The sequence below is a fragment of the Rutidosis leptorrhynchoides genome, chromosome 7, assembly GCF_046630445.1.
Source record: "Rutidosis leptorrhynchoides isolate AG116_Rl617_1_P2 chromosome 7, CSIRO_AGI_Rlap_v1, whole genome shotgun sequence".
In the NCBI taxonomy this organism is placed as follows: Eukaryota; Viridiplantae; Streptophyta; class Magnoliopsida; order Asterales; family Asteraceae; genus Rutidosis; species Rutidosis leptorrhynchoides.
The window spans coordinates 153,106,123-153,250,301 of NC_092339.1; the positions used below are offsets into that span (position 1 = coordinate 153,106,123).

A 144,179-nucleotide genomic window follows, 5' to 3' on the forward strand; every position below is an offset into this window, starting at 1 on the left:
TAAACTACCTAAAACGTTAGGCCAACTTCAGAAAGCTAACACCAAAAGCACCCCCTGTCAACATAAACGGGAGACAACTAATCCAACCGTATGTCTTTACCCTTGTCCAAGCCGGAACCTATAAAATGATAAACAACGAGAGGGTAAGCAATGCTTAGTGAGTGCAACAATTATACATACATATATATAACCTATCCATTTGCAATCACAATACCAAATACCTTATACGAACTTGTAACTCAAATAGCATGTCAACATACCCGTAACACTAACAAGTCGTACATTATCACACCACTTCATTAGCATATACTCAACTCAATATATATATATATATATATATATATATATATATATATATATATATATATATATATATATATATATATATATATATATATATATATATATATATATATATATATATATAATATGCTAAACCAAACAACAATCTCAATATGGTTAACCAATATCGCTATCGTGCTACCGGCTCGTGGTTCACACCATACGCTTTTGAGTCATACTCGTTTATAGTGCTACCGGCTCGTGGTTCACACTCGATGCTACCGGCTCGTGGTTCACATCTTAGTTTATAGTGCTACCGGATCGTGGTTCACACTTGATGCTACCGGCTCGTGGTTCACATCCTAACCCACACATGTTATGGCACTACCGGCTCGGTGGTTCATACCATAACATTCACAAATAAATACGCTATATACACGTACGTATAATTACTCCACTCACCTTGTCACAAGGATGATGATTTAGCACTTTCGAGCTTCAACGCAAGGTACCTAAATTATTAAGTGCACATTCAATTTCACAACTAGTGGGATTAACCACGATACTTCCACTTGAGCATTTAATGACCCAATTTGCATTAAATGACTCAACTACACACAACCGCCCATAAATGGCCAAGGCTTGACTTTAATCACTAAGGCTAGTGAATTAAAGTCTACTAACTTCAATTAACACAAAACTTAGGGTAATCCATACCCATTTCATCTAATTAGGTCAACTAGTACATTTTGACCCATTTTATATTACTTAGACTCACAATCAAGTCAAATTTACCCATTTACACTTCTTTCATTAATCTTAAAGTGCATTAGTGACTAACAACACCATTTGACACTTACAACCTCAAATCATAATGCCAAAACCCTAGATTGTGGCTATTAGGGTTTCATTACAACAACACAACCCAAATTCACCCATTTTACCCTCAAATGGGTCATACAAATCTCTAGTAACCAAAATCCTAGCCATTAACCAATTAAAAGTTAAAACATAAGGTTAGAACTTACCAAGACTATCCTCTTGTAGCTAACAACAAGGAGAACAACTTTAACTCTTGCTCCTAGGATTGATCCACAAATCTTCACCTCCAAATCTCAAGTTTATTCTAAGTGGGTTTTGTATTTTGGGAGAGAAATTGGAAAGAAAAGAGAAAAGGAAATGAAATAAATGGAATAAGTGGCTGTGATTTAATGCTCCAATCTGATCTACAAGCAAAAAGACCAAATTACCCCTAAAACCCTTTTAAATTGAGTAGAAATCGGAGTCAGAATAGCAGAGATGCCGCGGCGCGGCCCGTTTGTCGCGGCGCGACTTATCAAAGGAAAAACGACCCCTTTTAACCCAACTTCTGATCCAGATTTGCTTGATATGCCGCGGCGTGGACCCAATTATCGCGGCGCGGCCTAAGGCTGTATCTGAACAGCTCGACCAACTTAAACAATTATCGATTTTATTTAATTTGTACATTCCAAACCCGCTTCCTTTATTCACCTAGCCTTCAACAATAGTCTCACAAGACTTAACGCTAACCAAACCCATGTTTAAACTTATACATGCACACATTATCAAGTATACATATATGTGTGTATATATATATATATATATATATATATATATATATATATATATATATATATATATATATATATATATATATATACACACATATATATTCATACATTTACGCATAAGCTAACGAGTTATAAACGTACAAATGATTAAGTAAGTACCTTTCGATACGTACGGGAAAACGGGATGTTACATTAATGGTCATCTTACGGAGACTGTGTTTATGGAGCAACCACCGGGATTCATTGATCCTAGTTATCCCACTCATGTGTGTCAACTAAAGAAAGCATTATACGGACTAAAGCAGGCTCCCCGTGCGTGGTTTCAACGACTTAGTACGTTTCTTATTGCACTTGGATTTAAGTGTAGTCGAGCAGATCCTTCATTATTTGTTTTCAAACGTGGCTCTTGTCTCTTGTATCTTCTAGTCTACGTTGATGATCTCATTCTTACAGGTAATAATGCCACTTATATTCGCAATTTTATTCGTCGTCTGCATGATGAGTTTGCCATTAAAGATCTCGGTCGACTTAGTTACTTTTTGGGACTTGAAGTTATGTACACACCCACTGGTTTATTTCTAAGTCAAACTAAGTATGCTTATGATATTCTTACGCGAGCTAAGTTATTGGATGTGAAACCTGTTTCTACATCTTTGTCCACAACCGAATGTCTTATGGGAACGGGCTCTCCTTACTCGGATCCTACGCAATATCGTTCTCTGGTTGGTGCCTTGCAATATCTTACTATTACTCGCTCGGATTTGTCCTATGCTGTTAATCAAGTAAGTCAGTTCTTGCATGCTCCTACCATTGATCACTTTCAGGCTGTCAAACGCATTCTTCGTTATGTTAAAGGTACTATTGCTTATGGTCTTACTTTCTCTCGTACAGCTTCGCCTACTCTACTTGGTTATTCTGATGCTGATTGGGCAAGGTGTATTGAGACTCGTCGTTCAACATACGGTTACTCTATTTTCTTAGGAGGTAATGTTGTTTCTTGAGTGCCAAGAAGCAACCTACAGTTTCGAGGTCTAGTTGTGAGTCTGAATATCGAGCCCTCGCGAATCCTGCTACTGAAATCATATGGATTACTCACTTACTTCGAGAACTATTTGTTTTACCTCCAGCTCGACCGACGATTCTTTGTGACAACAAAAGTGCCATATTTCTCAGTCAAAATCCCGTCTCAAATAAACGATCGAAGCATATTGATATTGATTATCACTTTATTCGAGAGTTGGATTCTTCTGGGATATTGTATACAAAGTTTGTACCTACTACTTTGCAGCGTGTAGATATTTTCATTAAGAGTCTTCCTCGCCCATTGTTTGAATCATTTCTTCACAAGCTTCGTGTTGGACCACCACCATCTAGGCTGGGGGGGGGGGGGGGGGTGGACAAGCAATATCATAGACTTAGGGAACAAGATTAGTTCAATATTGTAGATATCTTTTCCTTAATTGTATTGGAGTATAACTCTAATTCCTTGATGTACTGTATATACTTGATTAATGAAAACCCTAAAGGGTATGTTTTGTTAAACCTTACAGCAGTACCCTCGAAGGTTGGAACCCCCAGAAACCTTTCCAAATCGCATTGATATTGGCAGTACCATCAAAAGTTGAAAACTCCTTGTTTAGAATCGAACCTGAGTTGACAGTACCCCAAATTGGATCCCACTTACATAGGTTGGATGAATAATATTTTAGATCGTGAAAACTTAAATCTATCATTTTCATCTTTCGAATATTTCTGACGACTTGCATATATGTGTTGTACAATTTAATAATTGTTGCTCTTAATGTAATTTAACTACAATCGTAAGTGTTGGTCGTTTAAAAATTCCTATCTATATTAATGAAACGGACTAGATGGAATGAAATTCCTATTCATAAATTACGAAGATGTATTTAAATCGGACTATGAAATTACTTGAGACTTCTGCTAAAGACCTCATTCAGATGGAGAAGATTCTGAAAAGTAAATCTCATCCAATCTGATGGGGAATATAGATTGGGAGCAATTGAATCAGACTTGGATTCAATTTTAGCCGGCCTAACACGATCATAAAAGTTGTCATATCTGTTTTGGCGGTTTTTCTGTAATGCGGTCTGGGTTTCCTTTCAAAAACACATGTGTACGTGAAAAATGATCAGGTGGGCGAGTTATTTCCCAGTCTCGAATACATGCCTTAAAAAAAAAAGTAAGAAATGTATGCATCAGTTAAATGGCTGTTGTTTATCCACTACATAAGAAGCTAAAAAAGACATCAATTTTGTAAAATATGTTCATCTCTTTGGGTTGTAGCCAGAAGGAATCACGCTTAAGTCTAAGTCCATATTCAACATACGAATTAGAAATCACAGTACGCAATGTATATTTCATTCAAGAAATATGTTGGAAGCGTGCCCCAAAAGCAAAAGATTTTGGGAGGATATCTATCCTATTTGATTTATAATAGGATTACTAGTATCCATATTATAATATTATAATATGATTACTAGTTTCCATATTTAAAATTATATGCTACCTATTCTATGACTACCATCTATCTATATATATACATATAGATAACCTGCACATTCCATCCATTCAACAAATACATACAATTACGATTTCTTCCCTTCTGCATATTACAGTCCATACAATTAGTTAAGAGTTTTTCTTGGGAATTATTTTAATTCTCTTTTATACTTCAATTGGCCTATATACCATTGAAGGTTTTGTACTCTTTATTGATATAGTGGATTGTTCGTGATCGTCGCCCGTGATTTTTTCTCACATTAAGTTGTGGGTTTCCACGTAAATCGTTGGTGTTCTTTATTTGTTTTTCGATACAATATTATTGGCTGATCTTGTTATTTTGCGATCTTTGCTTCCGCATACACTTTAAACTCTTACAAGTGGTATCAGAGCGTTGTCACAATGGTCACCAAATTTGATATCGATAAGTTTGATGGCAAGATAAGTTTTACCATATGGAAAGTGCAGATGCAAGCAATCTTGACTCATCAAGGGTTCAAGAACGCACTCAAAGGAGTAGCTGCTGATTGGGAAGAGTTAGACGAGAAGGCTCTCGCTACAATTCAACTGTTCCTAACTCGAGAAGTTCTCCGAGAGGTAATTCATGAAAAGACTGCTGCTAGCTTATGGCTCAAGTTAGAGTCTCTGTACATGACAAAGAGTCTTGCAAATAAGCTTCGTTTGAAGGATCGTCTTTACATTTTTCGTATGAAGCCTGGAACACAAATTAAAGATCATCTTGATGAATTTAATAGTATTCTCATTGATCTTGAAAATCTTGATGTTGTTATTGAAGATGAGGATAAGGCTGTATTATTGGTTATCTCATTACCAACAACTTATAAACACTTCAAGGAAATAATGTTGTATGGTAACCATGAAACATTATCTTTTGATGATGTTAAATCTACCTTGTTGTCTAAACAAAAGTATGATGATGATGCTGAAACAGAAAGTGGAGAAGGATTGGTTGCAAGAGGCCGAAGTACTGAACGTGGAGATAGTAGTAAACACAATCACAAAACCCACCGATCTCACTCCCCTGGAAAACCTTCAAATAAGTCTTGCAAGTACTGTAAGAAATCGGGACACATTGTTTCTGAATGTTACAAGTTAAAGAACAAACTGGATAGAGAATCTAGAGCGAATAATGACAAGAAACCTCATAAATCAGTGGAGGTAGCTATCGCCGAGGTGGAGTCTTGTAACATCCTCAATCGGGTCTAGATGTAAGATTACTAGATTGCCCTTAAGTTTGTATTGTGTTACTATATGCTTTTATTTTTATTTAATATTTATTATTATTTAATGATGTGGTTAGGACCATTTTGTGACAAGGGTCACAGAACATGTTTGTTTATTTATTTTGGACTTCGTTTGAGCTGCCAAATGATGTACGAAAGATATCAGATAACTGATAAATACCCGTGTGTTGCACAGTGTGGGAATTTAACCCAATTAAGTGACTAGTGTGCTGGTTCCTTTCTCATTTTCCAGACTCTTCCACACACACACCCGTTCTTCATCTCCCTCACCTACCAAACCCTAATCCTTGATTCTTGTTTTAGAGCTCAAATCATTTACATTTTCGTGTTCCTTTTGATTTACTGATTCTAACAAGGTAAGATTCATAGCTTTTCATGCTTTAATCATTGAGAAAATTGAGTTTTTGTGTTAGTTTTTACAAAGTGAGTAATTTGGGTCTAAGTGGTTAAATTTGATGTTGTTTGAGTCCAAATCTTGTGGGTTTACGTTTCTTAATGTATAGTGTCTTCGATTTGGTAAGTTTTGAGGTTAAAAACGAGCTCTAGATCGAGAATTGGTGAGTTTGGTGAGAAACCCGTCACTTTGGTAGCTGCTGCTGCAGATGAACTACCATCGGCCGATGGTCTCTGACCACCGACCGATGGTGTGTGATGATCGGTCGATGGACTAGACGATCGACCGATGGTGGAAGTCCTTCGACCAACGGTTGTAATTTTAACGATCGGCCGATAGTGTGGTCGATCGGCCGATGGTGTAGTGACGATCGGCCAATAGTCTCTGACGATCGACCGATGGTCTATGCAGTAGAAATTTTTACTAAGTGTTGATTTTTAGCCGTTATGCTGCCCGTTTTTATTTTGATGATTTTGATGTAAATTTTGAAAGTGCACAAGTGTTAAGCAAAAAATTTTAGCGGATACTTTTTCTGACAAAAATTTCAGTATTGTGCTGTTTTGTGCTATCGGATAGAAACTAACTTGTGTATATGTTTTTCTCAGGAGAAAAGGAGAAAGAGAAGGTTCAGTGATTAGATAGATGAATACCTTCTCGTTTGCTGGTATTTGGTGAGTGGGACTAACTGGAGTATATAGTATATAGAAGCATGTTATATTATGATTGTCATGCTTGTTAGATATACTTATTATTGTGGTTAGTTAATACTTGTGATGACTGCATGTTAGTTGATGCTTGTCTGCTGGAGCCCAGTGCGTCCCAATTGTGTGGTAGCCTCGGTAGGAGAGATCAACCTGCGGGTTGGGTTCCTCTGTGGTAGCCTAGACAGCCGTGGTGTATATATATGTGAATGACGCGTCCGTCGCGTGTGGATTATGTATATACATACGGTGGTGGAGGAACTTCTGGTAAGCCCCAGTCCGATCAGCTGGTGGTTAATGGTTTGGCCGAGCCACCAGAGTCTCTGTAGACGGCACTTGGGTGATGTTTGTGTGTTAGACTATGTGACATGATTAGTATAACACTTATGTATGCTATGGCCTGTAGTTAGTCATACTCACTTAGCTTCGTACTAATTCCCCTCCATCTCCTCCCTGCAGGTTGTTAGCTTTTGTAGATAGTGCTTTTGGGAGAAGACGGGAATGATGATGTTACATTTGACAGGGTTAACTCTGATGTGGTCTTTTAGAATATGAACCACGTACTTTTGAAATCAGAATGTATTTACGTCTCTTCCTGTTAAAATGTAAATTGTTTTAATGACACGTGACATCGGTTTGTACAAATGTCGATATCGTATTTAATTAATATTATGCATCCGCCACGTATTTATTATTAAAAAAATTAGCGGTGTCACAAGTTGGTATCAGAGCTGAGTTTGGCAGCATGTGCATTGTGATCAACATGTCATGTTCCCAAACTTAGAAGAGTCATGTCAAACATAACATGCTGGGGATGGGTTAAGTGAGTATTAGGACAGGATATGTGTTAGTTGTTAGTACTAACAGAATTTATACTAAGCTTTGGTGTGAGTGTTGTGGTAGTGCAGTAATGGCAGATAATGAAGCAACCGCTACTGGCCCTACTATCCCTGGAACTGGTACTTTTAGAGCCCCTGACGAAGATGGACATGTGTCTTCAGAAGAAGAAACTTCTCAAGAAGTAATAGAACTTCAAAGTCGATTACTAGAAGCTCAGGAGAAAATTAAGGAATTGGAACAAGAACGGGCGCAATGGAACCCTAATACCACTGCGTTAAATACAACCTTTCCTCCTAACTTTCATAATCAAGCCGGTGGCAGTTCTCAGTCACAATTTCCCCAAAATACCTATCAAAACTATCAAATGCCATTTCCGTTTAACCAGACTTTTCCTAATCAAATGATATACCCTTTTCAAGTTCCCGAGGCGAAAAAGAAGTGTACTTATAAGCAGTTTCTTGATTGCAAACCTCCAGAATATCATGGTCACACAAACCCTACAGTGACACTCAATTGGTTAAGAGAAGTAGAGCGAGCGTTGGAAGCATGTTTCTATGAGCCTGAATCTATGGTACTATTTACAAGTAGACTTCTCAAGGGTGAAGCAATGGAATGGTGGGATTCTATTACTGCATATTTACCCAAGGAACAGATCAGCCAGATTACCTGGGAACAATTTGCTGCTAAGGTTCGTGAGCAGTACTGTTCTGAGTATGAGATGGAAAGATTAAAAACTGAGTTTTTGAGTATAAAGAGACGACAGAAAGTATGACGATTGATGAAGTTTTCAGAGATTTCACATCGAAGTTAAGGTTTGCTCAACAATGGGTACCGACTGAGAAGGATAAGATTCAGCATTTTATGCGGGTGATTAATCCAGAATATAGAACAGTTGCGAGATTTTCAACCACATTGGCACAGGCTCATGAGATGGCTAAAGTTACTGAAGGTGATATAATGGCAGCAAAAAGAGAAGGTTCAAAGGGTGGATCTTTTGGGAAAAAATCAGAAAGTCAATCAGGTGGACAGTCGACTCAGTAGTCGAGTAAGCAATCTGGTTTTCGTGGTAAAAAGTCAGGCGGGTTTAAACAGAAAAGTAAGTCTGGTATGAGCGGATCGGGTTCTAACCAGTCTGGTTGGTGCAATGTTTGTAAGTCAACCCATGTCGGTCCATGTTCTCCAATGACCCGAAGATGTTTAAAATGTGGGGTGCTAGGTCATGAATCAACGGCTTGTTCTTTTAAGTCAAATGTTTGTTGGAGTTGCCATCAAGAGGGGCATAGATCTGCAAATTGTCCATCTGCGTCGAGAGCCGGTTCTGGGGCAGGGTCAGGGGCGAGGTCGATAACTTCTGGGGGATCTTCTGCTTCTACTGCCGGGCAGAAGAGAAAGAATCCTCCAACAGCAGAGGCAAGGGATTTTCAGATGACGGTAGACGCTGCAACCGCTACCGATGATGTCATTACCGGTATGTTCTTGGTTAATTCCTTGCCAGCTCGTGTGTTATTTGATTCTGGAGCGAATCATTCTTTTATGTCCTTAGGCTTCTATGATAAGTTGAAGTTGCCTGTTAGGATGTTAGATGAACCTTTGGGAATAGAAGTAGCTGATGGTAAGAGGGTTCCATGCACATCATCTGTGTCTGGAATTACCATCGAAATCGACGGCCATTCCTTCCCTTTAACCTGTTTGTTGATGCCTATACCTACCTTTGATGTAGTCATAGGCATGAATTGGTTAAGAGCTAATAGGGCTAATATTAAGTGTGATAAGAAGATGATTTCTTTCCGTTTGGCCGACGGATCCCGAGTGATAGCTAGGGGAGAGCGCAGTGGACTTAACTTCCCTATGGTTTCCCCAATGAAAGCTTAGAAGGCAATAACGAAAGGGTGTGATTCATTCTTAGCCTATGTGATCGATGTTAAGAAAGAAAAGAAGCAGGTGACCGATATTCCTATTGTGTCAGAATTTCCCGAAGTGTTTCCAGATGATCTACCAGGGTTACCTCCAGTACGTGAAGTAGAGTATAAAATTGATTTGATTCCAGGTGCTACACGAGTTGCAAAAGCTCCTTACAGATTAGCTCCGTCAGAAATCCGAGAAATGATGTCTCAGATTCAGGAACTGTTAGATAAGGGGTTTATTCGACCAAGTTCTTCACCGTGGGGTGCTCCTATTTTTTTTGTGAAAAAGAAAGATGGGTCGCTTAGAATGTGTATAGATTACCGCGATTTGAATAAGAGAACAATCAAAAATAAGTATCCGTTACCAATAATAGATGATTTATTTGATCAGTTGCAGGGTGCTTCCTACTTTTCAAAGATTGATTTACGTTCAGGGTATCATCAAGTACGTGTTGCAGAGAACGATATACCGAAAATAGCATTTAGAACTAGATATGGTCATTATGAATTTTTAGTTATGCCATTTGGGTTAACAAACGCGCCAGCAGTGTTTATGGATTTAATGAACAGGGTTTGTCGTCAATATCTTGACAAGTTTGTGATTGTCTTCATAGATGATATCTTGATATATTCGAAAATCGAGAAAGATCATGCTACGCATCTGAGGTTGGTGTTAGAGCTCCTGAAACAGGAACAGTTGTACGCTAAGTTTTCTAAATGTGAATTTTGGCTGCGGGAAGTACAGTTTCTGGGTCATGTGATTTGTGAACAGGGTATCAAAGTAGATCAGTCTAAGATAGAAGCTGTAATGAATTGGAACTCGCCAAAAACACCGACAGAAATTAAGAGTTTTCTGTGTTTAGCAGGTTATTACCGCAGATTTATTAGAGATTTTTCTAAAATAGCAGGTCCGTTGAATAAGTTAACCAGAAAAGATGTAGCCTTTCGATGGACTGATGAACAAGAAAAGGCTTTTCAGACTCTCAAACAGTTGTTATGTTAAGCGCCGGTTCTAGCTTTACCAGAGGAAACAGAAGATTTTGTGGTTTACTGCGATGAGTCACATGCAGGTCTAGGTTGTGTTTTGATGCAGAGAAATAAAGTTATAGCGTATGCTTCACGACAGTTGAAGAATCATGAACGAAACTACCCTACTCACGATTTAGAGTTAACTGCAGTTGTGTTTGCTTTGAAGCTTTGGAGACATTATTTGTATGGTACACCTTGTGAAATCTATACAGATCATAAGAGTCTTCAATATATCTTTTCGCAGAAAGAATTAAATATGCGTCAACGTCGATGTTTAGAATTGATTAAAGACTACGATTGTGAGATTAAGTACCATCCGAGTAAAGCAAATGTGATCGCAGATGCTCTGAGTCGCAAGAAAACCATCGAAAATGTTAGATTTATGAGAATTGAAATAGTTTCAGACTTGATTGATCGTTTGAAAACCGTTCAGTTATCAGCCTTGAATGATGAAAACCTAAAGACTGAACAAATGACCAAAAGAAAATTTGACCTATGCAATGATTCTAGAGGATTAAAGACCTATAAAGATCGAATTTGGGTGCCTATGCTTGGAGATTTGAGGGATTTAATCCTTACTGAAGCGCATAAATCGAGATTATCAGTGCATCCAGGTAGTACAAAGATGTATAGAGACTTGAAAACAATGTATTGGTGGCCGACAATGAAGACAGTTGTTGCGAATTTTGTCGAAAAAATGTCATATTTGTGCGCAAGTTAAGGCAGAACATCAGAAACCGTATGGATCTCTACAACAGTTAGAAATTCCTCAGTGAAAATGGGATCATATAACGATGGATTTTGTAACCAAGTTACCCCGAACCCAGAAAGGTCATGACATGATCTGGGTGATAGTGGATCATTTAACAAAGAGTGCTCACTTTTTAGCTACTCGTGAAACCACTTCGTTGAGTGATTTGGCTGAGTTGTACTTGAAAGAGATCGTTAGTCGACATGGTGTACCGTTGTCAATAGTTTCCGACAGGGATACTAGGTTTGTATCTAACTTTTGGAACAGTTTACAACAGAATCTGGGTACACGTGTGAATCTAAGTACAGCTTATCATCCGCAAATAGACGGTCAGAGTGAACGGACGATTCAAACATTAGAAGACATGTTGAGAGCGTGTGTCTTAGAATATGGTGGTTCTTGGGATTCACATCTTCCACTGATAGAGTTCGCTTACAACAATTCGTATCATTCGAGTATTGGAATGCCGCCATATGAAATGTTGTATGGTCGCAAGTGCAGAACTCCTACATGTTGGTTAGAAGCGGGTGAGAAACAATTTGCAGGTCCTGAAATTGTTCAGATAACTGCAGAAAAGGTTGAAATTGCACGTGAGAAGTTAAAAGCAGCTAGAGATCGACAAAAGATGTATGCTAATCCGCACAGACGTCCGGTAATGTTTAATGTAGGTGATCGTGTATACTTGAAAGTTTCGCCGTGGAAAGGGGTGATCAAATTTGGTAAACGTGGTAAACTAGCACCGAGGTTTATTGGACCATTTCCGAACAAAGAAATTTTGAATGATCAGACTGTTGTTTTAGATCTTCCATCAGAGTTAGCAGGAATACACAACACGTTCAACGTGTGCTATCTGAGAAAGTGCAAAGTGGATGATGAAAGTCAGATTCTTCCAATGAAGGATTTAAAAGTTGATTTGACTAAGAGACTAGTAGAAGAGCCGATTAGAATAGTGGACAAGAAAATCATAAAGCTAAGAAAGAAACAGATCCCTATGGTGTTAGTGGAGTGGCGACACAGTTTAGGTTCTAACTTGACGTGGGAAACCGAGGAGTTAATGAGAGCGCGCTATCCTCAGTTGTTTGACCTTGACCAGATTCCGAGGACGGAATATTCTTAAGGGAGGTAGATTTGTAACATTCTCAATCGGGCCTAGATGTAAGATTACTAGATTGCCCTTAAGTTTGTATTGTGTTACTATATGCTTTTATTTTTATTTAATATTTATTATTATTTAATGATGTGGTTAGGACCAGTTTGTGACAAGGGTCACAGAACAGGTTTGTTTATTTATTTTGGACTTCGTTTGGGCTGCCAAATGATGTACGAAAGATATCAGATAACTGATAAATACCCGTGTGTTGCACAGTGTGGGAATTTAACCCAATTAAGTGACTAGTGTGCTGGTTCCTTTCTCATTTTCCAGACTCTTCCACACACACCCGTTCTTCATCTCCCTCACCTACCAAACCCTAATCCTTGATTCTTGTTTTAGAGCTCAAATCATTTACATTTTCGTGTTCCTTTTGATTTACTGATTCTAACAAGGTAAGATCCATAGCTTTTCATGCTTTAATCATTGAGAAAATTGAGTTTTTGTGTTAGTTTTTACAAAGTGAGTAATTTGGGTCTAAGTGGTTAAATTTGATGTTGTTTGAGTCCAAATCTTGTGGGTTTACGTTTCTTAATGTATAGTGTCTTCGATTTGGTAAGTTTTGAGGTTAAAAATGAGCTCTAGATCGAGAATTGGTGAGTTTGGTGAGAAACCCGTCACTTTGGTAGCTGCTGCTGCTGCAGATGAACTACCATCGGCCGATGGTCTCTGACCACCGACCGATGGTGTGTGATGATCGGTCGATGGACTAGACGATCGACCGATGGTGGAAGTCCTTCGACCAACGGTTGTAATTTTAACGATTGGCCGATAGTGTGGTCGATCGACCGATGGTGTAGTGACGATCGGCCGATAGTCTCTGACGATCGGCCGATAGTCTCTGACGATCGACCGATGGCCTATGCAGTAGAAATTTTTACTAAGTGTTGATTTTTAGCCGTTATGCTGCCCGTTTTTATTTTGATGATTTTGATGTAAATTTTGAAAGTGCACAAGTGTTAAGCAAAAAATTTTAGCGGATACTTTTTCTGACAAAAATTTCTGTATTGTGCTGTTTTGTGCTATCGGATAGAAACTAACTTGTGTATATGTTTTTCTCAGGAGAAAAGGAGAAAGAGAAGGTTCAGTGATTAGATAGATGAATACCTTCTCGTTTGCTGATATACTTATTATTGTGGTTAGTTAATACTTGTGATGACTGCATGTTAGTTGATGCTTGTCTGCTGGAGCCCAGTGCGTCCCTATTGTGTGGTAGCCTCGGTAGGAGAGATCAACCTGCGGGTTGGGTTCCTCTGTGGTAGCCTAGACAGCCGTGGTGTATATATATGTGAATGACGCGTCCGTTGCGTGTGGATTATGTATATACATACGGTGGTGGAGGAACTTCTGGTAAGCCCCAGTCCGATCAGCTGGTGGTTAATGGTTTGGCCGAGCCGCCAGAGTCTCTGTAGACGGCACTTGGGTGATGTTTGTGTGTTAGACTATGTGACATGATTAGTATAACACTTATGTATGCTATGGCCTGTAGTTAGTCGTACTCACTTAGCTTCGTGCTAATTCCCCTCATCTCCTCCCTGCAGGTTGTTAGCTTTTGTAGATAGTGCTTTTGGGAGAAGACGGGCATGATGATGTTACGTTTGACAGGGTTAACTCTGATGTGGTCTTTTAGAATATGAACCACGTACTTTTAAAATCAGAATGTATTTACGTCTCTTCCTGTTAAAATGTAAATTGTTTTAATGACACGTGACATCGGTTTGTACAAATGTCGATATCGTATTTAATTAATATTATGCTTCCGCCACGTATTTATTATAATAAAAAATTTAGCGGTGTCACAAGTCTGATGGCGATGTATACTTGGCTATCGACACCGTGCGATCGATAGATGAATGGATAGTCGACTCTGGATGTACCTTCCACATGACTCCCCATCGAGGTTGGTTTTCAACATATGAACCTTTTAATGGTGGTAATGTATATGGGGAATCATTCTGTTTGTCCAGTTATTGGGAAGGGTAATGTTCAAATAAAGATGCATGATGGTGTTGTTAGGACTGTTATTGGAGTTCGACATGTTCCTGACTTAAAAAGAAATCTTATATCTCTAAGCACTCTCGAGGCTAATGGATATAAGTACTCGGGTGAAGATGGAGTTATGAAAATATCCAAAGGAGCTTTGGTATCTATGAAAGCAATTCAAACGTTTGGATTATATGTTCTACAAGGTACTATAATTGTTGGTAGTGCTATTGTTGCCTCATCAAAAACTCACCCGAATGATTCCAAACTTTGGCATTACCGCTTAGGTCATATGGGTGAGAAAGGCATGAATATTCTAGCCAAGAAAGGTCTTCTTGCAAATACATGTAACCTTGAATTTTGTGAACATTGTGTGTTTGGCAAGCAAAAAAGGGTTAGCTTCTCTTCGGGCATACATAGAACCAAAGGCACTCTTGACTACATCCACTCGGACCTATGGGGTCTGTCTCCCGTTACTTCTCGAGGAGGTAAAAGATATATGTTGACTATTATTGACGATTTCTCCCGCAAAGTTTGGGTTTTTTTCTTGGAGCACAAAGATGAGGTGTTTCCCACTTTTAAGGAGTGGAAAATATTGATCGAAAATCAAACTGAACGAAAGGTCAAGAAGTTGAGGACCGACAATGGTCTTGAGTTTTGCGGAGAAGAATTTAATGCCCTATGTCGAAAAGAGGGTATTTCCCGACACCACACGCTTGTTAGGACACCACAACAAAACGGTGTCGCGGAAAGAATGAACATGACTATTATAGAGAAAGTGAGATGCATGCTTTCTCATGCCAAATTAGAGAAAGATTTTTGGGTTGAAGCTGCCACAACCGCTACATATTTGATAAATCGTACTCCTCACAAATCTCTTGATGGTGATATTCCTGAAGTTTAATGGTCAGGTAACTCAATTGATTATTCTCATCTTAGAATTTTTGGATGTCCTGTTTATGTCCATGTAAACGAGGGAAAACTTGCTCCTCGTGCTGTCAAATGTGTTTTCTTAGGTTACGGATCCGGGGTTAAAGGTTATCGTGTTTGGTGCCCTGATCCTAAATATCAGAAGATCATTCATAGTCGAGATGTAACCTTTAATGAAGATGTTATCTTAAATTCCGATAAGGATCATATGTCATCTCAAAGTTCTAGTACAATTGACAACAGTACAAACGGTAAGGTGGAGTTTGAATTCAATGTTGAATCAAAAGTTGATACCCAAGTTGAAACTCGGGTAGATGGCAACACAAATACAAGTTCAGAAGATCAGCCCCAGCCCGAGTATCTCTTGGCTCAGGACCGTGAAAGGTGACAAATTACCAAACCTCCAAGACTTGAGGATTATGAATGTGACTTAGTTGCTTATGGATTTGCTGCTGCAAATAACATCGAAAGTTGTGAGCCTAAAAGTTATGGCGAGGCAATCTCAAGTCATGAAAGTGATAAATGGTCTCTAGCCATGCAAGAAGAAGTTGAAAGTTTACACAAGAATGAAACATGGGAGCTGGTTAAACTTCCTTAGGGAAAAAGAGTGATAAGTTGCAAATGATTATTCAAATTTAAAGATGGAATTCCCGGAGTTGAAAGCAAGAGGTACAAAGCTCGTTTTGTGGTTCGCGGTTTTGATCAATGTGAGGGTATTGATTTTAATGAGGTATTTTCTCATGTTGTTCGTCATACTTCTATTCGAATTATACTTTCAATTATCGCTTTGCAAGATTTAGAGCTAGAACAAATGGACGTGAAAACCGCTTTTCTCCATGGTCATCTTGAAGAAGAAATATACATTCGTCAACCTGAAGGTTTTGAAGTCACCGGAAAAGAAGACTATGTTTGCAAATTGAAAAAGTCACTTTATGGGTTAAAGCAATCGCCTCGACAATGGTATAAAAGGTTTGACTCCTTCATGATTAGCCACGGCTATGATCGGTGTAGTTATGATGACTGCCTATATTTTCGAAAATTCCCAGATGAATCTTTCCTTTATTTAGTGCTTTACGTAGACGATATGTTAATTGTTGCACCTAATAAAGCAAAAGTCATGGAGTTGAAAAATCAACTTAGTAGTGAATTTGAGATGAAAGATTTAGGAGCTGCTAAAAAGATTTTAGGCATGGAAATTCAACGAGATAGAAAAGCTGGCAAGCTTACTTTATCCCAATATGGTTATATTATGAAAGTTCTCGAAAGGTTTAATATGAGTAACTCCAAACCAGTTTCTACTCCATTAGCGCCACATTTTAAATTCTCATCTGATCAATGTCCTACATCCAAAGAAGACAAGGAACGTATGTCTCTTGTTCCATATTCTAGCGCAGTCGGTAGTTTAATGTACGCCATGGTGTGTACCCGACTGCATTTGGCTCATGCTGTTAGTGTGGTGAGTAGATACATGCATAATCCGGGTAAGAAGCATTGGAAAGCTGTTAAATGGATCCTTCGTTACTTGAAAGGGTCTAGCAATATCGGGTTATCTTTTGAAAAAGACCGGGCTGGAACAAATGGTGTGGTTGGATATGTCGATTCAGATTATGGAGGTGATCTCGATAAAAGGAGATGTCTTTCTTCATATATATTTTCTCATTGTGGTTCTGCCATTAGTTGGTATTCATCTTTGCAAGCTATTGCAGCCTTGTCAACTACTGAAGCAGAATATATTTCTACTACCGAGGGAGTAAAGGAAGCGATATGGCTTCGAGGAATGGTGAATGAACTTGGTCTATCACAAGAGGTACTTATTGTTTATTGTGATAATCAAAGTGCGGTACACTTAACCAAAAACAACAAGTTTCATTCAAAGACTAAACACATTGAGGTGAGATATCATTTTGTTCGAGGTATTGTTGAAAAATGAGAAGTTATTGTTGGTAAAGTACATACAAATGATAACACTGCCGATATGTTGACCAAAGTTCTTCCACCCACTAAGTTCAAGCATTGTTTGGGCTTAGTTGGTGTCATCAATATTTAATACCCTTTGCGGTGCGGCGATGACTACGATGAAGAGTTATGGCTTTTGGTTCAAGGTGGAGATTGTTGGAAGCATGCCCCAAAAGCAAAAGATTTTGGGAGGATATCTATCCTATTTGATTTATAATAGGATTACTAGTATCCGTATTATAATATGATTACTAGTTTCCATATTTAAAATTATATCCTACCTATTCTATGACTACCATCTATCTATATATATATTACAGTCCATACAATTAGTTAAGAGTTTTTCTTGAGAATTATTTTAATTCTCTTTTATACTTCAATTGGCCTATATACCATTGAAGGTTTTGTACTCTTTATTGATATAGTGGATTGGTTGTGATCGTCGCCCGTGGTTTTTTCTCACATTAAAGTTGTGGGTTTCCACGTAAATCGTTGGTGTTCTTTATTTGTTTTTCGATACAATATTATTGGTTGATCTTGTTATTTTGCGATCTTTGCTTCCGCATACACTTTAAACTCTTACAAAATAAACTCAAATTTAATTAGGTACCAAATGAAACTAGTCTAAGGGTGTGTTTGGTACATAAGCTTTTTGGAGCTTACGAGAGCTTAAACTTATTATCTTCATAAGCTCCAGCTTCTAACCTTGTTTGGCAGACAAAGATTCCAGAGCTTATGAAAAAAATAAGCTCTGAAAAAATAAATTAGTAGAAGTAACTTTTGAAAATAAGTCAGGGAGCTTATGAAGGTAAAATTACATTACTAGCCCTTAAATCATTATTTAATATTTAATTTTGGTACCTTCATGTCATTTTACATACATAAGCTCCAGCTACTTTTCCAAACACTTATAAAATATAAACTCCAGCTTCTAGCTTAAAAAATAAGCTTCAGCTTCCAGCTCCAGCTACAAGCTAGTTTCATCCAAACACACCCTAATACTCGATCTCAAAAGTGTTTTCAAGTCTCAAATTAAAGTGTATTCTTCGTATGAACTATATCATAAACTCGCCTGTGTCCATCTAAAACTAGTCACAGTTATTATAGAATTTGCAACAATGGAGATAGTGATGCACAATAGTAAACAATATGAAAATGGATTATATATGAAGATGCAGAAAACGAAACATGCATTCCCAAATCGACATTTAATCTTCCACACGACCATCGTTATCAACAGGATACATCTGTTAATCAACTTGATTGATTAAAATTAAGGAATCCACATACGATCCAAGGAAAAAAGAACGTATATTCCCATAAATACCAAGGCTTTCAACATCTCCATTACATCTAACAATAACCAATTCATGGTTTTTTAATGCCACGACCGTATCTCCATTTATTTATATTTATATTTTTACACTAAATATGGACCATGTCCACCAATTATATCCCACCACATCATCAAAATTGCTACAGTATAACAGTACCGAACAAGGGTACTTTTGTCTTTTTAGACCCTATAAATTGAAAAAAAAAAAAAACTTTGAAACAAATCTGATAAACAAGATCATACCCCATAATTGACAACTTATTAATTTTTATAAATTGCGAAAAAAAAAATATTCTTGAAACAAATTTGATAAACAAGATCATATACCAAAATTGGCGGATCAAAGTCGAAACAACAGCGACACCAACTCAATCACCTATAGAAATCACCACCTGATCTGAGAAAAAAATAGAGATGCCAACCAACGAATCGAAGCAACACTGACGAACACCACCAACAACCACCACATATCGCCACTGTTGTGCATCACTTAAAACGTCAGATCTATAAAAAAAAAATTCAGATCTACAAAAAAATTAACAAAAGATCTTTGATTTTTGATATAATAACAAACCTTTGTATCTAAGTCCAAAACTAGAAAGTACACATACACAGTAAGGTGTTTAGAGTTTCTAGGAATCGGATCTTAGGGTGGAGAAATCAGATCTGAAAGCTTCGTAGTAGTTTAAATCCGGCGACAAAATCGACGATTATCCAGTGATCTGTTATAAGGAAAAAATAAATAAATAAATAAATAAAACATATCTACCGTTAATGTCCGTCGCTCTCCGGACACCACTTTCGTCGACCCCACCACCACCACCAACTCAACACCTCCGGCCACCACCAACAACTCACACCTCCGGCCAACACTAACAACTCAACACCTCCGGCCACCACCGCCATCACAACTGTCAATCTACGGTCACCGTCACCACCGTGTCTAAAGAAGAAAAAAATCAATGCTTACTCATGATGGCAACCACAACCATTTGGTGTTGTCGGGTTGCTTTAACAGCGTTTTGTCATCGCCACCGCTTAGTAAAACGACCCGTCCTAATTCATCCGGACGAAGTCCATATCAATTACAAACGATTCACAATAGTTGGTTACATCGCGAGGTACTTGACCTCTATATGATACATTTTACAAACATTGCATTCGTTTTTAAAAGACAAACTTTCATCACGTCTTAAGTTGACGGTATGCACACCATTTCATAACATATCTCACTATAATTGACTTAATAATAATCTTGATGAACTCGACGACTCGAATGCAACGTCTTTTGAAATATGTCATGAATGACTCCAAGTAATATCTCTAAAGTGAGCAAATGCACAGCGGAAGATTTCTTTCATACCTGAGAATAAACATGCTTTCAAGTGTCAACCAAAAGGTTGGTGAGTTCATTAGTTTAACATAAATAATCATTTTCATCATTTTAATAGACCACAAGATTTTCATTTTCAGTTCTCATAAATATACGTCCCATGCATTGAGACAAAAATATCATTCATATGGATTGAACACCTGGTAACCGACATTAACAAGATGCATATAGAATATCCCCATCATTCCGGGACGCCCATCGGACATGATAATTTCGAAGTACTAAAGCATTCCAAATTCCAGAATGGGGCTTGTTGGGCCCGATAGATCTATCTTTAGGATTCGCGTCAATTAGTAGACTGGTTTACTAATTCTTAGGTTACCAAGTAAAAGGGGCATATTCGGCTTCGATCATTTAACCATATAATGTAGTTTCGATTACTTGTGTCTACTTCGTAAAATATTTATAAAAATTGCGCATGTATTCTCAGCCCAAAAATATAAAGGGTAAAAAGGCAAATGAAACTTACAGTATAATATTTTGTAGTAAAAATATTCATACGACGAAACTGAACAATGCAAGGTTGGCCTTGGATTCACGAACCTATATCATTTATATATATTAAAACATATAATAATAATAATCAAATAAGTTTATATATTAATATTAGTAATATATCTGTTATTTTAGTATGTTATATGTATTAAATATAGTTTTACGTAACTAATTGTTATTTGGTACAATAATATTAATAATAATAATAAATAAAAAGTTATGTTATCTTATAATAATAATAATAATAATAATAATAATAATAATAATAATAATAATAATAATAATAATAGTAATAATACTTAATAATAATATAATTATAATAATAATAACCATGATAATAATAATGTTATTAATGATAATCCTAATAATGATAATAATTATATATATAAGAATCATGTTAATGATATTAATAATAATAATGTTAAAAATAATAATAATGATAATAAAAAAATTGTTAATAAAAATGGTAATGATAATAAAAATAATGATATTTATAATAATAATAATAATAATAGTTTTTAAATAAAGTGATAAGTTTAATAATAACGATAATGGAAATAATAATTTTTGTAAATATACTTAATACTTAATAATAATGATAATAGTAATAATAATAAATAGGGTAATGATAATAATAATAAGATAATAATAAAAATAAAAATAATAAAAATAATACTAAGAATACTACCTTAAATGTGTAACTTCCATGGTTAACAAAAATATAGTGTTGCTGCCGAGACTCGAACCCATGACCTCTCGGTTACACGTAAACACCCCTAACCATCTGAATAGTCACGTTTTTCTGAATTAGGATCTAATCTATTTTATATAACACGTCCTTCCTCAGTTTCTTTTGGCCCAACAGCAGGAGTACGGCCAAACCAAATCATTAGCCCAACAGCAACTCCTAATCATTTAATTTATGTACGACCCAATTTCTAAATTATCTAAACCCAACAGCTATTCGGCCCAACATGGCAACATATTATCTCGGCCCAAGTACTAATCACGGCCCAACAGGAAATTTTGGTTCTTTTTCTAAAAAAAAATGACACAGCAGGGATTTGAACCCTTGACCTCATGCTAAACACAAACACTCCTAACCACTGCACTGCCTTGCTTTTTCTGTTTTAATTTCTATCCTAAATTCTTTTATTCTCATATAACAGTCTTCTTCTTAAAAACTAATAGACTTTGGAACATCAACAACCATTATCATTCATTCTCTCTTCTCACATCATTATCATAACTCACCATAACATTGATATATTATGTATCATCATCTAATCATAACATAATCATGATCATAATTTTAATCATAAGCATAATCATGTTTATCATCGTTCTTAAATTGATCAAAAAAAAATTCAAGAATGAACCCGTTACCTATCATCGTCATTAATGTGATGACCCGAGAATTTCCAACTAAATTTAAACTTGAATCTTATTTGATTTCGATACGATAAGCAAAGTCTGTAATGCTGAAGTCTCAAAAACTTTGAACTGTGTTCATGTATACAGTTGACCTTGACTATTCCCGACGATTCACGAACCATTGTGTAAATTTAAAATGAATCTATATATACATATATACGATTTCTATGAATAATTATTATTATATGTATATTATAATATATAGATAATTCATAAATAATAAATATTTAATAAAGGTTGTCATATTATATATAATATTATGTAATAGATAATATATAATACAAGTTAAATATATAATTATTGTAATTTTTTCTTTTATCATTAAAATAGATATTAATAATAATAATAATATCATGATTATGAGTGTTATTATTTTATATAGATATAAAAGTTGATACATGTGACTTGTTATATTTCTTAATATTATTGTTATCACTGTTAATATCATTATTATTATAACTAGTAGTAAAGTTATAATTTTCGTTATTATGATTAATATTAGTATTATTTTGTTATTATTATTATTAATATTTTTATTATCATTAATTTTATTATTATTATTATTAGTAGTATTGTTATTAACATAATTATGTTTAATAATTATTAATAAAAGTATTGTTATTATTATAATTATATTTACTAACTATTAATATTAATTATATATATTATATTTATAAAATCCAAGGAAGTGATCAATTCAGTTCACATTCTTGTAGTACTGTGTTATTTTTTGTTTTTGTCTCTAAGAGTGCTATCAATACAGATTCAATCAGCATAAGAAACCAAAACCAGTTACAAATCCTTTTCTTCTTGTATTTTTATTTTATTTGTTTTCTGTCCTTTTATTTTTTGTACTCTGGTCGAATAATTATTATTATCCACAAGGTTTCCATATAAATCGATCCACGTTTTTGCTAAATGAATCATATAACTTCCCCATATCAATATCACTTTCATTTATGCAGTTGTTTATTTAAAAAAATAAAAATAAAGAGAAGAACCGATACTGCTCTGCTCCTGTTCTATTTTTTTAAAATGCTCGAATTTGAAATTAAATTCAAAAAGTATTAATGAGGTTTTGTTAGGAATATTTCAAATGATCTTTCTGCAAAATTTTGTGTTCCAATTCTTTTTATCAACTACGAATTTTAAGGTCAAAGATTTTGAAATAAAAGTCAAACGTTTTGATCTTCACCAAATTCGAATTCATTTTTAAGTTTCAAGTTAAATTGATGACTGTGAAAGTTTATAGGAAGGATTTAAGACCTAGTTCATTTTGAAATCGTGAACTAAAACACCCAAAAGAGTCGATTTTGAGGTTGGAGTTCATGTCGTGTTCTTCATCATCTGATACAATTTTTTTTATTTTAATTTCCTGTTGTTTTAATCAATTTAGTTAATAAATAATCGGTTCTGTATCAATTTCAAATACTGTAATTTATTAAGTAACTATTTGTTGATTAATTTGGATCTCTGATCTATTTTTATCTTGGGGAGAAGAAGAGGATTGAGGGAAAAACAGAAATGGGTTAAATAAACCTAAATGGGTTATAAATCAGAAAATGCATTACAGTGTATTGGTTGGGTGTTGGTGACGGGGTAGCAAGTGGTCTTAGGTTCGAGCCTCGTCTTGGGCAGTCTTTTTATAAAAGCTATTCAAAGGGTATAACTTCTTATATTTATTTCCATTATTATTATTATTATTATTATTATTATTATTATTATTATTATTATTATTATTATTATTATTATTATTATTATTATTATTATTATTATTTTATTATTATCATCGTTATTATAGATTATAGATTGTTATTGTTATTGTTATTATTATTATTATTGATTGAAATTATTATTATGTATTAGTATTATTATTAGCATTAATATCATTGTTATTATTATGATTATGAATATTATGAATATTATTATAATTTCTATAAAAAATCATAAAATTTATTATTTGTTCATTAAAAACTAATACTTGTATCATTTTATAAGTTATAATATTATTATTAGTATCATTACTAGTATTATAAGTATTATTAGTATTATAATTATCATAAATATCATTAGTTATCATTATTATTATGATCATAGTTAAAATTAAAAGTATTGTTATTATAATTATTATTATGATATTATGGACAACTAATATATGTATTATCATTATTATTATGTAAACTTAGAAACGATGATTAGTATTAGTATTATTAAGAAAATGATGCAAATAGTTATTATTTTCACTAATATTGGTATTAGTATCATTTTATAAATACTAGTATTATTATCATTAACATAAGTATCATTGTTAACAATATTCTTCTTATTATTATTAGTATTATTAATATTAATAAAGTTGTATTATTATTATTTGTAAATCATTAATATCAAAATTATCATTTTTTTTTAAAACAAATAAATATTTTGTACATAAAGTATATTTGTTACATATACTATAACTATATTAAAATTTCATATAACTATATATATCAAACCTATTAATATTATTTATATAAATATATACAAATAACAAATTATCGATTTTTAAATATAACATTAAACAAGTATGTATATAAATATAGATATATTAATATAACTATATAAATATTAACTATTATGAATATATACACAAATTGAACATACATAACATATAAATTAAAGGTATAATAAGTAAATTTGTTCAGTTATAATTATATGTTTTAATATATATATAACTAAATGAATAAATAATAATTATTTTAAATATATACAAGTAAATATATATGACATATAATCTAAGAAATAATATGTAAAAACAAAGTATATGTTTTAAAATGGAATTTAATATAAATTATATAAACTACAAACACATAAATAATATATAATTGATAAAGAAAAATTATGTGATTTCTATTATATGTTTTAATAGTTATATAAATAATATAGGTTCGTGAATCCGAGGCCAACCCTATACTTGTTCAATGTCGTTCTATGTATTTTTACTACAAAATACATTAGGTGAGTTTCATTTGCCTTTTTTACCCTTTATATTTTTGGGCTGAGAATACATGCGCAAATTTTATAACTGTTTTACGAAATAGACACAAGTAATTGAAACTACATTATATGGTTGAATTATCAAAATCGAATATGCCCCTTTTTGTTAAGTCTGGTAATCTAAGAATTAGGGAACAGACACCCTAATTGACGCGAACTCTAAAGATAGATCTATCGGGCCCAACAAGCCCCATCCAAAGTACCGAATGCTTTAGTACTTCGAAATTTATATCATGTCCGAAGGAGGATCCCGGAATGATGGGGATATTCTTATATGTATATTGTGAATGTCGGTTACCAGGTGTTCAATCCATATGAATGATATTTTTGTCTCTATGCATGGGACGTATGTTTATGAGAAATGGAAATATGAAATCTTGTGGTCTATTAAAATGATGGAAATGATTATTTATGATAAACTAATGAACTCACTAACCTTTTGGTTGACACTTTAAAGCATGTTTATTCTCAGGTACGAAATAAATCTTCCGCTGTGCATTTGCTCATCTTAGAGATATTACTTGGAGTCATTCATGACATATTTCAAAATAAACGTTGCATTCGAGTCGTTGAGTTCATCAAGATTATTATTAGGTCAATTATAGTTAGATACATTATGAGATAGTATGCATGCCGTCAACTTTCGATGTAATGAAAGATTGTCTTTTCAAAAACGAATGCAATGTTTGTAAAATGTATCATATAGAGGTCAAGTACCTCGCGATGTAATCAACTGTTGTGAATCGTTTATAATCGATATGGACTTCGTCCGGATGGATTAGGACGGGTCCTTTCAGTTGGTATCAGAGCGGTGGTCTTAGCGAACCGGGTCTTGCATGAGTGTGTCTAACTGATAGTCTTTAGGATGCATTAGTGAGTTTGGACTTCGACCGTGTCTGCATGTCAAAAGTTTTGCTTATCATTTTGTGTCGAAAATTACCTGCTTATCATTCTTAGAGAATCACTTGCTTATCATCCTTAGCCTAGACACATCTTATTGCATTGATTGCATGATTAGTGTATAGACAAAATTCATATCTTAGCGTATCTGTTATTATTACCTTTGCCTGAGAGCTTTCGTAGATTCCTCCGTAACTTATGGGATTTTAGTATTATATATGCATATGTAAATTATGTATTACAGGGTACTAATCTACATCCTATAATCTATTTCTTATCGAAAATCCTTCATCTGATCGTACGGGATGAATCCTTCAACCAGTTCGAGTCCCTCGAATTCCGATAACTATTCCAATAGTTATTCCGACAGCTATTCCGACATGGACGTTCACCTAAGCTCCGAAAGCAGCGTCGCCAGAATGAATCAACCAATCATCCATCCCCAATTCATATGATGAGTTAGTGATCGACTCAATCAATGGAGGCGCGAAGAAGACGATTCCTTCCACCAGCCGAATTTACCTCTTGGCGACGAACATGAAGCATTTACCGGCAAACCCATTCGAAACACCATTTTCACACTCATTTCTAGAGTATATCGCCACAATTATATTTTATCAAAAATTCTAAACCTTATTCATCCGTTCTTTCCGACCGACAATTATCCCGGAATAATAGAAGAAGTCAACGAGCTTCGCGCTCAAGTAATCAATTTAGAAAACATGGTGCAAAACTTACCAGCTTCAGCAACATCACCGACACCAATAGTACCACCAACAACCCAAGTCTCAACATCACATGTCTCAACATCTCATTCTGTACTTCGAGTATAATCATCATTCTACATGACGTTTTACATCATTTATCTTCGTACGACATGACGATTATGTAATCCCTAATATTCTAGAGATTATATATTCTTGTTCTAACGGTAAATCAAATGAGTTTAATATCATATTGACTCATTAAATCCATGATTTCATCTGAAGAAAATATATTTGTAAGTATATTTTCATAAAGATTGTAATTAAATTTTTTTTCGTACAAACTGTTAATGGTGAAAATATTTTAACGGGTAGGTAATACCCGAGGAATATTTAGATTTCACATTAATAAGTTACATTGTACATTCTTCGAATCTGATTCAACAGTCATTTACTATCCTAATTACATCCACCGATACACAAATCCGTTCTCCACAGAATAACCATATTCATCCAATTTCATATTGGGATTTTGATTTATCAGAATCCAATAAGTGGCATAATGAAGAAAACATTTGACAAAATAAAATTTGTTAGAAACAAACAAATTGACTATGAGAAATTTTGTTAAGAATCCACGCTAACTTTTCCTAGCTAATTGTTCCTAGCTAACTGATTATATTTTATTTATCGCAATTTAATTATCGCAATTTACATTCTCCCAATTTTATTTATCGTCATTTAATTTCTGTTATTTACTTTACGCACTTTATTTATCGTCATTTAATTTCTATTATTTACTTTACGCACTTTATTTATCGTCATTTAATTTCTGTTATTTACTTTACGCACTTTATTTATCGTCATTTAATTTCTGTTATTTATTTTACGCACTTTAAATATCGGGACACGTATACAAAGTTTTGACATATCATATCGACGCATCTATATATATTATTTAGAATCACCATAGACACTCTATATGCAGTAATGATCGAGTTTTCTATACAGGGTTGAGGTTGATTCTCAAATAATATATATAGTTTGAGTTGTGATCGAGTCTGAGACATGTACACGGGTCACGATACGTATTAATTAATTCGAATATTATATATTAAACTGTATATAAATTATTGGACTGTTAACTGTAGACTATCGACTATGGAAGAATAATATTGGACAATTAAAATGAATTAAAATACTGATTATAACATATACAACTAAACAATTCTTCAAGTTTGCCACTTGATTTTATTTTTAAACCTCATTTGTATCTTGACGATTACAATCTGCGTTCAAACTTCTCATGGTTCTTGAAAACACCTCAATCGAGAGGATGAACCAACCGCACTTCATCTACAGAAGGAAAGATTTATGCATATGGTATGCACCTGAAAAATTCTCGGAAACTGAGTAAACGTTTAACGCGTAGCTGTGCTAATTCCTTTAGCGTTATTATTATCGAAAATAACTTTGCAATCTCTTTCCAAATTAGTCAATTTTGTCACAGCTCCAGCAAATCAACTTCGATTTTTGTTCGAAACAACCTTATTATAACCTTGATATATATGCGTGCTCTTTTATTGTACCTGGGAACCTTTTATATTCCATCATATTACCGGCAGACGTACCAGTAACCTCGTTGCTCCTTAGTTTAAATCCCTCCGACAAATCACTATATTTATCTATTGAAGTCTCGTCATGTACTCATCCGCATCTTGTAACGAGAACTGCCATAACAATTACAGGAATCAGCAATCAGTACTTTGAAAACTCACAGCATATCTACATCAACAGTTATATGTATGACATTTATCTCTTAGAATTGTGATCTCTCATTCTGAAATTTCTGAAAAGCACTCAGTCACAAATCAATACTCTGAATGTTGAAAAAGCTGAATGAAGCAACCGAAACCATAGACAACCGTAAACGACCTTAATCATCGAAAGTTTGATGATAAAGAATAGTATGTTGGAAAAGCTCAGAAAAGTTGGAACTGGAAAACGGATTGAGCTAACCACGAAGGAGACCAAGGACAAATACAAGTACCATACCATATATTCAAAGAATCCAGGTAATTCTGGATCCGATGAAACCTTCAACGAATATCTTGCTCCGTACTCCTGTAAAAATCTTGCGGAAAATCTTCCTCATCAACCATCGAACTTAAAAATTCCAAAAATATCATCATCAATATCTTCGATATTTCTGAGGATATTTTCATAAATATTCTCGTCCGAAATTATATACCTCTTCGTGTTTCCTATGCATCATTATATTGGAAACATTCAATAGAAAATTTAGTACCGAAAAGCAGATTATACGAAACTATGAAGAAAGTAGTGGACAAATCATAAAGAATGTAACATCCCGCCTTTTTCCATTTACTTTTCCGTTATACTAATATAAAGTCCGTTATATGTTTATAACATCTCCTGTTGATACGCGTTTTAAATTATCTCGTTTAGGTAATTCACGCACCCGAACGAAAGTTGAGGGACTAAACTTGACAAGGAATCAAACCCTTGACTAGGTCAAAGGGTCAAACCCCTTTCACCCATTCATTATCATCTCCATCTCTCTCTCTCTTTCTCTCTAGCAAGAACACACATACCATTACCAAATTCATTCAATCATCATCTAAATCCGATCTAGGAGGCTTACAACAAAATAAATTACATATTCGTAATCCTCTCTTCATCCTCTTCATTTTGGTACCAACTTCATCTCGTTTGGGTAACATTTCTAAAACTCTAGATTTCTCTAAATTCGTGTTTTTGACTTGAAATGGTGTTAGTTAGTGTCTATGGCTCATTGTGATGTCGTGTGTGTAATTTATATGCTCGATCTCGTTGTTTTAGTGTAACTAGCATGAACTTGAATTTTGGTGTGTTGTTCTTGAATTTTGGATGATCATATGTTGTTAGATGTTAAAAGTTCATGTTCTAATTGTGTTCCTAGTATCACTAGCTTCAATTTGATGTGTAGGTTGCTTTAGAAAAGTTCATGAACTTGATTTATGATTTTGGTGAATTTGGGTTAGGGTTGATGAACTTGAAATGGACTTTTGATGCATTGAATGCCATGGATTATTATTGGTATGTGTTTAGTTGGATTGTATGCTTGATTACCTTCGAAACGGCATATCATTCATGTAAATTGGTTGCCCGAATCATTGAATTACATTTATGAACTTGTATGCGGTTAATGTTAAGCATTAGATGCGGTTTTGGTTGTTGTATTAGGTAGATTGATTGATGAAATGTGTTTAGTTGTTTTCCTCGTCAAATTACCTTCCCAACGGTATAAGATACTTGTCTTGATTGTTTGCGGATCATAAATGGTGATTGTTTGAAGTTAGGTTCGTGCATAAAACTTAAAAACTGGAAGAATTCTCTGCACAGGTAATGGCGCGGCGCGCCATATACCCGCGCGGCGCACCAAAGTGGTCTGTCCAACTTTGTCAATTTTCGAATAATGTTTGCTATGCTACGCACCTCCGATTCACATGTAACTTGTTCTAACATGCTCATACATGATTAAAAACCTCAGAAAAATAGTTCGGGACCCGACCCGAACGTGTTGACTTTTTCGTTGACTTTGACCGACCAAAGTTTGACTTTTTGTCAAACTTAACCAAGTGATTATGCAACCTTCCTAACTTGTTTATATACTTGTATCTTGCATGAAACTTGACAATTTGATTTCACATGCTACATAATCGAGTCGTAACGAGCCATAGGACTAATTGAACATCTTTGACCTATCGTGTTTACCGTTATTGATACGACCTATTTGTTTAGGTCAAGACTAGCACTATCCTTCGCACACGTTAAATTGTGAAGTACTTTTCGTACGTGCACTCAAGGTGAGATCATAGTCCCACTTTTACTCTTTTTGAACTTACATTTGGGATGAGAAAACATAAACATTTCTTTACTAAGTGAACACAAGTACAGGAAAACAAACATTCTACATACGAGTTTGAACAAAAATCCTCAATTCGATTATCATTAGTTACACTTGCCGGGTGTAAGCGAGAACTTATGTTATATGGCCATATGGGTTTGACAAACCCTCATTCAAACGGTTCGCTACCGTTTACGAATGAAATGTATTTTCGAGAAACAGTGTATGTTCTAACACTATTGTGATGGGGTTCTATGGATGGAATGTTAAGCATTGATAATTGGGTGCTCGTGAAACAAACTTTTGGAATGTATTACTATTATCTCATAGTTGCAAATCTTGTGGTTCACTTGTACTTACTTACTTAAACCTATGATTTCACCAACGTTTTCGTTGACAGATTTCTATGTTTTTCTCAGGTCCTTGAACGATACATGATACATGCTTCCGCTCATTTTTTTTGATACTTGCATTGGATGTCGAGTATATATGCATACATGGAGCGTCTTTTGGCTACTTTTAAATTGTGTCGCATAAGTTTCATTTGTACTTAAAACTTTGTATCGTAACTTGTGGTGGAACTATTCTTGTAAACTTTGAACAATCTTTACATTTGAAATGAATGCAACATATCTTTAGGTCAAACGTTGTTTTAAAGACTTATGACCACGTAACGGGACCTAAGTAGACGGCGCCGTCAAACATGATTTGGTCGGGTCGCTACAGATGGTATCAGAGCGTTGGTTGTAGGGATTTAGAGTTCATTGGTGTCAACCTCGAGTCATAGGGTACATTGGTGAGTCTAGACTACAACCGGCATATAGACTTGAAGTAGGAATTACTTGACTACTTGTGCATTTATACTCGAACGCTTCTACTCATATCTACTCTTAGTTCATCTTAATCTCACGTTGTTTAATTTGATTGACACGCCACCTTGACTTTATAGAATAATGTCGAATGCACATATGAATCAGGGTAATATAATTGCCGGGATTATATTACGGTGACTCATATGAACGTTCCGACATTATGGCATAAAGAATTTAAGGCGAGTCGAGGAAAAACTTCTCTTTATCTTTATTCTATATCAGGGTTAGTGATGTGTGTCGCGAGGGGTACGAAATAGTGTTTATTTTTAATACGAAATTCGACGAAATTTTACACAAGTTTTATTATTTTTACGGATGGGAAATACCTAAACCTTGCTACAACACTTATAGGCAGTGTACCTAATCGTACTGTAGTGTAGTTTTTAGTAAGTCCGGTTCGTTCCACAGGGACGCAGTGAAGTTTAACACTATATTTTTATAAAACTATATTTTTACAAAAATATATAATATAAGTAGTATTATTATTATAAAGGGGGGTTTTTACCGTTTAATGACCGGTTTGTCGATTTTAAAACTCTAGTCGCAATTAAAACCAAATGTAAAATATTAAAAATAAATACAAGACTTAAATTAAAGCATAAAGTAAATAACGATAATGAAATTGCGAATAATAAAAGTGCGATAAAATAAACTTGCGATAATTAAAAAAATGCGATAATTAGAAGTGCAATTAAATATAAAATAAAGGAAATTAAATATGAAATAAAAGAATTATGCTTATTTAAACTTCCGTAATCATGATGTTTGACGTGTTGATTTTAGTTTTATGCCCATGGGTTAATTGTCCTTTGTCCTGAATTATTTAATATGTCCGTTTGGTTTTTGTCCATAACAGTCCATCAGTCATAAATATAAAGTGCGAGTATCCTCGTCAAATTATCCTTATACCCGAAGTTAAATATTCCAACTAATTGGGGACTTAAACTGTAACAAGATTTTAATACTTTGTTTAATAATTACACCAGGATGTCGACTGAGTGTAACCCAAGGTTTTAATATTTTGTTATCAATTATACCAAGTGTCCTTGTACATAATTTCACCCCTGTTTTAATTATTCTAGTGGCTATTAATCCATTCCCGTGTCCGGTTAAATGAACGATTATTCGTACATATAAATACCCCGCCCATCGTGTCCGATTGAGTGTATATGGTAATTTATAGGGACGCCCAATTGTAAATCTTTATATTAACATTAACAAACTATCATTTAGTTAAACAAATATAAAGCCCATTAATAGCTCATAGTCTAATTTCCACAAGTGTCGTTCTTTTGTCCAAACCCCAATTATGGTACAAAGCCCAATTACCCAATTTTAGTAATTAGCCCAACATCATGATTACTTCGTTTTAAATAAGCATAATAATAACTTAGCTACGAGACATTAATATAAAAAGGTTGAACATAACTTACAATGATTAAAAATAGCGTAGCGTTACACGGACAGAATTTCGACTTACACACTCAAACGATCTCTATCATAAATCTTATTATTATCATAATTTAAAATTAAAATTAAGATTATTGTTATATCTTATTAAGTTAACATTATGATAGAGATATAGAATATAGATATTGATAATTGATATTGATAATAGATAGATGGATCGATATATAGATAGAAAATATGATCGAAAAAAGGTATCTCTATATCGATCAAATTACATAGCCTTTTATAGGCAAATTATAAATTTGAATTTTCATTTATGACCCCTGAACTATGCTCAATTAACAACTTTTTATTATTTAATATTATTCTTATTATGAATTATTTAAATATTATATTTTATTCTTGTGCATAGTTGACTCGTAATTTTTACACCGTTGCGTCGAGCGTTGAGAGTTGACTCATGTCCCGGTTCCGGATTTTCGAACGTCCTTTCGTACAATTTTATATCGTGTACTTTGCGTTTTCTAACTTGTACTCTTGTCATTTTTAGACGTTCTTCATCAATAATTTGAACCTTTTTGATTGTATCTTGTACTTTTTAGCTTTTTGGACCTTTTTGTCTTCAAATCTTCGTTTTCGCCTTTTGTCTTCGCACTTATTAAATATAAACGAATATTACTTGAAAATGGAACAATTGCAACTAAAATCTTATCTTTCTTGGGGGATTTTGCTATGAAATATATGTTCCTTTTTAGCCTTATCAATATTCCCACACTTAAGCGTTGCTTGTCCTCAAGCAATATAGTCTTGAAAAACACTTGAATCACTTCTTTATTCTTCACACTTTGTACATCAGTGACTTCAATACGGCGGTATAAACAATGGTAGTAACGATGTGGTTAAAGGTGGGTGTGTCTTTTATAGTTGCCTCGGGTTTAAGTCAACGACACTGGCAATCAAATAGCCGATTTACTTTCGGTTTCCAAAGTAAAGTGCACATTTGAAAGGCGGTTTACAGTCCCACATGACTATAAAAATTTAGATCCTTTAAGGAAATTGGATCTTTATGAAAACATTTGATCTTTTGAAAATTCAAGCTAGATTTTACCCTAGACAAGTTTTCTGATTTGATCCATCATTGGTGTTGCAAAATATATTTGTGGATCAATATTTTGGCTAAAACTTTTAGGCTCGTGTAATCCACTGCTATCCCGGTATCGAATAGCACACATCCAGTTTACTTGTTCCGTATATTACCTTTCGGTAAACTACCGTCCGGTTGTAAAGGAAAGCGATGAACAAGAAACTGTTAAGGCAATGTCTAATGACATGCATTTGTTCATGGTCTAATTACGTGTCGGATGCTAGTACTATCCTTGGTAGGAGCAATAGTAAAGATCATCCTATGATTTTTCGGTCTGGCACAAGGTCCTGTCTCCGACCATGCTATGCAACCACCGTTCTTACGGTTGACACCCGATTTGTTTCAGGTGACCTAATGAATTCCCGGTGAATTCCTAGGATTTTACGTTCAATGATAATGAACGCATTGAAAATGGATTTTCAGAAAACAAATCGGTTTGTAATTTTTGATCAAAATATTTTCTCGTTCAAGCTCGAGTTTAGATATCATCGAATTCCATGAGTTTGAATTCTCAATCTTTAAGGTCAATCTCAAGGATTGAGTAATATCAGTCTTAAAAGCTGATTTTTTATCTTTAAGGAGATTATCCTTTTCTGGGGATCTGATTCATTAGTCTTATCAAGCTAATTTGCACGGTGCCCCCCCATTGTACGAGATAAATCCTTCTCATGGTTAGGATAAATCTGACCACTTGGCGACCCTGTTTGATGCTGAGGTCCGTGGATTTCCTGCTGATTTTAGAGATGACTTTTCTAGATTTTTCGTCAACCTACAGCTGGTCTGGACGACAACTTCTTGACCTAAATCAAGAAGCGTGTGTCTTTTTCGGAAGACTTTACTTCCTTCAAATGATGGAATTGATTCATCGTGTAGATCCATCTTTCTTTCAAATGTATTACAGTAAACCGGGTAAAACTGATTAGTATCGTCCAAAGCAAAAGTACCTGCAATAATCTTGTACAAAAATATGTGATATATGTTTTAAATTGAATAACTTGGTACATTCTTCCCACACTTAGTTTCTTTCTTTGCCTTTTTATTTCCTTCTATTTCATTTTAAATGAATTCAAGCGTTTTAGGGTGTTTCTCAATTTATGTCCTTTTCGAGGTAACGATAATTTCGGTATTATCACCTAGTTTTCATCGTTCATAAATATGTATAAACATGATTTTGAGTTCATTTAATTGAAAATTTTTCAAATTTTCACAAAATTTGGCAAATAAACTAAGTGTAAACCCGAGAGAATTTATAACCCTTCCCCACACTTGAGATCATGCAATGCCCTCATTTGCATGAAATCAGACTATAATTATAAATTCATGAGGGTGATTAGTGTAGAAAAGTGATTAAAAATACCCAGTTTGTAAGCATATTATTTTACATCACATTTGATATTTTGCGCCTTGTCATCAAAATTAGTAGCTTTTTGTTGAACTTAATGACAGTCTTTGAAAGTGCGCTGTTTTACCCTGTTGTGTACATAACATAAAATACAAACATATATACATATTTTTGAAGTTTGGTATATAACCCCTACGTTCAAAAATTAATATAATATTTTTTTTTTTTGCATACTTTAGATCAATAAAATTAAATGATAACAAAATTTGTCGCCCCGCCCTCGGGTAAAGCAATTTCGGCTCAACGACCTAGTCTTTAACTCACGACGAATTTTAGAAATCATTTTTTAAACTTAATGAATTAAAGTAAATTTTGTTTTTAAAAACTTAAATTAAAATGCATATTAATTTCATAAAAAAAACCTACAAAACAAAAATTCAGAATGGAGGGAGAAAACTAGTTCTTTAGTGTCTGCTAGCGGAAAAGACCAATCGGGTTCCATTCTCGGAACTACACGAGAACAGAACAACTAACTCTAGATAGCATTTTCTTTTTAGAACATTTGAATCTCCCCACACTTAGGTAGCCGTGGTGTCAAAATTGTGATTAACTTCATCGTTAATTTCTCTTGGTCCATAATCAACTTGCATATCCGTGACTTTTTCTTTAAGCCATTGGTCGGATTCCTGTGTAATATCCACAATTTCAACTAGTTTCTCCTTTTCTTTAGGTGATAGATTGGATACTAACCGGTTACATAACTTAAAGTTCCCCTTGGTTCTAGCATCGCGAATCCGTTTAATAAGTTTCTTCATTGAACTATTAATAACGGGATCATTTAATTTCGTATCAACAATGGAGTTCTTTGTTATCATGTCATCATTAGGTGTTACTTCATTTTCCCCACACTTAGGCGTTTCATTATTGCTAAGTATTACCGTTGGAGTTGGTAAAACCACATGGTTCTTACCAATTGTTTTTACTGGTTCAACGGTTTTGGCTGGTGGAGATTTAGACTTTCGAATCATAAAGGTGATCGATTTGTCACCACTTTTAAGTGTCATTCTTCCATTTCCTACATCAAATAACGCCTTGGTGGACGCTAAGAATGGCCGACCTAAAATTAGAGGAATGTTTGGGTCCTCTTCTATGTCAATGACAATAAATTCGACTAGAAAGGTTAAATTGCCTACTTGAACGGGTAGGTTGTCAGCAATTCCAACTGGGTGCTTAATGGTTTGATCAAAGAGTCGAACACTCATATCCGTTGGACTTAACTTACCTACACCTAATCTCTTATATAAGGAAAGAGGCATAACACTTACACTTGCACCTAAATCTGCTAGTGCATCATACATGACACAATCACTAAGTAGACAAGGAACAATAAATTCACCCGGATCACCTACCCTAGGTGGAGGTTTTGGTGGAACTGTCTTCACCGGGTTTATATTTACGGCTTTTGTTTCTTGCACTTTCTTATTCTTTTTCTCCTTCTTCTTTCCAGAGGTATCACAATATTTATTACCTATCACTTGCTCATACTCAACTCCTTTTCTTGGAAACGGGATGGGTGGTTTGTATGGTGCCACCACTGGCTTTACATACTCGGGTGGTGGTGGTGTAACTTCTTCATTGTTACTCTCATCTAAAACCTTCCCATCTTCTGGTGCTGGTTTTTCAGAATTCGTTGAAACCATATTAACATTCTCATTCCGAGGATTTACTTCAGTATTACTCGGTAGCTTTCCTTGTTCCCTCTCACTCATCATGCTAGCAAGAGTACCTACGTGTTTTTCAAGATTCAAAATGGAAGCTTGTTGAGTTCTTAATGACTGATCAAACCTCTCGTTCGTTTGGGTTTGAGATGTAATGAATTGTGTTTGAGATTCAATCAGCTTTGCCATCATTTCTTCTAGATTTGGCTTTTTCTCTTCGGGTTATTGTGGTGGTTTATACAAGCTAGGTCTTTGTTGATTGAAAGTGTTGTTTTGAGTCGGTTGGTTATTCGGACCTTGTTGGTTATACCAGTTATTTTCGGGTCCTTTTGGATTGTAAAGAATGTTTTAATTTCGATTTAAGTTTAGCCTTGGCGGTTGATAATTATTTTGATAATTATTTCCCGGCCTTTGGTTCATATAGGAAACATTCTCTCGTTGTTCCATCGTTGGTTCAATGTGACAATCTTTCAATAAGTGTGGTCCACCGCATTGCTCACAACTGATTCGTATTGCGTGAATATCTTTATTCATCTTTTCCATTCGTCTTTCGAAAGCATCTATTTTTGCGGAAACGGAATCAAAGTCATGGCTAGAATCGGCTCTAGCCGCTTTAGATGATCGAAAGATATCTTTTTTTTGGTGCCACTCATGCGAGTGGGAGGCTGTGTTATCAATAATTTTGTAAGCTTCAGTTGCAGTTTTCTTCATAATGGATCCACCAGCGGTTATGTCGATGTCTTTTCGTGTGGCGATGTCTACGCCTTTATAGAAGATTTGTACTATTTGAAAAGTATCTAATCCGTGTTGAGGACATCCTCTCAACATCCTTCCGAATCTTGTCCATGCCTCATATAATGTTTCATTTGGATTTTGCGCGAACGTAACAATTTCTCCTTGAAGTCTCACGACTTTGGATGCCGGAAAGAATTGTTTAAGAAATTTTTCAACTAAAACATCCCATGTGTCAATCGCCCCTTCAGGTAACGATTCTAACCAATCTTTGGCTTCTCCTTTTAAAGTCCAGGGAAATAACATGAGATAGATTTGTTCGTCTTCCACTTCTCGGATTTTGAATAGTGTACAAATTCTATTAAACGTACGAAGATGTTCGTTTGGGTCTTCATTCGGCGCACCACTGAATTGGCATTGATTAGTCACCATGTGTAGAATTTGTCCTTTGATTTCATAATCTGGAGCATTAACTTCTGGTTTAATAATGGCATGACCTTGGCCCGTGCGTGTAGCTCTCATTCGGTCTTCCATACTTAGAGGTTCCAGATTTTCCATAATTGAATTTGTTGAATCGGTATCACTAGATGATTCTGATTTAATGGTTCGTTCCTCAACAATCTCTGTTTGAATGATTGGTGGTTCCGGAGGAAAGTTTAGTGGTTCAGGATCTACGAACCGTTCCTGAATATTTTCCGGATTCTCAATTGTGAGGTCGGGTTCAAAAAATGGATTATCGGAAATTTGAACTGAAGTACTTTGTCGACTGGATGACGATTCTAAAGAAAAATCAACGGCGGTTATATTTGTTAAATGTCTTGATCTAGTTACAGGTGGTGAACGTACAAAAGGTGGTGAACGTCTTGCTCGGTGCATTCACTGAATATCCTATTAGTTTTAAAAAGGAAAGAAAAATTATAATAAGTTATCCAATCAATAGATTTTTCTGATTTTGCCCACGTTTCGAATAGCCAAAAGATGCAGCAGAGGGGCAGGATTCGTTTGGTCTCAATATAATTGAGGACTGTTTGGCTCCAATAACCCGGTCCACGTACAAATCCAACTATTACTACGAACCAGAAAAATGTCAACGTCTATTAACTTAACCGCTTAAATAATTTCTCTTTCCGTTTAAGAAATATTAGATTAGATGTAGATAAAATTCTATGTCCTATAACTAGAATGACGAGAAATAAGGAAGAAATAGATTGCGCGTCGAAAAGTGTCGAAAAACGAAAAAGGCGAAGAGTGGCTTATAAGACTTTAAAAACACGCGATTAATCCAACCTTATAACTATCACTATCTTAAAATTAAAACTACAAATAGAGATTACTAATTGGAATTGTAATTGATACATAGGTAAAAGGCGTCGAAAAATAAAAATAAGAAAATAACTATGGCAAAACTAAACTTAATACTAAAAGTTGCGACTATAGTCTAAAAATCTAAAGGTAATAAAACTAAAAAAAACATTTTTTTATAGACAAAATCTTAAAAAAATATATTTTTTTTTTAATAATTTTTTTTTTTTATATGCAGGCTCAAAATGGGAGTGCAGATTCAAAATTGAATGCAAGTTCAAAAGCTGATGCAGGTTCAAAACTGATGCAGATTCAAAATTATGCAGGCTCAAAACTGATGCAGATTCAAACTCGTGTTTTTTGTTATTTTTTTTTACGTTTTTTTTTTTTTTTATACGTTTTTTTTTAAATGTTTTTTTTTTTTTTAAAACGTTTTTTTTTTTAAAAAATTATATATTTTTACTCAAATATAGATTAATAGTATACGAAATATTATTTATGGTCTTTATTTTATAAAACATTATATGGTCGAAGTATTTGGCTTTTCGACAAGTGTTTTTGGTAAATGTTGATTATATCATAAATAATTTAAAAAATACTTGTCCACCCTTGGACATTAGTCTCTTGTCCATCAATATTAACTTTTTACAAATTTTTGACAATCCCACATGGGTGGGTCACAGAATTTACAACAACCCAAAAACAATAGTTTTTTTTTTTTTTTTTTTTTTTTACAAACTTATATTTTCACAAATATAAATTAAAAATATAGCGTTTTAGCGGTCCCCGGCAGCGGCGCCAAAAACTTGATGTGTGTCGCGAGGGGTACGAAATAGTGTTTATTTTTAATACGAAATTCGATGAAATTTTACACAAGTTTTATTATTTTTACGGATGGGAAATACCTAAACCTTGCTACAACACTTATAGGCAGTGTACCTAATCGTACTGTAGTGTAGTTTTTAGTAAGTCCGGTTCGTTCCACAGGGACGCAGTGAAGTTTAACACTATATTTTTATAAAACTATATTTTTACAAAAATATATAATATAAGTAGTATTATTATTATAAAGGGGGGTTTTTACCGTTTAATGACCGGTTTGTCGATTTTAAAACTCTAGTCGCAGTTAAAACCAAATGTAAAATATTAAAAATAAATACAAGACTTAAATTAAAGCATAAAGTAAATAACGATAATGAAATTGCGAATAATAAAAGTGCGATAAAATAAACTTGCGATAATTAAAAAAATGCGATAATTAGAAGTGCAATTAAATATAAAATAAAGGAAATTAAATATGAAATAAAAGAATTATGCTTATTTAAACTTCCGTAATCATGATGTTTGACGTGTTGATTTTAGTTTTATGCCCATGGGTTAATTGTCCTTTGTCCTGAATTATTTAATATGTCCGTTTGGTTTTTGTCCATAACAGTCCATCAGTCATAAATATAAAGTGCGAGTATCCTCGTCAAATTATCCTTATACCCGAAGTTAAATATTCCAACTAATTGGGGACTTAAACTGTAACAAGATTTTAATACTTTGTTTAATAATTACACCAGGATGTCGACTGAGTGTAACCCAAGGTTTTAATATTTTGTTATCAATTATACCAAGTGTCCTTGTACATAATTTCACTCCTGTTTTAATTATTCTAGTGGCTATTAATCCATTCCCGTGTCCGGTTAAATGAACGATTATTCGTACATATAAATACCCCGCCCATCGTGTCCGATTGAGTGTATATGGTAATTTATAGGGACGCCCAATTGTAAATCTTTATATTAACATTAACAAACTATCATTTAGTTAAACAAATATAAAGCCCATTAATAGCTCATAGTCTAATTTCCACAAGTGTCGTTCTTTTGTCCAAACCCCAATTATGGTACAAAGCCCAATTACTCAATTTTAGTAATTAGCCCAACATCATGATTACTTCGTTTTAAATAAGCATAATAATAACTTAGCTACGAGACATTAATATAAAAAGGTTGAACATAACTTACAATGATTAAAAATAGCGTAGCGTTACACGGACAGAATTTCGACTTACACACTCAAACGATCTCTATCATAAATCTTATTATTATCATAATTTAAAATTAAAATTAAGATTATTGTTATATCTTATTAAGTTAACATTATGATAGAGATATAGAATATAGATATTGATAATTGATATTGATAATAGATAGATGGATCGATATATAGATAGAAAATATGATCGAAAAAAGGTATCTCTATATCGATCGAATTACATAGCCTTTTATAGGCAAATTATAAATTTGAATTTTCATTTATGACCCCTGAACTATGCTCAATTAACAACTTTTTATTATTTAATATTATTCTTATTATGAATTATTTAAATATTATATTTTATTCTTGTGCATAGTTGACTCGTAATTTTTACACCGTTGCGTCGAGCGTTGAGAGTTGACTCATGTCCCGGTTCCGGATTTTCGAACGTCCTTTCGTACAATTTTATATCGTGTACTTTGCGTTTTCTAACTTGTACTCTTGTCATTTTTAGACGTTCTTCATCAATAATTTGAACCTTTTTGATTGTATCTTGTACTTTTTAGCTTTTTGGACCTTTTTGTCTTCAAATCTTCGTTTTCGCCTTTTGTCTTCGCACTTATTAAATATAAACGAATATTACTTGAAAATGGAACAATTGCAACTAAAATCTTATCTTTCTTGGGGGATTTTGCTATGAAATATATGTTCCTTTTTAGCCTTATCAGTTAGTATTATTGAGAATACTAATCAATGATAATCTTGTGTCTTGAAGGAACAATGGCTCCTCGTCGTGTACGCCGCAATGAAACTCCCGAACAAGCTCTCGAACGGATGATAGCCACCACCGTAGATGCGGCCATGGCCGGTCACTCATCCAACAACAATAATAATAACAACCACAACAACAACAACAACAACAACAATGGAGCTGGAAACTCAAACGAGGGATGCTCCTATAAAGCTTTCATGGGGTGCAAACCTCACACTTTTGATGGAACCGGGGGACCGGTCGTGCTCACCCGATGGTTTGAGCAAACGGAAGCCGTCTTTAGCATAAGCAGTTGTCGAGACCAAGACAAGGTCAAATACTCCACTCACACCTTCGCCGGTGTCGCTCTTACATGGTGAAATACTTATGTACAATCGGTGGGTACCGATGAAGCTCACGTCCTCTCTTGGGCCGACTTGAGGGAAAAGATGATTGTCGAATATTTCCCTCGTGAAGAAACCCGAAGGCTCGAACAAGAGCTAAGAACTTTAAAGGCGATCGGAAATGATCTCAAGGCTTACAATCAACGATTTTCCGAACTAGCCTTGATGTGCCCAAATCTTGTGAACCCCGAAGCTTTAAGGGTTGAACTTTACATAGATGGCCTTCCAAAGAGTATCAAACACGGAGTAATGTCATCCAAACCCACTAATCATCAAGAAGCTTTGAACATGGCCCGCAAATTGATAGAAACGGTTGACGAAATCGTAGTTCCGGCACCTAAGGCCGAGGATAAATCGGGCGGCAACAAAAGAAAGTGGGAACCCTCCCAATCAAACAACAACAACTTTGCTAAGAAGCCTTACACCTCCGACGGCAAGAAGGGTTATGCCGGGAACCTACCTCTTTGCAACAAATGCAACAAACATCACTTTGGCGAATGTAGTAAGTTAATTTGCCACCGGTGCCAAGGAGTTGGTCATAAGGCCAACGATTGTAAAAGTGCCACTCCCGTCGCTCGAAAGTGGCCCAATGCACCAAAGACGGGCACTTGTTACGAATGTGGCCAAACGGGTCATTATAGAAATGCATGCCCAAAGAAGAAAGATAACCCCAATACGCACGGCCGAGCTTTCAACATCAACACCAAGGAAGCCCGAGATGATAATGAATTAGTCACGGGTACGTTTCTTCTCAACAACACTTATGTTACTTGTTTATTCGATTCGGGTGCCGATAAGAGTTTTGTATCCAAGACTTTGACTCATTCTTTTAATACTCTACCACATCCACTAGATACCACTTATACCATTGAAGTGGCCAACGGAAAACTATTGAGTGCCGACACATATTACCGGGGGTGTACGTTAAACATTTTGGGTAATGAGTTTGAAATTGACTTGATACCCATGGAACTAGGGAGCTTCGATGTAATAATCGGTATGAATTGGTTAGTCAAAACGAAATCTCACATCCTTTGTGATCTTAACGCAATCTGAATTGCTATCGAGAATGGTGAACCTTTGATTGTTTATGGCGATAAGAGTTGCACCAGACTCAACCTCGTTTCGTGCCTTAAAGTTAGAAAACTACTCCGTAAGGGTTGTTTTGCGATCCTTGCCCACGTTAAGAAAGTCGAGTCCGATGATAAGCATATCAATGATGTGCCAATTGTTAGTGACTTTTCCGATGTATTTCCCGACGAATTGCCGGGTCTTCCACCTCATCGACCGGTAGAATTCCAAATCGATCTTATTCCGGGAGCCGCATCCGTAGCACGTGCACCATATAGACTCGCTCCATCCGAAATGCAAGAATTGCAAAGTCAAATCCAAGAACTACTTGATCGTGGTTTTATCCAACCTAGCCATTCACCTTGGGGCGCTCCGATTTTGTTTGTTAAAAAGAAAGACGGATCCCTACGAATGTGCATTGATTATCGTGAACTAAATAAATTGACGGTTAAGAACTGATATCCTCTTCCTCACATCGATGACCTCTTTGATCAACTACAAGGGTCTTGTGTATATTCGAAAATCGATCTCCGCTCGGGTTATCATCAATTAAGGGTTAAGGGGGAAGATGTCTCCAAAACCGCTTTCCGGACTCGTTATGGTAGTTATGAATTCCTTGTCATGCCATTTGGTCTCACTAACGCACCGGCGGTGTTCATGGATCTTATGAACCGCGTGTGCAAACCGTATCTTGACAAATTCGTTATCGTGTTCATCGATGATATTTTAGTCTATTCAAAAAGCGAAGAAGAACACGAGGAACACCTCTGACTTGTGCTTGAACTTTTAAGACAAGAACAACTCTATGCCAAATTCTCCAAGTGTGAATTTTGGTTAAAGGAAGTTCAATTTCTTGGTCATGTGGTAAGTGACCAAGGTATTAAAGTCGATCCAACGAAAATCGAAGCCATTAGCAAATGGGAGACTCCTACTACTCCTACTCACATTCGTCAATTCTTGGGTCTCGCCGGATACTACCGTAGATTCATCAAGGATTTTTCTTTGGTTGCTCGTCCTCTAACTGCTTTAACTCACAAGGGAAAGAAATTCATTTGGGCGACCGAGCAAGAATCCGCGTTTCAAATCTTGAAGACAAAGCTAACCACCGCTCCTATCTTGTCACTTCCCGAAGGCAATGATGATTTTGTTGTATATTGCGATGCCTCGAAACATGGTTTTGGATGTGTATTGATGCAACGGAAGAAAGTCATTGCTTATGCCTCTCGACAACTAAAAATTCATGAACGGAATTACACGACTCATGATCTTGAACTTGGAGCCGTTGTCTTCGCACTTAAAATGTGGAGACACTATCTTTATGGAACCAAGAGTACTATCTTCACCGATCACAAAAGCCTTCAACACATCTTCGATCAAAAGCAACTAAACATGAGACAACGACGGTGGATTGAAACTTTGAACGATTACGATTGCGAGCTTCGTTACCATCCCGGGAAGGCAAATGTAGTAGCCGATGCCTTAAGTCGAAAAGAAAGAGCGGTGCCTCTTCGTGTCCGAGCCTTAAACATCACCATCCACACAAACCTTAATAGCCAAATTCGGGTAGCCCAAGATGAGGCTCTCAAGGATGAAAACCTTTCACACGAGCTCTTGAACATTCTCGTCTCTCGATTCGAAATTAGGGAGACCGGACTCCGATACTACGCCGGAAGGATTTGGGTGCCTAGTTATGGGGACCTACCAAGCCTTATTTTAGATGAAGCCCATAAGTCACGATACTCGATTCACCCCGATGCCAATAAGATGTACCACGACCTTAAACAACTATATTGGTGGCCGAACATCAAAAGGGACGTAGCTACTTATATTTCCAAGTGTTTGACATGTTCCAAAGTCAAAGCCGAACACCAAAGACCGTCCGGACTACTTCAACAACCCGAGATCCCGCAATGGAAGTGGGAAAGGATAACGATGGATTTTATCACCAAGCTACCAAAAACGACGGGCGGTTATGATACCATTTGGGTTATTGTTGACCGTCTCACCAAATCCGCACACTTCCTTGCCATGAAAGAAACGGACAAAATGGAGAAACTTGCACAACTTTACATTAAGGAGATCGTAGCCTGACACGGTGTACCTTTATCGATTATCTCCGACCGAGATGGCCGTTTCGTTTCTAGATTTTGGCGTACTTTACAAGAAGCATTGGGAACGCGTTTAGACATGAGCACCGCATATCATCCTCAAACCGATGGACAAAGCGAACGTACAATTCAAACCTTAGAGGACATGTTACGAGCTTGCGTGGTTGATTTCGGAAAAGCTTGGGACAAGCACTTACCTCTCGCCGAGTTCTCTTACAACAATAGTTATCACGCGAGTATTAAAGTCGCACCTTTTGAAGCGCTATATGGCCGAAAATGCCGTTCACCTCTTTGTTGGGCCGAAGTAGGCGACGTACAAATCACCGGACCCGAACTCATTCACGAAACCACCGAGAAGATCGTTCAAATCCGAGATAGGCTTCGGACGGCCCGGAGTCGTCAAAAGTTCTATACCGACAAAAGACGCAACGACCTTGAATTTCAAGTCGGTGACCGAGTAATGTTAAAAGTCGCACCTTGGAAAGGTGTAATCCGTTTTGGGAAACGCGGGAAGCTAAATCCGCGGTATATCGGTCCTTTCGAAATCTTGGAGCGTATTGGAACTGTTGCTTATCGTTTAGATCTTCCGCCTCAATTGAACTCCGTTCATCCTACCTTCCATGTATCTAACTTGAAAAAGTGTCTTGCCGAACCCGATATCGTCATCCCTCTCGAGGAACTTACTATTGATGACAAACTTCATTTTGTGGAGGAACCGGTTGAAATTGTGGACACCTCCGTCAAGACATTGAAACAAAGTCGAATCCCGATTGTTAAAGTCCGTTGGAACGCCAAAAGGGGACCCGAGTTTACTTGGGAAAGACAAGATCAAATGCAAAGGAAGTATCCTCATCTATTCGTGAATTCGGAAACGCAAGATTTCGAGGAAGAAACAACGACTACTACGCCTACTTAAATTTCGGGACGAAATTTCTTTTAAGGAGTAGGTAATGTAACATCCCGCCTTTTTCCATTTACTTTTCCGTTATACTAATATAAAGTCCGTTATATGTTTATAACATCTCCTGTTGATACGCGTTTTAAATTATCTCGTTTAGGTAATTTACGCACCAAACGAAAGTTGAGGGACTAAACTTGACAAGGAATCAAACCCTTGACTATGTCAAAGGGTCAAACCCCTTTCACCCATTCATTATCATCTCCATCTCTCTCTCTCTCTTTCTCTCTAGCAAGAACACACACACCATTACCAAATTCATTCAATCATCATCTAAATCCGATCTAGGAGGCTTACAACAAAATAAATTACATATTCGTAATCCTCTCTTCATCCTCTTCATTTTGGTACCAACTTCATCTCGTTTGGGTAACATTTCTAAAACTCTAGATTTCTCTAAATTCGTGTTTTTGACTTGAAATGGTGTTAGTTAGTGTCTATGGCTCATTGTGATGTCGTGTGTGTAATTTATATGCTCGATCTCGTTGTTTTAGTGTAACTAGCATGAACTTGAATTTTGGTGTGTTGTTCTTGAATTTTGGATGATCATATGTTGTTAGATGTTAAAAGTTCATGTTCTAATTGTGTTCCTAGTATCACTAGCTTCAATTTGATGTGTAGGTTGCTTTAGAAAAGTTCATGAACTTGATTTATGATTTTGGTGAATTTGGGTTAGGGTTGATGAACTTGAAATGGACTTTTGATGCATTGAATGCCATGGATTATTATTGGTAAGTGTTTAGTTGGATTGTATGCTTGATTACCTTCGAAACGGCATATCATTCATGTAAATTGGTTGCCCGAATCATTGAATTACATTTATGAACTTGTATGCGGTTAATGTTAAGCATTAGATGCGGTTTTGGTTGTTGTATTAGGTAGATTGATTGATGAAATGTGTTTAGTTGTTTTCCTCGTCAAATTACCTTCCCAACGGTATAAGATACTTGTCTTGATTGTTTGCGGATCATAAATGGTGATTGTTTGAAGTTAGGTTCGTGCATAAAACTTAAAAACTGCCAGAATTCTCTGCACAGGTAATGGCGCGGCGCGCCATATACCCGCGCGGCACGCCAAAGTGGTCTGTCCAACTTTGTCAATTTTCGAATAATGTTTGCTATGCTACGCACCTCCGATTCACATGTAACTTGTTCTAACATGCTCATACATGATTAAAAACCTCAGAAAAATAGTTCGGGACCCGACCCGAACGTGTTGACTTTCTCGTTGACTTTGACCGACCAAAGTTTGACTTTTTGTCAAACTTAACCAAGTGATTATGCAACCTTCCTAACTTGTTTATATACTTGTATCTTGCATGAAACTTGACAATTTGATTTCACATGCTACATAATCGAGTCGTAACGAGCCATAGGACTAATTGAACATCTTTGACCTATCGTGTTTACCGTTATTGATACGACCTATTTGTTTAGGTCAAGACTAACACTATCCTTCGCACACGTTAAATTGTGAAGTACTTTTCGTACGTGCACTCAAGGTGAGATCATAGTCCCACTTTTACTCTTTTTGAACTTACATTTGGGATGAGAAAACATAAACATTTCTTTAGTAAGTGAACACAAGTACAGGAAAACAAACATTCTACATACGAGTTTGAACAAAAATCCTCAATTCGATTATCATTAGTTACACTTGCCGGGTGTAAGCGAGAACTTATGTTATATGGCCATATGGGTTTGACAAACCCTCATTCAAACGGTTCGCTACCGTTTACGAATGAAATGTATTTTCGAGAAACAGTGTATGTTCTAACACTATTGTGATGGGGTTCTATGGATGGAATGTTAAGCATTGATAATTGGGTGCTCGTGAAACAAACTTTTGGAATGTATTACTATTATCTCATAGTTGCAAATCTTGTGGTTCACTTGTACTTACTTACTTAAACCTATGATTTCACCAACGTTTTCGTTGACAGATTTCTATGTTTTTCTCAGGTCCTTGAACGATACATGATACATGCTTCCGCTCATTTTTTTTTATACTTGCATTGGATGTCGAGTATATATGCATACATGGAGCGTCTTTTGGCTACTTTTAAATTGTGTCGCATAAGTTTCATTTGTACTTAAAACTTTGTATCGTAACTTGTGGTGGAACTATTCTTGTAAACTTTGAGCAATCTTTACATTTGAAATGAATGCGACATATCTTTAGGTCAAACGTTGTTGTAAAGACTTTTGACCACGTAACGGGACCTAAGTAGACGGCGCCGTCAAACATGATTTGGTCGGGTCGCTACAAAGAATAAGTTTGACTTCAAAGAATCCAAATGATTCAATGTCTGCTAAAGTCTTTAGCAAAGGTCTTGCTCTTTACTCTAAACCCTTGTGGACGATATTCTTCATCATCCTCCGATCATAGATATTCCAAGATATCATCGTATCTTTCATTATAAATATCCTCCATATTTCTGAAGATATTTTTATAAATATTCTTATCTGAAATCATTAATCTCTTCGTGCCATCAGTGTTACATCATATAGAAACTGTTAGTTTCTATATTCTGTAAACTTACGAGCTTAAAATATGAATGTATTGAAGTAATGTTGGGAACTGATGCATGAGTTAGTATAACATAATGACACTTGATCAACGTGATTATATTACAGTAAGTCATGCTGAGTTTCTGAATGGAACATGATGATTCACAGATTATAACGCCATCATGTGTCATGTTACATAACTTTTTCATTCTGATTAACTTCTGAACATATCAAGAAAATATATTCTTGATAGTTCTATTCTCAGTGATTCTGATAATTTGACAAATCAAATCGTGCTAATACATTCTTTCTTATATAGAACATGATGTTTATCCGAAATTCCATACTTATGAATTCTGGGCCGTTACTCGCTTTACTAGAGGTCGGGAGGATAATTAAAAGGCAAAGAGCTACAAAATATAAGAGAAAATATTAAGCCCAATAACAACACGGAGGTTACAAACCATGGTCATTAATAAGAATAGCAACATAAAGACACGGTAGAATTAAGAATAGCATCATCCCAAGGTAATAGTAGAAGTAACCAAATCTTTCTGGTAGAAGATTGAAAAGAAGGATGACAGAAATGATAAATAGGAAAATATCAAGGATTAGAATAGGATGAAGCATTTTTACGATCTTTTGGATGTATGAACTAAGAAAGAAAATATAGGAATGGTGAGAATAATAAGGAAGAGTTTAATTTATAATGGAAATATCAGACAGAGTACTCGAGGCAGATCATCGTATTTAATTATAGAGATCTTAATTTCCTTACTCGCCGAAGAATCAAATCTTTTAGATTTCGAAGATTTTCTTTAAATCATATGAATTCAGGAATTCAACCCTGACTCTGTCAAAAGTTAAGACGAATCTTTACTTTTCCTATTTCAATCTTTTGAGATAACTTCACTCATACGCTTCAGGTAATCAAATTATTTTATCATTATTATTCAATGATGATAAACCTCTAATTATTAACTCATATTGGTCATGAAAACATTTTTATTGTAAGCCATGACCACCTCACTCAAATTTCGGGACGAAATTTCTTTAACGGGTAAGTACTGTGATGACCCGGGAATTTCCAACTAAATTTAAACTTGAATCTTATTTGATTTCGATACGATAAGCAAAGTCTGTAATGCTGAAGTCTAAAAAACTTTGAACTGTGTTCATGTATACAGTTGACCTTGACTATTCCCGACGATTCACGAACCATTGTGTAAATTTAAAATGAATCTATATATACGATTTCTATGAATAATTATTATTATATGTATATTATAATATATAGATAATTCATAAATAATAATATTTAATAAAGGTTGTCATATTATATATAATATTATGTAATAGATAATATATAATACAAGTTAAAAATATAATTATTGTAATTTTTTCTTTTATCATTAAAATAGATATTAATAATAATAATAATATCATGATTATGAGTGTTATTATTTTATATAGATATAAAAGTTGATACATGTGACTTGTTATATTTATTAATATTATTGTTATCACTGTTAATATCATTATTATTATAACTAGTAGTAAAGTTATAATTTTCGTTATTATGATTAATATTAGTATTATTTTGTTATTATTAATATTAATATTTTTATTATCATTAATTTTATTATTATTATTAGTAGTATTGTTATTAACATAATTATGTTTAATAATTATTAATAAAAGTATTGTTATTATTATAATTATATTTACTAACTATTAATATTAATTATATATAGTATATTTATAAAATCCAAGGAAGTGATCAATTCAGTTCACGTTCTTGTAGTAATGTGTTATTTTTTCTTTTTATCTCTAAGAGTGCTATCAATACAGATTCAATCAGCATAAGAAACCAAAACCAGTTACAAATCCTTTTCTTCTTGTATTTTTATTTTATTTGTTTTCTGTCCTTTTATTTTTTGTACTCTGGTCGAATAATTATTATTATCCACAAGGTTTCCATATAAATCGATCCACGTTGGTGTTAAATGAATCATATAACTTCCCCATATCAATATCACTTTCATTTATGCAGTTGTTTATTTTTAAAAAAAATAAAAAAATAAAGAGAAGAACCGATACTGCTCTGCTCCTGTTCTATTTTTTAAAATGCTCGAATTTGAAATTAAATTCAAAAAGTATTAATGAGGTTTTGTTAGGAATATTTCAAATGATCTTTCTACAAAATTTCATGTTCCAATTCTTTTGATCAACTACGAATTTTAAGGTCAAAGATTTTGAAATAAAAGTCAAACGTTTTGATCTTCACCAAATTCGAATTCATTTTTAAGTTTCAAGTTAAATTGATGACTGTGAAAGTTTATAGGAAGGATTTAAGACCTAGTTCATTTTGAAATCGTGAGCTAAAACACCCAAAAGAGTCGATTTTGAGGTTGGAGTTCATGTCGTGTTCTTCATCATCTGATACAATTTTTTTTATTTTAATTTCCTGTTGTTTTAATCAATTTAGTTAATAAATAATCGGTTCTGTATCAATTTCAAATACTGTAATTTATTAAGTAACTAGTTGTTGATTAATTTGGATCTCTGATCGATTTTTATCTTGGGGAGAAGAAGAGGATTGAGGGAAAAACAGAAATGCGTTAAATAAACCTAAATGGGTTATAAATCAGAAAATGCATTGTAGTGTATTGGTTGGGTGTTGGTGACGGGGTAGCAAGTGGTCTTGGGTTCGAGCCTCGTCTTGGGTAGTCTTTTTATAAAAGCTATTCAAAGGGTATAACTTCTTATATTTATTTCCATTATTATTATTATTATTATTATTATTATTATTATTATTATTATTATTATTATTATTATTATTATTATTATTATTATTATTATTATTATTATTATTATTATTATTATTATTATTATTATTATTATTATTGTTATGTTATTATTATCATCGTTATTATAGATTATAGATTGTTATTGTTATTGTTATTATTATTATTATTATTGATTGAAATTATTATTATGTATTAGTATTATTATTAGTATTAATATCATTGTTATTATTATGATTATGAATATTATGAATATTATTATAATTTCTATAAAAAATCATAAATATTATTATTTGTTCATTAAAAACTAATACTTGTATCATTTTATAAGTTATAATATTATTATTAGTATCATTACTAGCATTATAAGTATTATTAGTAGTATAATTATCATAAATATCATTAGTTATCATTATTATTATGATCATAGTTAAAATTAAAAGTATTGTTATTATAATTATTATTATGATATTATGGACAACTAATATATGTATTATCATTATTATTATGTAAACTTAGAAAAGATGATTAGTATTAGTATTATTAAGAAAATGATGCAAATAGTTATTATTTTCACTAATATTGGTATTAGTATCATTTTATAAATACTAGTATTATTATCATTAACATAAGTATCATTGTTAACAATATTCTTCTTATTATTATTAGTATTATTAATATTAATAAAGTTGTATTATTATTATTTGTAAATCATTAATATCAAAATTATCGTTTTTTTTAAAACAAATAAATATTTTATACATAAAGTATATTTGTTACATATACTATAACTATATTAAAATTTCATATAACTATATATATCAAACCTATTAATATTATTTATATAAATATATACAAATAACAAATTATCGATTTTTAAATATAACATTAAACAAGTATGTATATAAATATAGATATATTAATATAACTATAAAAATATTAACTATTATGAATATATACACAAATTGAACATACATAATATATAAATTAAAGTTATAATAAGTAAATTTGTTCAGTTATGATTATATGTTTTAATATATATATGACTAAATGAATAAATAATAATTATTTTAAATATATACAAGTAAATATATATGACATATAATCTAAGAAATAATATGTAAAAACAAAGTATATGTTTTAAAATGGAATTTAATATAAATTATATAAACTACAAACACATAAATAATATATAATTGATAAAGAAAAATTATGTGATTTTTATTATATGTTTTAATAGTTATATAAATGATATAGGTTCGTGAATCCGAGGCCAACCCTATACTTGTTCAATGTCGTTCTATGTATTTTTACGACAAAATACATTAGGTGAGTTTCATTTGCCTTTTTTACCCTTTATATTTTTGGGCTGAGAATACATGCGCAACTTTTATAACTGTTTTACGAAATAGACACAAGTAATTGAAACTACATTATATGGTTGAATTATCGAAATCGAATATGCCCCTTTTTATTAAGTCTGGTAATCTAAGAATTAGGGAACAGACACCCTAATTGACGCGAACTCTAAAGATAGATCTATCGGGCCCAACAAGCCCCATCCAAAGTACCGGATGCTTTAGTACTTCAAAATTTATATCATGTTCGAAGGAGGATCCCGGAATGATGGGGATATTCTTATATGTATATTGTGAATGTCGGTTATCAGGTGTTCAATCCATCTGAATGATATTTTTGTCTCTATGCATGGGACGTATGTTTATGAGAAATGGAAATATGAAATCTTGTGGTCTATTAAAATGATAGAAATGATTATTTATGATAAACTAATGAACTCACCAACCTTTTGGTTGACACTTTAAAGCATGTTTATTCTCAGGTACGAAAGAAATCTTCCGCTGTGCATTTGCTCATCTTAGAGATATTACTTGGAGTCATTCATGACATATTTCAAAAAAAAAATGTTGCATTCGAGTCGTTGAGTTCATCAAGATTATTATTAGGTCAATTATAGTTAGATACATTATGAGATGGTATGCTTGCCGTCAACTTTCGATGTAATGAAAGATTGTATTTTCAAAAACGAATGCAATGTTTGTAAAATGTATCATATAGAGGTCAAGTACCTCGCGATGTAATCAACTGTTGTGAATTGTTTATAATCGATATGGACTTCGTCCGGATGGATTAGGACGGGTCCTTTCAATTAACGTTATCTCTTCATCATCATTATCGGTTATCATATCATCATCAAATTATATCATCATCTTCATCACTCGTGATATCATTATAACATCACGATCTTCATCATTACAATCACATAACCCTCATCATCATTCTTTATCATTTTCCTTCGGTTATTAGTATTATTCTTTTCATTTTCTTATCATCATCACTCGCATACCCATCGTGATCATCATCATTACCATCATCCTACATGTATCATCATCGGACATCATCGTTATCATGTCATCTTTATCACTCTATCATCACGTTATTATAATCATCATCTTCTCCATAACTGTAGTGACCCGAACTTTTCCATGTTTATATATATTAATTGAGATTTATATTTACATGATTAAATGTTTCCAACACGTTAAGCAATCAAACTTGTTAAGACTTGATTAATTGAAATATGTTTCATATAGACAATAGACCACCCAAGTTGACCGGTGATTCACGAACGTTAAAACTTGTAAAAACTATATGATGACATATATATGGATATATATATATAGTTAACATGATACTATGATAAGTAAACATATCATTAAGTATATTAACAATGAACTACATATGTAAAAACAAGACTACTAACTTAATGATTTTTAAACGAGACATATATGTAACGATTATCGTTGTAAAGACATTTAATGTATATATATCATATTAAGAGATATTCATACATGATAATATCATGATAATATAATAATTTAAAATCTCATTTGATATTATAAATATTGGGTTAACAACATTTAACAAGATCGTTAACCTAAAGTTTCAAAACAACACTTACATGTAACGACTAACGATGACTTAACGACTCAGTTAAAATGTATATACATGTAGTGTTTTAATATGTATTTATACACTTTTTAAAGACTTCAATACACTTATCAAAATACTTCTACTTAACAAAAATGCTTACAATTACATCCTCGTTCAGTTTCATCAACAATTCTACTCGTATGCACCCGTATTCGTACTCGTACAATACACAGCTTTTAGATGTATGTACTATTGGTATATACACTCCAATGATCAGCTCTTAGCAGCCCATGTGAGTCACCTAACACATGTGGGAACCATCATTTGGCAACTAGCATGAAATATCTCATAAAATTACAAAAATATGAGTAATCATTCATGACTTATTTACATGAAAACAAAATTACATATCCTTTATATCTAATCCATACACCAACAACCAAAAACACCTACAAACACTTTCATTCTTCAATTTTCTTCATCTAATTGATCTCTCTCAAGTTCTATCTTCAAGTTCTAAGTGTTCTTCATATATTCTACAAGTTCTAGTTACATAAAATCAAGAATACTTTCAAGTTTGCTAGCTCACTTCCAATCTTGTAAGGTGATCATCCAACCTCAAGAAATCTTTGTTTCTTACAGTAGGTTATCATTCTAATACAAGGTAATAATCATATTCAAACTTTGGTTCAATTTCTATAACTATAACAATCTTATTTCAAGTGATGATCTTACTTGAACTTGTTTTCGTGTCATGATTCTGCTTCAAGAACTTCGAGCCATCCAAGGATCCGTTGAAGCTAGATCCATTTTTCTCTTTTCCAGTAGGTTTATCCAAGGAACTTAAGGTAGTAATGATGTTCATAACATCATTCGATTCATATATATAAAGCTATCTTATTCGAAGGTTTAAACTTGTAATCACTAGAACATAGTTTAGTTAATTCTAAACTTGTTCGCAAACAAAAGTTAATCCTTCTAACTTGACTTTTAAAATCAACTAAACACATGTTCTATATCTATATGATATGCTAACTTAATGATTTAAAACCTGGAAACACGAAAAACACCGTAAAACCGGATTTACGCCGTTGTAGTAACACCGCGGGCTGTTTTGGGTTAGTTAATTAAAAACTATGATAAACTTTGATTTAAAAGTTGTTATTCTGAGAAAATGATTTTTATTATGAACATGAAACTATATCCAAAAATTATGGTTAAACTCAAAGTGGAAGTATGTTTTCTAAAATGGTCATCTAGACGTCGTTCTTTCGACTGAAATGACTACCTTTACAAAAATGACTTGTAACTTATTTTTCCGACTATAAACCTATACTTTTTCTGTTTAGATTCATAAAATAGAGTTCAATATGAAACCATAGCAATTTGATTCACTCAAAACGGATTTAAAATGAAGAAGTTATGGGTAAAACAAGATTGGATAATTTTTCTCATTTTAGCTACGTGAAAATTGGTAACAAATCTATTCCAACCATAACTTAATCAACTTGTATTGTATATTATGTAATCTTGAGATACCATAGACACGTATACAATGTTTTGACCTATCATGTTGACACATCTATATATATTTCGGAACAACCATAGACACTCTATATGTGAATGTTGGAGTTAGCTATACATGGTTGAGGTTGATTCCAAAATATATATAGTTTAAGTTGTGATCAATACTGAGATACGTATACACTGGGTCGTGGATTGATTCAAGATAATATTTATCAATTTATTTCTGAACATCTAACTGTGGACAACTAGTTGTAGGTTACTAACGAGGACAGCTGACTTAATAAACTTAAAATGTAACGACCCTGGTTTTTCCAACGTTATTTATTAATAATTATTATTATTAATACGCTTGATTAAACGAATGTATGTTATTACATTTACATGTTGCTTTAATTGCCCGTACTTGAACTTTAAATGCCCGAAACGTCTTTGTGACACCCGGAACTTGCACGAATAATATTCTAAGATATTATTTACATTCATGATTAATTTTATTAATCATTTTAATTAACTAAGGCCTTTAGTTAGTTACTTGGGCTTAAGATGGACTTTTATTGGATTACTTGCTAACTACTTGCAACTTGGGCCTTTTAAGTGTTAATGGACTAGTGTAAGCCCACCCTACTTATATTATGGATTAAACTAGCCCATGTTTACATGTAAGTATGATACTTGAACTTAAACTAGATGGTTAGCTTGGAAATGGAATCTAGTTGCCATAATCCCCATGAACACCACCTTATTATCCAACTTTAACCAACCTTTACAAGCTTTTAACCAACAAACCATGCACCCTTCCCCTAGGGACTGCAGGCCGTGGGTTTGGGGGCTTCAAAGGAGTCCACACTTCATTATTTTTGCATTACTAATTCACTTGAAATCTCTCACTCAAACACACACACAAAACTTGCTTCATTTTCTCTCAACTTTCTCTCCACTTTCTCTAGTTCTTGCAAGTAAGTTTGAACTTGTTCTTCCTCTTTTTGTTTGACAAAACCGTGGCCTAGATCCACCTAGATCATCATCATCCTTTGTTATTTCTTGATTGTTTGTTGTAATTGTTACTTGTCATTGTTAAAGATCAAACTTAGTAGTTTGTATCTCATGTAATCTTGCTACTTCCATTATGTTTAAGGAAGTCAAGAACAAAGGATCTAAGTTCCTTCATAACTTATGGTTCTACTCTACTTGTTTTCAAGATTTAAAGTTTATAATCTTTATAATTGTTACTTGTGTTCTTGTTTGTTGTATGTTACTAGAATACCACCTTCATGGTTGGTTTAGGCTTATCATTCATTTTCTTTATTTCTTATTGTTAGTTGCTTACTACACATTTGAACAAGGACATGAAACCAACAAGAGCTTACACTTTGGTGCAAGTATCATGGATCCAACACTTGGTTGTGATCTTTCTTAGTGTTCATGAACTTGTTCATAAACTTACATGTAACCTTGGTCATGATTACTAGTTAATCTTGATCTTATATTTCTTGGATCTAACTTGTTAGTTCAAGAACAACACTTTAAACTCTCTAACTTGTGTTGATTTGACTTAAGATCTATAGATCTAGACTTTGAGTCTTGAATCTTCAAGACCTAACTAAGAACTATGTTCTACAAGCTAAGATCTTGCTTACTTAAGTTCAATTCAAGTTTGTAACTTATTATTGTTTTAAAAGTTCATGTGTGTGCTAGATCTAAGACTTTGACGAAACCTTGGTTCATCAAACATTATACAACTCTTAAGTGAGTTGATCTACATGTCTTAGACTCACACTTGTGTTGCTAGTGTCAAAACTTAGTTAGAATTACTTTCATTGTTCATGTGTGTGTAGATCTAGGACTTGATGTAACTTTGGTTCATCAAATTCATGTCTTAGACTTGCACTAAGGTTATGATGGACAAATCTTGGTTAAGATGATGTATACACATCCATGAGTTGTGCCCTTGAAGCTAGACGCATCAAGGATGAGAACCATGATGAGCATCCAACACCAAGATCACCGGAACCCTTGAAAACCCACTGCATTCTGTCCAAAAGTTTCTGACCTACTGCTTCTGGAACAGACCAGTAGACCTGGGCTGTTCTAACCTTGATTTTTAGATAGAACTTTTCGAGTAGATAACTTTTCATATAGGACTCGTCTTAATCCGAGTTACGGTTTAGGATTTATGGCCCTCCGATCGTTACCATGTCCTTTAACGTTGTGCAGAAATTTCTGACCTACTCGCACTTAGACCGTCGCCACGGTCAAACCAAGACGAGTTTGCTTCTGTAAATTTTACCACACTTAAGGGACTCGTAGACGGAGCCATGACCACTGGTCTCACCTTAATTCAGTAAGGGTAGAGGCTGTGGTGACTGACCGAAGTCAGCCTTTGTTTTAAACGACTTTCATAAACGAGTCTTACTTGTTACCTTTTGTTTAATGATGATTGATGATGACCCTTATGACCTTAACTACGTACTTGTAAACCTTTTGAGACGACTTATTGACTTAGTGCTATTTGACTTAGGTTGAGGACGTTTGGACCGTTACTTGCACACCACTTTCCGACTACTACCTTACCATTACTACTAATCATTGTGAGTTATAGCATTCCCTTTTTACTTTAACTTATTTTGGGAACTGAGAATGCATGCGGATTTTATGTTTTACATACTAGGCACGAGTACTTAAACTTTATATATGTGTGGGTTATACAACGGCATAAACATTCCCTTTAGCTCGGTAACGTTTAATCATTGGTTTTTGAACCATGAACGCGAATCTTAGATATGGATCCATAGGGTTTGACATCCCCACTCGGGCTAGTAGCGCTAGCATTTAACGAGTGTTTAATACTTCGAGGTTATACGCACTTGCCAAGTGCACTTTAAGGGGGTACATTAAACGTTAAGTTAGTTACCGGGTGCCCACGGTTAAGCATATACTTTTACATACTTTTGAAACGCTCGTTGTAGCACTGAAATCTCGTGGCCTACTTACATTACTGTTATACTTAAACTATAGCTCACCAACCTTTGTGTTGACCTTTTTAAGCATGTATTTTCTCAGGTGCTTGAAGTCGCTTCCGCTATCTTACTAGTCGTGCTGTAGAACCCGCTGCCTAGTGTTGTTATCGCATGACTACTTATGTTGCATTCAAACTTTTTACTTATGAACTTATGTTATGTAACGACCATTATGGTCACGTACACTTATTTAATGCTTCTACTCAGTGAAGCATACTTTGATTTGTAAAACAATTGACGTATGTTATGACGTCACTTTTATTAATGAATGCAAACTCTGTTTTGAAAACGCATATAGTACTTAACCTTGTAATGATCCTGTTGATGATGGTCCGTACATGATGATTTAGTACGGGGCGTCACATTTGGTATCAGAGCATTGGTTGTAGGGAATTAGGATGCATTAGTGAGTCTAAGACCGACCCGAGTAGGATTCACTAATAGGGCTAATCTACAACTTGTTAGTTTACTTGTTTCCGCTGAACTTACTGCATGCTGCTGCTTACTGTTACTGCTATATGCCGTATGCTACTACGTGATTTCACTACTGCATGCTATTACTTGCTTTCGATTGCATGCTAGTTTCGTACGATTACTGATATTGCCATGCTACTTATTGTTATACATGATTTAAACTGTTGGCCTATTATTTGCTTGCTTTATGACATAATGACATGAAAAATTTATTTTTCCTTGTTCAGATGTCGGACGTTCCACCTACTGACATCCCGAGCGGCTCAGGCCCCGTTGTTCCACCCACTGCTGCACCTGTTGCTGCTGCTGCTGCTGCCGACATTCCGGCCCCGACACCCACTGGCGACCCCGGCGCCTCTAGTTCTGGAGCTAGCTCTAGTGTGCCTATCCCGGCGTCTTCTTCCAGACCCCCGAGGCAACTGGCTCGCATTGGTGGCATGGAGATCCCCGCGGAGTTCGGGGAAGGTCCCTTCCGTAATCACTGGCGCACACCTTGCCGACGCACTGCCGACGGCCGCTTAGCCGTGATTACGCCAGGCCGACACCGACAGATGTTGGCCGCTTTCGGATATGTTGAGCCACCCGCGCCACCACCGCATGATTCAGACGACGGTTCTTCCACCGATGCTTCTTCAGACGACACCTCATCTGACGACTCCAGTGATGAGGAGGATCACGCTGACCGACCGATTCAGGCACCTTCTACCCCGCCGAAGAAGCGGTATCGCTTCGCTGGCATAATTCCTGGTCGTACTGTCACTGACGCTTATGGTCGGCGTCGTAGGATCACTGCTCGTAAACGGCTGGTGCCGTACCCCGCCGACCCACAGATATTACCGTCTCCACCCAGAGCCGGACCATCCACTTCAGCACCACCGGCTCCACCTGCACCGCCAGCACCACCTGCCCCACCATCTTCCTCTAATGAGGAAATGAGGCGGGAGATTGAGATTCTCCAGACTCGAGTTACTGAGCTCGAGGAGCAGTTGGCTCATGTTTTGGACATCTTGTACCCACCATCGCCGTAGGACTTTGTACTAGATTCTGTATTGTAATCTCTTTTGTAATTTCATATTTCACTTATGTAATGTACGAACTTATTGTAATGTATGAACTTATTATCATTAATGAATGGAATTTGTGTTGCTTACTTCTTGCGCAAGTGTTCTATTTACGTTATCATCTCATGGTTTTGTGGTACTTATATCTGCTTGCGTTATTTAATCAACATGTGTTGTGCTGTTTTCATGTTGGTTGTTATATAATGTACTATTATTATTTGCATAATGGATTTTGACTTAAGTCAAAATGTTTGTATAGAACATCATGGCCAACGGGAGGTCTACCCCTACCGCGGCACAAATTGAGGAAATGATTAACGAGCGAGTCGCTGCTGCACTAGCTGAAAGACAACCCCAAGCTCCACCACCACCGCCTGTCAATCCACCTGTCGTCCGAGATGGGTGTACTTACAAGGAATTTCAAAGCTGCAAGCCACACTACTTCAGTGGCACTGAGGGACCCGTCGATCTCACCAGATGGTTCGAAAAGTTGGAATCGGTATTCAGGGTTAGCAATTGTTCTGAGGCTAACAAAACGAAATTTGCATCTTGCACACTTTCTGATGGCGCGCTTACATGGTGGAATACCATGGCCCAAGCGCAAGGAATTGATGAGGCGTATGCTACGCCTTGGGAAGAATTTAAATGTGCTATGATCGAGGAATACTGTCCGAGAACCGAGATTCAAAAGATGGAAATCGAATTTATGCAATTGAAAACCGTAGGGAACGACCTTAACAGCTACAACCGTAGGTTTTTGGAATTGGCTCTTATGTGTCCAACCATGGTCACCCCCGAATTTAAGCGTTTGGAGAAATACTTCTCGGGACTTCCTAAGTCCATCAAGGGTAATGTTACCTCATCCAAGCCACCAAGTGTTCCCGAAGCAATGCGCATGGCGCATACTCTCTTGAATCAAATCATCCTTGACGAGCCGGAGAAGGCTAAGTTTGAAACTGTTAGCGGTGAAAAGAGGAAATGGGACAACAACCACAACAACAACAGGGGTAGGAACTATGATCAAAACCCGGCAAAGCGACATGAAGGGTTTAGGCAAAACAACAACATGCACAACAACAACACCAACCCCAACAACAACAACCGCACCAATCCGAACTACAAAGGAACCTTACCACAATGCAATAGGTGCTACAAGCACCACACTGGGTATTGCAATGTTATCTGTGAGAAGTGCCAACGATCTGGACATGTTGGCAAGGATTGCAAGGTTACCACTTTGAATGTGAAGCCAAACCACAACAACAATGGGCCTAAGAAGTGTTATGAATGTGGAAAGATGGGCCATTTCAGAAACGAGTGTCCTAACAAGCGTAAGGATGGCGGACCACCACGTGCTAGAGCCTTCAATGTTAATGCAAGAGATGCACGCGACAACCCCGACTTGGTAACAGGTATATTTAAAATCAACAATCTTTTAGCTTCTGTCCTATTCGATACTGGTGCCGATAGGAGCTATGTGTGTAGACATTTTTGTGATAAGTTAGATTGGTCGTTAGTTCCTTTGAAGGAAAGTATGCTTGTCGAGGTCGCCAATGGAAAACTTGAAAAGGTCGACCATATTAGTCGTGGAGCTATTATCAACATAGCTGGGGCAGATTTCGAAATTGATTTGATACCTATCAAACTGGGAAGTTTTGACGTGATCGTCGGTATGGATTGGTTGAGCAAGATAAAGGCCGATGTTATCTGTGGAGATAAAGCACTTCGCATACCACAAGGAGATGGCGAACCACTGGTTATCTATGGAGAGAGATGTACCTCGAAGTTGAACCTCATTAGTTGCGTGAAAGCACAAAAGATTATGAAGAAGGGACGCTTTGCTGTCCTAGCACATGTGAAAGCGGTAGAAACTGAGGTGAAGAACGTGAACGACGTTCGAATTGTGAACGAATTTTCTGATGTCTTCCCAGAGGAATTGCCTGGATTACCGCCGCAGAGAGCAGTAGAGTTTCAGATTGACTTAGTGCCGGGAGCTGCACCTGTAGCTCGCGCACCTTATAGACTCGCACCTTCCGAGATGCAAGAATTACAGAGTCAACTACAAGAGCTATTAGATCGAGGGTTTATCCAACCAAGCTTCTCGCCTTGGGGCGCACCTGTGTTGTTTGTAAAGAAGAAGGATGGATCCTTCCGTATGTGTATCGACTACCGTGAACTCAACAAATTGACTATCAAGAATCGGTATCCTCTTCCACGGATTGACGATCTTTTTGACCAACTGCAAGGATCGAGCGTTTATTCAAAGATCGATTTGCGATCCGGATATCACCAGCTGAGGGTGAAGGAAAGTGACGTGATGAAAACTGCATTCAGGACCTGTTATGGTCATTATGAGTTCCTTGTGATGCCATTCGGTTTGACAAATGCACCTGCCGTGTTCATGGATCTCATGAATCGTGTCTGCAAGCCTTACTTGGATAAGTTTGTTATCGTCTTCATAGATGATATCCTCATCTACTCTAAGAGTGAAGAAGAACATGAGCAACACCTTCGGCTAGTGCTTGAACTCTTAAGACAAGAGCAACTTTACGCCAAATTCTCCAAGTGCGAATTTTGGTTGAAGGAAGTACAATTTTTGGGTCATGTTGTGAGCGACCAGGGTATCAAAGTGGATCCCGCCAAGATTGAAGCCATCAGCAAGTGGGAGACCCCCACTACTCCAACGCATATTCGCCAATTTCTAGGTCTCGCCGGTTATTATCGAAGGTTTATCGAAGGTTTATCGAAGGATTTTCTCTGATTGCGCGTCCTTTAACCGCACTGACTCACAAGGGCAAGAAGTTCATTTGGGAACCCACACACGAATCAGCATTCCAAACTTTGAAGAAGAAGTTAACCTCCGCACCTATCCTATCACTTCCTGAAGGCAGTGATGACTTTGTTGTTTATTGCGATGCATCGAAGAGTGGTTTTGGTTGTGTATTGATGCAACGATCAAAGGTTATTGCCTATGCCTCCCGCCAATTGAAGATTCACGAACGGAACTACACTACACATGATCTTGAACTTGGAGCCGTTGTCTTTGCACTCAAATTGTAGAGACATTATTTGTATGGAACTAAGAGCACTATCTTCACCGATCACAAGAGTCTCCAGCACATCTTCGATCAGAAGCAATTGAATATGAGACAGCGTCGATGGATCGAGACGCTCAACGACTACGATTGTGAACTCCGTTATCACCCTGGCAAGGCCAATGTTGTAGCTGACGCTTTAAGCCGAAAGGAGAGGACGACACCTCTCCGTGTTAGGGCTCTGAACATCACCATCCATTCGAACCTCAACAACCAGATCAGAGTAGCCCAAGTTGAGGCTCTCAAGGAGGAGAACATATCTCACGAGCATTTGAACATACTTGTCTCTCGATTCGAGGTTAGAGAGTCTGGACTCCGATGTTATGCCGGAAGAATTTGGGTACCTTACTATGGAGATCTACGAAGCCTGATACTTGATGAAGCACACAAATCGAGATATTCGATTCACCCCGGTGCAGGTAAGATGTACCACAACCTTAAAGAACAGTATTGGTGGCCCAATCTCAAGAAAGATGTTGCATCTTATGTTAGTAAGTGTTTGACTTGCTCAAAAGTTAAAGCCGAGCATCAGAAACCTTCTGGGTTACTTCAACAGCCGGAAATCCCATAATGGAAGTGGGAAAGGATCACAATGGATTTCATTACTAAGCTGCCGAAGACGGTGGGCGGATGCGATACTATTTGGGTTATTGTTGACCGCCTCACCAAATCTGCACACTTCCTAGCGATGAAGGAAACTGATACAATGGAAAGACTTGCTCAGCTGTACATCAAAGAGGTTGTATCTCGTCATGGTGTACCTTTATCAATCATCTCCGATCGCGATCCCCGTTTTGCTTCCAGATTTTGGCGTTCTTTGCAAGAAGCCATGGGAACTCGTCTTGACATGAGTACTGCTTATCATCCTCAGACTGACGGGCAAAGTGAACGAACGATTCAGACCTTGGAGGACATGCTGCGTGCATGTGTCATTGATTTTGGAAAGGCCTGGGAAAGGCATTTGCCACTCGCCGAATTCTCGTACAACAACAGTTATCACTCGAGCATTAAAGCTGCACCTTTTGAAGCGTTGTATGGTCGCAAGTGCCGTTCTCCTCTTTGTTGGGCCGAGCTAGGTGAAGTGCAACTCACCGGGCCCGAGATAGTCCATGAAACCTCGGAAAAGATTGCTCAGATTCAAAACAGACTCAAGACTGCCCGTGATCGCCAAAAGAGCTATGCCGATCTTAAACGGAAAGACTTTGAATTTAATGTTGGTGATCGTGTAATGTTGAAGGTTGCACCTTGGAAAGGTGTGATCCGTTTTGGAAAACGTGGAAAGTTGAACCCACGGTACATTGGTCCATTCGAGATCTTGGAACGTGTTGGACCAGTTGCATACCGTTTGGATCTACCAGCACAATTGAGCTCAGTTCATCCGACCTTCCATGTGTCAAACTTGAAGAAGTGTCTTGCTGCACCCGAACTCATCATACCATTGGAAGAACTTACTATTGATGACAAACTCCACTTTGTGGAGGAACCTGTTGAGATTATGGATCGTGAGATCAAAACTTTGAAACGCAACAAGATTCCGATTGTACGAGTACGATGGAATGCCAAACGAGGACCTGAGTTTACTTGGGAACGAGATGATCAAATGATGCGGAAATATCCTCATCTTTTCCCGACTCCTCCATCTACTTCAGCTTAAAATTTCGGGACGAAATTTTCTTTAACAGGTGGGTAATGTAACGACCCTGGTTTTTCCAACGTTATTTATTAATAATTATTATTATTAATACGCTTGATTAAACGAATGTATGTTATTACATTTACATGTTGCTTTAATTGCCCGTACTTGAACTTTAAATGCCCGAAACGTCTTTGTGACACCCGGAACTTGCACGAATAATATTCTAAGATATTATTTACATTCATGATTAATTTTATTAATCATTTTAATTAACTAAGGCCTTTAGTTAGTTACTTGGGCTTAAGATGGACTTTTATTGGATTACTTGCTAACTACTTGCAACTTGGGCCTTTTAAGTGTTAATGGACTAGTGTAAGCCCACCCTACTTATATTATGGATTAAACTAGCCCATGTTTACATGTAAGTATGATACTTGAACTTAAACTAGATGGTTAGCTTGGAAATGGAATCTAGTTGCCATAATCCCCATGAACACCACCTTATTATCCAACTTTAATCAACCTTTACAAGCTTTTAACCAACAAACCATGCACCCTTCCCCTAGGGACTGCAGGCCGTGGGTTTGGGGGCTTCAAAGGAGTCCACACTTCATTATTTTTGCATTACTAATTCACTTGAAATCTCTCACTCAAACACACACACAAAACTTGCTTCATTTTCTCTCAACTTTCTCTCCACTTTCTCTAGTTCTTGCAAGTAAGTTTGAACTTGTTCTTCCTCTTTTTGTTTGACAAAACCGTGGCCTAGATCCACCTAGATCATCATCATCCTTTGTTATTTCTTGATTGTTTGTTGTAATTGTTACTTGTCATTGTTAAAGATCAAACTTAGTAGTTTGTATCTCATGTAATCTTGCTACTTCCATTATGTTTAAGGAAGTCAAGAACAAAGGATCTAAGTTCCTTCATAACTTATGGTTCTACTCTACTTGTTTTCAAGATTTAAAGTTTATAATCTTTATAATTGTTACTTGTGTTCTTGTTTGTTGTATGTTACTAGAATACCACCTTCATGGTTGGTTTAGGCTTATCATTCATTTTCTTTATTTCTTATTGTTAGTTGCTTACTACACATTTGAACAAGGACATGAAACCAACAAGAGCTTACACTTTGGTGCAAGTATCATGGATCCAACACTTGGTTGTGATCTTTCTTAGTGTTCATGAACTTGTTCATAAACTTACATGTAACCTTGGTCATGATTACTAGTTAATCTTGATCTTATATTTCTTGGATCTAACTTGTTAGTTCAAGAACAACACTTTAAACTCTCTAACTTGTGTTGATTTGACTTAAGATCTATAGATCTAGACTTTGAGTCTTGAATCTTCAAGACCTAACTAAGAACTATGTTCTACAAGCTAAGATCTTGCTTACTTAAGTTCAATTCAAGTTTGTAACTTATTATTGTTTTAAAAGTTCATGTGTGTGCTAGATCTAAGACTTTGACGAAACCTTGGTTCATCAAACATTATACAACTCTTAAGTGAGTTGATCTACATGTCTTAGACTCACACTTGTGTTGCTAGTGTCAAAACTTAGTTAGAATTACTTTCATTGTTCATGTGTGTGTAGATCTAGGACTTGATGTAACTTTGGTTCATCAAATTCATGTCTTAGACTTGCACTAAGGTTATGATGGACAAATCTTGGTTAAGATGATGTATACACATCCATGAGTTGTGCCCTTGAAGCTAGACGCATCAAGGATGAGAACCATGATGAGCATCCAACACCAAGATCACCGGAACCCTTGAAAACCCACTGCATTCTGTCCAAAAGTTTCTGACCTACTGCTTCTGGAACAGACCAGTAGACCTGGGCTGTTCTAACCTTGATTTTTAGATAGAACTTTTCGAGTAGATAACTTTTCATATAGGACTCGTCTTAATCCGAGTTACGGTTTAGGATTTATGGCCCTCCGATCGTTACCATGTCCTTTAACGTTGTGCAGAAATTTCTGACCTACTCGCACTTAGACCGTCGCCACGGTCAAACCAAGACGAGTTTGCTTCTGTAAATTTTACCACACTTAAGGGACTCGTAGACGGAGCCATGACCACTGGTCTCACCTTAATTCAGTAAGGGTAGAGGCTGTGGTGACTGACCGAAGTCAGCCTTTGTTTTAAACGACTTTCATAAACGAGTCTTACTTGTTACCTTTTGTTTAATGATGATTGATGATGACCCTTATGACCTTAACTACGTACTTGTAAACCTTTTGAGACGACTTATTGACTTAGTGCTATTTGACTTAGGTTGAGGACGTTTGGACCGTTACTTGCACACCACTTTCCGACTACTACCTTACCATTACTACTAATCATTGTGAGTTATAGCATTCCCTTTTTACTTTAACTTATTTTGGGAACTGAGAATGCATGCGGATTTTATGTTTTACATACTAGGCACGAGTACTTAAACTTTATATATGTGTGGGTTATACAACGGCATAAACATTCCCTTTAGCTCGGTAACGTTTAATCATTGGTTTTTGAACCATGAACGCGAATCTTAGATATGGATCCATAGGGTTTGACATCCCCACTCGGGCTAGTAGCGCTAGCATTTAACGAGTGTTTAATACTTCGAGGTTATACGCACTTGCCAAGTGCACTTTAAGGGGGTACATTAAACGTTAAGTTAGTTACCGGGTGCCCACGGTTAAGCATATACTTTTACATACTTTTGAAACGCTCGTTGTAGCACTGAAATCTCGTGGCCTACTTACATTACTGTTATACTTAAACTATAGCTCACCAACCTTTGTGTTGACCTTTTTAAGCATGTATTTTCTCAGGTGCTTGAAGTCGCTTCCGCTATCTTACTAGTCGTGCTGTAGAACCCGCTGCCTAGTGTTGTTATCGCATGACTACTTATGTTGCATTCAAACTTTTTACTTATGAACTTATGTTATGTAACGACCATTATGGTCACGTACACTTATTTAATGCTTCTACTCAGTGAAGCATACTTTGATTTGTAAAACAATTGACGTATGTTATGACGTCACTTTTATTAATGAATGCAAACTCTGTTTTGAAAACGCATATAGTACTTAACCTTGTAATGATCCTGTTGATGATGGTCCGTACATGATGATTTAGTACGGGGCGTCACATAAAACATCAAAATATATTAAAAGTGTTGTAAATATATTTTGAACATACTTTGATATATATGTATATATTGTTATAGGTTCGTGAATCAACCAGTGGCCAAATCTTACTTCCCGACGAAGTAAAAATCTGTGAAAGTGAGTTATAGTCCCACTTTTAAAATCTAATATTTTTGGGATGAGAATACATGCAGGTTTTATAAATGATTTACAAAATAGACACAAGTACGTGAAACTACATTCTATGGTTGAATTATCGAAATCGAATATGCCCCTTTTTATTAAGTCTGGTAATCTAAGAATTAGGGAACAGACACCCTAATTGACGCGAATCCTAAAGATAGATCTATTGGGCCTAACAAACCCCATCCAAAGTACCGGATGCTTTAGTACTTCGAAATTTATATCATATCCGAAGGGTGTCCCGGAATGATGGGGATATTCTTATATATGCATCTTGTTAATGTCGGTTACCCGGTATTCACCATATGAATGATTTTTATCTCTATGTATTGGATGTGTATTGAAATATGAAATCTTGTGGTCTATTATTATGATTTGATATATATAGGTTAAACCTATAACTCACCAACATTTTTGTTGACGTTTTAAGCATGTTTATTCTCAGGTGATTATTAAGAGCTTCCGCTGTCGCATACTTAAATAAGGACGAGATTTGGAGTCCATGCTTGTATGATATTGTGTAAAAACTGCATTCAAGAAACTTATTTTGTTGTAACATATTTGTATTGTAAACCATTATGTAATGGTCGTGTGTAAACAGGATATTTTAGATTATCATTATTTGATAATCTACGTAAAGCTTTTTAAACCTTTATTGATGAAATAAAGGTTATGGTTTGTTTTAAAATGAATGCAGTCTTTGAAAAACGTCTCATATAGAGGTCAAAACCTCGTAACGAAATCAATTAATATGGAACGTTTTTAATCAATAAGAACGGGACATTTCAGTTGGTATCCGAGCGTTGGTCTTAGAGAACCAGAATTTTGCATTAGTGTGTCTTATCGAGTTTGTTAAGATGCATTAGTGAGTCTGGACTTCGACCGTGTTTACTTGAAAAATGATTGCTTAACAAATTTTGTTGGAAACTATATATTTTTAACATGTGAATATTATGTGATATATTAATCTCTTAACGCATTTGATATTATGTGATAGATGTCTACCTCTAGAACAAGTCCCATAGACTCACCTAATAATAATGAAGAGTCAAATGTAAATTGAAATGATTCGTGGACTGATTCACTAGTTCCCGAAGAGGAACCGGAAGAAGAGTCGGAACCGGAAGAAGAATCGGAACCGGAAGAAGAATCGGAACCGGATGAAGAAATAGAACCGGTGGGGGAAATAATAAAATGGTTAAGTAAAAGAAAATCCTCAACCAACCGACCAAGGTTAATTATGGTCAATGGTGTTTTCGCCAAGGAAGCAAAATATTGGGAGGATTACCAATTCTCCGATGAATCGGATTCCGACGAGAATTCCGATGATGTTATAGAAATTACCCCAACTGAATTTAAAAAGGCAAAAGAAAATAATAAGGGAAAGGGTATAAAAATAGAGAAATCTAATTCCAACCCCGATGAACTTTATATGTATCGTCAACCCCCGAAGTCCTTAAGTTGTAACAATGACCCGGGAACCTCTAAACCACCAGGTTTTTCTAAACCAATGTGGAAAACAATGGCTCGTATTAGGGGAACATCATATATCCCTAGAAACTTGGCAAAACGAACCAAAACCAAAGAAGAAGAAGAAACAAGCGAGTCGGAATAAGATAGTTGTATTCGTGTGGTGTAATATAGTGTGCTTATGCTTTATGATATATGTAAAAATTGCTTGTATTAATAAGTATTTTTTTTATGAATCTAACTCTTGTCTATTTTACAGTATAAAAACACAAAATGGATAGACAACCCAATATTTTAAGAGACCTACCCGGAGACATGATTGATGAAATCTTGTCTAGAGTCGGTCAGAATTCTTCGGCACAACTATTTAAGGCGAGATTAGTTTGTAAGACATTCGAAGAACGTTCCAAGAATGCCTTGGTTTATAAAAGGCTTTCGTTCGAAAGATGGGGGATATCACATTGGGAAATCCATAAGTTACGATGTGTTTACTTTGACGCATACATTGCGGGGAACCCAAATGCTATTTTACGCAATGGGTTAAGAAATTATTTTGACTCAATATATCCTAATATTGGACTTCGTGATTTAGAAAAAGTGGCTAACATGCAACATAAAGAAGCATGTTATGCTTACGGATTAGTAATGTTCACTTCTCACCAAAGTGAGAACAAGAACATCGGGCTACAACTATTAAACAAAACGTTTCCACAAGTGACGGAGTCGGTAATTGGGGTAAGAAATGAGGCTTTTAGATTGTTACGGGACTGTTGGACATTACGTAACCCTCGTCCCTTTGACGACGTTACAACACGCTGTCTTATCAACGGCCATAACGGTTATGTTCCACAAGACCAAGGATGGGAAGTAATCCTAGTAAAACCAGAATGCATGACTTGTTTCTGGACGTATGAATTACGTGTCTTTATTGCCTTTGCTGAACGACTTGTGTACTAGCTAGAATTATCTTCACAACCATCTTGTATCTAATTTATTGTGTGCTATATTTCATGCGATATGTAAAATAAGCGGTATTGTAAGTTTGTAAAATATTGTGTAAAAGTTTGAACGCGAAATATTATTATAATCAGTTTTTCATATAGAATTGTAGTAGTTGAATTGTATATTAGCTGCTAAGTATGAACTTAACGGGTAGGTACTACCCGAATTTAAACTTATAAAACGCTAATATGAAGAAAAAGCTTTTATAAATGAGTTCATATTATGCTACGAAATACTATTAACTACTCTTTATATTCTGTATGATTAACTTGTTCCATTTGACTATTTTGAAGGAAATGGCACCGACTACTCGACACACCGTGAATATGAATGAAGAGGAATTCCGTACTTTTCTAGCTTCAAACATAGCCGCAGTACAGGCTGCGCTACATACCAACAATAACCTTGGATCTAGCTGTTGGTCCCTTAATAACAACAGGAGTATTGTAGAGGGGGGGGTGAATACAATTCTTTTCTTAATTAACTAGTCAGTTAAACACGTTTAGTATTCTGTAGTAAATAAGATAGAGTCACAGGTAATATTCAACTGTTATTCTTTATTGATTAAATCAGAAAGAATCACAACTATCCTTGGCAGAAATGATAGTTGGTTGATACAGATTACCTAGATTATAGCTAAGAGATAAACTAAAGCTATTACAAGGTTTGGACTCTAACAGATAAACCCACACCACTAGTTTTTACAATAGTGGATACAACAATATATATAGTAGTTCTATTAACCGTGTAATTAATCTATTGTCCACTAGTACATTGGATGCCTTGTACTTGTGGGGACAATTGTGTCAGAAGGCGTGCTCTCCTTCTTTCCTCTTAGGTAGCTATTTGCAGGAACACACCAATTCGGTTTGGCACTACCATTTGATTTAAACAAATGGAATGTTGTGTTCCCTAGGTATGAATAAAGTATAACACATGTCTGCACATGCGTTCCACTTCTGCATTCCCACGTGGTCTTGTAAGGTCACTTGTCAGCCGCCGACTCCTGTCCTTTTCTGTTCAACTTTGTCTTCGACTTCTGTTGAATAGTGCGTTGATGTAGACCACTCTGGGAAACTACCATGCTTGTAATGGAGCATGGCTGTCTTGTGTTGTATGCTAATATCCAGACTTACTGGTCCTTCATATGCTGAGTCACTTGATATTCTTGATTTGCTGGGTGCACATCCTGTGCTGATTCGAAGAATACATTTCTACCTTGTGCTGATAGACTAGGCAGCATACTAAACACTCGACACAGCTATATTAGCTGACTATACATAAACAAACGTGTGCTGGCTGCACATAACACTTTAGTGCAAATAAATATTGTTTTGTCATAATTAAATCCTTAACTATTTTGGGGACTCAACAATCTCCCCCTATTTGATGATGACAAAACCTATGACTTGAAGAGAAAACACTAAAGCCAGCACTTAGGGACCTAGAGAGAGTAGACAGTAAATTCGTCCCTTTAAGTTTGTTTTGGGATCTTTTGATGAGTTATCTATATCTTATAATTTGATATGATTTTGAAGATAAACTCACTTTACTTACATTACATCAGATATATACAATAATTACAAGATAATTCATAATAAAAAGTAAATTGCAAAGATACAAGTTAAGCACATAGGAGACTATCTATCTTTATCCCTTTCTCTTTCTCTTTCTTCATCAGATAGCTCCTCTTGTTTAATCTTCCAGGCTTCAGGGAACAGGAGAGGTAATTCAGCAGGGTCAAAAACAGGGATGGAAGGAGGTAGAACAATTCGGCTTCTCCCAGTTGGTCCTTCACCAGTAGGTTGCTTCCCTTTAGGCTTTTGAGCAAGAAATTCATCGACATCAACTACTGGTGCATTCCCAAACTTAGTTGCCTTCTTGAACAGCTGTTGGAGTTCAGTCTTAAGAGCACTCTTGATAGCACTCTCACCTTTACCAATGAAATACTCCAAGATTTCTATCCATTCACTGAATCCAAGAGTTCTTAAGTCATCAAAACTAATCCTTTCTTGAACATTGTTATCCCTGACAACATTGAAAGCCCTTTTTGTCCCCCTGTTTACCTTGATAATTCTGCAGGGATTAGATCTTCTATTCATCACATTACCATACCTGCTCTTATAATAAGTATCAGGAAACTCAATATTGTGATCAGGTACTACAGGAGCAGTGGTAGGAACTTTCTCAGCAGTTTCTATCTTATCAAAAACCTTATCCTGTTCTTTGACAATGGCTCTGGCTAGTTTGAGGGACTCAGCCTGTTGCTCTCTGTCAGCAGCCAATCTGTCTTCAATATCCTGAAGCCTTGATCGTTCAGCAAGTTCAGCATCAGCAGCTTCTCTGGCTTCCCTTTCAGCAGCTAAACCCATCAGATAATCATCATAAGAAATGTTCAGGGATCTTACTGCTTCAACCATCTTTCTACCCTCTTCAGTACTAAGGGCAGCACAATACTCCCTTATATCCATACCCAGCTGGAGAGCATCTTCAAAATGAATTCTTTCATCAGTAGTGGAGAGCCTGAGACCACTGTTATTCAAGTATACCCTAATGTCAACGCCAAAGGTTAGTGCAGCAATATAGCGTGGCTGATCAAGAGGGTGATGCAGCAGCCTGACTTGACGAATTCTTTCATTAAGTTCAATTTGTCTTTGTTCAAGCAACTCTGGAACAGTGATCTGAAGTCTGTAGGCATCTCTTTCATCTGGGTTCATTTTTCTGATGTTCGGCTCACCATGGGTTACTGAGTCATCTTCCCAAGTGATATGTTTGTCATGAACCCTTGGGGAAGATGGAGGATACATAGATGATTCATAGCTGCCAGATGAACTAACTGGATGCTGATTGACCCGGTTATCCTGTGTTCTGTCAAAGTAAACTTGAATATGGGGAGGAAGAGGAGATAGAACAAATGTTTGGCCGTCTCTTCCCCAGACTGTGAAGTGAGCAGGATCAACCGTTTCATCATCTACTTGTTTAGCACCCAGCTCAACCGACTTTGCTGGGTCTTCAACACTTGTACTACCCAGCAGCACACTTCTGGCTGGGTCTTCTATCACAGCACTCCTTGCTGTGTCTACAATGCCAGCTGACTGATTAGTATCAGCTGGCTCAACCACTTCAGTACCTTCATCAGCTGCCACGAATAGGGGTCCTTTCCTCAGAGGCTGATTGTCCCTAGGAGCAGATTTCACCCTGTATTTGTCAATAGGCCTGGGTTCAGCTGATGGTTCTTGTGTCGATACTGGTTGAATAGGAGGCAGGTAAGGAACAATAGCAAGATGCTCCCCCTGTCTAATAACATCATCATCATTAAGGATGATTGTTTCTGCTGGCTGTGTTTGTTGTGTAGCTGGCTGAGCAGCAGATGCTGGTTGAGGAGTAGAGTTGGCTTCTAACATAGCATCAACCCATTTCATGAAAATATCAGCTCTAACTCCACCAGTTGACTCAGTAGAATCAATGTAATCCTTCATCTCAGCAGGAGTCATGTTCCTGATTCTTTCTGCTCTCTGTGCATACAGCTTTGCCCTCTGTTTGTCGTATTTGACCATGAACTTGGCATTTCTTTTTCTTGCCTCTTTTCTGTGTTTATCAAAGACAGTCAGGTCATCATCGACTTCCATTGCTTTTGGACTCAGCCATCTTCTGTGCATAATCTTACGACGTTTAAGTTCAGCAAAGGCCTCAAACTTGGCATTGAAGGCATCATCTAGTTCCTGCTGTCGCTTTTGATGTCTCTCTAACTTCCTCTTCATTTTACGTTCAATAGATTGAGACAGCACAAAAGCTTCAGCTACAGCCATATCAGAAACATCACTGGGCTTACTGCCAGAACCAATATCATCCACTGGTGTGGCAGACACACTGGGTTGAGTACCACCAGTTGCCTGTGCACCACCAGCTTCAGTATGAGCGTTGCTGGGCTTAGGGCCAGTGTCTTGATCATCACCATCACCATCTCCATCTCTCCTGGGTTGTTTAGGAGCCTTTTCATGTTCATGCTCCCCCTCAGACTGTTTTCTCTTTTTAGATTTCTTTTTGGACGTTTTCTCCCCCTTTTTGTCATCAGCACGGGCAGTAGGGTAAATAGAAGGGGAGACAGTAGCATCAAGATCACTGTCTGACTGAGGAGCAGAGAAGGCAAAATTGTTCCACTCAGCAACCTCTGGAGTAAGATGGGCACCAGGATCCACACCAAATTGTCTTAGCAGAAGATTGGAGGATCTAACTTCATTCCTGGCTACACCCATAGCCATTTGTTCAACGATGGCCCAAACATCACCTTGCAAAGCAGCCATTCGTTGCATGTTTTCAACCATCTGAACATAGGCAGCAGCAGGAATCATGTTAGCCATTTGAGCTTCCTGCGATTCCAATCTCTCGTGTAACACCCTGTTCTCCTCATTTAAGAAAGTATTTCTGCGGTTAGCAGCATCCAAATCAGCTTGGAGTCGGGTGATATTTTCACAGTACTCATTGTGAGAGATAATTCGCCTTGCAAGCTCCTCTTCATCTTCGTGGTGCTTTGTGATGGCTTCGACTGCCACATCAGCAAAAGCACACACCTGCTGGAGTTTAAGATCAATAGGAGTTGTAACAGCCTCTCCAGCAGATCTGACAGCATCAGAGACACTATCAACAATAGCTCTGCGAATAGTTTCCTCCAAATTTGGTGTGATCCCTTGCAGTGTCTTATAGACAGCAAAGGTGGAAATATCAGCAACCTCATCTGCATTGAACTTTAAGTATGCAGAGGTTGAAGGTTGGTCAGCACAAGCTAACAGAGGAGTATCACCGTGGGGTGGTGGAGATGGAAGGTCAGGAGCTGACTCATCACCATGATCACCATCATTTTTACCTTCGCCCGAAGGGTTAGAACCACTGATATCCTTGTCAGCATTACTATCAGCATTGTCATCAGTAAGATCCACTGGTTTGTCTTTGGAACCAGTCACGTTATCATGAATGACTGGTTCGCCCTTACCAGTACCTTCATCAGCATCCTCATCAGAAGAAGATGAGGAGGAAGAAGCTGAGGAAGAAGAAGGTACTGGCGAATCAGGGACATTTTGCATAACACACTTACCAGTAGTAGGATCGATGACAAACTTGAGAGGACTCCATGTACCAGGAAATGGCGAAGCAGCTGGAGCCATACCAAAAACATGATAGTAAGGCTGTTCATTGATTTGCTCCAGCAGGGCTATCCTCTCATAAATTTCTTCTCTAGCTGGTCTATCAAGCTGAGATAATAGCTCAACCATCTCTTCACGAGGTAATCTGCTGGCTGAGACTATCGCAGATTCGGGATCAATGGTCAGCTGATCGACCAGCATAGCAATCTTGGGAGAGATTGAAGCTCCCTTGAAAATGAAGTTAGGAACAACTTCATCTGGATCTGGTACCTGCACAACATATGGCTTTGTTTCCTCAGTAACAGAAGCCTTAGTCGAATCAGTAGTTGTGTCAGCAGAGGTACCAGCATCCTTAACATCGGCAACCTGTGCACCAGAATCAGAACCAGGAATGACAATAACATTAGCTGCATTCGGCTGAATGGTTTCAAACTCCATCTCAGCAATTGGTTCAGTAGCAACCAAAATCGGACCAACAGGATGACGAACTGCCGATTCTGTAAGAACTTGACGTTCCATAGAAGAAGAATCAGAAGAATCAGCAGGCTCATCAGACATTAATGCAGAGTCCACTCTTGGCTGGGTGACAGGTTCATCAAGAAGAACATCCTTGACAATATTGTCAATAACCGTCTCAAGAACAGGAGGTTCTTCCATGATAACATCTTCCACACCAGCAGCAGCAGAATCAACAGTACGAGCATCAGCACCACCAGTAACAGAATTAGTGGCGCCAACACCAGTAGCAGAGGCAGCAATATCACCAGTAGGAATAACAACATCTTTATTTTGCTCCCCCTCTGCCTGTTCATCTACCCTGCTAAGAACTGAAACAATAGAACAAGTTATGTTAGCAACTGTAGAACCAAATAAATTTGACTCAACAATTGCATCTGTTTTTGGTCTCTGGGGACAGACTTGTGATTTGGTCAGCCCTTCGAAAGAGACAGAAGAAGGTGTCTGTAAGTACAGCGGTGACTCTGCTGACTCATTGGCAACACATGTTGACCCAGATAGTGTAAGAGATCTGGCTGGTAATGATGTAGGAGTGCGACTCTTATCAGTATCCGAGTAACATACTGGCTGTGCAGTCACCTGAGTTGGTTCAACACGATGAAAACCCAGCTCAAGCCTGCTTTGGGGGTCAGTTATGTTCTCTGCTGGTTGTACTGTCAGCAGAGAGTATTGCAATAAGTTCATTTCAGAAAAATGTGGAAGTGCCTGGTTAGACGAGTATGGGTTGCTACTCTTCTTGACACCAGTTTTAAAACCAGTCAGCTTGGGAGCCAGGGTTATACCGTTAACTCCCTCAACATTTTTCAAGTCAGCAGTTAAAAAATTTTCAATTAAGTTAGATTGTTCTGCTGTTTGGTCTAGAAACGCACCAGGTTCCATAGCTACATCCTTTGCAGGAGCAGCAGCTGAGACTGGTGCAATCTCCCCTGTGGTTCGCTTGGAGCCAGCTTTAGCACGCTTAGGTTTGCCTGTTACCAAGAAATAGATGAGCAACGGATTCCAACACTAGAATTGGGTAGTCAGTATATAAGACTAGGGCTGTTCTTTATGATTAGAGAGCACTAGATTCTAATACAACTACTGCTTTACCAGTATGTGAGACGGTGGCTGTACTAGTTGAGGTAGCTGGCTGCTTCCTTCGCGTTGCTGGCTTTCGCTGAGGACCCTCCCCCTCAGCTGGTGCAGAACCAGAGGCAGTCGATTGGGTGGCTCCACGACGAGCAGCAAGATACTCGTTCATTGCTGGTGTCAACTCAGCATATGGAGCAGCAGGTACATCCTTTGGCATACCCCCTTGTTTTACTGGGACCTCAAATGATTGATCAGCAATTTGCTGATAAGCTTCACCCAGTTCACTTTCAAATACCAGGCTTAAGAATCGTGGAAATGGAATCAAGTTGGTTCTTACTCTAGCAGTCACCATTTCCCTTAGCCTCAAATAAATTTCAAGGGCGTAATCGATGTTCCTGTTGAACAATAACCCATGACCAAGCTTGAGCTCAAAATCTGAGCATTGGTCAAAGCTTCCTGACTTTTGACTCATGCACTGAGTCATCAACCCAAAGAAGTAGTACCACAGAGGTGGCATATGCTTTCTCAACGGTGTATGTGCCACTGGTCCAGCAAACCCAATGGTCTCCAACACCTCCCTTCTTAATTCGTCACTAGTAGGTGAAGCAACAAATGGTCCACCGGGCAATTGAAGAGCACGTCTAATAGCTTCGACGGTGACAGAGCAATTTAGGGTTTCAGTCACCATGCCACGAATACATGGAACGTTGCCGGGAGTGGTGGCAACAGTGGCAGTATACTAAAATCGTGCCAAACAGGCAGCATAGAATCGGGAAGGTACACCGGTGATGGCTCTTGCCAAAGGTGATTGACGGATGTATTCGATGAGGGCCTCATACCCTTTGTTAACCTTCGATTTGGGAATAGAGAGGGCATGTGCAGCATTGCCTCTAGAAAGGTGAATCAGTGAGTGATCAGGTGCATTGGGAGCCCTAATCAGGTTGGGGTGGAGATTGAACAGTGGTCCTTGAACGACGTGTTCTTGAACCACCGGTTCCTCCGGTGCCGGTGCCGATTGTGGGGCAGGTTGTGGTTCGACTGTTTGAGGTTGTTGTTGCTGTTGTTCCTCTTGCTGGCTTGCAGCACGTGGTGATTGCTGTTGTTGTTCTGCCATTGATGAGTGTAGGATGAAGATTTGAAGATTGAAAAGATTTTGAGAGTAAAAGTGTGTGTGTTTTGAAAAATGAATAACCGAAGGTTATTTTGTAAGATGAAACACACTTTTATCCGTTGTGATTGGGTGAAAAAGTGCAGGAGAGAGAAAATTACTGTCATCTGCAGGCGCGTGGGCAGATGTGACAGACTGACACGTTTTCAAAGGGAGACAGACGGTTGACATGACATTTATACGGCTTAAACACTCATTACTCCCATACAGCATTAAATGCATCAGATTTCATTTCAAACAAATTGATTTAAAACCTCAAAAATAATTTTTTGTAATAAATACAAAATACTTTTGTTACATTTAATATGTCATGAATTTAATTTAAATCATTGGAAGTAAATGAGTTTCCAGTTTTAAGGAATCATTAAATTTGGAGAGCTATTTATTATTTCATTTAAAACATTTAAGTAACCAAAATATAAAAGACCTTGATGTGCTGGTTGTTTGACATGTAGGCAGTAAGTAAATAAATGTGACTTACTGGTTTGCCCTACACGTTGTAGAGCCAGCACACCAACAAAAGTTGTCTTTTATTTAAAGCTCAAGCATACCCAGCTCAGAGATGAGATAGTTAAAACGTTTCTCATCTAATGGCTTTGTAAATAGGTCTGCTAATTGCTGGTCTGTAGAAATAAAATGTAACTCAACATCACCCTTTTGAACATGATCCCTTATGAAATGATACCGAACATCGATGTGCTTAGTCCTTGAGTGCATCACAGGATTGTTGGTGATAGCAATTGCACTGGTGTTGTCACAGTAGATTGGAGTTTTGGTAACATGAACACCATAGTCCTTTAGCTGGCTTTGCATCCACAGTACTTGAGCAGTACAACTACCAGCAGAGACATATTCTGCTTCAGCAGTGGATGTGGACACAGTATTTTGCTTTTTGCTTGTCCAGCTGACTAGCCTACTACCCAGTAACTGGCACCCACCAGTAGTACTTTTCCTGTCTATTTTACACCCTGCAAAGTCAGCATCTGAATATCCAATTAGTTCAAAATCCTGGTCTTTGGGATACCAAAGACCACGTTTAGCAGTACCTTTTAGGTATCTGAATATTCTTTTTACTGCCAGCAAGTGTGACTCTTTAGGATCAGCTTGATATCTGGCACAGAGACATGTGGCGAACATAATATATGGTCTGCTGGCTGTGAGATAAAGTAGGGATCCAATCATACCTCTATATTCAGTGATATTGACTGGTTCACCATTTGGATCAGCATCTATTTTAATGGATGCTGCCATTGGAGTCCCTATGTCTTTTAAACAGGTCAGACCAAATTTCTTTAACATATCTTTGATATATTTATCTTGACTTATGAATATTCCATCATCAAGTTGTTTGATCTGCAATCCTAAAAAGTATTGCAGATCTCTTTGTAAACTCATTTCATATGCCTTTGACATACGTTTTGAAAAATCTTGACAATGTTTTTCATTTTTAGAACCATAAATAATATCATCCACATATATCTGTACCAACAAGAGATCACCATCTATCTCTTTTGAGAATAGAGTGGTATCAATTGTTCCAACTTTAAAACCTATACCAGTGAGATACACATGAAGTGTCTCATACCATGCTCTTGGAGCCTGTTTAAGGCCATAAAGAGCTTTGTCTAACTTGTAGACATGGTCTGGATATTTACTGCTTACAAAACCAGGAGGCTGTTTGACATAAACTTCTTCTTGCAGCTTCCCATTCAGAAATGCAGATTTAACATCCATCTGAAATACTCTAAAGTTCATCCTAGCAGCATATGCTAAGAACAATCTGATAGCTTCCATCCTAGCCACTGGTGCATAAGTTTCCCCATAATCCAATCCTTCTTCCTGTCTAAACCCTTGAGCAACCAATCTTGCTTTGTTTCTGATAACGACACCATCTTCATCCATCTTGTTTTTAAACACCCACTTAGTACCAATGATCTTCTTTGTCTTATCCTCAGGTTCAGGTACCAATGTCCACACTTTGTTCCTATCAAACTGAGTAATTTCTTCTTGCATTGAACCAACCCAGCTAGGATCTTGAAGTGCTTCCTCAGGACACGTGGGCTCAATGGTAGACACAAAATTAACATGCATACAAAAGTTACTGGTATCATGCCTCCGTGTTTTAACACCACTCGCAAGATTACCAATAATCTGCTCAATCGGATGCTCCCTTGTCCATTTGGTGTTATGAACAGGTGAGCAGGTTGTAGAACACACAGCATCTTGATCATCAGCTGGTTCAGATGAGTGAGCAGTAACAGAAGGTTGCTGATCAATATCAGTAGAATTAGTACCAGCTTGTGATCTCTCAGAACCAGCAGACCTAGGCTCAAGTTGCAGCACTTCAGTAGAGCCAGTAGGTCCACTTGGTTTAGACACAGATGGAACAGAATGTTCCATTTCATCATCAGAGAACCCAGCAGCATTGATTGGTGAGGGTTGTGCTGCTGGCTCTTCATCATCAAGAGCTTGCTGAGTAGGCTCTTCAAACAGTAACACTTCATCTTCACGATCAGTAGATGAAGCAGAGGCAGTTTCATCGAATGTAACATTAATGGATTCTTCAAAACAACCTCTTCTTTTGTTGTAGACCCTATATGCCTTTGACATGTTGGAATATCCAAGGAATATACCTTCATCAGCTTTAGCATCGAATTTGCCCAGCTGATCCCTATTATTTAGAATGTAACAGGGAGTGCCAAATACATGAAGAAATGAAATTGAGGGTCTTCTTTCTTTGAGAACTTCATAAGCAGTTTTCTGATGTCTTTTCACAATAAGAGATCTATTCTGGGTAAAACAGGCAGTATTCACAGCTTCTGCCCAGTAGTAATTCTTCAACCCAGACTCAGCCAACATAGATCTTGCTGCTTCAATGAGAGTTCTGTTTCTTCTTTCTGCAACACCATTTTGCTGAGGTGTTCTCACAGCAGAGAAATTTTGAGAAATACCTTTGTCAGCACAAAATTCTTCTAATGTAGCATTTCTGAATTCTGTACCATGATCACTTCTTAGTTGCTTCACCAGTTGCCCATTCAAAAGCTCCATTCTTTTGATAAAATTGATGATTTCATCAGCAGCTTCACTCTTTTGCCTCAGAAAGAACACCCAAGTGAATCTCGAGTATTCATCAACAATGACCAGTGTATACTTCTTCCCACTACAGCTGGCCACATTCACTGGACCAAATAGATCCATATGAAGTAAGTGAAATGGTTTCTCAACAGATGAGATTTGCTTGGATTTGAACGAGGCATGGTGATGTTTCCCCTTTTCACAACCAGGACACAATCTGTCCTTCACATAAGACATTGTGGGAAGCCCAGACACCAAACTTCTACTGGATAATTTGTGAATATCTTTGAAGTTGAGATGTGAGAGTCTCTTATGCCATAACCACTTCAGGTTGTCTGCTGCCTTCGAATAGAAACAAGTATCAGTTGTTGTGACTGCTGTGTTCATGTCAATTTGATACATGTTTTCATGACGTTTTGCAGTCAGCAGTGGCTTCCCTATCTTATCAAAAATAGTACCAATTTTCTTTCTGAATTGGACTATCTTATTCTTGCTTGTCAGTTGGCTTATGCTGAGTAAGTTATGTTTAAGCCCAACTACATAGGCAACATTTGAGAACGTGACATTCCCATTTGTCAAAGTACCAAAACCCTTTGTGTAACCCAACGAATTATCTCCATACGAAACAACTGGACCATCCTTTTCCTGATAGTCCATCAGCAGGGACTTACTTCCGGTCATATGTCTCGAACAACCACTGTCGAGATACCAGATTTGCTTGTTTTGAATGCCCTGCACAATAACTTAGAGATTAGTTCTTTTTGGGAACCCATCCAAGGATGGGTTCTGAAGGAGTCACCTTTGATGACTTCTTCTTTTCTACTGGCTTGCTAGAAGGAGCAGCAGATGGGGTTTGGGTTTGAGTACACTGGTTAGCCAGGTGAGCTTTGCTGCCACATTTGTAGCATTTTCTCACTTTTGGCTTTTGTGGCTGGTCATGCACAGATCTAATAAGGGCAGTAGGATCTAGTCGACTTTTAGTTACTGCCTCAATTAGCTGGTCAAGCTTGGCTGTCATTATCTCAGTGATAGACAGCTCATCAGTCGAGTCAATTTTTGCTTTTCCCTTATGGGCAGCTTTCCTTTTGGAACCAGTACCATGACCATGGCGAACTGTCTTTCCTTTATCATTTGACAAGTTAGCGTGGGAAGTTGCTGGCTTGTCTTCTGATGCTGATGAACCAGTAGGTATCTTAACTGCTGCCTTAGATTTGCCAGTATTTCGTTTCACTGGCTTGTCTGCAGCTACTGGGTAACCAGTAGATTGGTCATCAGCTGGCTTAGCACTGGTAGAACTCGAACACGAAGGGGAATCAGTTGGTTTAACTTTTCTCAAATTGTTTTCAGTGATTTCCCTTTTAATACGTCTTTCTTTCGGAGTCATGTAGTGGATGCTTGAGGGGTCAGTAGTCTCATCAATTGAGTTACTGGCTTCTCTTGCTCTAACTTCATCCTCCAAAATTTCTTTCATGGCAGGTGGTGGGGACACAGTAGGTCTAACAAATTTGTTTGTCACAACCTTTTTACCTTCAACTATCTTGGCAAAAGTATTTGGCAAGACAGCTTCAGGATCAGTTTCAAGAATCGGGTCCATGAAAGTAACTTCTGCAATAGCAGCAGCAGCAGCATAGTCACCAGCAAAGAAGGCTTGAACTTGGGCAGGCACCTGCTCGTTAACACATTTAGCCGTGCGTTGAGCAGATGTGCACCATGAAGCAACAACTCTTTTGAGATTGTCCAGCTGGGTCTTGACTTCTGCTGCCTCAACGTGAAGAGTTTCTAAAGCAAAGTTTTGTTTTTCAAGTTTGGAAATTGTATCTTTTAAGATCTTAATTTCATCATTTTTGCCTTTGAGTTTTTCATTTAAAGATTTGTTATTAGATTTCAAACTCTCTTCACGTTTGCAGCTTCTGCATAAATCAATTCTTAGGTAGTCAAACATTTCAGCTTTTTCATCATCAGTATAAGTTCGAAAATTATCAACCTTATACATCATTTCAGTTTTCCATTGAGGAGAATCTCTGTTATGATCAGCTTCCCTCATATCAGCCAAAAACGTACTACCACCATCATCCTCATCAGACTCCTCGACCTCTTTGGCCATCAAACACAGCTTTTTACCAGTAGCATAACCAGCACCATCATCATCAGTATCACTATCAGAAGATGAGGACGTGCTGGCTTCATCCCAGTCATGATGTTCAGCAACTAGAACCTTTTCTGGCTGTTTACCCTTCTTGTCAGTCTTTGCACTTTCCTTCATCTGAGCTTTCATAGCTTTGTACTTGTTTTTGTACTTATCAGCTTTTGAGAAAGAGTTAGCATGTGACGTGGAAGGTTTCTTGGACATGCATTCAGCAGCAAAATGTCCAACCTTCCCACAATTAAAGCACTCAGATTTAGGACCCTTGACTGACTTGCTGTTGTACCTAGCATTTGGCTTTTTGCTCCCTTTGTATGACTTGCTGGTTCTACTACGATTGAACCTTTTGAACTGCCTAGCCAGCAGAGCCATACCTTCAGCAAACCCTTCTACATCACTTTCATCTGTACTGCTTTCTTCAGACCCAGTACCACTTTCCTCAACACTATCAGCTGACTCTTGTTCTGCCAGTAACTTTTGAACCAGTAAAGCTTTTTGAGCTTTCTTCCATTTAGCAGCAGCAATAAGAGCAGCATCATCATTTTTAGATGATTTTGAAGTGGTGGGGGCAGACCTAAAGTTTTCTTTCATGTTAAGTTCAAACTTGGCTTCTGCCTTCTCATGATTCCAAAGGGAACTGTAGAGAGAAGACAGGTTAAAGTTCTTTAGGGTCTGTGTGGTTCTTAATGGGTCAGTAACAGGTTTCCATTTACATGGCAGTGCATCAATGAATTTGTTCACTTGTTCAAATTCAGTGTAGGTTACATTTAAAGTGGTCAGGTCAGCTATCAAAGAGTTAAACCTAATGAAGGTTTGCTTAAGGGTTTCATTCTTATAGGCAAAGAACATTTCATATTCTCTTTTAAGAGCAATCATCCTGTTCTGCCTAACTTCTCCCATACCCTCATAGGTGACATCTAGGTAGTCAAGCATAAGCTTAGCATTTTCTTTTCCCTTGATCAGTTTGAACAGTGGGTTAGGCAAAGTTATGGCTAACAGGGTTCTGATTTTGGGGTCAAGACCAACTCGACGTTTATCCTCATCATCCCATCTAGAGGGAGTGAGAATAACCTCTCTGCCAGGGATGGCAGGAGTGTCAGCTGTTGCTGGTGCACTACCAACTGTCTCAGTGGGAACAAAAGGGCCATCTTTGGCAATTCCAGGCATGAGTGAATCCACAGACTCAAGATGGAGCATGAACCTTGCCTTCCAGGTTTCATACTCATCTTCATCAAACTTTGGTGGTCTGTTAGACGAGCCATTCTCAAGGTAAGCTGAGTTTGAATACGAAGCCATAAGAGAATTCAGATCCAAGATATTAATTATCAAGACTGACGCTCTGATACCAGTTGTTGGTCCCTTAATAACAACAGGAGTATTGTAGAGGGGGGGTGAATACAATTCTTTTCTTAATTAACTAGTCAGTTAAACACGCTTAGTATTCTGTAGTAAATAAGATAGAGTCACAGGTAATTTTCAACTGTTATTCTTTATTGATTAAATCAGAAAGAATCACAACTATCCTTGGCGGAAATGATAGTTGGTTGATACAGATTACCTAGATTATAGCTAAGAGATAAACTAAAGCTATTACACGGTTTGGACTCTAACAGATAAACCCACACCACTAGTTTTTACAATAGTGGATACAACAATATATATAGTAGTTCTATTAACCGTGTAATTAATCTATTGTCCACTAGTACATTGGATGCCTTGTACTTGTGGGGACAATTGTGTCAGAAGAGGTGCTCTCCTTCTTTCCTCTTAGGTAGCTATTTGCAGGAACACACCAATTCGGTTTGGCACTACCATTTGATTTAAACAAATGGAATGTTGTGTTCCCTAGGTATGAATAAAGTATAACACATGTCTGCACATGCGTTCCACTTCTGCATTCCCACGTGGTCTTGTAAGGTCACTTGTCAGCCGCCGACTCCTGTCCTTTTCTGTTCAACTTTGTCTTCGACTTCTGTTGAATAGTGCGTTGATGTAGACCACTCTGGGAAACTACCATGCTTGTAATGGAGCATGGCTGTCTTGTGTTGTATGCTAATATCCAGACTTACTGGTCCTTCATATGCTGAGTCACTTGATATTCTTGATTTGCTGGGTGCACATCCTGTGCTGATTCGAAGAATACATTTCTACCTTGTGCTGATAGACTAGGCAGCATACTAAACACTCGACACAGCTATATTAGCTGACTATACATAAACAAACGTGTGCTGGCTGCACATAACACTTTAGTGCAAATAAATATTGTTTTGTCATAATTAAATCCTTAACTATTTTGGGGACTCAACACTAGCAGTACAGGAAATCGTGTAGGATGCACCTAGAAAGAATTCACTGCCTGCAAACCTTTGAAATTTGATGGAACCGAAGGACCGATCGGATTGAAACGGTGGACCGAGAAGGTCGAATCGGTGTTTGCCATAAGTAAGTGTACTAAAGAGGACAAAGTGAAGTACGCTACACATACCTTCACAGGTTCTGCGTTAACATGGTGGAATACCTATCTAGAGCAAGTGGGACAAGACGATGCGTACGCACTACCGTGGTCAGCATTCAAGCACTTGATGAACGAGAAGTACCGTCCCAGAACCGAGGTCAATAAGCTCAAGACAGAACTTAGAGGGTTACGAACCCAAGGATTTGATATTACCACGTACGAAAGACGATTCACAGAATTGTGCCTATTGTGTCCGGGAGCATTCGAAGATGAGGAAGAGAAGATCGACGCGTTTGTGAAAGGATTACCGGAAAGAATCCAAGAAGATATAAGTTCACACGAGCCCGCCTCCATGCAACAGGCATGTAGAATGGCTCACAAACTAGTGAACCAGATTGAAGAAAGAATTAAAGAACAGACTGCTGAAGAGGCCAATGTGAAGCAAGTCAAAAGAAAGTGGGAGGAAAACGGTGATAAGAATCACCAATACAACAACAACAGCAATTACAACAATAATCGCAACAATTATCCCAACAATCGCAGCATCAATCGCAACTACAACAAACGGCCCAACAACAACAACAACAACAACAACAACAACAACAGCAACTACAACAATCATCCCAACAACAATAATAACCACAACAACAACAACAATCAGAAGCAGCTATGCCAAAGGTGTGAAAAGTATCACTCGGGGTTCTGCACCAAATTTTGCAACAAGTGTAAAAGAAATGGTCATAGCGCGGCGAAGTGTGAGGTCTACGGACCAGGGGTTAATAGAACGAAAGGAACAAATGGTGTCGGAACGAGTAATGGCGGAGCAAGTAGTGTCGGAGCAAGTTATGCCAATGTAGTTTGTTATAAATGTGGAAAACCGGGCCACATTATTAGAAATTGCCCGAACCAGGAGAACACGAATGGACAAGGCCACGGAAGAGTTTTCAATATTAATGCGGCAGAGGCACAGGAAGACCCGGAGCTTGTTACGGGTACGTTTCTTATTGACAATAAATCTGCTTACGTTTTATTTTATTCGAGTGCGGATAGAAGCTATATGAGTAGATATTTTTGTGCTAAATTAAGTTGTCCATTGACGCCTTTGGATAGTAAATTTTTACTCGAATTAGCAAATGGTAAATTAATTTCAGCAGATAATATATGTCGGAATCGAGAAATTAAACTGGTTAGTGAAACATTTAAGATTGATTTGATACCAGTAGAGTTAGGGAGTTTTGATGTGATAATCGGTATGGACTGGTTGAAAGAAGTGAAAGCAGTGATCGTTTGTTACAAAAATGTAATTCGCATTATACGAGAAAAAGGAAAACCCTTAATGGTGTACGAAGAAAAGGGCAACACGAAGCTACATCTTATTAGTAATTTGAAGGCACAAAAACTAATAAGAAAAGGTTGCTATGCTGTTCTAGCACACATCGAGAAAGTACAAACTGAAGAAAAGAGCATCAATGATGTTCCCATTGCAAAAGAATTTCTCGATGTATTTTTGAAAGAATTACCGGGATTACCCCCACATCGATCCGTTGAATTTCAAATAGATCTTGTACCAGGAGCTGCACCAATAGCTCGTGCTCCTTACAGACTCGCACCCAGCGAGATGAAAGAACTGCAAAGCCAATTACAAGAACTTTTAGAGCGTGGTTTCATTCGACCAAGCACATCACCGTGGGGAGCTCCTGTTTTGTTTGTCAAGAAGAAAGATGGTACATTCAGGTTGTGTATCGACTACCGAGAGTTGAACAAACTTACCATCAAGAACCACTACCCACTACCGAGAATCGACGACTTATTTGATCAACTACAAGGCTCGTCTGTTTATTCAAAGATTGACTTACGTTCCGGGTATCATCAAATACGGGTGAAAGAAGATGATATTCCAAAGACTGCTTTCAGAACGCGTTACGGTCATTACGAATTTATGGTCATGCCGTTTGGTTTAACTAATGCACCAGCTGTGTTCATGGACCTTATGAACCGAGTGTGTGGACCATACCTTGACAAGTTTGTCATTGTTTTCATTGATGACATACTTATTTACTCAAAGAATGACCAAGAACACGGTGAACATTTGAGAAAGGTGTTAGAAGTATTGAGGAAGGAAGAATTGTACGCTAAGTTTTCAAAGTGTGCATTTTGGTTGGAAGAAGTTCAATTCCTCGGTCACATAGTGAACAAAGAAACTATTAAGGTGGATCCGGCAAAGATAGAAACTGTTGAAAAGTAGGAAACCCCGAAAACTCCGAAACACATACGCCAGTTTTTAGGACTAGCTAGTTACTACAGAAGGTTCATCCAAGACTTTTCCAGAATAGAAAAACCCTTGACTGCATTAACGCATAAAGGGAAGAAATTTGAATGGAATGATGAACAAGAGAAAGCGTTTCAGTTATTGAAGAAAAAGCTAACTACGGCACCTATATTGTCATTGCCTGAAGGGAATGATGATTTTGTGATTTATTGTGACGCATCAAAGCAAGGTCTCGGTTGTGTATTAATGTAACGAACGAAGGTGATTGCTTATGCGTCTAGACAATTGAAGATTCACGAACAAAATTATACGACGCATGATTTGGAATTAGGCGCGGTTGTTTTTGCATTAAAGACTTAGAGGCACTACTTATATGGGGTCAAAAGTATTATATATACCGACCACAAAAGTCTTCAACACATATTTAATCAGAAACAACTGAATATGAGGCAGCGTAGGTGGATTGAATTATTGAATGATTACGACTTTGAGATTCGTTACCACCTGGGGAAGGCAAATGTGGTAGCCGATGCCTTGAGCAGGAAGGACAGAGAACCCATTCGAGTAAAATCTATGAATATAATGATTCATAATAACCTTACTACTCAAATAAAGGAGGCGCAACAAGGAGTTTTAAAAGAGGGAAATTTAAAGGATGAAATACCCAAAGGATCGGAGAAGCATCTTAATATTCGGGAAGACGGAAACCGGTATAGGGCTGAAAGGATTTGGGTACCAAAATTTGGAGATATCAGAGAAATGGTACTTAGAGAAGCTCATAAAACCAGATACTCAATACATCCTGGAACAGGGAAGATGTACAAGGATCTCAAGAAACATTTTTGGTGACCGGGTATGAAAGCCGATGTTGCTAAATACGTAGGAGAATGTTTGACGTGTTCTAAGGTCAAAGCTGAGCATCAGAAACCATCAGGTCTACTTCAACAACCCGAAATCCCGGAATGGAAATGGGAAAACATTACCATGGATTTCATCACTAAATTACCAAGGACTGCAAGTGATTTTGATACTATTTGGGTAATAGTTGATCGTCTCACCAAATCAGCACACTTCCTGCCAATAAGAGAAGATGACAAGATGGAGAAGTTAGCACGACTGTATTTGAAGGAAGTCGTCTCCAGACATGGAATACCAATCTCTATTATCTCTGATAGGGATGGCAGATTTATTTCAAGATTCTGGCAGACATTACAGCAAGCATTAGGAACTCGTCTAGACATGAGTACTGCCTATCATCCACAAACTGATGGGCAGAGCGAAAGGACGATACAAACGCTTGAAGACATGCTACGAGCATGTGTTATTGATTTCGGAAACAGTTGGGATCGACATCTACCGTTAGCAGAATTTTCCTACAACAACAGCTACCATTCAAGCATTGAGATGGCGCCGTTTGAAGCACTTTATGGTAGAAAGTGCAGGTCTCCGATTTGTTGGAGTGAAGTGGGGGATAGACAGATTACGGGTCCGGAGATTATACAAGAAACTACCGAGAAGATCATCCAAATTCAACAACGGTTGAAAACCGCCCAAAGTCGACAAAAGAGCTACGCTGATATTAAAAGAAAAGATATAGAATTTGAAATTGGAGAGATGGTCATGCTTAAAGTTGCACCTTGGAAAGGCGTTGTTCAATTTGGTAAACGGGGGAAATTAAATCCAAGGTATATTGGACCATTCAAGATTATTGATCGTGTCGGACCAGTAGCTTACCGACTTGAGTTACCTCAACAACTCGCGGCTGTACATAACACTTTCCACGTCTCGAATTTGAAGAAATGTTTTGCTAAAGAAGATCTCACTATTCCGTTAGAAGAAATCCAAATCAACGAAAAACTTCAATTCATCGAAGAACCAGTCGAAATAATGGATCGTGAGGTTAAAAGACTTAAGCAAAACAAGATACCAATTGTTAAGGTTCGATGGAATGCTCGTAGAGGACCCGAGTTCACCTGGGAGTGTGAAGATCAGATGAAGAAGAAATACCTGCATCTATTTCCATAAGATTCGTCAACACCTTCAACAGCTTAAAATTTCGGGACGAAATTTATTTAACGGGTAGGTACTGTAGTGACCCGAACTTTTCCATGTTTATATATATTAATTGAGATTGATATTTACATGATTAAATGTTTCCAACATGTTAAGCAATCAAACTTGTTAAGACTTGATTAATTGAAATATGTTTCATATAGACAATTGACCACCCAAGTTGACCGGTGATTCACGAACGTTAAAACTTGTAAAAACTATATGATGACATATATATGGATATATATATAGTTAACATGATACTATGATAAGTAAACATATCATTAAGTATATTAACAATGAACTACATATGTAAAAACAAGACTACTAACTTAATGATTTTTAAACGAGACATATAGGTAACGATTATCGTTGTAAAGACATTTAATGTATATATATATATCATATTAAGAGATATTCATACATGATAATATCATGATAATATAATAATTTAAAATCTCATTTGATATTATAAACATTGGGTTAACAACATTTAACAAGATCGTTAACCTAAAGGTTTCAAAACAACACTTACATGTAACGACTAACGATGACTTAACGACTCAGTTAAAATGTATATACATGTAGTGTTTTAATATGTATTTATACACTTTTGAAAGACTTCAATACACTTATCAAAATACTTCTACTTAACAAAAATGCTTACAATTACATCCTCGTTCAGTTTCATCAACAATTCTACTCGTATGCACCCGTATTCGTACTCGTACAATACACAGCTTTTAGATGTATGTACTATTGGTATATACACTCCAATGATCATCTCTTAGCAGCCCATGTGAGTTACCTAACACATGTGGGAATCATCATTTGGCAACTAGCATGAAATATCTCATAAAATTACAAAAATATGAGTAATCATTCATGACTTATTTACATGAAAACAAAATTACATATCCTTTATATCTAATCCATACACCAACGACCAAAAACACCTACAAACACTTTCATTATTCAATTTTCTTCATCTAATTGATCTCTCTCAAGTTCTATCTTCAAGTTCTAAGTGTTCTTCATATATTCTACAAGTTCTAGTTACATAAAATCAAGAATACTTTCAAGTTTGCTAGCTCACTTCCAATCTTGTAAGGTGATCATCCAACCTCAAGAAATCTTTGTTTCTTACAGTAGGTTATCATTCTAATACAAGGTAATAATTATATTCAAATTTTGGTTCAATTTCTATAACTATAACAATCTTATTTCAAGTGATGATCTTACTTGAACTTGTTTTCGTGTCATGATTCTGCTTCAAGAACTTCGAGCCATCCAAGGATCCGTTGAAGCTAGATCCATTTTTCTCTTTTCCAGTAGGTTTATCCAAGGAACTTAAGGTAGTAATGATATTCATAACATCATTCGATTCATATATATAAAGCTATCTTATTCGAAGGTTTAAACTTGTAATCACTAGAACATAGTTTAGTTAATTCTAAACTTGTTCGCAAACAAAAGTTAATCCTTCTAACTTGACTTTTAAAATCAACTAAACACATGTTCTATATCTATATGATATGCTAACTTAATTATTTAAAACCTGGAAACACGAAAAACACCGTAAAACCGGATTTACGCCGTCGTAGTAACACCGCGGGCTGTTTTGGGTTAGTTAAATAAAAACTATGATAAACTTTGATTTAAAAGTTGTTATTCTGAGAAAATGATTTTTATTATGAACATGAAACTATATCCAAAAATTATGGTTAAACTCAAAGTGGAAGTATGTTTTCTAAAATGGTCATCTAGACGTCGTTCTTTCGACTGAAATGACTACCTTTACAAAAACGACTTGTAACTTATTTTTTCGACTATAAACCTATACTTTTTCTGTTTAGATTCATAAAATAGAGTTCAATATGAAACCATAGCAATTTGATTCACTCAAAACGGATTTAAAATGAAGAAGTTATGGGTAAAACAAGATTGGATAATTTTTCTCATTTTAGCTACGTGAAAATTGGTAACAAATCTATTCCAACCATAACTTAATCAACTTGTATTGTATATTATGTAATCTTGAGATACCATAGACACGTATACAATGTTTCGACCTATCATGTCGACACATCTATATATATATTTCGGAACAACCATAGACACTCTATATGTGAATGTTGGAGTTAGCTATACAGGGTTGAGGTTGATTCCAAAATATATATAGTTTGAGTTGTGATCAATACTGAGATACGTATACACTGGGTCGTGGATTGATTCAAGATAATATTTATCGATTTATTTCTGTACATCTAACTGTGGACAATTAGTTGTAGGTTACTAACGAGGACAGCTGACTTAATAAACTTAAAACATCAAAATATATTAAAAGTGTTGTAAATATATTTTGAACATACTTTGATATATATGTATATATTGTTATAGGTTCGTGAATCAACCAGTGGCCAAGTCTTACTTCCCGACGAAGTAAAAATCTGTGAAAGTGAGTTATAGTCCCACTTTTAAAATCTAATATTTTTGGGATGAGAATACATGCAGGTTTTATAAATGATTTACAAAATAGACACAAGTACGTGAAACTACATTCTATGGTTGAATTATCGAAATCGAATATGCCCCTTTTTATTAAGTCTGGTAATCTAAGAATTGGGGAACAGACACCCTAATTGACGCAAATCCTAAAGATAGATCTATTGGGCCTAACAAACCCCATCCAAAGTACCGGATGCTTTAGTACTTCGAAATTTATATCATATCCGAAGGGTGTCCCGGAATGATGGGGATATTCTTATATATGCATCTTGTTAATGTCGGTTACCAGGTGTTCACCATATGAATGATTTTTATCTCTATGTCTGGGATGTGTATTGAAATATGAAATCTTGTGGTCTATTATTATGATTTGATATATATAGGTTAAACCTATAACTCACCAACATTTTTGTTGACGTTTTAAGCATGTTTATTCTCAGGTGATTATTAAGAGCTTCCGCTGTCGCATACTTAAATAAGGACGAGATTTGGAGTCCATGCTTGTATGATATTGTGTAAAAACTGCATTCAAGAAACTTATTTTGTTGTAACATATTTGTATTGTAAACCATTATGTAATGGTCGTGTGTAAACAGGATATTTTAGATTATCATTATTTGATAATCTACGTAAAGCTTTTTAAACCTTTATTGATGAAATAAAGGTTATGGTTTGTTTTAAAATGAATGCAGTCTTTGAAAAACGTCTCATATAGAGGTCAAAACCTCGCAACGAAATCAATTAATATGGAACGTTTTTAATCAATAAGAACGGGACATTTCAATAACCATCATGCTCATCATCATACAATATCTCTAACATCATTCACCATCTTCAATCTTTTTCTAGTAACCTTCTTCATTCATCTTCATCTCGTAAGTAACAGCAGCAGTAAAGAATTTGGTGGTGATTTGTTTATGGCAGTTTAATAATTAGTAAAACAAAAATGGTTATAGCAGTAGTAATGACCGCTCGTGATGGTAGTTTTAAACAGAAACACGGAAACAACAAGAAACGAGTAGCAGTAGGTTAAAATGAATGTTTGTTGTGGTGACTACTTCGAACCAGAAAACAGAAAGGTATCGCAGCAGCATAAGGGGTTTATGGTGGTGGTCTTGTGTTTATTGAAGGTTTGTAGCTAAAACAGAATCGAGTAGTAGTAGTACGCGAGCAGTAGAGTAACTAAATTGTAGTTTTGATGGTGTTTGATTGGGGATCGCTAGAGATGGTGAGGGTGGTGTTGTGATCAAAGTGGTGAAAGTGGTGATGGTATAAGGTTTTCATGGTGGTGGATTTTGGTAGTGATGGTGGCGTTTGAGAGGTTGAAGGTGGAGGTGGCTTCATGATGGTGGGTTTACGGTGGTCGAACGAAACAGAAAAATAGAAGTAGAATCAACCATTTGTGTGGTGTCGTGGTCACTCTCGATTGATGAAGGTGGTTATCGACTATCTAGTTGAAGAAGAGAGAATAAGTTGGTTATGAGTTAAGTGATGAATGCATATATATATATATATGCATCTTTCATATATACATATTATAGTAACCAATAATAATAATATATAATAATATTTAAAGTAATAATAATAAATACTACATAAAGACACTTGATTGAATGCATTTGTCAATTTAGTATTATATTAGTCGATGATTGCAAGTAGGAAAGTGATTGTGGGTTCAATATTCATCTAATCATTCAAATATATGCATGTATGTGTTTAGCTGTAAGATTCCTCAATCAGTTAATAATATTAATATTATAATATAGAATTTGATAAAGTAAAAATAATAATTTCAATTATATTATAGTTTTAAAATCAACATGTGCACTAAATTGAATACAGGTAATTCATCGATTTCTATTCCGTCGATTTAAGATTTAGGGTATTATTTCGTGCTCCGTTGTAAACTAGTGACGGATAAAAGTTTCCAGAAAAATCTCATATTTTTAAATTAGCCATATTTATTTATTTAGGTCATTATGGTATAAAATTCGATTATTAACTATTAAATAAAAATTACATTAATTATTAAGTCCCAACCCCAAGTAAAATATAAAAAGTATTAAAATTCAACAAATAACTTCTAAATATATTATTAATAAGCCTAAAATTTATAAAACTCATTTTCGAATCACCGTTTATTTTTAAAAATCACATAAGTTCCTTTTTAACTCGTTTGCTATCAATTGAGAGACAATTGAGCGTTACCTTCGTTTATTAAATAGCTTCGAAAAAAAAACATATATATTATATACTTTATTTATATATGTAAATACTTTTTAAATAATAATAATTATATATTATTATTATTTTACATAATTAATTCTAATAATCACATTACATAATATTCAAAATTATTATATATATATATATATATATATATATACATACAAATCTATATACAATTATTTGTTCGTGAATCGTCGGGAATAGTCAAAGGGTAATTGCATATATGAAAATAGTTCAAAATTTTTGAGACTCAACCTATCAGACTTTGCTTATCATGTCGAAACCATATAAGAATGAGGTTCGAATTTGGTCGGAAATTTTCGGTCGTCACACTTAGTGTCGGCCGGCTGCTTCCACCAATATTTTATTTCGGCAACCAGGTGCTACAATATACTGCATGTTTTGTATAAATGACGGTAGATTAAAGAAGTAAAATGCTACTCCTATTAGAAAAGTAAGATAGATGGTTCGTGTTGGTGATTGCGGTGGTGTTTGGAAGCGTTGGTGAGAGTGGTGGTTAGTCGTTCAAGACAGTCACTTTTAACTTTTTGTACGGTAGTTGTAACAAGGGTGTTTGTTAGGTGTGGACAAGGGCGGATCTAGGATTGGTAGTCACTGGTGTCACCCGTTAAAACCCTCAAAAAATTTCTACTAGGTGTCTTATTTCAATGGTGTCACTCAAAAAAATGTACACTATTCAGTGATGTTACTAGTTAAAAACCCCAAAAAATTTCCACTATATCGCATATTTCAGTGGTGTCTCGTGCCACCACTGGGCACTATATACATCCGCCCCTGGGTGTGGAGGCGTTTAGGCGGTGGAGATAAAAGTTAGTAGGTGGATGGTTAATTTAATTATGTTCATGAAGGAGAAATGTGTTTACGTGGTGGTAGTGAAATGTGTACATGAGTGAAAATATTGGTCTCATCATATGCCATCATAAATTAGTACTACCTCCGTCTCCTTCCAATAGAACAGTATTCTATTTTGGACTGTCCCATTCTGATAGTCCACTTCCATAAATAGAAAAGAAAGAAGATATTTCATTGGTGGATCCGGAGAGAGAAGATATTTCATTGGTGGAGAAATAAAGTTAGTGAGATTTTCTAAAACTGCGTGTTTTTTGTCTGTGGACTATTGGAATGAGACAGAGGGAGTACCAGTATTATATTTTATTACTGTATTTTTTTAATTTGAAAAAATTAAAGTTTGAAAAGATTGAAAGTAGCTGAAAACACCGAAAGCAGCATGGCACGAGATTTTTTGGCGGTGGAAGATGTGTAGTCCCATCCTAAATGGTGTAATATTTACCCCGTAATTTTTAAGTCTACTATATAGTGCACATATTTAGGTGATTGTACACATTTACATATTTTATAAGCGATGTGATCCGTATACCACCTCTATTTTACCATACACCACTAAATAAATTTTTTGGACATTTTTATCCTTCCTTTTGTTCACCACCAACTCCCCTTAACTTCTCAAAGGAAGGGTAAAACTGTCTAAATAATTGTTTTGGTGGTGTATGGCAAAAACAAGGTGGTGTACGGATCAACTCCCATTTTATAAAGATTTGACAATAAGTTTTATTCCTATATTTTCTCATCTGGACATAATTTGGGATAGTCATGAAGGGATTTGTATTAAATTTCATAAAACTGTTTAGCAGCGGAAGCATGTACAACAATTATTTAAACCTTTCAAAACTCCCTACCAAGGATCCAATTGCATGCTGTTAAGAAAACTAAATAATAAATAGTGAGTTTAAAAACTACAACCTTTGAAGACTTTGAACTTGAGAAGTTATGGATGCTAAGAATATAAGAGCCAAAATAGCCTCCTTCTATCGGTAATCCACACGAAAGCAAACTCCAATATCAACCGGATGCTAGTCCTTCACAACCCTTGAAAACAAGTATAAGAAACAACCTTTCTTATTTCTTGTTTTAATCCTATCTTGTTTTCTTATTAATCTTTCAAATATGAAAGAAAACTTAAGATATATTGTAAGTAACTATTTTAGATAATACTTGCAAATATGTGGTTTTCAAAACCTTCTCCCAATGTACGTATGAAGATCATACATTTAAAGAAACACATAAACAAGTCATTATTAAAAGCAATGCATAATCATTTCACTTTAATCATGAAAGGCAACAAGTTATCATGAAAGTAATCTTTCATCATTTCACTTTACTTGTATTCTTACATTATATAGTGTAAAGTTTATCAATGCATGACCTACCAACTAGTTAACAATATACATTTATTTACATCAAATAATTTTGACAAAACTATTGTATTTAGTTAACTATATGGAAACAAGTAAGTAATTGTTATAATATAATATAAATGTAAACAAAGTCAAATATAGATGGCCAATTTTTAGTATAAATACTACATCAATGAAAGCTTGTAAACACACATTTTCTCAATATATCATTCCTTTCTCTCTCTATTCTTCTTTCTTTCATTCTTATAAGATTAGTATAAGTTAATAATAAGTATATAGACCATTAAAGGTAGTTATAATCTACTATATTTATAACACGTTATCAGCACGAAGTGCTCCGTATAATCAAGGTTTATCTAAGCAAGTACAAGTCACTAATCAAGACAAGTGTTCAAGTCCGACAGTACGCTGTTTCGGACCGGTGTACCCTGGGAACAGACGAAGAATTTGTTTAAGGGAATTGTGTCAAACACAAGCCCGGTTAAAACCTCCAATTCGGTTAGATCGTTTTAACTTCCTCTGTTTGATTGATTATATACTTGGTTGTTTCAGTTTCGTATACAATTTTCTTACAAACTTAAACAGACTCTTGTTCACGAAATTGATTATTTCATGTACAAAACTGAGATATGGTGATAGTTTTATTAGGTGTATATGTCTGCTATGATTTATGAAACTGATCTTCTATCTACAGCTATATATGGACTTATTAATATTAAATTGTTTATTTGGTTTTTACGATAATTCATATATCTACAACTTCATACTTACGGTTATGCGTAAATTGCTTTATAACCAAATTGGCTAACCAAAAGGTGATTCAAGTATTTAATTCGGTAAAATAGATTGCCCATTATTTATATATATATAAAATCTTAATATATAGATCATGATGTTGTATCATAGTAATCTGATAAAACGGGCTTCGGTGTAAGTGCTAAGATTAATATGTTTGTTTATATACACACATGCCAAGATTTCAACTAAATTTGTTTTGACAGCTACTTGTTAAATTATTCTAATTAAATTTTGTTACTAATTATATGGGTGACTAGGATAATATTTAAATACACTATATTTATCTATTATTAATGAATTAGATGATAATGGGTTGTTTGTTAAATTATCTTTATCGTCATCTTATGAGCTAAATATATTAATATTGAATACTCCATAACGTGAATGTACCCTATTTAGTGCTATCTTAGTGCAGTTGTTGACATCTTAATTATTGGTGATAATTAAATTCAATATTTAACTGTGATATTGATACAATATAAACTGACCAACTCGCGATTATTATTCGGCATATAATATTGGTGTTGTATAATGTTTATTATAATATTCCCTTTTATTAAGTGGTGGAGTAGTTGGTTAAGATTTGTATATTTGTACATGTAAACTTGAATATCTGTACATATTGTTATATAAATGCCAGCTCGAATGCATAATTGATTCAACCATGTAATGTTTTAATGTTTATTGAACATTAATTATTTAATTTGTTGAACGATTTGTTATGCATAATTGATAATGATGATGACCTTTTATGACTTCAAATATATTTGGTGTATGCATCAAGTAGTTGTATATCTATATATCCATAGATATTCTATATGTAAGAAGTATTCTCCATGATATTTTACATATTTGATACGAAATCTTATATTTAATTTATTTTGTTAAATAAGATTGAACCTTATTTAATTTACGTTTATATTAATTATTAATTATAAATTTGGCCTTTTAATTGGCTTTGTAATTTATAATGAGCATTCAAGTGATTATGAGATATGCTATTTTCTTATTGACAATTTTGGGACAATACTACGAATGTCGAATGTGGTTTTTACTCATGTTGAGAAACTTGAGAAGTTCACTCGTGTGAACTTTAAACGTTGGCAGTAAAAGATATTCTTTTAGCTGACCACGTTGAACCTTGCGATGTTCTTGGTTGAACCGCTCCCAAAGTTAATGAAAGGGAAGATGATGCTCAAATTGTGAGCGCAATTAAAGTTTGGAATCATTTGAATTCCTTGTGCGTAACTATTTCTTGAATACATAAACATCTTATTTAGCTCTACAAATAAGTCCCAACAGAAAAGAAAACGAGAGTGAATTTGTTGAAAAATCTTGATTACATAAACCCTGAGCTACCTTGAGACTTGAATGGTTTGAATTTTCTAAGATGTCTAGCTTGTTATGTATCACTCATAAATAAATGGTTTTAGACGATAACGCATATGTTTATTAAAGTGTTATCTTTTATGTACTTCAGATTGTAACTTGTTTGCAGGTAATATAATTTGATTATCTTGCTGAAATATAACTCATTATTTGCTTATCTTATTTGAATTTTTAGTATGAATCTTGCTGAAATACATCATCAATTAAATGGTAAAGACCTATGTATTGTAGATAGTGGTAACATACACACTATGATCAAATCTAAGAAATATTTCATTGATTTAAATCAAATGAAGGAATTATAAATACTATATCAGGTCCTGCAAACTTGAAGGAACAGAAAAGGCAAAAATTCATATTACCAAATGGTACAAATTTTCTGATAAACAATGCATTGTTTTCTCAAAATCAAAGAGAAATTGATTGAGTTTCTCTGATATATATATCATAATGGATATGATTATCAGTAAATGATAACAGATAATGAGAAATATCTATGTAGCACCGAAAAGCGCATATGATGAAAAGCGCATATGATAAAAAGCGCATATGATGAAAAGCTATGATGAAAAGCGCAGCGCATATGATTAAAAGCGCATATAATGAAAAGTGCATATGATTAAAAGTGCATATGATAAAAAGCGCATATGATGAAAAGCGCATATGATGAAAAGCGCAGCACATATGATTAAAAGTGCATATGATGAAAAGTGCATATGATGAAAAACGCAGCACATATGATTAAAAGCGCATATGGTGAAAAGGATATATGATGAAAAGCGCATATGGTGATTAATAAAAAAGCACATACGGTGATTAATGAAAAGCACATATGGTGATTAATGAAAAAGCACATATGGTGATTAATGAAAAGCACATATGGTGATCAATGAAAAGCACATATGGTGATTAATGAAAAACACATTGAGAAAGAATCACCAATGTTTCTTGAAAGAATTCAAGGTGATATATATGGGGACATGCAAATTTACATGCTGCGATATTATTTCACATTAGATAAAGTGCAACTCATAAATATTCTCCCCTACAACTTGATTTTGGCAGAGAGCCAAATATTTCCCACCATTAGAACATTTGATTGTGCAATATATGTTCTAGTTGCACAACCATAACACACTAAAATGGGTCCTCAAAGGAGGATGGGGATATATATATTAAATATGAAACATCTTCAATTATAAGATATATTGAACCTATAACGGGTGATGTTTTTACAGCACGTTTTGCTGATTATCAATGTTCCCTAGATTAGGGGGAGAAATGAAAAATAAAGAAAAATATGTTTTCATGGTGTGAACATAAATTAATGTATCTTGATCATCGCACAAAAGAATGCGAAAAGAAAGTTAAAAAAATAATGCATATGCAAGAACTTGCAAATAAATTACTTGATGCATTTACAGATACAAAAAGAAGTGACTAAATCATATATACCAGCAGTAAATGCTTCAGCTAGAATTGAAATTCTAAAAGCTGGAAATGTCACTCATGAGTCTTTGCCACGCCTGAAACGTGGAAGACCAATTGGTTCCAAAGATAAAAATCCTCGAAAAGAAAAATCAGCTGATAATGAGGTAAAAGAAAGTGTTCAAGAAGAACCACAAATCAATATTCCTTCTGCAGAGGATATTGATAAATGTAAATACATAAATTGCAATAAATTATGCAATCATATGGAACCGAAATGGAATGACAAATATTGATGAGATTTTTTTTTTTTCATATAATGACATCATGAATAAAGATATGAGCTGGAACCAAAATCTGTCATTGAATATCAAAACAGACATGATTGAGCTCAATGGAAAGGAGCAATATGAGCTGAATTAGAATCGCTCAATAAAAGAAAAGTTTTCAGATTAATCGTTATCACTTTTAAAGATGTGAAACGTATGGGATGCAAATGAAAGATATCGGAAAAACCTAGTATTGCCTTGGTTTACAGATTGAACATATGCCTAATGATTTACTTGCACATCAAAAAGCTTTTAAAACATTTTTAAAGACAAAACCATTGGTTGATATATCACTCAATATTGACACCGATCCATTTCATCCCCGTGAAGATCATGAAGATCTTTACGGATCAAAAGTTCCATATCTTAGTGCAATTGGGGTTATTATGTATTTTACAAATTGTACAAGGCCTGACATTTCTTTGCAGTTAATTTGTTGACAACGTTTAACTCAGCCCCTACCAAAAGACATTGGAATGAGATCAAACACATATTTTGATACCTTCAGGGAACTACCGATTTATAATTATTTTATTCTAACAACTCGAAACAAGATTTGTTTGGTTATACAGATGCAGATTATTTATCTGATTCACATAAAGCTAAATCTCAAACTGAATATGTATTCCTAAAATAGAGGCACCGCAATATCATGACGTTCTCAAAAACAAACACTTGTTGCAACATCATCAAATCATGCCAAAGTGATTGCATTACATGAAGCCACTCGGGAATGTTTTTGGTTGAGATCAATGCCACAACTCATTACTGATTCTTGTGGACTAGAACGCGATAAAAGTCCAACAACTATCTATGAAGATAATGCAGCTTGCATACCACAGATAAAAGAAGGGTATATCAAAAGTGACCGAACAAAACGCATACCTCCTAGATTCTTCTAATACACTCAAGATCTCATCAAGGACAACCAGTTTGAAATGAGATTTGTTCAATCCAGCAAAACTCTGCCGATCTTTTAACCAAAGCACTTCCAACTGCTGTTTTCAGAACACACGTTCACAATATTGGCATGAGGCATATTCAAAAGATGTGACGACTCAGCGATGTCTACTTGAGGGGGAGTCAACTCTATACTGCACTCTTTTTCCCTTGACTAAAGTTTTTATCCCACTGGGTTTTTCTTTAGCAAGGTTTTTAACGAGGCAGTACTAGTTGCTCTTTAATAAAATTGTCATCTAAGGGGGAGTGTTATAATATAATATAAATGTAAACAAAGTCAAATATAGATGGCCAATTTTTAGTATAAATACTACATCAATGAAAGCTTGTAAACACACATTTTCTCAATATATCATTCCTTTCTCTCTCTATTCTTCTTTCTTTCATTCTTATAAGATTAGTATAAGTTAATAATAAGTATATAGACCATTAAAGGTAGTTATAATCTACTATATTTATAACAGTAATATACTTGTTACTTACATAAATACATGTTTATATATTTGTATGCATTCACATACAATTGTAGTATTATTATTTATATTAAATAATAATGTCACAACATGTATAATGAGGTTGTAATATTCGAATCGTATTCAAATATGTAATTGATATCTATTTGCTCATTGTGTGTGACCCTTTAGGTTCAAACGTCATTAGTAGTATAGACTTAAGTTGTGTCTTGGGCATTAATAACCAACAAATCATTGATATAATCCATATCAATTTTTTTTTAATATCAACCCTTATCAAAATGTCACATTTATAATTTAGCATAAAAGTTACTTATATGTATAATCTAACCTACGTAGTCATGGAATATACAATATTGGCACTTTTTTGCATTTGTAAAGAAAGAAGAAGAAATGATCACCGGCATGACAACTAATCAAAAGTAACTGTTTGTAATAACACAACTTTCTTAGCGTAGCCATTTAGACTAAACCTAACCCAGCGTCACTTTTTCCCCATCATCCCACATGGCAACGTATTTGACGCCCTTGACGCCCCTAACGCGGCGTCAAAATTTGACGCCCGGGGCGTCAGTCGAAAATTTCACGGGTGTGTCAAAATTATTTCAGCCAATAAGATTTTTTTGAATATTTTTATTTATTTTAATTAATATATTTTATACCCAACTACCAATAATATTTTACCACATCACCCATTCACAAATTTAACCCTCAAATTTAACACTCCCCTTTATTTAACTTCATCTCTTGACCTTGTCACATCATCAAAAAGTACATCACTTGCTTTTGACGTTACCGCCACGGTTAAAAACAGTCTTAGTGTATTTATATAGTTAATGTTACGCACCTCTAGCATATTTCTATCAAACAATAACCGCTACATTACTAAACGTAGCCATTTTAGGTATCACATTATTAGATAACAAAAAAAACCTTTATACGAAAAAACAAGATGTGGCCGCTGCAACGCGCGGCTCGAACCGGTGGTGGCGGCCTAAGAGGTCGGTGGCTGCCGGAGTAGGTGTTGGCTGCCGGAGTAGGTGAGGGAGGAAGAAGGTGGTGGCGGCGACTGACTAAATATGCGAGGGAAAAGATGGACAATTATATTCAATTAATTGTGAGTATTATGCAAATTATATTGGTGAAATTGGAGACAGAAGGTAAGTAGTAAAAATTGGTCTTGAAACCTCAAATGAGAATGAGATCGGGAGCTTTTGGTCTTAGGGAAGTAAATGAGATGCTAGGAAGGGTTGTTTTGAACGTAAAAAAAATAAAAGGTGAATTGGATATGGACTTTGATATCCACATTTATTTGAATTTAATTTTTATATTATAGATTTACATAGTAGTATTATTTATTATAAGGAGTATTAGAGTATAGTACAGTAAGTGTGAGCTTATATATTAGGGAAGTGAATAACATTTAAATTATTAATAATTTTTATTTAATTAATTTAGCTATCTTTTTGTTTAATAATAGCTATTAACTAGAAAAATGAGTTCGCGCGATGCCGCGGGGCCTTTGAGTTGCGTATTCATAGTTAACAGAGCGTGTTATAGGTGTGTATATGTATTGAATATAGTCCGAGGTATTGAACGTTTTTTTTAGTGTTCGTTTCGCGTATAGTTAGTCTCGTTGTGTTCGTAGGATTTTTTTGAGTTGAACGGTGGGCTCGGAAAAATTTAACTCGCATCGAGCGAAAAGATAGGGCCCGTTAAAAATTCGGGTGGAGTTAGTTTTTTTTATTTTAATAAAATTGTATATTTACACTTTTTACCCCCGAGAAAAAGTAAATTTGAGGGGTCCTTGTGTAAATTGAGGCAAAGATGAGGGGCCGGATGCAGTGTGAACGCAAACGCAAAACTATATCCCAAATACATTGAAACTACAGAAACTTTGGTGGCTATTAGTATATATGGTTGGTTAATTAATTAATATTAAATAATTCAATTGACTTCATGATTTTTATAATCAACAGGCTAGAGGACCCAAAATTAAAAGAAGTTTATACATCCTAAACTTATAACCTTTACAATTTTTTATAAAATTAAACAACCTACCATTTTTCATAAAGATTTTACTTCAAAATATTTAGCTTTTTAAACTTTTTATTTTACATTCAATTCACCGATCAAAATCATCCCCAACTTCGAGCCCCACCGCCACCAACTTCGACCACCACCTGCCACCAACACGACGCCAAAAAAGGGAGTGCCTTCCATCACCACCAAAACATTAGATCTGAGTAAACACAATAAAAAAAAGAGGGATTAGCGGTGGACGACGCTTGCGGGAAAAGAGGAACGGTGGCGGTTACAATGGTTTTATGGTGGCGGTTGTTACAACGCTTTTATGGCGGCTGTTGTTATAATGATTATGGTAAAAAATTCAACCCTATTCAGTTGTTAAAATATCAATAATTTTGAAGACAAAAGGGAGATGAATATTAGGCAGGAGAAAGGATTTTAGATACTATTGTATGTTGAAGAGAAAATAAATACAATACTCCGTAAGACAGTAGGTAGAGGAAAGGATGTTATGGTTTCCTTTTCAATACTTTTATTTAACATTTTATTTAATCACTATTTAATTTTTAATGTAAATAAATGTACGGAGTAATTGTTGACCACATGTGAGTATATTATTTTTATATTCTAGGAGTATAGCATAAAATCTATCTTCATATATACGGATATATACGGAGTATATTGTAGATAACAAATACGGAGTATATTGTAGATAACAAATACAGAGTATATTCTAGATTACAATGACAATGACAATGACAATAACAATGTAGATAACAACTACAAGGAGTATGTTTAACTATTTGAGAATGAAAATTTTCACAATTCTTTTTTATTTATTTTACAAATCATCAACCATTTTCTTAAACCGTTTATTTGACCTAATGTTAATCAACCAAACACTACCTTTTCTCACCTTCATTTTTCATTGATTTATTTTTAAACGTTCAATTAACCAAGGCCGTCAGTCATAGCAATTTACTGTAGCATTTTTTATTTTTTTGAGTGCCTCACACGGCAAAAGCACAGTCGCCGTATACTTATTTTCAAGCAACATAAAAAAAATCCAGATCTGATGAAAAAACCCAGATCTGAAAGATAATCAGATCTATTTATCAGGCAAGAATTTGAGGGCAGCGATATTTGGTAGATTTCCATAGAAAGAAATGTGTGCGATGGTGGTACCGAGATGTTTTGACTGTTGTGATTACGATGGCGGTAGTGGTTACCATGGAGTTAAGGCAGTGGTGGTAACTAGAAAAAATCCATTTCTTTGGTAGAAAATGAGAAGGTGAAATAGTAGTAGGAAGAAAGAAAAAAGAGAGGTGAGAGACTGAGAGAGTAAAGGGGTAAGACAGAGTAGTAAAGTAATTGTTGATCAAATCATGTGGCTACCAAATACGTTGTCCAGTTGGCCGTTGAACCTTTCAACTTTTTTTAATCGAAAAAATACTGCAATATTACGGAGTATAAATAAAGGAATAACGCCCAACACCAAAAAGGGGAAACCTTATTTTTGTCCCTTTAAATTCTTAGTTATCTAATTTATCCTTTCATTTTTCATATATTTTGTTCTCAAAAGACAAAATTTCATTCCTCGTCCCTGAACTTAACATCGACTTTGACTCCCGGTCCTTTTTCTTTTTTTTGTACAATCCGAGTCCCCAAACTATGAAAAGGGTACAGCCCTCGTCCCCCCGTCTACTTTCTGTCAAAACCTACCGTTACCCCTTATCACGTGCATGTCATGTGAGGGCATTTTTGTCATTGTATTTTCTTCTTCTATCATAAAAACCCCCAAAACTTCACCTCACTCTTTATTCCTCGTCCCCAAATTAGGTCAAGTTCTTCTTTAACGATCCTGAGGCTCGTATTCGATGGATTACACAATTCGACCTATAGATCCTGATTATGATCTTGGATTTATTTACGGTGAGTATCTGTGTATCTTAATTGCATTTTTTGTTCTGTAATTTCACACTCGATATCATTTTAAACCCTAATTTTTTACATTTTATTTTGTGTTTTATTCGTAACAGGGTGTGATGATTTACTGTTTACACTAAAGATTCATCATGGTGGAGAGTTTACTGATGCTCCAGGAAGGGAATATGTGAATGGGAAAGTAAGTTACATTGATTTTATTGACATGGATATGTTTTCAATACATGAGCTTGACCATCTCATTCAGGACTTGGGATATGATGGTTTCAAGGTGATAGTATATCACTTTCTTAGGCCTGGTAGTGACCTTGATTTTGGTTTAGAACCATTAGGTTCAGATGATGATGTTAGAAATATGCTTAAATATGTCAAAGAAAGTAGGAAGAAGAATAGGGTTGTGGAAATGTCTGTTTACACAGAACATGAACTCAACCCAAAGGTGATTGTGCCTGAGTTTGTTAGTCCAGCTGGTAGAAGTAAATTTGTGCTAAAGGAGATAGTTGAGGAAGAGGAAATAACAGTTAAGAAAAAACTAAAAGGTAAAAAAAGCAAAGTTGCTAAGAAGCTAGTTGTAGAAGGAGCTGAAGTAACAGTTAGTGAAGTTCCATTGGTCCCTGCATGTGAAGTTCCAGTAGTAATGGATGAAGCTAATAATGTTGAAGATGATGAACCATTGGTGCTATCTAGTGAAGTTCCAGTAGTTAGTGAAGTTCCATTGGACCCTGCATGTGAAGTTTCAGTAATTAGGGATGAAGCTAATAATGTTGAAGATGATGAACCAGTGGTCCTTTCTAGTGAAGCTCCAGTAGTTAGTGAAGAAGGTGTTGAAGATGATCAGCCTGAGGCATTAATTGAAAGTGATAATGATGATGATGAAGATGATGCTGAGTTTATTGTAGATGAAGAGAATGATATATTTGATGAGTTTGTTGACATGAGAGAATTTGTAAACAATATTGATATTGATGTTGAATACATGGGAAATTCAACCAAACAACCTACTGAAGCACAAAAGGATGACTATGTTGATAATGAAGTTTTTGGTATTGATCAATTTGATAGTGATATTGGTGATGAGGATGACCCTGGTTTTATGAGGAAAAAAAAAATTAAACAATTGAAGGCACAAGAGCAGGAAAGACCAATTGGAGTTGGTACTATTAGGTTCATTCATGGTCAAGAGTTTGGAACTAAGGCAGAGGTTACAGAAGCAATAAATTTGCATGCAGTTGAGAGTAGAAGGAATCTGGTAATAGTGAAAAATGACAAGATTAGAGTGAGGGCAAGGTGTGAGGGTGTTGTTTGGAAAGAGTCTGGTCAAACTTCAAAAGATGTGAAGGTAGGTGAGACTAGTGGGACCAAATTAAAGGTGGGAAATAAAGGGAAAAAGACAAATACACCCACTACACCCAATAAAGATAAGAATAAAAAATCACATCATAGGGCAAAGCACATTGAATGTGACTGGGTTTTACATGTGTCCAAGGAACCTAATGCAGATACATGGGTGGTTAAAACATACAGAGATCGGCATGATTGTTTTGAATCAAGAATAATTAGGCAATGTACATCAAAATTACTTTCTAAACAGTTGGTTGATCATTTACAAACAAACCCAGAAATCCCAGTGAAAGCAGTGAAAGCCCAATTAGAGAAGGATTTGGAGGTCAAAAGATTGTGATACACCATCATCAATGACAAGAGTGTTCAAAAGGATTTACATATGTTTGGGTCCATTGAAAAGAGGTTTTAATGCTATTGGAAGAGATCTTCTTGGTTTGGATGGAGCTTTTATGAAAGAACCAGCTAGTGGTTTTATGTTAACAGCTGTTGGTCTTGACTCCAATAATGGAATATACCCTCTTGCTTATGCAATTGTGCAAGTGCCACCACTGTACCTCAGTTTGAAAGGAGAATGGCTGAGTTTAAAGATTTTAGTGAACCTGCACATCTGTATCTTTCTAAAATACAACCTGCACAATGGGCAAGAAGTCATTTTACAGGTAAAATTGGTCTTTATTTCCTTTAAATTCATAGTTTGGTACCATTTACAGTTGCATTTTATTAAAGTTTTAAATATACTGTCCCATAGGGCGTGCACATTCAGACATATTGTTAAACAATCATTGTGAAGTGCTAAATAGATGGCTATGTGAGGCTAGAGACAAGCCAATCATTACTGCTTTGGAGTATATCAGAACATATTTGATGAAAAGAATTGCTAATGTTAGAACAACAATCTCAAAGTCTAAAGGGCCACTTACACCAGCTGCCACTAAGATGTTTGACAACATAAAGAAAGAAGCAATGAAATGTGATGTTATTTGGAATGGGGATGATAAGTATCAGGTGAATGGTCATCATCATGACCAATGTGTGGTTGACATGACTTTGAGAACTTGCAGCTGTAGAAAATGGGAGCTTACAGGCATGCCTTGTAAGCATGCAGTAGCTGCAATGTTGAACATGTCTGTTTATAGTCAAGATGTTGTTTTAGAGTCAAATGTTCATCCTGTTTATTGGTTATCTACTTGGGAACAAACTTATTCACATACCATTAACCCTGTGAAAGGCAAATCTGAGTGGGTCAAGTCTCCAGTACCAACAACTTTGGTATGTCCAAAAAAAATTCCAACTGCAGGTCGTCCTAAGAAGAACAGGAGGAAATCACTTGAAGAAAAAGATGACATGGTTAATAAAGGAAAGCTGTCAAAGAAGGGTACAAGTATTAAATGTTCAAGGTGTGGAATATATGGTCATAATGTAAGGGGTTGCCCAACTGGAGGTGAAGGGTTGAAAAGAAAGCAAGCAAGTGGTAAAGGTGCCAACAAGCAATCAAGTGGTAAAGGTAGCAAGAAGAAAGCAAAAACTGGAAATGGTGGTCCTTGAATGTGATTCTGTTTATTGTCTTTTGGTTTGTGTTACTTGTCTTTAGAACAATGTTATTTGGTATTTGGTGTTAATGTAATGAACAATCTAGTGTATTGTCTTTTGGTAATTTGGTACTTTTGTAACGAACAATGAATTGCTTTAATTAGTACTTGTCTTTTGGTAAATTGGTACTTGTTATGTGGTACTTGTCATTAGCTAAATTAGATGTTATTTCTCTTGCTAATTGATGTTATTTTGCAAACACAATGAGAAAGAATCAAAACATTGATTTTTATTGATGTTAAAACACAACATTGGCACATACAGTACTTCAGCATACATTACCAACATTTTACAATCCCAAACAACACCATTGACAACTTAAAATACAATAAAGTACAATATAATTCCAACCCAATGAAAAAAAATAATCCACTTTAGTCTTCTTGTTTTTTGCTTTTCCAATTGAAGCAAATCTTGTTGTGGCTCATCCCCGATAGCGTCAGCCCTAGTAGGTGGATCAATCCAACAAAAGAAACCACAATCTGAAAACTGCAAATATAACAGATTACAAAGCATTTAATCAAACCTCATTTCTGGATTCGACATCAAAATCAGAACTAAAATTAAAATAAAATTAGTCAAAAAGAAGAACCTGATTTCGACATCTGAAGAAACGCCTATCTGGATTCTTTCGTGTTGTTGACGTTCGTTGAGCTGCAAGTATACCGCAATTACAATAAACCATCGTTATTTGATGTGTTTGTTGACGCCCTGCGTGCTCGCTTTTTAGAAAGATGAACAGGTAGCTTTTTGGAAAGATGGAACCCTAATTTGGGGACGAGGAATAAAGAGTGAGGTGAAGTTTTGGGGGTTTTTATGATAGAAGAAGAGAAAACAATGACAAAAATGCCCTCACATGACATGCACGTGATAAGGGGTAACGGTAGGTTTTGACAGAAAGTAGACGGGGGGACGAGGGCTGTACCCTTTTCATAGTTTGGGGACTCGGATTGCACAAAAAAAAGAAAAAGGACCGGGAGTCAAAGTCGATGTTAAGTTCAGGGACGAGGAATGAAATTTTGTCTTCTCAAAAACATAATAAAAATAAATGTTTATAAATATATAGTGAGGATAATGAGTAAATAATCAACACTAAATCTAATTCAAAGTACCATTACGACGTTAACTTTAAAATGCTAAATACATACAACAAATGTTTTGTCAAAACACGTTACTGCAAAAACGTTATGACGAAAATGTTGAGAACCACAGCAACGCGCCGAATCTAGTTCATCCTAAAGCCGACCACTTTTCTTAAAATACCAGGTAACCGAACAACATATAGCTTTTCCCATGATCCCTTAACACCATACTCTTTCATAACCCATACATCACATGATTCCCTACCTTTTTCCAAATCATACTCCAGCAAAGCAAGATCATCTTTTCGGATACTAATCGACAAATTTGAGACGCATTGACTAGGTATACCATCTGGTAGTGATATTTCATCAAACGCTTCGTCCACCAAATTAAACGACACGATCAAACCACAAAAACTCACACTTTTTTCCTTATCAAAAGCAACCCAATGTATATTCCCATTATAACAAACCTGAGACCAGATAAACTCAACCGTTTCACGTAAACGATTACGCATACAATCAATAATATTAGGCTTCCTCCAAACACCTAATGCAACTGAAAAAACCTCCACCAATCTCGAAAAGTCATTCAAATACGAGATTTTAACAATTTTTGGATCATGAGTTACGGGACAAACGCCAAACCCTAACATATCGATAGTCAAGATTTGTTCGCATTTGGGAATAGAAACGCGTATCGATTTTCGGATGGATGGGTTCCATAGTATAACCATGTATATGGATTCATATAGGTTATTACTCAAACAAATTACACCGTCACAGTAATTAACAATTCTAAAACACCCAACTTCGCTAGCGTATTGGAAGAACGGAATGCTGGAAAATTGTAAATCGAAAGATTCGTTATCTTTTGATACGATGTATTGTTCGGTTTTATGTGTTCGATCAAAATACCTGATTAATAGTTGGTTTTGGTTGACGGATTTGGTGTGTTTGAGATTTGTGGAGATAAAATGATTGCTGGTGATGAGAGAGTTCCATGATTTGCAGACTGTACGGAATCTGAGGATGGAATTGAGAGGGAGGTGTTTGAGGATTTGGAGGTACATGTCACCATGAAAGTATTCTGACATTTATTATTTTGTTTAGTTTATCGTTTATATGAAAGTACAAAATGCTTTTCAAAAAAAAAAAAAAAAAAAATTATGAAAATACAAAAGAAAAGAAGGAGATGATTTTTGTAAAGCGATAATAATGGTATGAAGAATAGAACATTTCTGAGGAGAGGAAGTCGGTGTGACTGGCGGTTGCATGATTTACCCATCTAAAACAGCTCATGGCCATTCAATCTAAATTTATGTAAATAAAATTTTCTTTCAATAAATCACTATTAAAATTTACTTAAAATAACGGATATACTTCTCCTACTCAATTTTTTCACACATTTTTTTTTTTTTTTTTTTTTTAGCATTTGACATGACAAGTAACGTACAAAAAATAACTACCATTCTACCAATAGGTTATTTATCTCTATTTTTTCATCGATTATCTTATTCACTTTAATTTAATTCTCAATAATTAAATATATTAATATTATTAACCGTACTACATTTTTTTCATCAAAATATCAACATGGTTATGTTGGAGTATGATACAAATTCAAAGCGAGCGGAAGCATTTTTAAAACTTTACAAAATCATACTCTTCCACGGATCATTGTACAAAACTTTAGCAAACAAAACAAATTAACGAAACCGAACAAGAGAAGATTAGAATACAACATTTGTAACCTTTTGAAGATCGAATTTGAAAACCCAAAGAAGAGTTCTTCTAAACGGTAGACACCCAAAGTTCCAACCTTGCTTCGATCTATACCTTCTACTTAACGGATATTTTCTTCTTCGTTATTTCCACCAAAAACCGAACCCAATTATAGATTCCAAGTATTTTTGGTTACTTGAAAATAAGAAAGAAAAAATAGCATTTTTGTATGTGTGTTTTTGTATTTTTTTCATTACTTTTCTAATACCAAGACTTGGTATTATATATTACATAATTGATACAATTAATACATCTAGTACAAATGTAATAAATAAAGATTTGAAAAGATTTGCAAAATCAAATCTTTATATAAAATAAAATTTACAAAATCAAATCATATTTTATAAATCAAATCAAATCTTATATCTTATATAAAATATGATTTGCAAAATCTAATCAAATCTCTACATATTTAGATTTGTAAGTATATATATACACATAAAAAACTTACTTAATTTATTTAACCATTAACTAATGATTAATAAACTAATTTCCGATTAGAAGGTATATCAAACAATTTTACGATTGGCCTTTGTGTGTGACCGAATAGGATAAATGAACTTTTATTATTTAATGTCATTGGCATATCTTCGGAATATATGCACCACGGTCAAACCACGGTCGAACTGTAGCCAACCCGAGAACATATTTCCAACAGACTTCCACTTGCACAGACATTAATAATATTGGTCTGTCTTAAAAGACACACCATGTGTAACAACTAGTCTGCTACGTTACACTCCTATATTTTGATTTATATCAATCATCCTTTTGTTCAAGATATCTATATGAACGTGTGATATGGTTAAGTGTCAATCATCATCGTTCAAGATTATGTTTCCCGATGGAGATTTGTGGTGATCAAATAAACTCAATTGCATTAATTCAGTCGTAGCATGGTCATGCATTTAATTCAGCACAAATCAACGAGGGGCCCAGAGATATCGCTTAAACTCGCTTAAAGAAGAAGGAACAAATTGCTTCAACTGTATAGACATCCACCACATTCCATGATATACCCAATCTGCTCCCTTATGACCGGCATTTACGCACAGCGTTAGAAACAGGTCAAAGTATAACATAGTTTGTGTCAAGATTTCTCATACATATCCACTCTAGGATAAATGATGTTGCCATCTTAGAGCTTACCTTTTGACTTAAAACCATGAAGTAATGTCTAAGTGTGGTCATTCCAGAACCTTGAATCAACTATCAAGTTCCTCATGGATGTAGTTTCATATAAGCCTATATTACTACACTTCATAGCAGCCTTAATTCAATTCTCTCTTCCTTAGAGAATGACCGACTGTGGAAGTTTATGAAATAATATTCATTGGAAGTTAAAACATGCAAAATGAAACATGGCAATATACAATGAAATGATCGCATCGTGCGTATAATATAATCTCAATATATTAATCATCAGATCAATTGCAACATATATTATTGCCCAATGTTTAAAGTTTCAAACTTAACATAAAAATACAATCAAACTTTATCATCAATGACACGAATGCCAATAGACATGCTATGAGCATCATGCTTAGTCTGTGGCAAAGGCTTGGTGAAAGGATCAGCCAAGTTCTTAGTACTTTGCTAGCCACTTCTCCATGTGACGGCTCCACCGTTCAACATAAATACAAATCCTGATTGTGAAGAGCAATCATCTCTATCTGATTGGAAACTGGCGTCAGAGTATCCTTTGACGCTCAGCTCGTCATTCCCACCATAGACCAAGAACATCTCTTTAGTCCTCCTAAGATACTTTAGAATGTTCTTGACTGCTATCCAATGAGCTTCACCGGGATTGACCTGATAACGACTAGTCATGCTTAGTACATACGACACGTCAGGCCTAGTGCATATCATCGCATACATGATCGATCCTATAGCTGAAGCATATGGATTCCGACTCATGGTAGCTGACTCCAAGTCAGAATTAGGACATTGAGACTTGCTCAATATCATTCCAGGGTTCATAGGAACACACCCTTTCTTGGAGTTATGTATACCGAATTTCTTCAGTATCTTATCTATATATGCACTTTGGTTTAGCCCAATTAATCTCCTTGACCTATCTCGATAGATCTTTATTCCCAAAATATATGATGCATCTCCTATGTCTTTCATGGAGAAACATTTCCCTAGCCAAGCTTTGACATCTTTCAATGTCGGGATATCGTTTCCCATGAGTAATATGTCATCGACATATAGTACAAGGAAGACTACAACACTCCCACTAGACCTAATATAGACACATGGCTCATCTTTTTTTTTTTTTTTTTTTTTTTTTTACGAGGAACCCCTACTACGAACGGGCACATTGGCCCCCCCCCCCCCCCCCCCCCCCCCCCCCCGCAGCGGGTAAACCCCGGGTAAACGGCAAGCCAACCCTCCACCGCTACCAGGTAAAGCATCCTCAGGCTATTGGTCTCTTAAGTTCGCCCCAAGCGTTTGAAGTGCCTTGAAGGGAATCGAACCCGTGACCTCACCTTCATTGAAAGTGTTGGTGGCCATCCAACTATGCCTGGATGGTTCACAGCTACGAGATTCTTCGATTTTGATAAAACCAAATTCTTTGATTTTCTCATTAAAGCAAAGATTCCAGCTACGAGAAGCTTGTTTAAGTCCATAAATGAACTTTTGAAGCTTGCACACACTATTAGGATACTTAGGATGTACATAACCCTCACGTTGTGTCATAAACACATCCTCTGTTAGCTTACCATTAAGGAAAGCTGTTTTTACATCCACTTACCATATCTCGTAGTCATAAAATGCAGCTATGGCAAGAAGTATTCTAATGGATTTCAACATAGCTACTGGTGAAAAAGTTTCATCATAGTCTACACCATATTGTTGCGTGTAACTCTTAGCCACCAGTCTGGCTTTGAATGTGTGTACATTTCCATCCATATCGGTCTTCTTCTTGAAGACCCACTTACACCTAATGGTTTTAGTACCTGGTATATGATTAATCAAGGTCCAGAATTGATTATCATGCATGGATTGGATCTCGTTGTCCATAGCCTCCTTCCATTTGACAGACTCGGGGCCTGTCATTGCTTCCTGATAGGTAATAGGTTCATCAGAATCTATATTTTCGTCGTCACCCTCAAATATGTGTAAATTATATTTCTTTGGTGATCGACGCACTCTATCAGATCTACGTATGGGTGGTGACTGTAGGTCAGTTTCTCTTTCAACTGCAGGCTCGTCGACCTCTTGAGGAGAATCGGTTCCAATATCAGTTTCCATGTCGGTTGATTCTTGAATTTATTCAAGGTCAATTTTGCTCCCACTGGTTCCTTTTGATATGAGATCCTTTTCAAGGAAGACTCCCCTTCTGGACACAAAGACTTTGTTCTCAGTAGGGTTGTAAAATAAATATCCAAAAGAATCAGTCGGGTAACCAACAAATAAATACTTTTCGGATCTGGTTTCAAGTTTATCTTGAGCTTCACGACGAACGTAAGCCTCACAACCCCAGATTCTTAGATATGAGAGAGACACAGTTTTACCATGCCATATCTCATAAGGTGTTTTAGAAACTTTCTTGGTTGGGATGAGGTTAAGGATCCTTGCGGCAGTTTGTAGGGCATAGCCCCAAAAACTGATTGGAAGCTTTGTGCGGCTCATCATGGATCGAACCATATCAAGTAATGTTCGATTCCTCCTTTCAGCCACACCATTATGTTGTGTTGTTCTAGGAGGAGCTATTTGTGAGATTATCCCACAACCCCGTAGATGATCGCGAAATTCATCATTAAGATATTCACCATCTCTATCAGATCGGAGAATCTTAATTCTTTTGTTCAGTTGATTTTCTACTTCATTTTGGTATGCCTTGAACACTCCCAAAGTTTCAGACTTTTGTTTAATTAAATAAACATAACCATATCTACTGAAGTCATCAGTAAATGTAACGAAGTTTCGTTCCTGGTGTCTAGTAGGCGATCTGAATGGACCACACACATCAGTGTGTATCAACTCCAACAGATCCTTACCCCTTTCACAGTTTCCTGTGAAAGGTGCTTTTGTCATTTTTTCTAACAAGCAAGATTCACATTCGTCATATGATGTAACATCAAATGATTCTAAAATTCCATATGTTTGGAGTTTTGCTATGCGTTTCTTGTTTATATGGCCTAAACGACAATGCCATAGATACGTTTTATCCAAACCATCTTTGGATGAATCAACATTATAGATTGAACTATCATTTAGCTTTATTGTTGTTTCCAAGATACCTCTACAAGGACTAGATTTGAAATAAAATATTCCATTCTTGTAAACAAGTATTGATCCATTATCAAAACTAAAATCAAAACCATCATTAAATAAAGCATTAAATGATATAATGTTTCTTGCCATTTCGGCACTATAGCAAACATTAGACAAAACAATACATAGACCAGAATCAAAAGTGAGCTTATATTCTCCAATCATATCAACAGAGGCAATGTTCTTATTCCCCATGATTAGATTGAGCTCTCCGGTCTTCAGCTTCCTACTTCTTGTGAGTCCCTGCACATTTGTACAAATGTGAGTACCACATCCTGTGTCCAATACCCAGGAATTAGAAATAGTAGTATTGTTTAGTTCAATCATGAACAAACCTGAAGGTACGACGACTCCCTTAGCCCGTAGTTCATTAAGTTCCTTCAAGTACTTAGCATAATTGCGCCTCCAATGTCCTTTATCCCCACAATGAAAGCATATTGCTTCTTCAGGAGACTTGGTTTACGGGATCTTTGAAGTAGAAGAGTTAGCAATGCCCTTAGGTTAAGGTTTGAAGTTGGACGTGCCAACCTTACCCTTGCCCTTGTTCTTGCCCTTTGTTTTGTTTTTCTTCTTCTTGATCCCACCTTCACGAATGGCTAGAACAGTAGTTGCGGGTTTAGCTTTGGCCATGTTAGCCTCAGCGGTTTTCAACATGCCATGGAGCTCCATGATTGTTTTCACCATATTGTTCATATTATAGTTCATAATGAATCCTTCATATGCACTAGTCAGTGAGTTCAGGATAAAATCCGTTGCAAGCTCCTGACTTATGGAAAAACCAAGGCGCTTCAGCCGGTCTATGTACCCTTTCATTTGTAGTACATGGACACTAACGCTACTTCCCGTTGCCATTTTACAAGATACGAGAGCTTTCACGGTGTCAAACCTTTCTTGCTTTGCTTGTTGTTGGAATATGTCCTTAAGTTGGTTAAGCATGTCGTACGACCCTAAGCTCTCCATGCCCTTTTGGAGCTCCGGAGACATGGTCGCCAACATCAAGCATGCTACCTCATTAGACTCGGAACGACGTTTTTCAAACTCGTCCCTAGCCGCTTGAGTAGCTCTCGATCCGGGTTCTGCCGGTAAGGGTTCCTCAATTGCCCTGATCTTTCCTTCCATCCTAAGAGCAATTCTTAAGTTGCGAAGCCATTCTATGTAGTTCAAGCCCGTAAGCTTGTCCTTTTCGAGGAGCCCTTTAAGGCAAAAATTAGTGATTGATGACGGAGTAGGATTTGTGTTTGTTGCAGACATCTATCATATTTTTAAAGTAAGTTGTATTAGTTAGTTTGATATGTTTAATCCTTGTTAAGATAATTACCCAAGTGTGTTCAATATTCAAACAATTATAATTAACAAGGCTAAGATCCATATTTCACTAATGGTAACGACGGGTTTACCGCGGATCGCCAATCATAAGCTATTTAGGTAGGTAACTATATTACCAATTTTATCCATTATGAAGTTCTTAGGTTCTGCAGGATTTAGTGATAATCAATTATTTCACTTGGCATGTTTAATCCCTTCTACGCTAATCCTTCCTCGTGGCGTGTTTACCGCAAACCACGATTTCAGATTGTAAACCGTCCGTGATAGATACACGTAAAATCCGGCCCAAGACTCTCGGGTATCGCGAAATTCACCTCACCCTTCCTAACACCCAACTAAAGTTCGGCCCAAGACTCTCGGGTATCGCGAACTCTAACAGGTAGAAGGTTCGGATGTATATACTACTCATGGGTAGCGTAAAGTTTACATTAAAAACGGGGTTTTGTTTTCTTTTAGCAAAAGTAGTTTATTGCATTTTAAAACATTTGCTAATAATGTATTGCGTGTTGCGTTTGTTAAACGAATTTTAACCAAACCATTTTAAGTGATTATTGTATTTTGTTTCTATACTAATTTTCTAGCTAGCATGGCATAGACAAATAAGAACACAATAATAATCATGGCACGCAATTATCGGTAATATGCCTCGAGTCCTATGCGTTTTTCCGGTGAGCCAACACACGGAAAAACTTGGTCAACTAGGGACATAACCTTGTGTGAGAATTGGCTCCCACTAAAACCGCCATATCCATTAAATGCTCGGACGGGCCGCCTTGTGAACATCATCTTCTTGATTCCAATCTTGGTTGCATTATTTTACAAAATAACTATTCTATTTTCTATACTACTACAAATACAATATAAATAGAAAGACGACATGCAAGTCGTTTAATAAATTATTACATTTATCCCGAATAAATAATAAACACGACATGCAAGCCGTTTAATAAATTATTACATTCATTCTGAATAAATAATAAATTAAATCATAAACTAAACATCCACACAAGGGTTTTATTGAGGCAAATACTACCGATTTCACACAACAATCACATACATAACAAATGGAGTGCCAAATATCCATTTTCATGAAACATGTTTCGATAAGGATTGATTTAAACACTTAATGGCACACAAAATAATCAATCCTTGTTTACATAACTTATGTATGTATGTAAACCCACTTCGTATTTGTAAGTATGATTTTCATGCCAAAACCATCCAAACAAACATATTAAGTGAATCAAAATATGTTGGAGATTTATTCACTTTTTAACAAGGCATAAAGTCTAAAATTAACAATTTTAATTTTCTCATTTCATGTAAAACATGAATATAATTTATGTACTTTATTTTCCTAAACATTGAATCTTTAATAGTCAACAACAAGGCTACTATTAAAATTTTCGGATTTTGGACAGATTCATACATCAACTTTAAATGGTCATATCTTACTCATTTCTAATCCATTTTCGATGATTTTTTTTCAAATTTAAGTTCTTTCAGTTAGCTTTCAAATGCAATTGACTTCATAAGAAAATATTGAGTTTAAAGCCTCGAAACAGTCCATCAAAGACAGACTGTTCAAGCTGAAAAAAACCTTTAAAAAATGAGATTAACCATTTAACATTTTGCCAAAACCCAAGATTCAAATGTTATTTAGGAAACATAAATACACAAATCATGATAATAGTTGTGCATGTTTGTTATGCATAATCATCTCCAAGAATCATGCACAACACACTCATCAAAACCGATTATCATAGAGTACATTAGTTTGCTAAAACTTGTACAAGATGGCTCGGATACCACTGTTGGAGTATGATACAAATTCAAAGCGAGTGAAAGCATTTTTAAAACTTTACAAAATCATACTCTTCCACGCATCATTGTACAAAAATTTAGCAAACAAAACAAATTAACGAAACCGAACAAGAGAAGATTAGAATACAACCTTTGTAGCCTTTTGAAGATCGAATTTGAAAACCCAAAGAAGAGTTCCTCTAAACGGTAGACACCCAAAGTCCAACCTTGCTTCGATCTATACCTTCTACTTAACGGATATTTTCTTCTTCGTTATTTCCACCAAAAACCGAACCCAATTTTAGATTCCAAGTATTTTTGGTTACTTGAAAATAAGAAAGAAAAATAGCATTTTTGTATGTGTGTTTTTGTATCTTTTTCATTACTTTTCCAATACCAAGACTTGGTATTATATATTACATAATTGATACAATTAATACATCTAGTACAAATGTAATAAATAAAGATTTAGAAAGATTTGCAAAATCAAATCTTTATATAAAATAAGATTTACAAAATCAAATCATATTTTATAAATCAAATCAAATCTTATATCTTATATAAAATATGATTTGCAAAATCTAATCAAATCTCTACATATTTAGATTTGTAAGTATATGTATACACATAAAAAACTTACTTAATTTATTTAGCCATTAACTAATGATTAATAAACTAATTTTCGATTAGAAGGTATATCAAACAATTTTACGATTGACCTATGTGTGTGACCGAATAGGATAAATGGACTTTTATTATTTAATGTCATGGGCATATCTTCGGAATATATGTACCACGGTCAAACCACGGTCGAACTTTAGCCAACCCGAGAACATATTTCCAACAGGTTAAACATTCATCTTTTTGTTCCTCACCAGAAAGATCATCTTTATGACCGTAAATAACCAACCATATGAATCATAACCATAAATACTTGTGGCTAAGTATAAACTGACTAAAAGTCCTAATTATATGCTTTTTGGAATAGAGTTCTCCAAACTTAACGTCTTCAAAGGACGTGTGCTCTGAATACGCGCGTAGACTATAACCATGGTAACCATGGTGATTAATAGCTGTTCTCACATACACATCGGTAAACACTTAAACCTTTTATTATATATAATAGTTTTCTTTTCACCGAAAAAAATTATAGATGACAATGGATGGATGTTAGAGAATTTAAACTTTTGGAGAAGAAAGAGAATGCGATATACTTGTAAGTTGTAAGTTGTAAATTATAAGTGATGGATGAAACAAATACGGAGTACTACCAATTATTTAGGATTTAAATTAAAATGAAAAAGATACTCCATTATTGTAGTGACCCGAACTTTTTCATGTTTATATATATTAATTGAGATTGATATTTACATGACTAAATATTTCCAACGTGTTAAGCAATCAAACTTTTTAAGACTTGATTAAATGAAATAAGTTTCATATAGACAATTGATCACCCAAGTTGACCGGCGATTCACGAACGTTACAAATTTGTAAAAACTACATGTTGTGGTATATATAGACATATATATATGGTTGACATGAGATTATGATGAGTAAGTATCTCACTAAGTATATTAACAATGTGTGATATACATAAGAAATGAGATTACTAAGTTAAGAAACTCGAAATGATATATATAACGATTATCGTTATGATAAGGTCTACTAAATACATATGTATCATATTAAGATATTGATACACTATATTTAACATGATAAAATAATATTTAAATATATCATTAAGTGTGTTAACAATAAACTACATATGTTAAAACAAGACTACTAACTCAAGAATTACGAAACGAGACTTATATGTAACGATTATTGTTGTAACGATATTTTAATGTATATATCATATTAAGAGATATTCATACATCATAATATCATGATAACATAATAATTTAACATCTCATTTGATATAATAAACATTGGGTTAACAACATTAATTGAGATCGTTAACTTAAAAGTTTCAAAACAACACTTACATGTAACGACTAACGAAGACTTAACGACTCCATTAGAATGTATATACATGTTGTGTTTTGATATGTATTCTTACACTTTTGAAAGACTTCAAGACACATATCAAAGTACTTCTACTTAACAAAAATGCTTACAATTACATCCTCGTTCAGTTTCATCAACAATTCTACTCGTATGCACCCGTATTCGTACTCGTACAATACACAGCTTTTAGATGTATGTACTATTGGTATATACACTCCAATGATTAGCTCTTAGTAGCCCATGTGAGTCACCTAACACATGTGGGAACCATCATTTGGCAACTAGCATGAAATATCTCATAAAATTATAAAAATATTAGTAATCATTCATGACTTATTTACATGAAAACAAAATTACATATCCTTTATATCTAATCCATATACCAACGACCAAAAATACCTACAAACACTTTCATTCTTCAATTTTCTTCAGCTAATTGATTTCTCTCAAGTTCCATCTTCAAGTTCTAAGTGTTCTTCATAAATTCCATAAGTATAGTTTCATAAAAATCAAGAATACTTCCAAGTTTGCAATTCTACTTCCAAGCTTTCTAATCCATTCCAAGTAATCATATAAGATCAAGGAACCTTTGTTATTTACAGTAGGTTATCTTTATAATTCAAGGTAATATTCATATTCAAACTTTGATTCAATTTCTACAACTATAACAATCTTATTTCGAGTGAAAATCTTACTTGAACTGTTTTCGTGTCATGATTCTGCTTCAAGAACTTTCAAGCCATTCAAGGATCCTTTGAAGCTAGATCCATTTTTCTCATTTCCAGTAGTTTTATCCAGAAAACTTGAGGTAGTAATGATGTTCATAACATCATTCGATTCATACATATAAAGCTATCTTATTCAAAGGTGTAAACTTGTAATCACTAGAACATAGTTTAGTTAATTCTAAACTTGTTCGCAAACAAAAGTTAATCCTTCTAACTTGACTTTTAAAATCAACTAAACACATGTTCTATATCTATATGATATGCTAACTTAATGATTTAAAACCTGGAAACACGATGAACACCATAAAATCGGATATACGCCGTCGCAGTGAAACCGGGGGCTGTTTTGGTTTGGATAATTAAAACTATGATAAACTTTGATTTAAAAGTTGTTCTTCTGGGAAAATGATTTTTCATATGAACATGAAACTATATCCAAAAATCTTGGTTAAACTCAAAGTGAAAGTATGTTTTTCAAAATGGTCATCAAGATGTCGTTCTTTCGACGGAAATGACTACCTCTTTAGTAATTGACATGTAACTTAAATTTCCAGCTATAAACCTATATTTTTCTGTTTGGATTCTTAAATTAGAGTTCAATATAAAACCATAGCAATTTTATTCACTCAAAACGGATTTAAAATGAAGAAGTTATGGGTAAAATAATTTGGATATTTTTGATCTTTTTAGCTACGGGAAATGTTTAACAAATCTATACAAATCATATCCTAGCTAACTTATATTGTATTATACATGTATTCTAATATATTATGTAATCTTGGGATACCATAGACACGTGTACAAATGTTTTGACATATCATATCGATCCATGTATATATAATATTTGGAACAACCATAGACACTCTATATGCAGTAATGTTGGAGTTAACTATACTGGGTTGAGGTTGATTCCAAAAATATATATACTTTGAGTTGTGATCTAGCCTGAGACGTGTATACACTGGGTCGTGGATTGATTCAAGATAATATATATCGATTTATTTTCTGTACATCTAACTGTGGACAACTAGTTGTAGGTTACTAACGAGGACAGCTGACTTAATACACTCAAATCTTTAAAACATAATAAAAAATGGTTGTAATTATATTTTGATCATACTTTGATATATATGTACATATTTGTATAAGTTCGTGAATCGATCTGTGGCCAAGTCTTATTTCCGAGGAAGGAAATATATGTGAAAGTGAGTTATAGTCCCACTTTTAAAATCTAATATTTTTGGGATGAGAATACATGCAGGTTTTATAAATGATTTACAAAATAGACACAAGTACGTGAAACTACATTCTATGGTTGAATTATCGAAATCGAATATGCCCCTTTTTATTAAGTCTGGTAATCTAAGAATTAGGGAATAGACACCCTAATTGACGTTAATCCTAAAGATAGATCTATTGGGCCTAACAAACCCCATCCAAAGTACCAGATGCTTTAGTACTTCAAAATTTATATCATATCCGAAGGGTGTCCCGAAATGATGAGGATATTCTTATATATGCAACTTGTTAATGTCGGTTACCAGGTGTTCACCATATGAATGATTTTTATCTCTATATATGGGATGTGTATTGAAATATGAAATCTTGTGGTCTATTGTTACGATTTGATATATATAGGTTAAACCTATAACTCACCAACATTCTTGTTGACTTTTAAAGCATGTTTATTCTCAGGTGAATACTAAGAGCTTCCGCTGTTGCATACTAAAATAAGGACAAGATTTGGAGTCCATGTTTGTATGATATTGTGTAAAAACTGCATTCAAGAAACATATGTCGATGTAATATATTTCTATTGTAAACCATTATGTAATGGTCGTGTGTAAAAAGTATATTTTAGATTATCGTTATTTGATAATCTACGTAATGTTTTTAAAACCTTTATTGATAAAATAACGGTTATGGTTGTTTTAAAAATGAATGCAGTCTTTGAAAAACGTCTCATATAGAGGTCAAAACCTCGCAACGAAATCAATTAATATGGAACGTTTATAATCAATATGAACGGGACATTTCAGTTGGTATCCGAGTGTTGGTCTTAGAGAACCAGAAAATTTGCATTAGTGTGTCTTATCGAGTTTGTTAGGATGCATTTGTGAGTCTGGACTTCAACCATGTTTTTCTTTAAAAATGATTGCTTAACATTTTTGTTAGAAACTATATATTATTAACATGTAAATATTATGTGATATATTAATCTCTTAACATGTTTGATATTGTGTGATAGATGTCTATCTCAAGCACAAATCCCATTGACTCACCTAATAATAATGAAGAGTCGAATATATATTGGCAAGATTCACAAGTTCCCGAAGAACCGGAAGAAGAGGAAACGGAACCGGAAGAAGAGGAACCGGAAGAAGAAGAACCAGAAGAAGAGGAACCGGAAGAAGAAGAGGTTCTGGAGGGGGGAATAGTAGGAACTACAGAAAACCGGTCAAATAAAATAAAATCCTCAACCAATGGACCAAAGTTAATAATGGTCAATGGTGTTTCCGCTAAGGAAGCAAAATATTGGGAAAATTACCAATTTTTCGATGAATCGGATCCTGATGAGGATTCCGATGATGTTATAGAAATTACCCCGACCCAATTTAATGAGGCAAAAGAAAATAATAAGGGAAAAGGCATCAAAATAGAGAAATCTGATTCCGACCCCGATGAACTTTATATGTACCATCAACACCCGTATTTTCAATATCGTGACAATAACCCGGAAACCTCTAAACCACCAGGTTTTTCTAAACCAATGTGAAAAACGACGACTCGTATTAGAGGAACATCATATATCCCTAGAAGATTAGGAAAAAGAACCAAGTCGGAAGAAGAAGAAACCAGTGATTCAGATTAGAGGGGTGTGAGCATGTTGTGTAATAAATGTATTGTAGTATGCTTGTACTTTTATGTTCTATGTAAAATTTTCTTGTATTGTTTATTATTACGAATCTAATCCTTGTCTATTTTACAGTATAAAAACAAAATGGACGTTATGGGTAGACAACCGAATATTTTAGAAGACCTACCAGAGGATATGATTGAGGAAATCTTGTGTAGAGTCGGTCAGAATTCATCAGCACATTTAGTTATGGCGAAATTAACTTGTCAAACATTTGAAAGACTTTCCAGAAATGCCTTAGTTTATAAAAGGCTTTCCTTTAATAGGTGGGGTATATCACATTGGGGAGACTTTAAGTTACGCCGTGTTTTCTTTAAAGCGTTAAATGCGGGGAACCCAAATGCAATTTTACGCTACGGGTTAAGAACCTATTTTGACTCAACATATCACAACATAGGATTTCGTGAATTAGAAAGAGTTCTAACATGCAACATAAAGAAGCATGTTATGCTTACGGGTTAGTGATGTTCGCTTCTTACCAAAGTGAGAAAAAGAACATTGGATTGCAGCTTTTAAATAAAACTTTCCCACAAGAGACGGATTCAGTAGTTGGGGTGAGAAACAAGGTTTTTAGATTATTACGGGGCTGTTGGACATTTCAAAACCCTCATCCTTTTGACGACATTACAACAAGCTGCCTAGCCAATGGTCATAACGGTTATTTTCCACAAGACCAAGGATGGGAAGTCGTCTTAGTAAAACCAGAATGCATGACTTGTTTCTGGACTTATGAATTACTTATCTTTATTTTCTTTGCTGAACAACTTGCGTATTAACTAGATTTATCTTTAAAACTGTCCTGTATCATAGTGTACTATATTTCATGTTATATGTAATATAGCGAAGTTGTAAGCTTGAAGAATATTTGTATGTGATATATTATTATAATTAGTTTTTCATATGGAATTGTAGTAGTTGAATTGTATATTAGCTACTAAATATGAACTTAACGGGTAGGTAGTACCCGAATTTAAACTTATAAAACGCTAATATGAAGAAAAAGCTTTTATAAATGAGTTCATATTATGCTACGAGATACTATTGACTACTCTTAATATTCTGTATGATTAACTTGTTTCATTTGACTATTTTGAAGGAAATGGCACCGACTACTCGACACACCTTAAATATGAGCGAAGAGGAATTTCGTGCCTTTCTTGCTTCAAACATAGCCGCAGTACAGGCCGCGCTACATACCAACAATAACTCTGAATCTAGCAATACAGCTAACGACGCAAGAAATCGTGTAGGATGCTCCTACAAGGAATTCACTGCCTGCAAACCTTCAGAATTTGATGGGACCGAAGGACCAATCAGATTGAAACGGTGGACCGAGAAAGTTGAATCTGTGTTTGCCATAAGTAAGTGTGCTAGGAGAAAAAGTGAAGTACGCTACGCATACCTTCACAGGTATTGCGTTAACATGGTGGAATACCTATCTAGAGCAAGTGGGACAAGATGCTGCTTACGCGCTACCGTGGTCAGCATTTAAGCACTTGATGAACGAGAAGTACCGTCCCAGAACCGAGGTCAATAAGCTCAAGTCAGAACTTAGAGGGTTACGAACACAGGGATTCGATATTACTTAGTACGAAAGAGGATTCACAGAATTGTGCCTATTGTGTCCGAGAGCGTTCGAAGATGAGGAAGAGAAGATCGACGCATTTGTAAAAGGGTTACCGGAGAGAATCCAAGAAGATATAAGTTCACATGAGCCTGCCTCCATACAAAAGGTATGTAGAATGGCTCACAAACTAGTGAACCAGATTGAGGGAAGAATTAAAGAACAGGCGGCCGAAGAGGCCAACGTGAAGCTAGTCAAAAGAAAGTGGGAGGAAAACGGTGATAAGAGTCACCAATACAACAACAACTATCCCAACAATCGCAACATCAATCGCAACTACAATAAACGGCACAACAACAATAACAACAACAACAACAACTACAACAATCATCCCAATAACAATAACAACCGCAACAACAACAACAATCAGAAGCAGCTATGCCAAAGGTGTGAAAAGTATCACTCGGGGTTCTGCACCAAATTTTGCAACAAGTGTAAAAGAAATGGTCATAGCGCGGCGAAGTGTGAGGTCTACGGACCAGGAGTTAACAGAACGAAAGGAACAAATGGTGTCGGAATGAGTAATGGCGGAGCAAGTAGTGTCGGAGCAAGTTATGCCAATGTAGTTTGTTATAAATTTGAAAAACCGGGCCACATTATTAGAAATTGCCCGAACCAGGAGAACACGAATGGACAAGGCCGCATAAGAGTTTTCAATATTAATGCGGCAGAGGCACAGGAAGACCTGGAGCTTGTTACAGGTACGTTTCTTATTGACAATAAATCTGCATACGTTTTATTTGATTCGGGTGCGGATAGAAGCTATATGAGTAGAGATTTTTGTGCTAATTTAAGTTGTCCATTGACGCCGTTGGATAGTAAATTTTTACTCGAATTAGCAAATGGTAAATTAATTTCAGCAGATTATATATGCCGGAATCGAGAAATTAAACTGGGTAGCGAAATATTTAAGATTGATTTGATACCAGTAGAGTTAGGGAGTTTTGATGTAATAGTTGGCATGGACTGGCTGAAGGAGATGAAAGCAGAGATCGTATGTTACAAAAATGCAATTCGCATTGTACGAGAAGAAGGAGAACCCTTAATGGTGTACGGAGAAAAGGGCAACACGAAGCTACATCTTATTAGTAATTTGAAGGCACAAAAACTAATAAGAAAAGGTTGCTATGCTGTTCTAGCACACGTCGAGAAAGTACAAACTGAAGAAAAGAGCATCAATGATGTTCCCGTCGCAAAAGAATTTCCCGATGTATTTCCAAAAGAATTACCGGGACTACCTCCACATCGATCTATTGAATTTCAAATAGATCTTGTACCAGGAGCTGCACCAATAGCTCGTGCTCCTTACAGACTCGCACCCAGCTAGATGAAAGAACTGCAAAGCCAACTGCAAGAACTATTAGAATGTGGTTTCATTCGACCAAGCACATCACCATGGGGAGGTCCTGTTTTGTTTGTCAAGAAGAAGGATGGTATATTTAGGTTGTGTATTGACTACAGAGAGTTGAATAAACTTACCATCAAAAACCATTATCCACTGCCGAGAATTGATGACTTATTTGATCAACTACAAGGCTCGTCGGTTTATTCGAAAATTGATTTACGTTCTGGATATCATCAAATGCGAGTAAAGGAGGATGATATTCCAAAAACTGCTTTTAGGACGCGTTATGGTCATTACGAGTTTATGGTTATGCTGTTTGGATTGACTAACGCACCAGCTGTGTTCATGGACCTTATGAACCGTGTGTGTGGGCCATATCTTGACAAGTTTGTCATTGTTTTCATCGATGACATACTTATTTACTCAAAGAATGATCAAGAGCACGAAGAACATTTGAGAAAGGTGCTAGAAGTATTGAGGAAAGAAAAACTGTACGCTAAGTTTTCAAAGTGTGCATTTTGGTTGGAAGAAGTTCAATTCCTCGGTCACATAGTGAACAAAGAAGGTATCCAGGTGGACCCGGCAAAGATCGAAACTGTTGAAAAGTGGGAAACCCCAAAAACTCCGAAGCATATACGTCAATTTTTAGGAATGGCTGGTTACTACAGAAGATTCATCCAAGATTTCTCAAAATAGCAAAACCCTTGACTGCATTAACGCATAAAGGGAAGAAATTTGAATGGAAGGATGAACAAGAGAAGGCGTTTCAGTTATTGAAGAAAAAGCTAACTACAGCACCTATATTGTCATTGCCTGAAGGGAATGATGATTTTGTGATTTATTGTGATGCATCAAAGCAAGGTCTCGGTTGTGTATTAATGCAATGAACGAAGGTGATTGCTTATGCGTCTAGACAATTGAAGATTCACGAGCAAAATTATACAACTCACGATTTGGAATTGGGTGCTGTTGTTTTTGCATTAAAGACTTGGAGGCATTATTTATATGGGGTCAAAAGTATTATATATACCGACCACAAAAGTCTCCAACATATATTTAATCAGAAGCAACTGAATATGAGACAACGCAGGTGGATTGAACTGTTGAATGATTATGATTTTGAGATTCAATACCACCCGGGGAAGGCAAATGTGGTAGCCGACGCTTTGAGTAGAAAGGACAGAGAACCTATACGGGTAAAAGCTATGAATATAATTATTCGTACTAACCTTACTACTCAAATAAAGGAGGCGCAACAGGGGGTTGTAAAAGAAGGAAAGTTGAAGAATGAGATACCCAAAGGATCAAAGAAACATCTTAATATTCGGGAAGACGGAACCCGATATAGGGCTGATAGAATTTGGGTACCAAGATTTGGAGATGTGAGAGAAATGGTACTTAAAGAAGCACATAAAACCAGATATTCAATACATCCCGGAGCGGGAAGACGTATAAAGATCTCAAGAAACACTTTTGGTGGCCGGGTATGAAAGCCGATATTGCTAAATATGTAGGACAATGTTTGACGTGTTCTAAGGTCAAAACTGAACATCAGAAACCATCAGGTCTACTACAACAACCTGAAATCCCGGAATGGAAATGGGAAAACATTACCATGGATTTTATTACTAAATTTCCAAGGACTGCAAGTGGTTATGATACTATTTGGGTAATTGTTGATCGTCTCACCAAGTCAGCACACTTCCTACCAATGAGAGAAGATGAAAAATGGAGAAGTTGGCGCGATTGTATTTGAAGGAGGTTGTCTCCAGACATGGAATACCCATCTCTATTATCTCTGATAAGGATGGTAGATTTGTTTCAAGGTTCTGGCAGACGTTGCAACAAGCATTGGGGACTCATCTAGACATGAGTACTGCCTATCATCCACAAACTGATGGGCAGAGCGAAAGGACGATACAAACTCTTGAAGACATGCTACGAGCATGTGTTATTGATTTCGAAAACAGTTGGGATCGACACCTACCGTTAGCAGAATTTTCCTACAACAACAGTTATCATTCTAGTATTGAGATGGCGCCGTTTGAGGCACTTTATGGTAGAAAGTGCAGGTCTCCGATTTGTTGAAATGAAGTGGGGGATAGACAGATTACGGGTCCGGAGATAATACAAGAAACTACCGAGAAAATCATCCAAATTCAACAACGATTGAAAACCGCCCAGAGTCGACAAAAGAGCTATGCGGACAGTAAAAGAAAAGATATAGAGTTTGAAATTGGAGAAATGGTCATGCTTAAGGTTTCACCTTGGAAAGGCGTTGTTCGATTTGGTAAACGGGGGAAACTAAATCCAAGGTACATTGGACCATTCAAGATTATATATCGTGTCGGACCAGTAGCTTACCAACTAGAGCTAACTCAACAACTCGCGGCTGTACATAACACTTTCCACGTCTCAAATTTGAAGAAATGTTTTGCTAAAGAAGATCTCACTATTCTGTTGGACGAAATCCAAATCAATGAAAAACTTCAATTCATTGAAGAACCCGTCGAAATAATGGATCGTGAGGTTAAGAGACTTAAGCAAAACAAGATACCGATTGTTAAGGTTTGATGGAATGCTCGTAGAGGACCCAAGTTCACCTGGGAGCATGAAGATCAGATGAAGAAGAAATACCCGCATCTATTTCCAGAAGATTCGTCAACACATTCAACAGCTTAAAATTTCGGGACGAAATTTATTTAACGGGTAGGTACTGTAGTGACCCGAACTTTTCCATATTTATATATATTAATTGAGATTGATATTTACATGACTAAATGTTTCCAACATGTTAAGCAATCAAACTTGTTAAGACTTGATTAAATGAAATAAGTTTCATATAGACAATTGATCACCCAAGTTGACCGGCGATTCACGAACGTTACAAATTTGTAAAAACTACATGTTGTGGTATATATAGACAATTATATATGGTTGACATGAGATTATGATGAGTAAGTATCTCACTAAGTATATTAACAATGTGTGATATACATAAGAAATGAGATTACTAAGTTAAGAAACTCGAAATGATATATATAACGATTATCGTTAGGATAAGGTCTACTAAATACATATGTATCATATTAAGATATTGATAAACTATATTTAACATGATAAAATGATATTTAAATATATCATTAAGTGTGTTAACAATGAACTACATATGTAAAAACAAGACTACTAACTCAAGAAATACGAAACGAGACTTATATGTAACGATTATCGTTGTAACGATATTTTAATGTATATATCATCTTAAGAGATATTCATACATCATAATATCATGATAACATAAAAATTTAACATCTCATTTGATATAATAAACATTGGGTTAACAACATTAATTTAGATCGTTAACTTAAAGGTTTCAAAACAACACTTACATGTAACGACTAACGAAGACTTAACGACTCCATTAGAATGTATATACATGTTGTGTTTTGATATGTATTCTTACACTTTTAAAAGACTTCAAGACACATATCAAAGTACTTCTACTTAACAAAAATTCTTACAATTACATCCTCGTTCAGTTTCATCAACAATTCTACTCGTATGCACCCGTATTCGTACTCGTACAATACACAGCTTTTAGATGTATGTACTATTAGTATATACACTCCAATGATCAGCTCTTAGCAGCCCATGTGAGTCACCTAACACATGTGAGAACTATCATTTGGCAACTAGCATGAAATATCTCATAAAATTACAAAAATATTAGTAATCATTCATGACTTATTTACATGAAAACAAAATTACATATCCTTTATATCTAATCCATATACCAACGACCAAAAATACCTACAAATACTTTCATTCTTCAATTTTCTTCATCAAATTGATCTCTCTCAAGTTCCATCTTCAAGTTCTAAGTGTTCTTCATAAATTCCATAAGTATAGTTTCATAAAAATCAGGAATACTTCCAAGTTTGCAAGTCTACTTCCAAGCTTTCTAATCCATTCTAAGTAATCATCTAAGATCAAGGAACCTTTGTTATTTATAGTAGGTTATCTTTCTAATTCAAGGTAATATTCATATTCAAACTTTGATTCAATTTCTACAACTATAACAATCTTATTTCGAGTGAAAATCTTACTTGAACTGTTTTCGTGTCATGATTCTGCTTCAAGAACTTTCAAGCCATTCAAGGATCCTTTGAAGCTAGATCCATTTTTCTCATTTCCAGTAGTTTTATCCAGAAAACTTGAGGTAGTAATGATGTTCATAACATCATTCGATTCATACATATAAGGCTATCTTATTCAAAGGTGTAAACTTGTAATCACTAGAACATAGTTTAGTTAATTCTAAACTTGTTCGCAAACAAAAGTTAATCCTTCTAACTTGACTTTTAAAATCAACTAAACACATGTTCTATATCTATATGATATGCTAACTTAATGATTTAAAACCTGGAAACACGATGAACACCATAAAATCGGATATACGCCGTCGCAGTGAAACCGGGGGCTGTTTTGGTTTGGATAATTAAAACTATGATAAACTTTGATTTAAAAGTTGTTCTTCTGGGAAAATGATTTTTCATATGAACATGAAACTATATCCAAAAATCTTGGTTAAACTCAAAGTGAAAGTATGTTTTTCAAAATGGTCATCAAGATGTCGTTTTTTCGACAGAAATGACTACCTCTTTAGTAATTGACATGTAACTTAAATTTCTGACTATAAACCTATACTTTTTCTGTTTGGATTCTTAAATTAGAGTTCAATATGAAGCCATAGCAATTTGATTCACTCAAAACGGATTTAAAATGAAGAAGTTATGGGTAAAACAAGATTGGATATTTTTGATCTTTTTAGCTACGGGAAATGTTTAACAAATATATACAAATCATATCCTAGCTAAATTATATTGTATTATACATGTATTCTAATATATTATGTAATTTTGGGATACCATAGACACGTATGCAAATGTTTTGATATATCATATCGACCCATGTATATATATTATTTGGAACAACCATAGACACTCTATATGCAGTAATGTTGGAGTTAGCTATACAGGGTTGAGGTTAATTCCAAAAATATATATACTTTGAGTTGTGATCTAGCCTGAGACGTGTATACACTGGGTCGTGGATTGATTCAAGATAATATATATCGATTTATTTTCTGTACATCTAACTGTGGACAACTAGTTGTAGGTTACTAACGAGGACAGCTGACTTAATACACTCAAATCTTTAAAACATAATAAAAAATGGTTGTAATTATATTTTGATCATATTTTAATATATATGTACATATTTGTATAGGTTCGTGAATCGATCCGTGGCCAAGTCTTATTTCCGAGGAAGGAAATATCTGTGAAAGTGAGTTATAGTCCCAATTTTTAAAATCTAATATTTTTGGGATGAGAATACATGCAGGTTTTATAAATGATTTACAAAATAGAAACAAGTACGTGAAACTACATTCTATGGTTGAATTATCGAAATCGAATATGCCCCTTTTTATTAAGTCTGGTAATCAAAGAATTAGGGAACAGACACCCTAATTGACGCGAATCCTAAAGATAGATCTATTGGGCCTAACAAACCCCATCCAAAGTACCGGATGCTTTAGTACTTCGAAATTTATATCATATCCGAAGGGTGTCCCGGAATGATGGGGATATTCTTATATATACAACTTGTTAATGTCGGTTACCAGGTGTTCACCATATGAATGATTTTTATCTCTATGTATGGGATGTGTATTGAAATATGAAATCTTGTGGTCTATTGTTACGATTTGATATATATAGGTTAAACCTATAACTCACCAATATTTTTGTTGACGTTTAAAGCATGTTTATTCTCAGGTGAATACTAAGAGCTTCCGCTGTTGCACACTAAAATAAGGACAAGATTTGGAGTCCATGTTTGTATGATATTGTGTAAAAACTGCATTCAAGAAACATATGTCGATGTAATATATTTCTATTTTAAACCATTATGTAATGGTCGTGTATAAACAGTATATTTTAAATTATCATTATTTGATAATCTACGTAATGTTTTTAAAACCTTTATTGATAAAATAAAGGTTATGGTTGTTTTAAAAATGAATGCAGTCTTTGAAAAACGTCTCATATAGAGGTCAAAACCTCGCAACGAAATCAATTAATATGGAACGTTTATAATCAATATGAACGGGACATTTCAATTATTTATTAAATAATAGACATAAAGATGAGTAAGTATGCTCATTTTATGGCAATGGCACATTCGTTTACTACTGTACAGGTAGCCCAGGTGTTCCTCAACAATGTCTATAAGCTACATGGGCTGCCTAAAATAGTTGTTAGTGATAGAGACAAGATATTCGTGAGCAAGTTTTGGTAAGAACTGTTTAAAAGGCTAAAGGTGCAACTTTGTCTCTCAACTCCTTATCACCCTCAAACCGATGGGCAGACAGAGATTGTTAACAAGTGTGTGGAGGGTTATTTGAGATGCATGACTGGTGAGAAACCTAAAGATTGGGTAAATTGGTTAGCTTTGGCAGAGTTTTGGTACAATACTACTTTTCATTATTTCATACAGCTATCAACACAACTCCATATGAGGTTGTATATGGTCAACCACCTTTAGATACAGTGTTGTATACCAAAGGGCAGTGTGTGGTGGATGTAGTTGATATGTCATTATCAGCTCGAATGGACGCCATTGCAATGTTAAAATACCATTTGGGAGTGGTACAGACAAGGATGAAACATTATGCTGATAAAAAGAGGTCATAAAGATCATTTACTGTGGGTCAATGGGTGTATGTTAAAGTTCAACCATATCGGCAAATGAAAATCAGACAAAATACTTTTCACAAGCTCTCACCAAAGTACTATAGCCCTTTTGCCATTGTATAACAAATTGGAGTCGTTGCTTACAAATTAGACTTGCCAAGTTCATCACAAGTTCATCCTGTGTTCCATGTTTCCTAGTTGAAATTACACATGGGACCTACTCCATTCACACCTAATCTTATGCCGTTAATGGATCATACAACTGTTATTGCTCCAGAACCAGCTAAAATTTTGGATCAAAAGTTGACAAAAAGAGGCAACGTTGCAGCTGTTTGTTTGCTAATTTAGTGGACGGATGGTCGACCTGAAGATGCTACTTGGGAATTTGCTGATGACATTGCCACACATTTTCCAATTTCCAATTGCTTGAACCCTAATTCTTAAGGTCAAGAATCTTTTTAAGAAGGGGGGATTGTTAGGGAATTTCGTGAATAGCCGTTAGGCTTCGTTAAGTGTCACGTGCAAAACATGCGACTTGTTTGAATACTGAACTCGTGTGCTTGGCACGTGTATTAAACAGCACGAGCATAACACGTGCGTCGTCTCCAGCTCTGCAATTGGAACTCGTTACAGTAAAGGGTTGATCTCAATTGTATATGTAGGTTGTTCAATTTTGTTAAAAGCAGTTATCACTTGTATTTGTCATCGTCTCTCTCTCAATTGTAATTCTGTAATTCACGAACAATTGTAATAAGAATTCAACTCCACAACTGTTCTTTTCATGTTAAGTTTACTGTTTAAATGCGATTAATCATCTAGGTTAAGCGTAACAAAAAGAAAAGAAAAGAAAATAAGGTTTTGTACTTTTTGTTGCAACGTCAACCAAAGTCTGTGAGAAACACATTCATTGAAAAGAAGGAAAAGGAATATATGAGACATGCAAGAAGATGAGCAATCAAATAATTAATTGATCTAGAAATAAGAATTAGAAGAAATATGCGCGCACGATGATATTTAGTAGCTAGAAAAAGAAGAGTGAATATTATATGATTTTCTTCAATTTGATGCACCTGTATTATAAAGAGAATAAAGAGAGTGTTGTAATTTAGTAGTTTATAACTACCTTTAGTGGTTTATTTTAATTATAATCTACTAATCTACTATGGAGTAATAATAGAGAAGAAATAAGGAAGTATGAAATATTATTGAATGATTGTGTACTCAATATCCTTACAACTGATTAATATTTATAATACTAAAATTTTACTATACATCATTATCTTCAATGATATATGTTAGGTGAAATAGTAATGAAATTTGAATTCATGTGGAAATTGGCATCCACCTTCTTTGACTTTAGTATCATAACACTACCCCTTGGATGTCAATTTATTTTCATTAGATATCAACTAGTACTGCCTCGTTAAAAACTTTGCTAAAGAAAACTCAGTGGGAAAAACAAACTTTAGCTAAGGGAAAAAAGAGTGCAGTATAGAGTTGTCTCCCCCACAAGTAGACATTGCTGAGCTGTTACATCTTTTGAACATGCCTCATGCCAATATTGTGAACATGCGTTTTGAAAATAGCAGTTGGAAGTGCTTTGGTGAAAAGATCAGCATAGTTTTTGCCAGATTAAAAATATCTCATTTCAATCTGGTTGTCCTTCATGAGATCTTGAGTGTATGAGAAGAATCTAGGAGGTATGTGTTTTGTTCGGTCACTTTTGATATACCCTTCTTTCATCTGTGCTATGCAAGCTGCATTATCTTCATAGATAGTTGTTGGGCTTTTATCGCGTTCTAGTCCACAGGAATCAGCAATGAGTTGTGTCATTGATCTCAACCAAACACATTGAGTAGCTTCATGTAATTCAATGACTTTATCATTATTTGAGGGTGTAGCAACAAGTGTTTATTTCTGAGAACGCCATAAAATTGCAGTACCTCCATTTAGGAATACATATCCAGTTTGAGATTTAGTTTTATGAGGATCAGATAAATAACCTGCATCGGTATAACCAAACAAATCTTGTTTTGAATTGTTAGAATAAAATAATTTTTAAATCAGTAGTTCCTCGAAGGTATCGAAATATGTGTTTGATCCCATTCCAGTGTTTTTTGGTAGGAGCTGAGCTGAACCTTGCCAACAAATTAACAGCAAAAGAAATGTCAGGTCTTGTACAATTTGTAAGATACATAAGAGCTCCAATTGCACTAAGATATGGTACTTCTGGTCCTAGGATATCTTCATGATCTTCACAGTGAAGAAATGGATCAGTGTCAACATTAAGTGATCTAACAACCATATGAGTATTTAATGGTTTTTCCTTGTCCATATTGAAACGTTTTAAAATCTTTTCTGTATAAGTTGTTTGATGTACAAGTAAACCATTAGGCATATGCTCAATTTGCAAACCAAGGCAATACTTGGTTTTTCTGAGATCTTTCATTTCAAATTCTTTCTTTAGAAGTTGAATGGCTTCATGGATCTCTTTATTTGTACCTATGATGTTAAGATCATCGACGTAAATAGCTATGATAACATATCCGGATGTTGTTTTCTTATTAAGAACACTTGTTCAGATAAGATTATTTGTATACCCTTTTTCTTATTAAGTAATCACTTAATTAGTTATACTATTGTATCAACCCATATAAAAATCTTTGTGATTCAATGGAATACATTTCTTTGAGTTTTGCATTAGATGCTTCTGATATCTTAAACCCTTTATGGATATTCATGTATATATCACTATTAAGTGATTCATTTAAATAAGTAGTAATAACATCCATGAGATGCATTTCTAATTTTTTTAGAAACTGTTAGGCTGATTAAGTATCTAAAAGTAATTGCATCCATAAAAGGAGAATAAGTTTTCCTCATAATCTATTCATGGTCTTTGAGAGAAATCTTGAGTTACAAGTCTAGCATTACCTTGTAACTTCATTTTTTTTTTCATTTCTTTTTTCGAATAAAAATTCATTTTATATATCATACGTTTCACATCTTTAAAAGTGATAACGATTGATCCGAAAACTTTTCTTTTATTGAGCGATTCTAATTCAGCTAGTATTGCTTCTTTTCATTGAGTCCAATCATGTTTATTTTGAAATGCAATGACAGATTTTGATTCCAGATCATTATCTTTATTTATGATGTCATTGTAAGATTATATGAAAAATCAATATTTGTCATTTTGTTTCGGTTCCATAATATTGCATAATTTATTGCAATTTATGTATTTACATCGTCAATATCCTCTGCAGAAGGAATATTGATTTGTGGTTCTTCTTGAACACGTTCTTTTACCTCATTATCAGCTGATTTTCTTTTTCGAGGATTTTTATCTTTTGAAACAATTGGTCTCACACGTTTCTGGCGTGGCAAAGACTCAAGAGTGACATTATTGCCAGCTTTTGGAATTTCAATTCTAGCTTAAGCATTTACTGCTGGTATATATGATTTAGTCACTCCTTTTTGTATCTGTAAATGCATCGGGTAATTTATTTGCAAGTTCTTGGATATGCATTATTTTTGAACTTTTATTTCGCATTCTTTTGTGCGATGATCAAGATACATTAATTTATGTTAACACCTTGAAACATCTTATTCTTTATTTTTCATTTCTCCCCCTAATAAAGGGAACAATATTTTATTAAAATGACAATCAGCAAAACGTGATGTATAAACATCACCCGTCATGGATTCAATATATCTTATGATTGAAGATGTTTCATATCCAACATATATTCCCATCCTTCTTTGAGGACCCATTTTAGTGCATTGTGGTGGTGCGATAAGAACATAAACCGCACAACCAAATGTTCTAAGATGGAAAATATTTGGCTCTCGACCAAAATTAAGTTGGTAATGGAGAATACTTATGACTTGCACTTGGTTTAATGCGAATTAATATCGCATCATGTAAATTTACATGTCCCCATATAAATATTGAGAGTTTTGTAATCATTACCAATTGTCTGGTTATTAGCTGCAAGCATTTATCTATTGATACAGCTAAACTAATTTTGTGTATGCACATGAGCAACTGGATGTTCAACAACAATCCCTGTAGACATATAATAATCATTAAATGCTTGAGATGTTAACTCACCAGCATTATCAAGTCTCATCCTTTTAATGGTGTAATCAGAATAATGTGTTCTCAATTTAATAATATGTGTAAGAAACTTTGCAAATGCCATATTATGGCTTGATAACACACAAACATGAGACCATCCGCTAGATGCGTCTATTAGAACCATGAAATATCAAAATAGTCCACATGATGGATGAATTAGTCCATATATATATAACCTTGAATTCTTTCAAGAAACATTGGTGATTCTTTCTCAATATTCTTTTCATTAATCACCATATGTGCTTTTCATTAATCACCATATGTGCTTTTCATTAATCACTATATGTGATTTTTCATTAATCACCATATGCGCTTTTCATCATATATCCTTTTTACCATATGCGCTTTTAATAATATGTGCCGTGCTTTTCATCATATGCACTTTTCATCATATGATCTTTTCATCATATGCGCTGAAATGTCCCGTTCTTATTGATTAAAAACGTTCCATATTAATTGATTTCGTTGCGAGGTTTTGACCTCTATATGAGACGTTTTTCAAAGACTTCATTCATTTTTAAAACAAACCATAACCTTTATTTCATAAATAAAGGTTTAAAAAGATTTACGTAGATTATCAAATAATGATAATCTAAAATATCCTGTTTACACACGACCATTACATAATGGTTTACAATACAGATATGTTACATCGAAATCAGTTTTTTGAATGCAGTTTTTACACAATATCATACAAACATGGACTCCAAATCTTGTCCTTATTTTAGTATGCAACAGCGGAAGCTCTTAGTATTCACCTGAGAATAAACATGCTTTAAACGTCAACAAAAATGTTGGTGAGTTATAGGTTTAACCTATATATATCAAATCGTAACAATAGACCACGAGATTTCATATTTCAATACACATCCCATACATAGAGATAAAAATTATTCATATGGTGAACACCTGGTAACCGACATTAACAAGATGCACATATATATAAGAATATCCCCATCAATCCGGGACACCCTTCGGATATGATATAAATTTCGAAGTACTAAAGCATCCTGTACTTTGGATGGGGTTTGTTAGGCCCAATAGATCTATCTTTAGGATTCGCGTCAATTAGGGTGTCTGTTCCCTAATTCTTAGATTACCAGACTTAATAAAAAGGGGCATATTCGATTTCGATAATTCAACCATAGAATGTAGTTTCACGTACTTGTGTCTATTTTGTAAATCATTTATAAAACCTGCATGTATTCTCATCCCAAAAATATTAGATTTTAAAAGTGGGACTATAACTCACTTTCACAGATTTTTACTTCGTCAGGAAGTAAGACTTGGCCACTGGTTGATTCACAAACCTATAACAATATATACATATATATCAAAGTATGTTCAAAATATATTTACAACACTTTTAATATATTTTGATGTTTTAAGTTTATTAAGTCAGCTGTCCTCGTTAGTAACCTACAACTAGTTGTCCACAGTTAGATGTACAGAAATAAATCGATAAATATTATCTTGAATCAATCCACGATCCAGTGTATACGTATCTCAGTATTGATCACAACTCAAACTATATATATTTTGGAATCAACCTCAACCCTGTATAGCTAACTCCAACATTCACATATAGAGTGTCTATGGTTGTTCCGAAATATATATAGATGTGTCGACATGATAGGTCGAAACATTGTATATGTGTCTATGGTATCTCAAGATTACATAATATACAATACAAGTTGATTAAGTTATGGTTGGAATAGATTTGTTACCAATTTTCACGTAGCTAAAATGAGAAAAATTATCTAATCTTGTTTTACCCATAACTTCTTCATTTTAAATCCGTTTTGAGTGAATCAAATTGTTATGGTTTCATATTGAACTCTATTTTATGAATCTAAACAGAAAAATTATAGGTTTATAGTCGGAAAAATAAGTTACAAGTCATTTTTGTAAACGTAGTCATTTCAGTCGAAAGAACGACGTCTAGATGACCATTTTTGAAAACATACTTCCACTTTGAGTTTAACCATAATTTTTGAATATAGTTTCATGTTCATAATAAAAATCATTTTCCCAGAATAACAACTTTTAAATCAAAGTTTATCATAGTTTTTAATTAACTAACCCAAAACAGCCCGCGGTGTTACTACGACGGCGTAAATCCGGTTTTACGGTGTTTTTCGTGTTTCCAGGTTTTAAATCATTAAGTTAGCATATCATATAGATATAGAACATGTGTTTAGTTGATTTTAAAAGTCAAGTTAGAAGGATTAACTTATATTTGCGAACAAGTTTAGAATTAACTAAACTATGTTCTAGTGATTACAAGTTTAAACCTTCGAATAAGATAGCTTTATATGTATGAATCGAATGATGTTATGAACATCATTACTACCACAAGTTCCTTGGATAAATCTACTGGAAATGTGAAAAATAGATCTAGCTTCAAAGGATCCTTGGATGGCTTGAAAGTTCTTGAAGCAGAATCATGACACGAACAATTTCAAGTAAGATTTCTACTCGAAATAAGATTGTTATAGTTATAGAAATTGAATTAAAGTTTGAATATGATTATTACCTTGTATTAGAAAGATAACCTACTGTAAGTAATAAAGGTTTCTTGATCTTGGATGATTACTTGGAATGGATTTAGAAAACTTGGAAGTAAACTTGCAATCTTGGAAGTATTCTTGATTTTATGAAACTAGAACTTTTGGAATTTATGAAGAACAATTAGAACTTGAAGATAGAACTTGAGAGAGATCAATTAGATGAAGAAAATTGAAGAATGAAAGTGTTTGTAGGTGTTTTTGGTCGTTGGTGTATGGATTAGATATAAAGGATATGTAATTTTGTTTTCAAGTAAATAAGTCATGAATGATTACTCATATTTTTGTAATTTTATGAGATATTTCATGCTAGTTTCCAAATGATGGTTCCCACATGTGTTAGGTAACTCACATGGGCTGCTAAGATCTGATCATTGGAGTGTATATACCAATAGTACATACATCTAAAAGCTGTGTATTGTACGAGTACGAATACGGGTGCATACGAGTAGAATTGTTGATGAAACTGAACGAGGATGTAATTGTCAGCATTTTTGTTAAGTAGAAGTATTTTGATAAGTGTATTGAAGTCTTTCAAAAGTGTATGAATACATATTAAAACACTACATGTATATACATTTTAACTGAGTCGTTAAGTCATCGTTAGTCGTTACATGTAAGTGTTGTTTTGAAACCTTTAGGTTAACGATCTTGTTAAGTGTTGTTAACCCAATGTTTATAATATCAAATGATATTTTAAATTATTATATTATCATGATATGTTGATGTATAAATATCTCTTAATATGATATATATACATTAAATGTCGTTACAACGATAATCGTTACATATATGTCTCGTTTCAAAATCATTAAGTTAGTAGTCTTGTTTTTACATATGTAGTTCATTGTTAATATACTTAATGATATGTTTAATTATCATTTAACATAATTAACCAAGTGTATCAATATCTTAATATAATTCTTATGTACCTAGTAAGACGTTGTTATAATGATAATCGTTATATATATCGTTTCGAGTTTCTTAAATTAATAGTCTCATTTTTATGTATATAACTCATTGTTAAAATACCTAATGAGATACATACTTATAATAAAATCATGTTAACTATATATATAACCATATATATGTCATCGTATAGTTTTTACAAGTTTTAACGTTCGTGAATCACCGGTCAACTTGGGTGGTCAATTGTCTATATGAAATCTATTTCAATAAATCAAGTCTTAAAAAGTTTGATTGCTTAACATATTGGAAACACTTAATCATGTAAATAATAATTTCATTTAATATATATATAAACATGGAAAAGTTCGGGTCACTATAGTACCTACCCGTTAAATAAATTTCGTCCCGAAATTTTAAGCATTTGGAGGTGTTGACGTATCTTCTGGAAATAAATGCGGGTATTTCTTCTTCATCTAATCTTCACGCTCCCAGGTGAACTGGGTCCTCTACGAGCATTCCATCGAACCTTAACAATCG

At 35.4% G+C, this 144,179-nt stretch overlaps 2 protein-coding genes across 2 annotated transcripts; one reads left to right on the forward strand and one right to left on the reverse strand.

The window, feature by feature from the left end:
• Positions 1-18,550: 18,550 nt before the first annotated feature.
• On the reverse strand, positions 18,551-112,545 carry LOC139858069 (F-box protein At3g07870-like). The gene is made up of 2 exons (XM_071846918.1): positions 111,598-112,545; positions 18,551-18,703 (listed from the first exon to the last, which is right to left on the reverse strand). The coding sequence occupies exons 1-2, from the start codon at positions 112,543-112,545 to the stop codon at positions 18,551-18,553; spliced, it is 1,101 nt and encodes a 366-aa protein (XP_071703019.1).
• Positions 109,318-110,382, forward strand: LOC139860579 (uncharacterized). The gene is made up of 2 exons (XM_071849328.1): positions 109,318-109,435; positions 109,525-110,382. The coding sequence occupies exons 1-2, from the start codon at positions 109,348-109,350 to the stop codon at positions 110,319-110,321; spliced, it is 885 nt and encodes a 294-aa protein (XP_071705429.1). The 5' UTR covers positions 109,318-109,347; the 3' UTR covers positions 110,322-110,382.
• Positions 112,546-144,179: the final 31,634 nt, after the last annotated feature.

Excerpts from the sequence above, each read along its gene's own strand:
- LOC139860579 (XM_071849328.1), top strand. The coding sequence starts at position 109,348 with ATGGCTGAGTTTAAAGATTTTAGTGAACCTGCACATCTGTATCTTTCT. Across the intron at positions 109,436-109,524 it reads GGCAAGAAGTCATTTTACAG|GGCGTGCACATTCAGACATA; the intron begins GTAAAATTGGTC and ends ACTGTCCCATAG.
- LOC139858069 (XM_071846918.1), bottom strand. The coding sequence starts at position 112,545 with ATGTCAGAATACTTTCATGGTGACATGTACCTCCAAATCCTCAAACAC. Across the intron at positions 18,704-111,597 it reads AAGTGGTCGGCTTTAGGATG|AATGGAGATACGGTCGTGGC; the intron begins AACTAGATTCGG and ends TAAATATAAATA.